Genomic DNA, 121,896 nt, shown 5'->3' with positions numbered 1-121,896 from the left:
CTGAAAGTTCCCGACACAAATCACCACGGTTGGTTCCCCCCACAACCAGCTCCTACCCATCCTTTGGGGCTCTCCAAAGGTCACCTCATTAAGAAACAGGTGCAGTTGGTTGAAAGAGGCTCATTATGAATAACAAAAGACTCCCATTTCATCTTTTTGGCTATGGAACTATTTCAACAACTCGGAACAAAAATAGATAAGAGCTATAGGAGTATCTTTTGTTATAATGTACAAGAACTTCAGGAGCTATGTGCCAGGAACAGGGACAAAGATCAAATATAAATTTCTATTATAAATCACAGTATCATGGTGGCAAACTGTTTATAACAGGGTTTCAATCAACTAACTGGATGCCATCCTCTTAAATGTGGGCAGACTTACAGCTCTTTGTATGCACTTAGAAAGGAATTTTAATACATGTGTTCAGGAAAAAGTATTTATTTGACACGTTTACAAAAATATTTAGGCACATAATTTTCATATTTATGTCACCTGATTTACATATCTCAATCCTTAGTACCTTTTAAAAACACTAAAATGGTCATTTCGTAAATAGGATCTGTACTGAAAAAATACTGTGATAGGCCAACAATTGTAGACAAAAATTAGTTGATCATCAGCATGAAAAAAAATAATCTCTAAAAACATTTTTGTGAGACAATAAATCTAACCAGCAGATTTCTTTTTGAAAATGCAAAAAAGAAAGCTTAAAAAAACCCGAATATCTTTTCTTACCATCGTGAAGTGGCGCCCTCCTATAGGACCTAGCAGACAAGCTCAGAACACAGTGATGGCACCAGAGAAGCCACAGAGCCAATGTGTTTCACTCGGAAAAGGGAAGAAGGAGTGTCTGGCCTGCGGAACCTGTAGAAGAGCTACACCTTAAGGAGACAAACTGGGAAAGTGTAACCAGCATCACCATTCTGAGGTGAAGATAGAAAATCACTTTTTCTCTTTTGAAATTCACCACCAAAATATAAGTATCTTTGTTCTTTTTTAAAAACAGGTGGAATGACCTGCATCACATAATGGCCACAATTATATCCAGTAGGCATTTTTTTTTTTTTTAAAGACAGTTATTTAAACATTCCAGAGGCAACGAAGTACAGGGTCACGTTTTTCAAGAAACATACCCACTGCCCAGGCCTCTAGCATTTTAAGGAGCAGAGATGAAGTATCTAGTTTGCCTACAGCCTCACCATGAAATTATGATGGTACGTGCTCTTCATACAAAATACTTGTATGGCTATACACTTGCCGGGTGCCTTATATGTACAAGGCATCGTGCTGAAGTGGTTTCACATCCATTATCTCATTTATTGTGAATATTATAGTTTTTCCCTCGAGGAAGGAAACATCAATTACAGCCTCGTTCCTAAGGAGGAGCCGATGTGGAAGCCCCCCTCATCCACAGGGGATGTGTTCCAAGATCCCTAGTGGACGCCTGAAGCCACAGACAGTACCGAACCCTATGCGTGCTTTTGTCCTATACACACATATGATAACGTTTAATTTATAAATTAGGCACAGTAAGGGATTAACAACCAACAATAAAATAGAAAAATTACAATATACTGTAATAAAAGTTACATGAATGTGGCGTCTTTCAAAGTATCTTATTGGACTGCACTCACCCCTGTGATGATATAAGGTGATAAGATGTCTATGTGATGAGATGAAGCAAGGAGAATGATGCAGGCAACGTGAGGTAGCGTGAAGCTACTACTGACCTTCTGAGGATATGTCAGAAGGAGGAGCATCTGCTTCCAGACCTTGGTTGACCACGGGTAACTGAAACCGAGGAGAAGGGGTGACTCCTGGATGACACAGTTATGGGGAAGAAAGAATATGTGAAACAGAGGGAGGGGGAACTCAGGCTAGCCACACAATTCTAATAGCCTGGCACTTCTCTCTGAGCTGGAAGAGTAGCAGGAGTTGTCAAAGTCCTTTTAGATTAAAAAAATGCTTCAGCTCTATGGGTGGGCGGGGCACCCCTAATCTATGGTAACTGCCAACAGCTCTTACTTACAAATCACTGACTCCTTTCATTTCCTTTCTCTTCTTATGGGTCTGGCTAAAGAATTACACATTCCTTGAGAGCAAGAACTGTCCTATTCATGGTGGTTTCCATAGAGCTTGGCATAAAAAAGATGCTCAATAAATCTCTGTTCACTGTTAAGACTACAATAACAAAAGCAGGTCCAAAATCCTAAGCACTATTCCAAACCAGTCAAATATGAAACTCTACTAGTCTTTCCGTGAAGAACCTGTTTCGGCGTTACTGACCCGAACTTTCCATGGATTCTTGATATGACACGACTATAGAAAACTTGCAGATGCCATGTTTTTTTAAATCAACATGCAAGTTAACTGACTTATAAAGCCAATAGCCATATGAAGCAATTAAAAATCACCTGACACATTGGCAAAATGCAGTCTGGTCAACCAGGGTTATCTGAATCTGGCACGAAATAAAAAGCAGAATGGCCAAAGAGGACTTTGTTGTCATTAACTCAAGAAGAGGAGCCACTAGACGGAATTTGGTTTTCAAAATTCTCATCACAGCTCATCTATCTCAAAGGGCAAATTAAGGATTTAACTATAAAGCTGCCTCTTTTTCTCCCAGGAGGTAGTTAGTAGGTCATGGAGTTTTGGCCTTGTAAAATATCAACCTTGGAGCAAAATCCAGACATTCTGGGTGATGTTAGAGCACCAGGTAAAGTTCTAGTTCACTAGAGCCAAGCCTGCACGTAACTGAGAAACTCCAAAAATGGTTGGCCAGTCTATTCAGTCTCTAACTTCCCCAAGCTGCTTTCTCTTATCTTGACATGTTGTTGGTGGAAGTCAAAAGGGGCATCTAGGAATCAGAACCTGGCAGGGCAGCAGCTTCACTTGCTCTGCTGCTTCTGACCAGTCAGCAAGTTTAGCCCGGGGAGGGGGCGGGGGGTCTAAGGTCATGTGCATTTAGTGAGGCTGTAATTACACGATTTTCTCAAACCTAGAGACTAGATCACAGATCTTCAAGGAACCTGACCCCCAAAAAGCAGTTCAACCCCTCCTGGGGTTCTAGCCTAATAGCTCTAGACACATCCAAAGGCCTTTCATAATGAGAAATTCTACAGCTAAAATTATTTCTAAAGTCAAAGTTCCCTCCATGTGGCTTGGTAGGAGGAAGAGAACCACTAAAATTAACTCTCACAATGCCTTTCCACCTTATCCAGGCAAAACCAGGCAGTGGCAGGCAACATTCACAGGCAGAGTTCATATCAACTGAGGCCAGCCTGGAAGCTAGATAGAAACTCTGGCACCACTGTCCCTAATTTGCAAAGCCTATTCCTCTCTGACTCCACATTCAACCAAGCACTTGCCTCCTTGAAAGAGCTCAAGCTAACTCAGCTGGCACCCCCATTTCCTCATTCTCAAAGGAAAAGGGCAGTTAATGGCAGAATGGGTCAACAGGAGAAACATGAATTTTTACTTCTTAGCAAGTCAACTACTCCGAGTCTTGTTTTCTTATTGGTAAAACAGACAAGAAAAAGCATCTGACAAGATAATGTCATGCGCCCCGCCCCCAGAATTTTGTTAGATCAGATGACCCTAAAAAAAGGGAGCCTTGGGAGCTTTTAGCTTGGAAGTTGGCCATGAGGCTAATTCTAGGGACCCAATAGCACTGGTAAAGTAAAGACAAATCCAAATACAGGAAACACACGAATATGAAAATGACAATATAATTTTTTAAAAATAAAAAAATCAAAACCTTCCAGGTCTGCTGTTAAGCCACCAAAATGCTAATTGTTTGGATCAACAGAGCCCTGTGGATTACAAACCCAGTGAAAGAGAAGCTAGTGTACCAGTGCCAAAGTACCCAGCCTCTTCTGCACTGACTGCACAACCAGCCTGTGCAAACACTCAGACCCAAAGTCGGGGGATGTCTCTGTGCCAACTCACAGTGCTGTGCGTGAGGGAAGCCCCTTCCTGCCCAGAGAGGCAATTCAGGCAATGCCCATCCACAGCTGCTCTCCCAGGATGTAACACAAGTCTTGAGAGAAGCTGACATGCCCAAGGGACACAGGATGTGGGTGAGAGTATCCAGAGGAGACGGCTACACTCACGCCATTTAAGCTCTAATGCTGACACCCAGACAAAGACCAAGCCTTGACAATACAGAAACATCTAAACAGGCTTTCCCCTCAAACCAATACATGCAGGAATGTAAGGCCTAGCTGTGTTAATTCAAAGAGGAGTGAAAAGAATAGCAACTAAACCCAGAGGAGGGAAGCACAGGAAAGAGATGGTGGCCACCTTGCTGGCCTGCCATTCTCCCTCAGGGAAGAAGGGCTGAGCTGCATGGTTTACAAAATGCAGCTCTCCATACAACTCTTGATCTTGGGGTCATGAGTTCAAGCCCCACATTGGGTACAGAGTTAAAAAAAAAAAAAAATTAAAACAAAAAAAACTGTTAAATAAATAAAATGCAGCTCTTCACATGCATGTCATCTCATGTTGTAGCATCTGGTTTCACCACTGTGGGGTAGGTAAGGGCAGGTGCTTCCAAGCCCATTTATAGACTTGCAGTTTCTAAGAGCTGAAAAAAATTTCTGTGACTTGTTCAGAACTTCTTCTGAATGGATCATCAGGTTAAGTTTCTTTCTTAACCCTCGGTCACAACAGCAGGAGTGAGATCATTTCACTACCTCCAAAAACATCTCTGTACTCCCAGCACTTAGCATAATGCCAGGTACATATTACATACCCAGTACATTTGAGCTGAATGAATCCTATAGATGAATAAATGAGTAAGAGGCCTACTGTCTCCATCCCTTCATTATCGCCATCCTACACAACAAAGAGGGAATAGCATAATTTCAAGGGATGCACTGTGCCCATCCCAGGGGTTCTCAGGGAAGCCAACATGGAAACCAATACAACTTCAAAGCCCACATAGTTTTGTGGTGCCAAAGCCGTCATCTTTAGCAAATGCAGTCATAATATCCTTATGAAGAAAATGCAATTGTTAAGAAATGAAATTTAAAAAGGAGAAATTTTAGATACTTGGCTGCATTTCCAGCAGAAGGAAGGCTAACCTCCCTCTATATGCAGCAACAATTTGAATGAGGAGGCTCCAGCTGGAGCACTGTATATATGCAGCTCCTAAGGGACACCTGGATATCAAACTATGGGATACAATACTTTCAAAACACCGATGTTTCACTGTCGGCATAAAAGAAATAAATTAAAAAGCCCGGTACATTTTCCAGTTTGATATAAATTAATTCCAACGGCATATTTAAAATAGAGTCAATTATAAGTTTCTCTCATAAAATTTTAAAAGGCAGCAATCAATCCTCAGATTGTACAAGTGCAAAGGAATGGTTATTTTCTCCATAATCAGGACACCCCTCAGTGTCTGTGTAAGAACTGCCAGTGTTCTCAGCTGATCAAAAACTTGGGCCTACGTCGTCGAAGCAATCCTCTGGTCATACTGCTCCTTTCCCCTTAATGTCCAGCTTGTTACTGGTCTCTGACTGTTTGCTCAGCTGCTCTTCAGAGAAAGTGATGTAGGAATACACCAGGCTCCCAGCAATGCTGCAAAAACAGAAAACCACCATCAGGGAGGAAAGAAGGAAGGAATGGCGAATGTATGGGAGACCAGTGTTGAGGGCTGGCGTTCCCGTCATGAATCAACAGCATGTAAAATTAAAACACATGTAGTGTTTCCAGCTACCAAACTAAAGATACCTCATCATGGTATTGTGCATTATTGCTGATGCTCTGGGGAAATGAATGTTTGCACACACCTGCCAGCAGGTGTGCCAATTTTACACCACCCTTCTGGAATACCACTTGCTGAAGTAAAAAACCTCTGAATTCTGCTTATCCTTTGACCAAGCTATCTACTTCATGGAAGAATTGTGTACATCTTCCTAGACTTACCAAGGAAGAGTTTACCACAAAATTTGTAATAGCAGAAAAGCAGATAAAGCGTAAATGTCCCGAGAGGGAATTACATAAATTCATACAAGAGAATATGATGTATCTCGTAATATAAAACAAAAACAGCAATGACATCTTAAATGAAAAAATCTCACAAAACATGAAGTATTGTCTAATCCCATTATTAAACATGAATATGTACATTGATATGCATCAGAATAAAGTCTAGAGAGAACACAAGAATATTAATGGTGGTTACATCTAGATGGTGAGATCACAGGTGATTTCTTTTTTTATTTCTATTTTCTGTATTTTAAAAAATAATCATTCAAGACAAAGAAATGTAACTTTTAATAAGAATAAAAAACATCCCAATTAGTAAGTAAACATGCAGACCCTGGGGGATTCAGAGCTAGTTTCTCTCTGACCAGAATCAAGTTCACAGTGGAGAACCTATCACCTGAGCCCTCAGCCTCTGAGCCCTCAGCCTCTGAGCTGCTTCCCTCACTGACCACCGTGAGGGAAGGCGCACGTGAGGGACAGTGATTACACTTGTCTATTCTCTGTGGCGGCCTCAAACCCACATGGGATACACAGCCCCCTGCCCCATTAACTAACTGAAAGTAAGCTGGGGGAGCTCACAGAGACACTCGAGACTCTTCTGCTCTTCTGCTAAGCCTGACACCTGTGACTCTCCTGGGTCTCCACGTGGCATCTTGGCCCAGACTCTGCTTTCAGATGTTCCTCCTCCTGGATTTGGCCCCCCACCTTTTGCCTGTCCACTTGACTCATGAACTTGCACCTTATTTGAAATTAGTTCTCTTCTTGGGGCGCCTGCATGGCTCAGTCAGTTGAGCATCTGCCTTCGGCTTGGGTTGTGATCCCAGGGTCCTGGGATCGAGTCCCACATCGGGCTCCCTGCTCAGCAGGGAGCATGCTTCTCCCTCTCCTCCCCACTCCTGCTCTTTCTCTCTCACTATCTGTATCTCCCTCAAATAAATAAAATCTTAAAAAAAATAAAGAAGACTTTAGTTCTATTCTCCTCTTGGCTTTGGGATTCCAGCCCCATACCAGCTACAGCAGGGTAAGAGATGCCTTGCTCCTGCAAATAAGGAAGCAGAATCAGGCAGTCACAGCACTTAATCAACAAATTGTGACCGTTTGCTAAAGTCTACTACATGTCAAGCATTTATCATACATCTGCCACTGCAAGATTCCTGCAAAGTACAATATCCCTGGCAAGGTGCTCATTTTGAAGATAAAGAAACTGAGTTCCAGAGTCCTAAGATAACTTGCTCAGGGTCACAAAACATCCTAATAATGGATCAGAATAAAACCCATGTCAACCCTATCATCTCCACTGAAACAGCTTCCTTCCTTATGACCCCCTGCTCCACTTGATAGAAGAGATGCTGGTCCTTATTTTGTTCCCATCCGCCTACAAATGTCTAAGGCCTTACTCTTTGCCCTACCAGGTCCTCTGCACTGGCCTGACCCTACGCAGCAGTACAATAAACATCTGCGCCGGCCCAAAGACAGCAGCCTCGTGGACCCAGTCTCGGTGCCAGTTTCATAAGCTTCTTTTCCTTCATCTGGTCATTTTTTTCCATTTCTTTTTCTTTCTTTTCTTTCTTTTTAGAGAATGTGATCTCTCAGACTCTTCTAGAAACTCTTCTGGTTTTCTAGTGCATCAAGTCGATGACTTCCCGGGGAGCTGGGCTAGGACCCAAGGAGATGGCTTACTGGAGCCTCCCTGACAGAATCTCAACCTTCTTTGAGGTTCACACGTGTATCTACAGGACAAAGTTCCCTTCGCCTCTAACCCCGCCCCCTCCACACACCAAGTAGGATTGCTCCTTTCTTTCTTTCATGCTATCCTCTAGGGTCCTCCTCCCACAACAACCTTAAACAATGCTTTCTTTATTTTTCCTGTCAAGACAATCTCTGATGTTTATATTAAGTTGATTTCACTTGGAGAGAAATAATGGAGCAGTGTAGGACTGAAGAAAACAAAGAATACCCTGGAATTTCTTCTAGGCCTCATCCTTATCCTGGACCCTATACATCCCTAGCATAGTTAGCGTAATGAAAAAACATGGACTTTGTGGAGTTAGGTCTTGGTTCAAATCTTGAAAAATACTGCTAGCTCTGTGACCCTTGGCAAATTTATTAATTTCTCCGAGATTCTATTTCTGTATTAATAAAATGAGAATAATACTCTCTATAAATGAGATCACATGCATAAAGAAGCCAGGCCCTAATCCTGGCACATGGTAAACAATCAGGAAATATATATTCCCTCCCCTCCCTTCCCTGTCAGCCCTGCTACTCACAGACTAGAGGGGGATGCACTGTTAACAAAAGTAGGGTGGTATAATTTGGAGATGTAACCTCATGCCAAAGGAGGGCGCTCTGTTGCCATGAAGTTGTCTGAATAACCAGAACACAGAGACTGCTGTTCTAAACTCGGGAGATGAAAGAGCAGACTTTTCAAATTCGTACAAGTTCCAACATGAGGCAATAACAAAAGATTTTTCATCTCTTTATTCCTGACTTTATTATCAAATATTCACGTTTTCAGAAATGGCCATTTCCAAATCGCCTGAAGAGAACTGAGTATCCATCCACAAGGATCCTGTGTGCCGAGCAGTGGTGAATTGATGCTTTGGAAGGGAGTCTAAATTGCTTCCAAGCAGCTTTGGGCATGTGGGCAAGCTTCAAGGAGGGGAAGAGGAGGGTGGAGAAAAGAAAGGGAAAAGCCCAGATTGGAGCAGGGGTGCGCGGTGGTGGTGGGCGGCGGGGGGGTTGCTATATGAACCTTTACACATCACTCACTACCAAATGGTTCGGAATTAGGATCTTCTATGACTTCAAACAAAAAAACTTCTCCATCTATTGGTTCCGTATATATTCACATTAAAGATGGTGACTTCTGATATTCTGGGCTTGTTATTTATATATTTGACCATCCTAAATATTCATTTTTTAAAATCTCAAGCAATTTTCCACCTGCCTCATATTCAGATCACAGACCACCAACTGTTAATTCACTGACCCTGCGTGACAGACACAGCCAGGAGCTGAACAGTAGAGGAAGACCAGGATCCTGTGCGCCACAGACAGGGGTCTAGTTAGAATGCTGCAAGACTGGGCCGCTTCACCTGCTCTGACCATTTCTCATCTTCCCAAGCCAGGCAGACCCGATCTACTTCTCCTACACCTACAGCCACACACATATTTCCCAGCCTCACTTAGATATCCATGCTACAAACAGATGCTAGAAATGCCTTCCATACGGCAACTCCATGCTCAGGGAGCGAGAGTCCTCAGGTCCAGGTTGTCTCCATCTCCCCTCGTGCGGACACGTCTGCTCATGTGTCTGGCCGCGCAGCTCTGCCTCTAAGACCAGACCCTGCCTTCTGTATTCCACATGTAAAACATGTCCGTCTACACCAAAACGTGTGACCCAGGGCAGTGTGACTTTTATTGCTATTTCCTAACATACAGTAATTCCTGCCAAATAATGGCATCTGGACCTCTGGGTACATTCTTCCTACACCCCATCTTTACTCTCCACACAGCAACTGCTGGGAGCCTTCTTTCCTCCTTCTCACAAGCCAAATAAAGCAGAGCCGTGTTGCCTCTGTACATATCACCTTCCAGAGCTTTCCAGTCTGAACAGAGCAGCACAGAGGTGAACAGGGCTGACTGTTGACGCTGATATATTCACAAAGCTCTAGGATGGGGGACACGTTACTTAACCTCTCAGAGCCTCGGCTCTGTGAAATGAGCCCATCTGGGAAATGGCCATTAGAATACCACTCTTAGAGGACTGAAGGGAGAATTAAATTATATTATTTATTTATATAACAAGAGGCTATACAAAATTATATGTTAATTTTATAATTTAAATTTTATACTTAAATTATATAATAGGACAATAGATCAGTTCAAAAGGTTAATTAGCATACAGTAGACATCCAATATGGATAAAAGTCAAAATGCCACGGCACACCAGGAACTAATTCTGCCAAAAAGCAAAAAGAAGGAACAGGTTTTGCCAATTGCTGCTTTTTCTCATCTTCATGGCTGCACACCCATTCACCCAGAACTCAAGGAGTCCCAGGGACAGTAAGGCCTCTCATCTTTGGTCATCCCACAGAGGCCCTAACTATACTGAGTGAGCAAGCCTTGGCCTCACCTCTATTACCTGCAGTTGAGCAGAAACTCTCACCATGTCTTCCGAGTGGGGTATATTCCTCCTTCCTGTGTTAGGAGACACTCGAGGCACCTCACACTCGGGGGCCGGTCTGCTTTTCCAGCACTACTCTTGTGAAATCCCTTACTCCAGCCATTCCGGAGTACCTGCTGCCCATCCTCCCAGGCTCCTATCCAACATCTGCACATCTGGCTCCTTGCTTTTGCTCAGGCAGTACTCAATGGCTGGAATACCCCCTTCTATTTTCCACCTCCTCAAATCCTACCTATTGCTCAAGGCCTCACCTACGGAGCCCTTCCTCTATGCAGTCCCCCAAGCAGACACCACAGCCTTATGACAGGTACCAGGCTGAACAGTATTTTGTGACACTTGTGTGATGACAGCTATGGAAAGCTCTCAAGAGAATGTAAAGAAGTACCTCATCATTGTCGTTATTAAGGCCATATACACGCCGAATGTCATAATAAATGCTTTATGACCTCTACACGAATCATCAAAGCCATTACTGTTAACATAATCATTTCACTCTTTCCCTCCTCCTTGCCCCAATCTCAACACAGTGGTGGGCAAAGGAATCCTGTTAAAACTAAATCAGATCATGTCACTCCTTTATACAAAATCCTCCAATATCTCACCGTCTCTTAAAAGTAGTCCCCAATCTATCACCCCACCCCATTACCTGTATGGCCCCATCTCATCTCATCCACGCTACTCCCACCACACTGGCCTCACCCGTTCCCTGAACACCAGGCACACTCCTACTTCAGGCTCTTTTCACTTGCTCTTCCCTCCAGAAATTGATGTGGTTCATTCCCTCCATTTTTTAGGTATTTACAGAAAATGTAACCTTCTCAGTAAGTGTCCCCACCCCCTGTGATACTCTTTATTCCCCTTCCTTGCTTTATTTTTCTCCATTGATCATCACAGTTATCACTGATTACCAGCAAATACTTCACCCATTTATCTTCATTCATTTTTTTGTCCCCCCCACTAGAAGGAAAACTCCATGAAGGGCAAGGGTTTTGGTCAGTTTTGAGGGCAGCTCTATCCCCGTGCCGTAAACAATGTTTGACAGGTATCAACCATACATTTGTTTATGAATAAATGAATCTTCCCAGCTAAATTACAAATTCCCTGAACAGAAAAAGTAGTCTATTGCTTTGTATACACTAAGTCATCACTTTCTTTAACATACGCACAGAATGGGTTCAATAATTCTGATTCTTACTCTGCCTACCAGAGGAGATAGGAGCACAGAGACCAATCAGTGGTGAGGGAGGAGGTAAGCAAGGTGGCTTTGGGAACTGTTCAGAACAAAGGGGGTCATTTGATCTCTTATCCCATGTGCCCTCACATGGCTAAACCACGGGGCAGATTTTTCTAGTCGGATCAGGGTAAGAATCTCAGTTCTGCTTCTCACTAGGGCAGCTGAGTCTCCATTTCACTGTGCCGTGAACTGGAGGCGACTAACGAGATGGCGCTGTAAAGACGGTGTCAGGGACCAGGCACTCAACACTGACTCCCTATCCTTATCCTTATGATGATCCTGGACCCTATACATCCCTAGCATAGTTAGCGGGATGCTATCTGCCGCCTTCCCACATGTGTATTTACGTCCTTTCTACACCAGGTAAGTGTTGGTCCGTGCACATACTTTAAAAATAGAAGTACCGGGGCGCCTGGGTGGCTCAGACGTTAAGCGTCTGCCTTCGGCTCAGGTCATGATCCCAGAGTCCTGAGATCGAGCCCCACATCGGGCTCCCTGCTCGGTGGGAAGCCTGCTTCTCCCTCTCCCACTCCCCCTGCTTGTGTTCCCTCTCCCCCTGCTTGTGTTCCCTCTCTCACTGTGTCTCTCTCTGTCAAATAAATAAATAAAATCTTTAAAAAAAAAAAAATAGAAGTACCTTAGTCACAGATGTCTGGCCAGGATGTGAACCATTCCATCTGCCTAGGAGTTTTAGGAATTTGCCCAGGAGTAAATTTAGAAACAAATAAAAGGCTCCCAAATCCTGTTGTGATGTTGTTTGGAACTCATGGGCTGTGACAAGGATATTATTTGCTTTATTAACTGATAATGAATCAGGCAAATACTCTTAGATGAGAATTCTGGGGAGGCGCCAGATAGATGGATAGGTTTGTTGGTGGTGGTGTTGTTTTAGACTGCACTAGAGAAAAGTTACAGAAAAACAAGAATATAAGCCTAAAACTTGTTTTCTACCTATTCTTACTGTTTAGTTTTTTGGAGGGGGGATTCTCTTACATATTTATAAAGAGTTTTGTTTTGTTTTGTTTTTTGCTTTCTTGACATCTTTGATATGTTCCTCAACTTGGGGCTGAGTCCAAACTATACTTTTTCTTTTCTGCCTCTTAAAAAACCTTAGAATGTGGGTGGACTCCCATCACAACTAAAAGGACAACGTATTTTATGTGTCTTCCACACCTGGAGGAGGTTCCTTCCAATGTCATAAGTCTCCTGCAAAACACCTCCAGACCCAGAGTTTCCACAGGACTGCCACAGGGTGAATCAGAGAAGTTTAGTGGCAGACTTAGGATAGACAACTTGAGTTCAAAAACTGAGAGCAAAAAAAAAAAAAAAAAAAAAAAAAGCCTGAGGTTGCAAAAGGTGAATTATAAATAACTTGTGGAGGTACTGTAACAGAACACAGAGTTTTTACTATCTTCCATTTCAGTGCTCTTCTGTCAGAAATAATGATATAACCAACAGCTAGCCAACCTCCCTAGAGCCTGTTCAAAAGTCTAAGTCACTCTAGTGAGACAGATGCCAGTTATATAACTCTATAAATAGCCTAGTGGAGATTACATCAGCAGCGACTAACTGCTAACACAAAACATGTCCTCCTGCTTAGAGAACCACTAAGCAAAGGAAAAGCTTATGTCCTTCAGGAGAAGTCTGGAACCAGAACAGAATCTACTAGGATGGAATTTTGCGGGAGGAGAAGCAGTCTGAAAACCGGAAGCAACTCCTCTTCCTAAGGAAATAGGCAAAGGAATCCAAAATGAGGGAACAGTAGATTCAGGTGCTGAGCAGAGCTGGCTAGACCAAAGTCCTCAGGAACCAACTTTGGAACTACTCCGAGCTGCACCATGTCCCATCCCAGAGACTGTGTAGACCATCGTGTGGCCTCAGAAGCTACCGTAAAATGAGTTTCATGACCCTAAAGGAGGCTGACTTAAGAGTATGTAACCAATATGATGGCATATCATAAAGGGATATGAAAATAAAATTAATCCATTCATCTCTCCACTATTTACTAGACGGTGGTTAAGAACGAAGACTTGGAAGGCAAATCATGGATGGAATACTTACCAGCTGAGTGCTATGTTACCAGCTTTTTAGCCTCTCTCTGTCAAACGGAATATTCCCAGCATCTATCTCATAGGGCTGCTACAGAGATTAAGTATGGAGTACTCAGGACAATGCCCAGTACAAATTCTTAAGAGGCACCTGGGTGGCTCAGTCGTTAAGCGTCTCAGCTCAGGTCATGATCCCAGGGTCCTGGGATCGAGCCCCACATCGGTCTCCCTGCTCAGCAGGAAACCTACTTCTCCCTCTCCCACTGCCTGCTTCTCCTCCTGCTTGTGTTCCCTCTCTCTGACAAATAAATAAAATCTTAAAAAATACAGGTATTGGTTAATATTTTGTTACTATTACTAGCTGAATGCTTATTATGTGTCAGGTGCTGATAAAGACTGGCACAACTGTAAATAAGACAAGTGATTTCTGCCCTCAAATAGCCAAGAATCTAAAATGGTGATGATACATAAACAGTTTACTAGGCTACATTGTAATCAGTCAGTCATTTGCTGAATGAGGTGCATTAAGGAATGAGAACTTGGGACTCTGGAGTCCAACCCATCTGGGTTAAAATCCTTGTGACATGACTGACTTCTAATTGTGTGACATTGGCAGATCTAGAAGGGAATGCACCATGTCCCTCTAGAACATAATGCCTGGCATACAGGCACACGCTCAATGCATAACTTCAGAATTCACTCAACTTCCTTAACCTCTCTAGGCTCAGCTTCCTAATATAAAATAGTGCTAATAAAAAAAGAGTGTTACAAAGAATTAGGCAATTCAACAGAGAAAGGATAGCATTCTCAATAGAAGGTACTGGAACTGGATATCTATATTAAAAACACACACACACAATATAAAAAGAACTTTTCATCCCTATCTTACGCAATATATAAAAATTAATCCAAAAATGGGCTATATACCTAATTTTAAATAAAACTGTAAAACTTCTAGAAGAACACATCAGAGAAAATCTTTGTAACCTTGGGTTACACTAAAGCACAACTCATAGAAGGAAAACTGATTAAAAGTAGCCTTATAAATTGTGCTCTTCAAACGAGAGTAAGAAAATGAAAAGACAAGCTACAGACTGGGAAATAATACTTGTAAATCACATATCTGATAAAGGACTTGTATCCCCAATAAATAAAGAACTCTCAAAACTTAACAAAACAAAACAAAATTTAAGAAAACAAGGGGTGCTTGTTGGCTCAGTAGAGCATGTGATTCTTGATTTCGGAGTTAGGAGTTTGAGCCCTGGGTTGGGTGTAGAGATTATTTAAAAATAAAATCTTCAAAAAAACCAAAACAAAACAAAACTTAAAACACATAACCCAATTTTTAAATAATGGGCAACATATTTGAACAGCCATTTTACCAAAGAATATATACAGATGGCAAATAAGCATGTGAAAAGATGTTCAACATCATGAATCATTATGGAAATTAAAAAAACCACAATGAGGGGCGCCTGGGTGGCGCAGTCGGTTAACTTTTGACTCTTGGTTTCAGCTCAGAAAGTGAACTCAGGGTCGTGAGTTCAAGCCCCGCATAGGGATCCACGCTCAGCACACAGTCTGCCTAAGTTTTTCTCTCCCTCTGTCCACCGCCCCCACTCTTTCTCTCAAATAAATAAATCTTAAAAAAAAAATCCACAATGAGATACCACTATAGATCTATTAGAATGTCTAGAATTTAAAAAACAAGAACTGACAAAACCAAGGGCTGGGATGTGCAGCAACCATCACAGAGCATCATATGTGGCTGAGGGCTATGCGAAACGGTACAGACATTTTCGAAAAAAGTTTGGCAATTTCTTATGAAGTTAAACATACACTTAGCAGACAACCCAGAAATTCCACTCCCAGGTATTTACCCAAGTGAAATGAAAACTTATGTTCACAAACTTTTATGCAAGTGTTTCAACAGCTAATACAAAACAGCTAAAAACTAGAAACTACCCAAACGTCTTTCAATTGGTGAATGGATAAACAAACTGTGATATATCCATAACAGAATCTCAGAATGCAACATGAATCTCAAATGCAGTATGTTAAGTGAAGTAAGTCAGACCAAAAGCTACCATTCCATGACGTTCTGGACATTATATGGATAGAAAACAGGGGCTGAGCAGAGAGGGAGAGGTTCAATGCAAAGGGACATGGGAAGATTTTAGAGGCAATACAACTTTTATATCATGAACGTGGCGGTGGTAGTTACATGACTATATGCATTTGTCAAAACTCACAGAACTGTACATGAAAAGGGGCGAATCTGACTGTATTTAAATCATGTTTTTTTTTTTATGGAAGGGAAAAAAGAATCACAGATGAAGATGAGCCCCAGAGGTTCTAGGAATTCTAGCCTGGGCAGTTATGAGGATGATGATGTCATTATCTGGAAAGGCTACATTACTTAGGCCAAAGGCACAGGCCAAGTCCACCAACTGATCGAAGTACAGAAGCAGGCTCTTGTCACCACCCTTCGCTAATCATTTCCTACTCTTGCTTGTTCCTTTTTGGGTTTGGGTGAGCGCTCACTAAGTGGCTACTGGAAAAAGGCATTTAGAAGAGCTGAAGACAGCCAGGCTCTCAACAGAGCCCTACTGAAAAAAAAAAAATGCCTCCTATCACAGAATCAATGCGGATGAAGCCTGAGTAGCTACCAGTGCAAGCGTCCTGCTTCTTGCACTTGAATCACAACAGAGAGAGGGCTATTTAAACTTTTCTTAAAACAACAAAGAAATGAGGCAGGGTATAGGGAAGCTAGATGTTACTTCGGTCTAATCACAGTATCTTTTTTTTTTTTTTTTTTTAAGTAGGCTCTACACCCAAGGTGGAGCCTAACATGGGGCCCAAACTCATGACCCTGAGATCAAGACCTGAGCTGAGGTCAAGAGTCAGATGCTTAACTGACTGAACCACCCAGGCACCCCTAATCATAGATTCTTTTAAGAATATGGTTTAATTAGTGATTTCCTTCAAAGTGTAGTCAGCCAAAGATGCACTGACACCATTTCTAATCAAAGTGAAATATGATAGCCACTTTAAGTTTGGTTTTTACATTAAAAAAAAAAAAAAAAAAAGGAATGTCTACAACCTGTGAGTCTGCTTTACCAACTAGTAAAAGTCAAAAAATATAAGTAATAAAACCATAATTTTCATTTTAAAGAGAGAAAGTGAAAAAAATTAGATAATATATACTTTCTTCTACCAAAGCTGAAAAGCACACTGTAATGGAAATAGTATTCGAAAAGAAATTCACCTGGATTTTAATCCGAACTCTGCAACTAACTTGGCTGGTTAAGTACATCAATATTCTCCCCAGCCTTGTAATAAAAGAGAGTAAAGCAATAGGATATGTAAAATTTATTACAATAAAATGTGAAAGCAATTAGAAAATTATTAAAAATACTACCTAGGGACAGAGTACCAACAACAGTCATTATCGTAATTATCACTACCAAGTAACTTTGCTAGCAAAACGGGACTGTTTGACCAGAACTAAAATGCACTACCTGACACAAAAAGAAATTCTATTCGAAGAATTTTCAAGATGTTGGATTTGGTATATGTTAGACTGACATATCTCATAACATTCCAACATACTCAGACACTTTAAAAGTTTTTTAAAATAGCCTGCAATGTGAAAAGATACCTAAAAGCTTTCTTATAAGAACTTTGTTATCTTGTAAGAGATTTGTACTGCAGAGATCTGAAAATGCAAACAGAAGCTTTTACTTCATTTTGGCTATACGGTTATTTATTTGAAGGGAACAAAAAGAAAATCAGGGCACCTCTGAGTCAGGTCTATATGGTGCCATAATGATTCTTTAATCCAAATTTTTAGAAGTGAATGAACAGAGGTCACATTCAAAGTGAAAACTGTTCCACCAGGTTGCTCCTTATATCCTAGCCCTTTCTCACAAATATTAATGAAAGAAACAATATTTACTCAGCACAGATGTCAAGCAGTAAATTAGGTACTTTATATTAGATTATTTCATTCTAACAACTCTAAAGAGATATCGATATTTTCATCCCCAACACACAAGAAAACTGAAGCTCAGAAAAGATAAACAACTCACACTCAAAGTCACATAGCAAGCAAGCATCAGAACTGCAACTCCAAACAAGGTATGAGACTGAACTACTCATCTTCCTTCTAAAATATGCGATCCTCGGGTACACATTACACCCACCACCCCCAACTCCACCCCACAAATAACAAACGACTTTTCCTCTAAACTGTCCTTGCAAATAAATGTCAGGAAAGGGGCAACAATGAGTTATTAACCTATTACCAATATTAGTCTTGAATTCTCATACTGATCCATAAAGAAGGTAGAAGATGTATTATCATCACTCGTTTACCTTTGAAGCAATAAAAACTCAGAGAGGTTATATAATTTGCTTCAAGTTAAAGAGCTGACACACCCATATTCTAGGTAGAGGGCGATTTTATAGCTTCCAAAGTGTTTTTTCACCAATCCATACAGAATTCATCAAACACTTTTTTTTAAAGATTTTATTTGTCAGAGAGAGAGAGAGCACAAGCAGGGGGAGCAGCAGAGGGAGAGGGAGAAGCAGGCTCCTGCTGAGCAGGGAGCCCGATGCAGGGCTCGATCCCAGAACCCTGGAATCATGACCTGAGCCAAAGGCAGACGCTTAACTGACTGAGCCACCAAGGTGCCCCTCATCAAACAAATACTTATTAAGCAATAGCTGGATTCATTCTAGGAGCTTGGGAAATAACAACACAGGCAGAGATCCCTGCCCCCATGGAACTTACATTCCAGCAAGAGAGACAGAAAATAAGCAATAAATATAAATAAGCAAATTATATAGTATATTAAAAGAGATTAAGAGCTCTAGAAAAGAGAAATAGAAAAGCAGAGTAAGAGGGTTTTGGCAGTATCAGAAGGGGGAGAGCAGGTTGCAATTTTAAATAAGGTTGTCAGGGTAGACTTCCCTGGGAAGGTAACATTTCAGCAAAAATTTAGAGGCACAAAGGAGTTAGCCATGCAAATGGAGAAGACTAGGCGGTAACCTAGGCAAGAGATATTGGTGGCTTAGATGTTGACGGGAGCAATGCAGAAGGTGACAAGTGACTCTTTTCTGGATCTACTTTGAAGGTAGAGCCAACAGAATTTGCTAACGCACTGGATACTGGGTAGAAGATTGAAGAGTCAAGGATGATTCCAGGATTTGAACTGAGAGGCTAGAAGGATAGAGTCTGCAGCAACTGATATATATAGGTTGTGGGTGGAACACACTTGGGAGGAAATAAAAGTTCAGTTTTTGACATGTCAGCCAGAGAGGTCAAGTGAGCTGTTGATATATTAAGCTGGAATTCAAGATAGAGTTCTGGCCCAAAAACAAATTTGAGAATTTTTAAGCATACGTACAGTATTTAAAACCATGCAATTCATTCTGGAACTAAAAAGGATCTTTCATACAATTTACCCTCATCACTGATAAAGTCTGGACTAAAGCAATCCAGTGGTATGTCCAAGGTCAGACACGTATAAAGCAATTCTAACAGAGCTGCTCTTCTTTAGCCCTGAGTTTTCTTGAGAACACTGTACTGCCATCTAGCATAATGAGTAGAAGACCGTCCTTTGAAGGCCAATAAGTAAAAAGGGCTTAACTTCCAGAAAAGATTCCCTAAATACCGTGTATAAATACGGAACCATCTTATCTCCATTTCTTAAAAAGCATTATGTGAAGACATTAAATATATAATACACTGTAGGTACTCAATAATTGTTTAATAAATGAGCAAATTTTCAACTAAATAGCCCCTTACTGTGACACTATTTAAGTATCCAAATCCCACTTGTCAAAGTGGTTACATTTAAATATTTTTACTTACCTGATATTTAAGCCAATGAAGTTTGTCCATGTGAAAATATAATCTCCACCAAAGACCATTCCAATATAAGTTATTAATATATTCTACAAAGAAAAACGGCAAGATGCTGTAACATAGGTTTAACTGAGCTTTTTCAATATTCATATAAACTTATCCACAGAATGGCCCAAATACCTATCCTTAAAATACAAAATCAAATAAATGGACAATAACAAAAACCCACCAATCCTAAAATGAGTATAGTATGAAATAAGAAATAAAAAATGGCATTAACTTCTTCTCAAGTTATCCCTCCAAAAGCTAAATGCGCTCAACTTCCCATGCCCCATGACATGGGCTAACGCTGTAAATCTAGACAGAGAAACACTGTTGTCACTAGGGGTAGAAAACAGTCATGTGCATTTGGCAATCAGAAAAGAATGCTTTTCCTCCCACTGAGGTAACTGCTGACCTGTGAGGGTAAAGTGAAGAAGGAAAACCTCACGTGTAAGCATCTCTCCCTCTTCTTTAGAAAGGAAAAAGGGGATGACAGGGCGTTTACCAACATGAACATTGTTTTTAGAGGTATCTTCTCTGGTATCTTAAAAAAATACATGAAAAGTCATCTCAAAGTCCCATACTTAAAATTACCTCTCCTGACTCCCTTAAACTCCCAGGTTTGTAAACATCTGCTTATCTGGCTCCCTTTTAATTATCTGCAGGCCACAGAGGTGAAATAAACTTTCCCGAAGTTCAAGCTACTCTTCAGTTCTTCCCTAACCTCCTCTCTCTCACATTCAGAAGGCGCCGCCGCCTGCCTCTCCACTGTGACAGCTGTCGGGAATGGGAAATGTCACAAACATTTTTAGAACCTGGGATCGCCTAGATCGGGTCTACGAAGCAGAAGTAAAGTGCCACAGTGTTTTTGAAAAGCCGAACAGAAACTTCAAATTTATAATGGGAGTGCCCTTTGGGAGAGCATTTGAAATTATGTCAGCCTCTTCTAGGTCTAAGGATGGAGACAGAAAGTTACTTCAGACAGATTTTCTTAGTGTTTTGAGGGGAAAGAGCAAAATTAAATACCATGCAACAGTAAACAAGGTCAGTAGGTGACTTGGGAAAATGTGTAACAGGATCAGCTTAGAACACAGAGCTCCAGAGAGACGGCAGGTTAATCTGCATAAAGCGCCCAGGAGCTACAGAAAGGGAAGGGACTGAGAACCCAAGCCCTGCTGCTCAAAATCAATTAGGACAAGACAGCGACGCCCCCAAGCAGAATTCATCAGCAAGCGCAGAAGAGAAGATGCTAGTACCTCAAAACTCAGACTGCAATTCTCAAATGTTAGCGTACCTTGTTAAAAATGATGGTTTCCAGGCTCTACTTCAGAGATTCTGATTAAGTGTATAAGAGGTGGGCGTAGGCACTTTCATTTTTAATTAAGTATCCTCAGTAATTTTCCCACCATGCTTCAGAGAAACAAGAACCAGGGATAGCCCCTTGGGGAACAATGACTGAGCTAAAAGGGTTGTATCTGAGAGGCTAATGAAAGAAGCTCCACGGTGGACCATGAGACTCTGAACCAGCAAGGGCATCGGCGTACTCCCCTCTGTCTGAACACATAAGAAAGCCTTCGAGAGCAATACCACAACACAGTGAGAAGCAACAGCAGCTGTAAATCAATCTAGTTTTTTTCCTTCTCTCCAGAGTTTGGATGTAAAACTGATCCCTCTGGACAAAGTCCATAGGGCTCTGTGGGGAGGAGGAAATATCAAAAGTACTAGACCTTCTTTAATAAGACCATGATTATATTTGTACCCCATGCTGATAAATACAAAGAAAGTACCCTACAAAATCTTAAGCAAATAGGTTATTAAAATTAAACACTGGCTTTCAGGCAGTATCCATTTTGGCAAAAACATGGTAACAACTGGCCTGTCTCTCATGTTCTTGCTCTTCTTATTCTGAAGATACAAGCCATTCACTTTGCTCTTGAAAAGGGCATTTACTTTACAAAATCAAAACAGAGCTGAGAGCTAATTTGAGGGGCTAAAATCATCTTAGCAAGCCCAGGCCTGAACGTCGATTAACTGCCTCTAGCTTTCATGGGAATTCACACAACTAACTGGTTCTAGCTTAATTCAGAATTCTATTTACACCAAACACTCTAATTCCATGATCTGAAGTCACAGACCTGAAATTTTAACCCAAATCTAGTTTCTAAAGTGAGGGCAGGTGGACACCACTCCATGGGGGTGCAAAGGGAAACATAGCAGGGCAGTAAAACTTTATTCTGCAATCCCTTCCCTCACTATTGACAAATGGGGAATCAGAAAGGAAGTCCCAAGGGCAAGCACTCCATTTCCCAAATGATCAAGGACCTACCTCTCTCTCTTTTTTAGAAAGCAAGCCTACCCTAATTCATTTGGAAATCAGGCATGCCATGGCCTCTTGGATCTTAAAGCGCTGGAAGCTCAAAGTCAGATGAAAGGCCTCAGGCTACAAGCCACTAACTTCAGCTCAATATTTAAGTCAACTTTGGCTCCCCTGGCTGAAGACAAATGAGCCTCCCCTCAAATAAAATGGATCAGGAGGAAATGACATCACTGGAAATGTCAGACACAGCTTTTAAAAGTAGGCCATTTAAGGTTTGGCTCATGCACTGGAAAACTCCCTTGATTAACTTCTGGCAGGCCTCCTTTCCCTACAACAGCCAGAACTCAGGAAGGCAGAAAACAGAACAGTTTTCACCGGCGATTAGAGGGACAGGCCCATCACGCCCAAGTTAGTCACCTACCCTGTCTGAAACAAGCCTGATTCCTCTTCCCCTACTCTAAGGTAACCCATTCTCCTTTTCCCATATTCCCCAAAGCCTAGTTGCCTGAAAGCAGAGATTACGCCCTCCCTGAGTTCTTAAAGATCGCTTTAGAAACCAGTACCACAACCCATCAAACCAAGACAATCTGTGAGGAAAGAAGGATGATAGGGTTTTAGGCCACAGCAAGATTTAGAGTAACAGTTTTTAAATAAAGTAGGTACCCAAAAGATAACAGTATTTTTTCAACTCACTTTAATACAGCCAACTATTGTAGTTGTAAGAGCAGAATTGTACTGCGTGCAGAGTACTGTGGCGTACATCAAGATAAACCTGGAACAAAGAAGGAAGAGGTGTAAGGGCCAGTTGCTTACTTTATAGCAATCTTTAGCCAAAGGAAACAGTGTTGGCCATGCTAGCACACTGCAGTCACTGACTCTGAGCTCTCCCTATCTCACCCCTGCTTGTACTGCAGCTTCAGATTTTTTTAAAATTTCACTAAAGAGAAACACATGTCCAATTACTGACCAGGTGTTTTCCCCAGCCACCCTCACCAAAACCTTGAAACCACCATTCCAAATCATAGGTACTCTTCTGAGGTCATATTCCCACTAATTCACCTAACGCAGATAGAAAGCTGAGCTCACAGACCACGGCTCAGGTGTGCACCTCCCATGAGGTCAATGTGACCTCCGGACAGGAGGCAAGAGAGATTCTTCAAGATGGAAGAAACCCGAATTAGCACTACTGTAAGAAGGGATACAGGTTCACTTAACAAGTAAGTGGCAGCAGTTGGACTGGGCAGATTTACAACGAGGCTCCTGAGCCTGACTCAGTACCAAGGCACCGGGGTAATTTTATTTTGAAGCACTTCCTCACTGGGCACCTAGCCTGTGCCAGGTCTGGTCATAGACACCAACCAAACTGACCGGCTCCGGAAAATAATTCCTCAGGGAAACACAACAGCGAAGAGAAGAGGCACATTAACAGATACCTCTTGCCTTCCACATATACTCTTCTAAGAGGAAGACAATCTGGTAGAGAGAGTCAGCCCCACATTCAAAGGCCGCCACTGCGGACTGCGCAAACTTAGGCCGCTGACTTGAGTTCTGGGCCTGCTTCCTCATAGGTAAGAGGACAAAAATATGTGTCAAATGGTCAATGTAGTAATAAAAGAATGCATTCTGAAATATAATGGTGCTTATCACATTCCAGGTTATTGGGTAAATAGTTACTTGTCTCCATCCTCCCAAAGATGACTTTGGAATTAGTTTAGTAGCCCTAAGGGCATATTCCCAAGGGCTGTGAAACCACCTGAATCTGGAAGTTTAATTACCCTATACTGATATACTCAAGAGACTGAACAGGATACTTAGAAATGAAGCAAAAGGACCCCAGAACAAACTTCTCTAGGAAAACAGTCTGCTAATAAGGCAACAAAGGCTTACCCCATCACACAAGAGAGGGTGAACTGCAGAAGAAAGAGGGTGTCAGCCCAGCCTTCAAAATCCATTGCCTGTAATACACAAGAAAGTATCTGATTTTAGAGCAAGCCCTCAAAATCAGCTGTTCTATTCTTCCATCAAAATCCTGGGTACTCACTCTCACCACACATACACATATATACACTTCCCTGCATCGCTCACAGGACAGAGAGTGATGTTTAAGAATTTGATACATATGGAGCTGAACCCAAAAAACAGTTTCAGAAGGTTTTCTCTTTTCTAAAATGTAATGTGGGGAAGATTTTGTACTTCTCCCTATCGGTACAAAGAAACTGATATTTGCTGGAAGGCAGAAGCCGTATCTGGCTCATCTCAGCAGTTCTCCCAGATGGCTAGTATTAAAAGCTTTCTCAAACATTAAAACATACTTCTTCCCTGTAACATGTGAAAGCTCAAGTGCACCCTTAGTTACACAAATTCAGCTGAGGTCTATCCAGGGAGAATTACTATTTTGAAACAGTTGATAGTAAAAGCAAGGTTTTATTGCTGTTTTAAGACAAAAAGCGAAGGGGGCGCCTGGGTGGCTCGGTTGGTTAAGCGACTGCCTTCGGCTCAGGTCATGATCCTGGAGTCCCTGGATCGAGTCCCGCATTGGGCTCCCTGCTCGGCAGGGAGTCTGCTTCTCCCTCTGACCCTCTCGTGCTCTATCTCATTCTCTGTCTCAAATAAATAAATAAAATCTTTAAAAAAAAAAAAAAAGGACAAAAAGCGAAGGAAGAGAAAAGGTGCATCCATCACCTCATCTCTCATCTAAGAGGGAGGGTTTCTCGATCTCAGGTACATATTTTCTCTTGTAATATCAGTTTAAGCAAATATGAGAAACATTCCACCTTTTATCTTTCTGCCAACCTATCCAACTTCAGTTCTTGCCACTTCAATATAAACCTCACAGCTGCCAGGCCCCAGGAATATGAGGCTCTTTACCGTTTGTAAAATACAACATGCAGTTTCACACCCACATGCCTTTGCTTGGAATGCCCTTCTCCTCAACATTCTTCTGACTCCTGTTCACTGATCAGACTAAAACTCAAGCAGCCACTATGTGGGGCCTCCCCTAGTAAGAACTCCCCTCTCTGGGCCTCAGAAGTACTTCTCTCTGGGACTCTCATCTCTCTGAGTGGCAAGTCTTTCTACACCGTGTCTACCACCAGTGAGCTCCCTGCAGGGAAGACCCATATCCATCTAGCTAAGCAAATTCCTAACACAGCACTTGGCAAACAGTAGACGTTCAATTTGTTTATGGTTCTTTCTTTGTTGAGGCATAATATGTAAAAATTAAAATCAATCACTTTTAAGTGTATAATTCAGTAAGTCTTGACAGATGTAACCACCATTACTTTTTCCCTCCTAATCTATATGACTTTTAGTCTCTTGTTTTTACCTTACTGCATAATGACATCTTCTGGTATAATGTTGAATAGAACATTATAAGAGAGCAGCTATTCTCCCCGTATTCTCAATCTCAGTGAAAAGGTATTCAGTCTTTCACCATTAAGTATGTTAGCAATAGATTTTTTTTTTCTTTTTGGTAAAGATCCTTTATTAGATTGAGAAATTTTCCTTCTATTCCTGGTTTGCTGAAAATTTTAAACTCATGAATGGGTATCATATTTTATTAAATACATGTTCTCCATTTTTTGACATGGTTCTTCTATTTCTTAATTTCTTATTAATTCATACTAATATGGGAAATTACACTGATTTTCAAATGTTAAACTAACCGTAATTCCTGAGATAAACATAATTTGGTCATATAGTGCCCTTTTTATATATTGCAGGCTTTCTTTTTTTTTTTTAACTGTAATTTCCACCCCCTGCCCTTGAAATTTTTTGTCAACTATCGGTACAGGGTATGCTGGCCTCTTAAGGTCAATTGGGAAGTATTCTCTCCTTTTCTATATTCTGAAAGAATTTATGTAGATTGGCATTATTTCTTCCTTAAACAGCTTGTAGAATTATCCAGTAAAGTGTTCAAGGCCAGGAGTTTTCCTTTTGAGAAGATTTTTAACTAAAAGTCAATTTCTTTAATAGAGATAGCACTAAATAGTCGAATTGATTAGGGCTAATTATTTAAGTAGAACTATTTAATATTTATTAGAATGTGGCTATTCATGCTATTTTTTTTTTTAAGATTTTATTTATTTGACAGAGGGAGACACAGTGAGAGAGGGAACACAAGCAGGGGGAGTGGGAGGAGAAGCAGGCTTCCTGCTGAGCAGGGAGCCCAATGTGGGGCTCGATCCCAAAACCCTGGGATCAAGACCTGAGCTGAAGGCAGATGCTTACCAACTGAGCCACCCAGCCGCCCCTATCTATTTCTCTTGAGTGGGCTTTGGTAGTTTGCCTTTTTCAAGAATTTGTCCATTTCATGGACATAGTTTTTCAGTGTATGGCATAATGTTCATAATAATCTATTATCCTTTTAGTAAATGCAAGCTCTGTAAGGATACCACTCTTTCATTCCTAATACTGATAATTTGTGCATTCTCACTTTTTGTCCCTATCAATTGGCAATGGTTGAGCAATTTTATTGATATTTTATTGACCTCCAGGTTTTAGGTTCATTGCTTTTTCTCTATTGCTTTTCTGTTTTTATTTCATTGATTTCCGCTCTTACCTTCCTCATGTTTCCTTTGGGTTTAACTTGCTCTTACTTTTTCTAGTTTCTTAAGGGAAAGGCTTAGGTCACTGATTTTAGATCTTCTTTTCTAATGTATGCATTTAATTAAGCTATGGATTTCCCTCTAAGCACTCCTTTAGCAGCATCATTTTGCTATGTTGTGTTTTGATTTTCATTCAGGTCTAAATGATTTCTAATTTTCTTCACGATTTTTTCTTTGATCCAGGTGTTATTTAGAGGTATGTTTATTTCCAAAGATTTGAAGGTTTTTCCATGTATCTTTATGTTATTAATTTCTAGTTTAATTCAGTTCTGGCCAGGGAACATACTTCCTATGATTTCAATTATTTTAAACTTACGGCCCAGAATATAGTTTATCTTGGTAAATGTCCCATGTGCACTTGAAAAGAGTGTTTATTTTGTTGATGAGTGGCGTGTTCTATAAATGTCCATTAGGCCAAACTGGCTGATGGTGTTCAAGTGTTCTACAGCCTTGATGGCTTTCAGCTTAGCTGTTTTATCAATTACTGAAAGAGGAATGTTACAATAGCCAACTGTAACTGCCAATAATGTACTTAACCTTTCTGTTTTATCAGTTTCTGCTTCATATATTTTGAGGCTTTCTCATTAAGTACATACATATTCAGGATTGTTACGCCTACTTGATAGAACTCTTTCAGCATTATGAAATGTTCCTCCTTATGGTATAGTTTGTTTAATGTAACTTACGGTTTGTTGAGTTTCTTGTATGTGTGGATTTAGTTTTCATCAAATTTGGAAAGAAATCTGCCATTAATTCTTCAAAAATCTTTCCTACCCCCGCCCCCTTCTTCAGGATAATAGTTACACGTATGTTAGATCTCTTGATACCACCCCACATGTTACTAGTAATCTGTTCATTTGTTTTCCAGTCTCTTTTTCTCCATGTGCTTCATCTTGGATAGTTTCTATTGCTATTTCTTTAATCCACTGATCTTTTCTTCTGCAGTGTCTAATCTGCTGTTTAATACCATCTGCTTTATTCTTCAATTCAGATTATTATATTTTTCATCCCTAAAAGTTTAATTTGGGTCTTTTTTACATCCTTTTCTCTTCTCATCCTTTCTCTCTCCACAATCCTTTACTACCTATTGTCCAATGTCTGAAAACCATTTTTCATATATATTTGGTATTCTAGTAGGTTAAGGCAGGAAGGTAAATCCTATCCCTGCTATTCCATCATGGCTAAAAGCCAAAGACCAAATTCAATTACTGACTTGAATTATAAACCTATCTCAAACGATGCTTCCACTAGGAAGCTTTGCACAAAAACCCACATTCACATTAGGCTCTTTCCTGCCAAACTGTCCAAAACACTAAGTGCTACTTTTATCACTGACACTGCATGTATGTGACGAAGTACATGTATGTATGTGACTCTCTGTATCTGTATGTACGTGGTCAGTGATCTATCCAGACACGGTGAATGCCTTCAGGGTTTACCTCCCTGACCACAGTGCTTAACAAAGTGACAGCAAACAGAAAGTGTTCCATAACTCTTTGTTAGAGAATGAAGGATAAAGAATAAAGAATGTTATGCTCTTTCATACCTGTAAACATGGTATGATGAGAAACCATTAAAGCACAATAAAACACAGGCCTAGAACTCAGGAGACCAGCCTCTATCAGCAAGAATATAAATTCCTTGAGAGCAGGAGCAATGTCAAATGTCACTTCTGCCTAGCTCCAAGTGTTTGCAAGTGTTAGGCACAAATAGCTGAGGTGAATTAAATATCCATGCTCCCTGGTTTAGCATCATTTTCTACAGGCAGATGAGGTGAACTTTACTTTTTAATACACCCACATACCTACCTGTATACGCTACTAAATACATTTCAAGTTTCATATTAAATCTATATAATTTTATATAGATTTATATAATTTTAAATTTTCTTAAAATGGTAAAAGTCATTTTACTGGCATACAACTCACTAGTTTTTGCACTGAATTTATTTTTTCTTTCTTTAAAGAGAAAAGGCATAACGCAGCAAACCAGCAGGTGGGCACAAGAAGAGGTATCTTTGAGAGGGTTACCGGCACCCAGCAGGAAAAGCCATGAGACCTAAACAAGCAGCACACCGGGATTCAGAAGCGCAGTATCTTGCACCAGCTCACCACTGTTTCATTATACCAGCCTTAGCTTCTGTGAGGGAGGTTACACTGGGTGCCTGTTAGTGTTAGATCAGCTTCAAAAGGAGACACCTTACTTCACTCAAGCTGAAACACATAAAAGAAATCTCAGGCCTAAGAACCTTCCTCAACTCTAAATTATCCTCCTTTCCAAGATAAGCTACTCTTTTACCCTAAAGTCACTAAGAGAATAAAGCTGGTGTGATGGACCATAAGAATTCACTGAACCTTAGTTTCTGCATACATAAGAGGAATAATAAGGCCCCTCCTACAGAGTTGTTACCAGAATTAAAGACAAAATGGATATAATGCCTGACATGAAGAAGGTCCATCCAGTTCAGTAAGTGATGTCAGTTATTATGTGTAAACATCACTTCTAATTCTTTTTTCTATCAGTGACCTAGGAGTGGAAAGAAATCAGTTATTTGGCAAAGGCCTCAAACAAACCTCTCTTTACACCTGAGCTCCTTTCCTGCCTTAGCTCTAAATATCTCCTCTGCTGTCATGGTACATTTTGACATCTAAGTCCCCAGTCATGTGTCAGGCTCCACAGCTGGCCTGGGGGCACTATGCTGAAGACAGTTTAGTCAGGTTTGCTAATAAACGAAGGAATGAACTATGACTACCTTTATATTTGTGGAATGCTCTGTAGTTTGCAAAATGCTTCTGTATACATCATGTCATTTGATCCCCATGACAGCCCTGTGAGGTAGATAGGCCAGGCCTTCTTATCCCCAGAAGACAAGTGACTTACTTTAGATAACACAGTTAATACATGGTAGTCCTGAGTCTATATACTCCAAGCCTAAGGCTCTCTACACTGAGCATTAAATTTTATTTAGAAAAATGCCCCAAATATATGCTGCACAGTCAGTCCCCTTTGGGAACATAATAACTGTATCTGTAGAATACTAAAATAAATCCCATGAACATGATTCCAATTACAAATAATTCAAAAATAGAAAAACAGTTCTCATGGGATTATTTTCCTTTCCTAAATCCTAAGCCTGTTTCTGGAGAAAGCCAGTCTGGCAAAAGCAGCCTATTGCACTCCTCTGCTTTGTCATAGGAATGGACCTCTGGCTGCAAGAGAACAAGCAGCACCCATCTGCAAGCAGAGTTTGACCCAAACAGTACTATTCAGTCCAGTGGAATCTACTCTTCCTATCATAAAGATGGCATAAAAAAACAATCAAAGCTACTGCTTATTAAGAGCCTACTATGTCCTAGGCTCTGAAATGTTAGGTAACTTTCCTAAAATTATCCAGCTACTACGTGTCTGCTCAGCTCTATAACCTATCATCTTTCTATTATTTTTTTCTCCTAGATAGCTTCACATGGCTATTGTTGTTGGATCACGGAGTCAAAAAGTGGGCGTTTGAATTCTAAATCTGCCATTAACTTTCTGTGAGTCCATCATAAAGTCGCTTAACCTCTCTAAGCCTCTGCCTAAATTACAAATATAGACAACAGTCTGCTCCAACTGCCTCTTGTGAGAAATCAATGGAGAGAACGAAATGCAAGCACTTTACACAAAATTCACATACAGAAGAGATTATTATTCACTTAAACTTCCATCACTGTTATCTCTCAGTGACAGATTTGCATGCAAATTTTTCTTTTCCCTAAGAGGGAAAACAGAGGGCACAGTGAACATGTATTTTGTTAATGGGGGGGGGGGGGGGAACATTTAAAGCCAAACTTCTGCCTCTAGAGAAAGCTAATAAAAGAGCCACTGTGAAGAGAAGGACCTGCTTGGTCATTCTGTGTGACACAGAACTAGGTGGGCTCCCTGCCACAAGGCCTGCAATCCTCAATCTTGGCTGAGTGGTAGCTGTGATTACAGACTGCACATATAAAGATGTTTAGGCTTTCTGTTTTGAACAAAGTCTCTGATTCTACAGGTGCTAGTGGTGTAAGGTAATACCACAAGCCAATACACACCACAGACATGAAAAGAATGTGGCATAATCAATGGGCAAATAAATGGGTTATATGGATCTACCACTTCCTAAAACTAGGCATTTGGTTTGAATGAGACTTTCAGTTAATAAAAATATTTGAAAGAAAAAAAAGTTAAATTAAAAAAAAATGTGTTCTCTAGTTGCTTAGGTTAAGGAAATTAAGAAAGGGAGTATCTGAGTAAGATTAGGCACTAACAGCACATAATCAACAACATAATCAATAAAATCTAATCGAGGGATACAGATTTTATCTTATACCAGCTCTAATCAACTGACTCGGCTGTCTGAACCATTACCTTAGTGAACAGTCTGAGGCTATGTCTAGGCTTAGCAAGGCAGTGCTGGGACTACGCGGCAATGTCTACAATGAGCACAGGGTAACGTAAGCACCAATTCATCGCCCCTGATCTAGCAAGCATGGGATAATTTCAGGGTACACTTGAGTCTTAGATGTAACATTCTCACTCCCAAGAAAATGTGCTAAGCCGAGAGTCACCAACTTAATTGAGATTTGCAATAAAATCCAAAGCACGCATATTTTGTTTACGCACTTTAATACCTCACAAGTTTTGATACCTGTTTACTATGAAGTCTAAAAATTAACAAATCACTTAGCCTTTAAACTTCATGGTAAAGAAGAAAAAGTGGATGAATGACAGCATTCTATTTGGAAAATTCTTTTCCCAAAACACTACTGAGAAAAAAATTAAAACCTTATCCTAGAAAGTAAACTGCTAGGAAACTTCCTAAAGCAGAAGATAATGTCAGTGGGGCAAACGGCTTCCATGGTTCCCTGCCTACCATGGGACAATCAGACGAGTTCAAGGAGCCAGGGGTCCTGAGTTACCTGCCCTACCCTCTGCACTACCAGAACTACCGGCCACCACATCTGCTCTGCCTCCTCCCGCTGCCTCCACCATCTCGTCCCGCTAGGCTCTGCCAACCGTGTAAAATCTATATATCGTGGCAAAACCACACACTCCAGCTTATTAATAGGGCCATTTCCTTTTATTAGTGAAAAAGGCCTATTCTCAAAGGTAAGAATGGCTAAACACATTACCTTGTCAGTCAAACAACATATAGGGCAAAGAGAAAGCCATTCCTCACTGAAGAGTAACTGATGTAACCCAACTGTTTCACGTATGAGGACACCAACGCCCAGAAAGCAGAAGGGACCGGTCTACGTGCAAAGAGTAACTCAGGGTTTGAGAATCAGTCTGTATGGTCTCCAGAGTGACCCAGAAAAGATTAATTACTCTGGAAAGGCTAAACCCACAGCCTAAAATTCTTCATTATTTAGTCAGCAATGCTTAGTAAGAGACCCTCCACGTAGCCCATCCACGCAGCAACTTTTCCTGTAAAACTCGTCTGAGCCATGTAACTGAAGCAGTGATATAATGGAGACATTATACAATGTACCAGCGACTACAGCACTGGCCTTGTGAGATCTACAGCAAGGGGTCTGTTCCTCCAGCCCTACGTGAGAACACCTAGCAGGGTAGGCTGTCAGAAAGCCAGGTTCCAGTTCCTGTGACTGTGAATCACTGGCTTTGTGCCGCACACATTCCCTTTTGGAGGCAACAACTGACAAGTTTAAACACAGTCTGTAGTAAGTGACACTCTGGAGAGCCACTCGTCAACTGATGCTTGACCTACCTTTATGCTAACTAGATGTCTTTTATGAACACTGAGCTGGCTTTTAAAGACACCGTTTTTTAAGCAAGAGAATGTTTTAAAATTAGAAGACAGGTTTTAAAAAAACTAAATGTTGTCTATATTGGTTCGTTGGTTTCTGGTAAAGCCAGGACTTGGAGAACGTCTTTAAAAAATTGCACATACACACACTCACATACACAGGTTTGGCTTCTCAGAAAGCTTTGCCAAGGACTTGCATTATGTGCTCACTGGGATAAGTTGTTCAATTGGATCCTGCCTTTCAATGTCTATGGTAATTTAGTTTTTTTCCTTCCTTGGCCTTCAATTCTTGCTTAAAGACTGTGTCAGCCCCATCAACTGCTCTGTAGAATCCCTGCCTCCCTGGGAAGCTGACCTTTCAGAGCCCTCTTACTGGATTCCTGTCCTAACACAGGAAACTCTCCTCTCCTCTGCCTTCTAAAGTTAACAGTGAGATTTTGAGAAAAACAATTGGGACCTGATTTTGCTTCAATTTGCATCCTGGGTCAAGAGTGTGTAACTCTGAATAATGAGAATAAATTAATTTGTCCCGCCACCCCCAGTTATTTTAAACTGGGATTCATCATAGGATAGTCATTATTTATAGAAAAACTTTATCCTTCTCTTACTGTTCCTTTTATAAAATGTAATTTAAAATACATTTACATGGCTCTACAATCAAAAAAATATAAAAAGGTAAGTAGTGAGAAGTCTCCCTCCCATTCCTGTTCTATACTTACTCTGTTCTCACACAAACGCTAACACACTAATTGGTGGTTACTTTATTCGTTTCGTGTATATTCTTCCAGAGTTTCTTTACTAAATAAGCAAATAAAATGTATATGTATATATAGTCTTATATTTCCCTTTCTATTTTATTCAAAATGTAGCATACCATATGCAATTTTATACCGTGCTTTAACATTTTATCTTGCTGATCTTTTCATATAATACATACAGAGCTTCCAGGCAAAATGGCTCTGGGTCAAGAAAGCCAGGAGTCCAACAGATGAGAGCAAGTCCATACACACTGGTATTCAGGAGACAGGGAGCAGCCAGGCTCACACCAACCATCAAAACAGCAACAGCCTCGTCTTCACACTGGCATGCTTTCTGCTCCTAGAAATTCTGTCTCAGCCCAGGAAAGGGCCCTACCTAGAAAACTAACCAAATCAGGTGATACAACCTACTCAGTTCACACATGATGAAGCAGGGTTGGGGAGAAGAAGGGATTTGTCCAAAATCAGACAACGGTCAAGGACGAACTGGATGTTACTCGTTGCTTCATCCAACTGGATGTTGCTTCTGCACTCTGCCCCCAATTTTTCCATTGTACCTCTTATGTCATGAACTTTTAGGGACTCATCGTCTCTGCAGAGTAAACTTCAAATTCCTGTATCTAGCACTTGTCCCAACTTAGAAGGAAGCAGGGGATGATGTGTGTGTGTGGGGGGGGGCGGGAAGTGAGAGTAGGAAACCAGGGTTCTAGTGCTGAGCCCTCTCTGGGCCCCGACTTCCCCAACTGTGACAGAAGAGACTTGAACCAGATGCTCCGTAAGGTCTCTTCGAAGGTCTCCAATGTCTTTGACAGCCACCCTTTATGCATACGGAAGAGGCTGGTCCCCAGGGCTAGGCCTGTGCTCATGATATTAGTTCCACCTAGAATGTACCTTTTGTTTCTCCTCCTCCACATCCTTCAAGGCACCTTGATGTTCCTGGTATTCATCTACTCAGAAAATGCTCCTTGTGAAGAAGCTAAGCACTCCCACCTCAGCATTTAGAACCTGCTCTTCCCTCCAACTAGAGGACTCCTTCCAAAGAGCCACACAAACTGGTCTCAGTCTCAGTTCAATGCCTGCTCAAATGAAACTGATGAAGATGCTTTCTCTTAACCACCTTATCCCAAGCAGCACCTCCCAGTCATTCTCCACCTTGTTCTAGCTCTCCTCGTAGTTCTTATGATACAATTTATGTTTAGTTGATCTCACCCATTGGATTGCAAGCTCCTTTAAACAAGGACATGTCTTTTTTTTTTTTAAATTTAGAACAGCACCTGAGTAAAGCACTCAGTACCCTCAGTAAATATTTGTTGAACAAAAGAAATATAATTATTTGTAAAAGATTAAGTACCAACAAGACCAAGCTGCAGAAACTGCACTTCTAATACTACTCTGATGGCATTTCTCACATTCAGTAGCTTGTTCTGTAAGAAAGCTCTGCATGGAATTCCCAAACAGGGGTAAAAATATAAGTCAGCGAGGCTGCGATGGCTCTGAGAGTCGTAGTCAGGCAAACAGTAAGAGATCTCTCTGGAGTCCGACTGATTCTAGTTCTGCTCTGCCACTGTGGAACCTTAATCATGTCCTTACCCTCTACAAATCAAATAACAACCTACCTCACAGGTAATACAATGAGGATAAGGGAAAATGATTTATGTGGAAGCATCCTGTCAGGTACAAGGCATCATACCTTATAAGTAAAATCTTCCTAAAGGCCAAAAGTAGCCTCAAATTGTTAATATGGGAACCAGCTTTATTTAATGATAAACTGTCCCACAAAAAAAGTGTCCATTCTTAAAAAAATACACACACATGCACATCTACTTATACACATGTGTCTTAAAGGAAAAGCACAAGTTTAAAAGATACATACTGAAAATGAACCTGATTTACTAGAAAACTCTTACGCAAAATCCTGCCATATACCCCCTCTGTAATATGAAACCCTTTTTGCCAAGACTTCAGACAGACGGCCTACTGACTACTATGAAGCTGATCTTCCAGTATTACAGAATACCATGAGCCTCTTTGATGTGTCAGGTCATCTGTGGCTTCCACACATTGCTTCTGTGCTGGGTAATAAAAGCAAACCAATCAACTACTTAAGTTGTATCTCTAACAACTCCCAGCACGGGTTAGCATTACTTGTTGCATTTGGTGGATAAGAAAACCAAGCCCTGTCTCTTCTAAAAAGCCAATCTTGATATTCAACCCACACCAATTTCTTCCTAACCTAAACATTTATTGTACTGACTGATGAGCATGCACTTTGGTGCTAGATCTTACACCATCTCTGTAGCATGCCAACATCTCCCTCGTGTGGCAAGGACTATGTCATATTTCTCATATACTCCCAAGAGAACTTAACATAGCTTTCTTAGCACAATGAAGATGCTGAGAAATATTCATCTGAATTGAACTTAAAATGAAGCAGTATCTTGTCTCCTCAACACACAAGGAATTTAGGAACAGAGTCAAACAGAATTCTCACTTCCTAAGTTTCAAATGTAATTTATAACCTATCAAAACAACACTGATTATTCGTATCACTTATATTTTAATTTTGTTTGTAGGCAAAGCTCCATGAGGCATTTCATCCTCAACAAGGAGACGAATTGACCCACTTCCATTTTACATTCCACGATGCCCCCAAAACACTTCTCCAACAGAACCTGTAACAGTTCATTGCTCTGATATTGACAGGTCTACCCCCCAAGACAACTGTATGGTCCTCAAACACAAGAAAACTATCTAATTCATCTTTTTTTCTTATCACCTGAGCCTAACACAGTGAGACATACAGTAACACTTAACCATTTGAGAATGTCAGAAGGACAGCATGTGAAGGAGAGAATTTTAAGAAAAAAAAGTATTATAAGACTGCCAGCCAAGGTGTCCATCTACACCCCAGTAAATGTTTCATAAGAACAATATTAATTAATAATAAGAGTGAAGATAAACATTTATGTGAAACCAAAAATGCTGACAGGGTTTGATTTCAGAGCAATAAATTCAGCTTCCACTAGTTTATCATCCCAACTTGAAAGTATTTAGGTGAACTCTGTCATTCTTAAAGAAGTATTTCTTCCAAAATAAACCTTTCTTGACCTTTGCTTGGCACTTTTGTTGGAAACAACAAAAAGATTACTCAAATTCTACTCCTCTGCATAAAAAAGAAAAAAGAATAAGAGGAAAATCTAACCCTCATCCTAATATAGGTGACAAAGCAACTTTTTTAACTCTGAGTAAACCTTCTCAATTATATCGAAGCATTTCAAGTTGAATGTTACTGAACTTTCAAATATGCATGATAATGCTACAACCTGGCAGATAACTTCTAATTAAATGATCACCACTCTGGAATGAAGAAATATCTCCCTTGGTCAATTTTTTCAAGTAGCTACAAGCTACTAGTCAAAGTTTCAAATTAATGAGAACTGCATCTTTGCCAAGTCTGTAAAATATCTAACCACATTAATTCTTCCAACTTTCTCATGTACAGATTGGCCTCAAGATTTGGAACCATCCATGCTGCCATGAGGGGCCTGGTTACTTTACATTACATTCTTGCCCCAAAGCTGAAGAGTAAGAGGTGCTTCCGCCAGAGTCTCCTAGAGGGAGGAAGAACACTGTGGAAAGACCATGGCTTCTGGAGTTAGGCCCGAGTTTAAACCCTGACTATACCCACCACAGAAAGTATGGCACTGGACAAGGGACTAAGTCTCTCTGAACCCTTATTTCCACATTGGTAAAACAGAGATAATTCAAATTTTCTACAACTGTTCTGGGGACTATGTTATATTACACATATAAAAAGTGACTAGGACACAATAGGGACGCGATAAATGTCAGTTTCTCTTCCTACTTTTTTCACAATCACAAAATACTTACTCAACACTTTATTAGTCAGAGCAACAGCTTCATTTCCTATTTTAGAGTCACTTTTAGGTCTGCTGGCAGCCAGGTCACAGTTCATTAAAACATTTACACCTCTTCAAGATGATCTATGCCAGTTTTTTATCTTTTTATTTTTTTTTAAAGATTTTATTTACTTATTTGTCAGAGAGAGAGAGAGAGAGCACAACAAGGGAGATGCAGAAGGAGAGGGAGAAGCAGGCTCCCGACTGAGCAGGGAGCCCGATGCGGGGCTCCATCCCAGGACCCTGGGATCAAGACCTGAGACGAAGGCAGACGCTTAACCAACTGAGCCACTCAGGCGTCCCTCTATGCCAGTTTTTTAAAAGAAAGAGCTCTTGATGAATAAAACAAAGCACCTTTATAAGCTTTATAAGGTCTTCTCCTATCTTTGATTGAAGAACAATTTTTTAATAGTCTAACTACTTTCAAAACCTTTTCTTTATTTTGGCTCCCACTGATATGTGGGAATTGTCACTGTCATTAGAGTAAATAACCGACACATTTATGCTGAAGAAACTACTAGCCAGAGGATTCATTAGAAGAAATCTTGTTACAGAAACTTGGCAAAATTCTAGGGTTCCATTCAGTTTGCAAAATTTTGCGAATTCTAACAAAATGGTGTCAATTTTTCTCCTATGAATATGGGTTTGTTTTAAAGAAAAATTCTTGTGTGGATTTATTTGCTACTCTATTCTGCATTTATTTAGCTATCATTTTAGAAAATGAGTAAACTACTATATTAGCTGCCATTTATACAGTTAAGTTACCACATGGTGCTAAATATCTCCTGGGGAAAAACCCAGCTTGGAATTTAAGCCAGCATGACAAATGTACAATAAAACAGAGAACTTCTAGAAAGCCAAGCATTTTGTTTAGGTTTGAAGAACTCTACTAATTCAGAATTTTTTGTTTCTCTAGGATAGTCTGCCACTATTTTTATTTTGTAGTTTAGTAGAAATGTAAAAATTTCCTTCCTCTAGCCTTCTGACACATAAGAGAAGGACACTAGTTGGCATGCACTATTTTTATGTTAATAGCCAAAGCTATTTTGAGCCATTTTAGTACTATCCAATACTTATGCCAAGAAAAAAGGTTAGCATGACATTAGCAAGCTAAAAAAACAAGCTCTCAGTTTTTGGTCACTCAATAAGCACATTACTTTTTAACAACCCCACAGTCTATCTTGTGGATATAAGTAATAATACAGCTCAAAAAATAAGCCATTAAATCATAATTAGAAAGTCTTACCTTTTGCGCATCTCCTGTAAAATATGCCATGGCCAGGGTGGGGAGAATCATGAACAGTGCATTATAATAGAGGAGACCATATTTTCCCAGCTCCTAGAATAGTAAATAATTAGGTGTTTCATTTGGTTCTAGCAGACAGATATACACAACCCTATACAGAATACCACTCCCACTACACACACACACCACTCCCCCACAATATAGACAGCAAATCAGCCAAATCATAGGTTTTGCAAACATTAAGAAAAAACGTAAGCTTTCAAAAGGAAGGAAAAAAAAGCAAACATGTAAGACTTTAAATTTGAGATAAATTCACTGAGTGCTTAAAATCAGAGAAATAAAAATAACATCAACTGGCTACCTCAAGACAGCAAGCAGGAAAGACATTATTTTGAATATATACATGCCTGTCTATATAAACACAGTCCTGAAGCCCTTTCCTTTCCAGAACTGAATCAAAAGTCATCAACTCAGTCTTGAACTTTTCAGAACCATAACAAAGTGCCATTTAAGAGAGAGAGATGGGTAGGTACCAACACACACACTCATACCTAGACCAACACAAACAGACATAACTTGCCAGTGAAGTATTTCTGAAAATGTACATGTGAAGTACAATGAAGATTATCTACAATTCCCAAAAGTATGATTCGTTGTGCTCTTGGCTATTGGGAAACAACAAAAGAACCACATACATCTTCAAACGCAGGGAGCCTATGAGAAATCTGGGTTCACTTTTGATTCACACACTTGTAAGACATTCAGCCAGAAGCAGTCACTTGAAAAAGTAGGCAAGAGTTTGACGGGGGCAGGGTGGGGATAAAGGAGTAGTGAGGATGGGGGCATCATATCTGCCTAACTTCTCTGATGTAAGATAACTGACTGATGTGAAAAGTCAAACTACCCTCTCAAAAGCAGCTTTGAGAAACTGGGAACAAATATCCAACAACAGAAAACTAGTTGGTTGGATGAGGATACAATCATACAATGAAATATTATGCAACCACTAAAAATGTTAAATAATACTGACAAGGAAAGATGTTCAGGAAACTGCACTAAATGAAAAATATAGGTTAGAAAACATTGTAAGTTGCTCTTTCATTTATTTATTTATTTTTTTTAAAGATTTTATTTATTTATTCATGAGAGACAGAGAGAGAGAGAGAGAGGCAGAGGGAGAAGCAGGCTCCCAAGGAGCAGAGAGCCCAATGCGGGACTTGATCCCAGGACCCTGGGATCATGACCTGAGCCGTAGGCAGATGCTTAACCATCTGAGCCACCCAGGCGCCCCTGCTCTTTCATTTAAAACTGTATACAGTTAAGTGTGCACATACACATGCGCGTGCACACACTTATCCTCCAAAACTGTGCTGCTCACTTGATGGTAGAATTAAGAGAGATTTAGATTTTCTTCTTCTTGCTTTTCTACACTTTCTACTACTTCCATTATAAATATGTAGTATCTGTATGATTTCTTTAAAGTTAGAAATTTTTTAAACTCAACAGCTGCATTCAGGTCTGAAATGCAGCACCGTCTTTATGCCACATAACTTAAGCTCAAAGGGCCATGATTTAAGCAGTCCTGAAATCATAGGTAATAAAATTTCTGATTTATTAACAGCATCTCAGCGTGGACGTACTGCCTCTCAGATAAACCAAATAACTGATTGCCAAGGCCACCACAAGCATCAATGAAAAGATGTGCTTCATTTCTAAAGCAGCAAGGAAAAGGCCACAGAAGAACAAAACAACCTTTAACAACAGATGCCCCGTCAGCCAGAGACATGATTATGATCTAGGAAGTAGAGGATGCCTACACACACACACACACACACCCCCATCCAGATAACTGACAAATACCAAAAACTTAAATGCCAAACTATTCTTATTTTCTCATTTTAACTATTTTGATTATCTTTTTCCCTGACTTCTTAAACAGAGTAGTACATCAACTAAAACTGAATTTAAGGTGTCATCATAAATATGCATTACTGTATTGTGTTCTTATATGATACTGCCCTTAATGTCACTTAATTGCTCCATTTCTGAGTACTTCCAACTTTTATAGTTTTCCTATTTCTATCTTTTGTTGTTAGCTGACCTTTTATACTGCCTCTCTGCCTATAAATAGAATTCCATCTTCTAGTATGTTGCTCCTCATCCATGAAGTATGAAAAGCGGATCAATTTGAAGTTCTAATGCAAGTGAGTCATAAGTCATTTTTAAGTGAGGAACTGAAGGACTCTCCTGGGAATAAAATACTCAGAAACACGCTTTGCTTTTTTCTAGGTTCTAGGATGTACTCTAGACTGTGCTGCCCTATACAGTAGCCACTAGCCATTTGCAGTTATTTCAATCTAATTATAATTAAACTACTAATTCAGCTCCTCGGTTGTGCCAGTCACTTATCAAGGGCTCAACAGCCACATGTGACTGGTGGCTACCGTTAACGAACAGTAGAGATACATAAGCTTTCTATCAACAAAGAAAATTCTATTGGGTAGTACTGTTTTAGACAGCTGAGGCTGCTGGACAAATGGAATGTTATCCCTGGCACCTATTTCCCAAAGCAGCAAATGGGCTGAGGAAAAAAACAGAGTAAAACTAATCTCTAACTGCTCCTTTTTGTCTATTTCAAAGAGATAAAAAATTTTAATAGTAGTAGCTTCCATTAAAATACAATCATCATATAAAGTCATCAAAGCAAATAAATGGAGAACAAGACATAAAGGTATATTTAAGGAAAATTTGTTGGAAACAATCTACAGTGGCCCCATTTCTTCAAAGATCTTCAAAATAAACCTTCTCTGAAAATAATGAAAGCTACTGGGATGGCCATTCATTCCATGGTTCTTTCTGCAGAAGGCAAAGCCCCCTGTCAAGACAATACAAACTTGACACTAATACTACTATTGAGTAGTTGAGCATTTGTATTTATGATCTCAACTCAAAAAAATGACCTGAAGTAGTTCCAGAATTATTGCACATACAGAGCAGACAAAAACCAAGCAGGTAAGGTCATGTGACTTAGGAAACATGGGTAGGGAAATAAGATAAAGTCATGTCAGTTACAAGATTTAATTATGAGATAAAAAATATACCACTGTTCAGGAAAAACTGTGGTGGCATCTGTGAAATCTCATATGGGTCCTTACACAGGATACATCATGATAAAAAGGACAGCTCCTTCAATAACAATGCTAATATATACAGCTGAGTTCTACATAGCTGCTTTTTTTTTTTTTTTTAAAAAAGGTCTATTTATTTATTTAAGAGAGAGCGAATGCTTGCTTCTGTGAGCAGGGGGAGGGGCGGAGGGAGAGGGAGAGAACCCCAAGCAGACACCCCGAGTGCGGAGCCCACATGGAGCTCAATCTGAAGACCCTGAGATCATGACCCAAGTTGAAACCAAGAGTCTGATGTTCAACCGATTGAGCCACATAGCTGCTTACAATAAGGCAAACTTATGCCATAATGTAGTTAAAGCAATGTGGCTCAAATTCTCTGCTTTCTGATGGTCTGGCTTGATCTAAAAATAAAATTTAGTGTGTATATATTCAAAGTATAAAGTAGTCCGCCAAACAAAAAATATCTGTAAAGCCTTTGTTTGCATGCTGTAAGTTAAGAGAAAAGGGCTGGGTATGGAAAATTCATGTGTATGAGATCTAGGCCAAGGAACTCAGCATTGCTCCTAAAAGAGAGCAATCCTAATGCTCCCTAAAGTTTCTCATTATTTGTGGGACAGATACACAAAGTCCATTCTTGTTCTGCAGCCCCTTCCTACGCTCACTTCTCCTCAAATCTGCTCAAGGGTTTCCAAATATTTCTTTCTTATCCAGGTTCCTCACCAACTCTTCTAGAACACAGCCATGAACATTTATGACACTTTTCTGTAATGAACCCACCTCCTAATTACAACCCTCTCCCAAAGTCAATAGTCACCCAAACCCTTCCAGAAAAGCTAACAATAAAATCTAACTGCTAATTAATAATTGAAAAAGTTTCTTATGTGAGTAGCAAAGTACAGGCATTTTACTCTGAGATCCCTAGGTCTTTCCCAGCTCTCCTAAGTATTCTTCTTTCCTAACAAATTGACATTACTACTCCCAACATCAGTGAACATCTCTTAAAGATTTAGATTGCTACCTACTTTTGAATCTAATTTCTGTTTTACATATGCGCCATTTGCTGCTGTCAGGACATCATTTATCAAAATGAAAACATATCCTTCGAGATCAAATGCCAAGTCAGAGCTGTAAAACACAAGCAACACTTTAATAGCTTAAAGAACATGCATGTAATTTTAAATACGTCTGAAGTACAATAAATGGAAGAACATATTCTTATCTAGGTAAGTGAACATTAGGCATTTTATCAACTATTTGATACTTGATATAAACAATCAAGTATTTGGTTCCTGGTTATAATTTGCAATTTCACACTCAATAGGGAAGTCTTCAGATATGAGAAGGACTAATGCTTAAACACAATCATTAGCAATAATTAATCATGTCAGTTAATAGCACTGCTCTGAATTCAAAGTCAGACAACAAGTAACCAAATTCACCATTATAATACATCTGAAGCAGGAAGAAGGCATCAGAGCTCAATTTCAGAGAGAAGGAAACCAAAAAGATGAAGTTGTTAACATGTCATTTTCCAAGGATTCATTCACACAAAAGGCAGGTGGTACAGGTGGTTGGGTCACTGGGTGGAATTTCTGAAGTATAATTTGTAGTTAGTTCTGAGATCAAGCTACACAGTAGGAACTCAAATACCTAAATGATTGCTTAAAAAGCCTATGAGATATAACTAGCAGGATTAGGGAAACTGAAGTTTTCTAGTATTTAGTTGAGCACCAGGCACAAGATCAGAACTTAGTAAACTGAACAGAATAATGAAAATCTAAGAAAAGTATGCCTTCAATATACTTTAGCACCCTAGCTAAAATAGTGGCCCAACATCCTGGGATTGTGCACAGATACTATGTACTTATAGCTAAACTAGTACACGGAATGAGACTTCTGAGGAACTCTACATGCCCCTGCAATTTTAGGCAGAACTAGCCCAATGTATAACCCCTCTTCCAAGCGGCCTGACAACCTTCTAACTTCAGACTCCCTTCTTCCCAATCTCTTTCCCAAGTAACAGGTTCTGATTAGACAAGGCTGATTGGATAGCAATCCTCCTCAGAAACTTTTTGCAGGCCAGGGTTGGCCCTGAGGAACTTCTGTTGTTTGGTTCAATTCTGGATCCCACCAGCTTTATGGAAATGCTTCAAAGAGGTTAGAGGCTCATATAGAACTTTTCTCTAAGAAGGCTATACTACCTAAAGGAAAAAACAGTCAGCTATATAACCAAATTCTAGTAACCACTTTTTCTATCCTTTTTCTTCTTTTTTTTTTTTTTAAAGAGTGAAATTTCACTTGGAGATTTAGGGTGGAATTTGACTTAGAATATTTCCCCCTGCCTTTACTACAGGAGTGATGAAGGTAAATGAGCCAATCCAAGAAGCACACTGAACTCTCAAACAGAAAATCTATGTCAGGTAGAATCTGTGGCATTAGCAAACCCATATACATGTATGCCCTGGTCTAAGAAAAATGTAGAAGGCTTCTAGCCATCACTTTAATTTTCTGAGTCTTTGGGCATACGTTTTCTCCCTCCATTTTAAAACTGAAACTTAAAAGCAATGGGAAAAGCTTCAGTAATTTAATAGAATATCTAAGTCACGGCACTTTTGATGTATCTTAAGTGAGGCCAAATAAAGAAATTCTAGTATTTACTATTCCACCACAAGGCAAATAATTCATTATCATTTGCCTTTTCTTTTTTTTTTTTTAAGATTTTATTTATTTATTTGAGAGAGAGAGAATGAGAGAGAGCAAGCACATGAGAGGGGGGAGGGTCAGAGGGAGAAGCAGACTCCCTGCCGAGCAGGGAGCCCGATGCAGGACTCAATCCAGGGACTCCAGGATCATGACCTGAGCCGAAGGCAGTCGCTTAACCAACTGAGCCACCCAGGCGCCCTCATTTGCCTTTTCTGAGACACTATTTTCTTTAGCACTATGTAAAGTAAAAGAATACCACATGATTTATAAGAGCACACAGGCTCTGGAGTCAGGCATAAATTCAAATTCCAGTGCTGCCATTTATTAGCTGTGTAACCTTGACCAAGTTTCTGAACTTAGGTTTTAGTTTCCTCAACTAAAAATAGGAAAATTACACCCACATCTTTCAGAGGTGTTGTAAAGAATGCATAAATACATGTAAAATCCCAAACATATTGTGTGGCATATGGTATGTGCTCAATAAGGAGAAGAATCAGATTTTGCCAGCCTTGACCTTAATATGGCCAGAAAGATTTAACTTCCCAGAGAGTCTTTTGGATGCTTTTCAAAGACATGATTCTTACTTAGCCTATACAAAATTCTTTTTTATTGGTAATTATTATCAATAACTATTGATAATTTCTAATGTGGTCTTAGTATGTTCTTACCTGGCAGCTACAAAGGCTCCAATAATCATTGCAAATACGGTCATCTTAATACCCCAAGAAAAAGTCTTCCTACAAAATAAAATAATTAAAAAGTGCATACATGTGCCTTTGGTTATTCAGATTCATTCTGCAACGTAGGCAAAAAAAATACGTTTTCCTTAAAAAAGCTATAAACAGTCTTTTTTTTTTTTTTTTTTTAAGATTTTATTTATTTATTTGACAGAGACAGCGAGAGAGGGAACACCAGCAGGGGGAGTGGGAGAGGGAGAAGCAGGCTCCCCACCGAGCAGGGAGCCCAATGCAGGGCTCGATCCCAGGACCCTGGGACCATGACCCGAGCCAAAGGCAAATGCTTAATGAGTGAGCCACCCAGGCGCCCCTAACCAGTCATATTTTAAATGTTTCCAAGGAATTGGGTATTTCAAAGAATCCCTTTGATGAAGCAAAAATTACACAAAAAGAGTATATTCATTTTTTTCATATTCTTATATTTGCTATCATTATTGAGCTTGAATTTTTGCAAATCAGAATTTCTTTAAGTGGAAAAAGGTCACACCATTTGTAGTAAAAGTAGCCAAGACAGGAACACTATTTAAAACCTATACTGATGTTTCTGACCCAGCGTCATTCAGTGGCACAGTAGGTATAGGAATTCTTGAAAGTGTATCTCATGTTCAGACAGATTCCAACTCCAATTCATAATCTCCCCAACTATTGATCCCATAAACTATCAACTCCTATAGCAAAGGAAGAAAGTGCTTAAACTTCTCAAAAGATAAAGGAGTAACAAGACAAGTAATTTTACTATCTCATATATGCTGGGCCCCTCTTAAAGAGGACCGAAGTCTGTTAAAGACTAGATATATTAGAAATTTAGCTCACTTGAGTAAAACTCCTTCAGCAAACATTGTAAACAGGATGGAGAACCTTCTCAGAACTGTAAACATTGGCAAGCTGCAGAAAATTTAAAAAAGGGGAAAAATATAATTAGGTAAAATACAGTTTAGCAATTGACTTTTTTAACTAAGACTCTCCAAATAAGTACCTTAAAATAATACTAATCTCTTCCTTCCATTATGCTGATTAATTCCATTCCATATTGGTTAATCTGTGGTTAAATTAAACCTTTATTTCTCTCTAGAAGTAATTCTTATTTGAAAGCCTGAGTTGCTTTTATAAAACTACTAGAAGTGAGAAACATCAAGTTACCTATAAAAAATGGTAGAGATCACATATCTATTATCAAAGGCTAGTAACAGCCACTTCTTAATTTTACGCTACTTATTATACAAACACCCTGAATAGTAACCAGGTTAGTTTTTAAAAGAAAAAGACCTCTTTCTTCCTTCTTTAGTAGACTGAACTTATTTCCCACCCACGCTCCACAAAACATCTCCAACTCTCCAAACAGCATCTATGATAATCTCACCCCATGAAATACTCCTTGATTGTCCTTTTGTGGAAGTACTTTTGTCTTCCTCTAAATTACCAGAGCACTTTGCTAGCACTAGTCAAACACACAGCCTCTTGCAATATAGTTATTTCTGAATATATCCCATTTCACTCCAAAGTGCCTTATACTTGGCTAGCAACCAAAGATAGGGTGTGAATGAATGGATGGATAGATGGATGGCAATGGATGAAAAAGAGCAAATTCTATACAAGCAGCACTTTGCAGCAGGTCTACATTTCTTTCCAACTGGGTAATGAGATGGAAAAGGATGCCCCACCCATGATAAATTTGACTGCCATGAACCCTGCCTCAGAGATACCATCATGGTCACTCTTTCACATTTCTTGGGTCTGAAGAAAAAGGAAATGAGAAACACTTTGTCTCTGATTTTCAGAGATCTCCCCATTCTGTTTTACAATCATCTAATATGCCAGGGGGTTAGCTTCAGTGTAAGTAGTGAAACCATGGATTTCTGTTAAATGCCTTCTCCATGTGTATAATTTTAATATCACATACACCTAATACATACTACACTCCTCAAGTGGAGAAGCCAAGAATTAAGAGGTTAGAGGATAATAAAACAGTATTGTCGCAGAGCAGAGAACTACTGCTTCTTTCTAAAAGTGAATATGCTGCCTCTAAGGTCATGGGTATGATATTAATCATATTTGTTCAGAGTTCCATCTGATGTTACTTTAACTACCTCATGTTAAAAGAAAAACTACAAAAGTTCTCGTAACCACTCTCTGATTTTGCTTACAGAATTTGCCTAAAATATAGTATTTATAAATTGTGTTAAAGAATTGAAATCCCAGGACCTCTTCACTACTATAGGTCTGGAAAAATAATGAAAATCTTCTATAACAGCATTTTATAACATTTTAAGACTTCTATTATCAAAGTGGGGGGGGGAACCCAAAACAAACAAAAACTCTTTCTTTTCAAACTTAAAGTATTTAAACTAAAACCTCTGGTGTAATCTTATTTAGTAACAGAAGCTTTCTGGTTCTTTCATTTTTTTTTTCCAGAATCAATAACAATGTGTTAAATATTTGACATTCAAGTACAGTTTTAAGAATACATCATATTAACCTAACTAGTAAAATAAAGTTATCCATACTTCAGTTTCTTTGTGCTGAACAGTCCCGTGATTTGGTTCCCAAAATATAGTAGAGGTAGTGGAAACGTCTAGAAAATTTAAAAAGGGATAACAAAGCTCAATAATAAAGACAGCTAAAACAAGGTCCTTTCAAATAGAAACAGTTTTGTTTACATGATCAAATTCTTTCCACTTAAAACATAAGATTAGAACTCATACACAATTTTGGCCCCCATGAAGAACCCAAAAAACATTATTTCTGGATAACAGCACTACTATGGCAAAGAGAGGGAAGAATGGAGAAGAAAAAAGAAACAGAAATATGAATATGATCAAACCATATGAGACAGAAACATCATTTGCTTTAAAATATGATAATGTATTAGCCCATGGCTCTAATGTCAGCAGAAAAAGGAAAGGCATTTCATCTTCACGTGGAGTCAAGCAGAGGCAGACAGAATAGTGAGAAAATAAACCCAAAGAATAATGAATGTAGGACACACCAGCTAGATTAGATGGATGCAGAAAATGCAAAACAGCTGTACTCCCAACAAGTGTTCATTAATTAAAAAACACAAGAATTCTGGGGGCCTTTTCCCTTAATTTTAAGGAGTTGGTAGGACTTTTTAAAAACACATATTACTACATTTATTCTTTACCTTCATTATACCTACTCTGGGCGATATCAAGATTGCCATTTTTAAATATGCAGAGGACCGATAAAAATATATAGTGACTTGTTTTCAGAAAATAAGGTGTTTTTTGTTTGTTTGTTTGTTTTGGTTTTTTTACCTTTCGAGGTACATTTCTGTCAAAGTCAGGAAACTTGACTACTCTGAGCGCCTTTCCCACCCAGAGAACTGCCACTGTGGCCACCATCTGTAAACAGAGAACACAGATTCACTGTTCTACATATAAAGACACACACAGAAGTTCTAACGACATAAACCACGTAATGCCGAAGATTCCAACTAACCTGGCCAAGTCCAACACATAGTGAGGAGGGAAATCTACAAAAAAGGGAGAGAGAGAGAGAGAGAAAAAAAAAATACACGGTCAGAAAAACCCAAACGCAGCTCTGTGAATTCCATTTGCACATCTGCAACCTTAAAATATATTTTGAAACAAACACCAACGTCTGCGCCTTATGCAAATGAAAATGTGAGAAAAAATCCCTGCTGGCTGTCCGGCAACACCGCTGATTTTGTAGCCTCGGGCGGCCACTTGCCTCATCTTGTCCGAGTCCACAATTTCAGTCAGCTGCCCGCAACGCGTTGAAGACACAGGTCTCCTCGACGGTTTCCCATCTTTAAAACAAACATGCTTCTGCTTCTGCCTCAGGGTCCCAGTGACAGCAGCAGAATCGTCTTAAAAGAGCTTAAGGATGCGCACGTCCCCCGAGACCGTCGGCGAACTCGGGGACCCCGAAGCCCCGGACCCCGGCCCAGGCTGCAGGGCAGGGAGGGCATCCTCGCTCTGCTCCCAGCCTGGCATGCACAAGAGCCAAAAGTCACAAAGCAACTCCGCTCCATCGATCTGAAGGGCAAGGTTTCCAGGGCGCTGCTCGGCGGGCGCTTTCCCACCGCGGTCGAGACGTGCGCGGGGCGGTCCAGAGCTCCGCGCCCGGAGCCGGACCCGCACCCCGGGCCCGCGCGCCAAGCCGGCCCCGCCGCCCGGGCCGCTCATTCACCGCCCGCCCTCCCCAGCTCCCGCCCAACTTTGTTCAGCTTTAACTTTAGCAGCATGAGTCCAGGGAGCCGGCGCCCGGCCGCCGCCGCCGCGCGCGCTCCTCCCCACGGCCTCGGCCGCCGCCGCCGCCCCTGCCCTACCTGTAATTGGTGAGCACGCTCTTGTTGACCACCACGATCAGGAAGGAGCTCACGCCGTAAAAACCAGCGGCCAGCAGCTTCAGGAACACCGTCAGCGTTTCGGCCGACGCCATCCCCAGCTCCTCCTCATGTCTGTGTGTGGAGGATTTCGCGGGGGCTTCTCCTTTAACCCGGGCATGCTGACGTCTATGAACTTCCGCCATGGCTGCGGCGGCGGCGGCGGCGGCGGCGGGCGGGCCTGGCGGTGGGGCCGAGCGGCGCGGGGGGCCTGCTCCCAGGGGACTTGCGGGGCCCTGGCCGGTGGACAGTGCCGGCTCCGCCCTCGCCGCCTGGGCTCCTCGAACGGTCGCCGCCCGTCCCCGCCCAGGGGCAGGAACGCCGGGTTTCACACCCTTGGGGATTTTGCTCGGGCATTATGCAACGCAGGGTCAGAGGGTAGGGGCCGCGCCGGGATTGGCCTAGGCATGGGTTGGAGAGGGCGTGGAGAAGGGGCAGCGGCGACCCTGAGTTCGGGCGCAGAGGGAGAACAGGCCAAGGGGGAAACCACTCGGGGACACCGGAGCGCCAGGCGACAAAGCACAGCGACAGAACGCCGCCGCCGTCTCGCGCCTGCGCGCGAGTCTGCGCGGGGTCTCTCTGCGGCCGCGTTTCTAAAGCCGGGGAGGCTGGCGGCCCGGGGCCCAGAAGCCGTATTCTCCAGATAACAGCCGCAACAAAAGTACAGACCATCCTCCCCTCGGTAACAGGTGGCTGACTAAGTAGTTCTCTGTGGTGGGAGCGTCTAGACTCACTTTGAATGCTCTTTTGGTCTCTCTTTCAGAAGATCAAAGTCCTTCAAAAGTATCATATGGGGATAAAAGGAAACACTCAACAAACATTTCATTCTGCATTCCCTCAGGCTTCTTACATTTTCTGAACCCAGAAAACACCAAACAATACTTTCTTTGCAGATCAAGGGAAAACTTGCTTAAGAAAAATGTAGACACAACTAAAAAAAGTAGTAAGATAATCAAGCACCTTGGGGATTGGTGACAGAACAAGGGCTTGGGAGCCGAGTTCCGATTCTAGGATTCCTAGAAATGCCCCCTCACTAACCGCGTGCTCTTGGATCAATTAGTTGACCTCTCTGGGCCAGCATCTCTTTATCTCTATGGATGTAAAACTAGCGCAGAGCTAGTTTTCAGTAAGTGGCAGCCATTATTACATAACAGAAACAAATCATTATTATCAGCTTGAGCAAAGAAATGACATACCTAATTTTAAAGTCAAAAAAGAAAAAAGAATTGAATTTGAATTATTTATCTATTTTGTCTATCGTTTTTATTTCTTTTATCCCATATTTTGTAATTGTGGTAAAGTATACATAACATAAAATTTACCATTTCAACCTTTTTTATTATGGTAAAATATGCTTAGTATAAAATTTATCATTTTACCACTGAGTGTACAATTCGGCGGCACTGAGTACATTCATTGTTGTGCAACTCACCACTACCCATCTCCAGAACTTTTGCATCATCTCTAACTGAAATTGTGTAGCCACTAAACAGTCATTCCCAATCCTCCTCGCCCCAAAATCTAGTAACCCTATTCTTTCTGTCTCTATGAATTTTACTATTCTGGGTACCTCATGTAAGTGGAATCATACGGTGTTTGTCCTTTTGTGTCTGACATTTCACTTAGCATAATGCTTTCAAGGTTCATCCGCTTTTAGGATACGTCAGAATTTCCTTCCTTCTTAAGGCTAGATAATACTCCATTCTGTGTATATCTTTTGATCCATATCTTTTGAGTTTTTCTGCGAACACCTTTGTTCTTTGAATATTCCTTAGGAAACACTGGTACACGGAATGAAGTTCTTAACATGGCCCACAAGAACTTAGGGGATGTTCCTTCTGCCCACATCTCCAGAGGCACTCCTCACATTTCCTTCCATAACCTGCAACTAAATTAAACTATGCCCAGTCCCGTGAAGAACAATGTGGGTTCCTGCCTCTATGTCTTTACTCCCATTTTTCCCTCCTTCTGGGATGCTTTTTCTCTCCCTCCTCTCCCCTGTGTCCTGGAGAACTCTTACTTTTCTTTTGTTATTTAGGCAAAGCGTTACCTCCTCTTTGGGTACCTTCTTTCACACTTCCCCTCCATGCCCTCCACAGAATTGATATCTCTCCTTTGTGCCCCTCCCACCCCATCCTTGTACATCCCCATTATAGAAGTTCTGGGATTACATGTTTATATGTCAGTCTGTTCCAGTAGACAGTGAGCTCCCTAAAGACAAGGCAGGGACACCTAGCACAGTTTAAATGTTTTGCTGAATGAATAACTTTTTAACAATGAGGAAAAATGAGCAGATGTCTTCCTTAACTGCTAGCAGCAGAAGAAAAATAACTAGAAAGTTATATTTTGGGGGAAAATTACTATAAAAATAATATCCCTCATAACAAAAGCAAACAAGCAAAATAAACTTGTATCATATAAAAAGTATCTTCCCCTCTTCCTCTTCTACCAACTCTTTAAAGAAAGCAACTGCTAACAGTTTAGAGGTTGTATTTAGTGCCATGTTCCATACACATATGAATACATATGTATGTACGTATCCATATCCATACACATGTATACTTACACACATGGATTTTTATGCATTTTTTAACATACATGGAATAGAACCAGATAAGAACACTGAGCCTCAAGCCAGACACTGCCCTGACACTAATTTTGTGACCTTGGGCAAGTTACTTGACAATAATGTGCCTCAGTTCCCTTATCCATAGGATGAGGATTTCAATAACACCCACTTCACAGGGTTGTGGTGAGAATTGAATGAGTTAATAAAGGTAAAATACTTAGAACATAGTACATACCTCACAAGTGTTTATAATAATAATAATTACAATTATCGTTATTATTTTTATGCAAACTTTCTGTTTTCACTTAATATTCTTCTAAAGATCTTTCTGTGGCAGTAGAGAAATTCTACCTCATTCTTTTTAACAGCTGCCGAAAATTCCATTAGCTAGATGCATCATAATTCATGTAACCTTTCCCATGGACATTTAGGTTGTTGCCAGTTTTTTTGGTTTATAAACAATGAAGCTTTGATTATCCTTGTCCATTCAACTTTGTAGAGGTATAAGTTTCTAGAGGTGGAATTGTTTAATTAAAGGCTTTTTTTTCATTAATAGCATTAACAAATTTATCTCCAAAGAGATTGTACCAATTTTGTATTCTCACTAACACTGTATAAAAATGAAACCCTCTTTTATAAAGTCAGATGGCAGCAATGGAGACCACTGAAAGGGGCCACGTGGTTCAAGTACCTCCCAGTAGAGGGATGAAATGCCAGGTACACATTTCTGCAATAAATCAATTGCAATTACACAAAATTAAATGAAAATTAATCTCCTAAAAGTATTAATTCAAGAAGGTGCTGTTGTTTTTCTCAGCATGATTATGTTATTTATTAATAAATATTTGTTTAGAACTACCATACACAGGCCAAGAACTATATTGGATTTTCTCAACACCAGGAATGCTTTATGTCCTCAGTAAAGTGCTGTGAAGTCTAATGGAAGTCTAATCTAATGGAGTCAAGCATTTGTATCAGGTGCCCATAGAAATAGGTGCTCACGCTCTAGTTGCTTTTTTTTTTTAATAGGTATTTAGATTTTTTGGTACTTTTAGGTATTTCAGGTGCTCAGACCTGTTTCCTAACCTCAGTAATATTAATCACAGAACTATATCTGGGAGATTTACATATTATTTATAAAAATGAATAAAGGTAGAAACATCTAAAATTGTACAAGATTGGAAAAACGATTTAAATGTTCTCATTAGTATACAAGTCTACTCTATTTGGAAATGTCAACATTGCAGCTTGACACATTTTATATTTTGCCAGGTGGAATTACTGGCAGAAAAAATCTTTTTTGTAATTAAATCATGTCTTTTTATCAAAACCTTGCTTTAGCCATCATGTTTCTCCAGAAGGGAAAATTAATTCTGTATACTATTTATTAAATTAATTCATGTTATTTCTTTTCCCTGAACCTCTCCCTTTGCCTTAGCTCACTTGCTCTTCTTTTTTAAAGATTTTATTTATTGATTTATTTATTAGAGAGCGGGAGCGAGAGAGAAATAGCACGAGAGGGGAGAGGGTCAGAGGGAGAAGCAGGCTCCCCGCTGAGCCGGGAGCCCGATGCGGGGTTCCATGCAGAGCTCAATCCCAGGACTCCGGGATCATGATCTGAGCTGAAGGCAGTCGCTTAACCAACTGAGCGACCCAGCCACCCTCACTTGCTCTTCTTATAGTGGAATTTATGTAGGCTTTTTTGGTGTCTACCTCCATTTATCAATTTCTTATTTCACTGCCTGCCTAGATCATCCTAGTGACCTGCCATGTTGCACCACTGATTATTTTACAGCCACGGAGCAAAGGTCATGTGTGTTTCCTATTTGAATAATGCCCTGAAAATTCCGAGACCTAAAAAGCATGGAAGGAGCATGGAGCTTCTCTGCAATGCCTTATACTTCTCTAAGTTGGGTTGGAAGGAATGAACTTATTGATTACTGATGGTGAGCCTGGCCATGTGCTATTGTAATTTATTATTTTATTTCATCATTACCACTCTAGGAAGTAGGTATGGTAAAACAACTTACAAATAGGAAAACAAAGGCCAAGAGGGAGTCTTAGACATGCCCTGAGTCCTACAGTTCTAAGTGACTGTACACAGATTTGGCCCCAGTATACTGAGCATTTAGTCTGTGCTCCTAAACTACACAGTCCTGTCTCATTTGGGGTAGGTGAACAAACTTGCTTTTATAAGAAGTCTGGCAATACCATTTCCTCCTTCAATTACCAAGTTTAGTGTTTATCAACTGTATGAAGAAGAATAACTAGGATAAAGAAATGAAAAATTATTGAAGTCATAGTCAATCATGACCCATTCACAAATACCATACCAGTCATCAAATTAGGCATTGAAAATACAAAGACATTTCAAACTCAATGTGTTTACAACTGAAATCCATACAAATCCTTCATAAATCGGCTGCTTTGAGATCCTCCTATCTCAGTAAACTTGGCCTTACTATCCACTGATTGACCGTGGTTCTACCCTTTCTATAACCACCCCCCTCACTCTTCAACCCACCCCAAACTACTTTTATTATCTCCCCACATGAGTGTTAATTGGCTTTGGTAAAAATACTACATGTAGAACATTAACTACAACTGAAGTCACCTCCTGATTAAGTTTATGATCATCCTCAGGTATTTGTCAAGATCTGCCTTCTGCTTTGGACAAACAGGCCACTTAAGTGAGAATGTGATAGGTATCACCCCTCATGCATCTTTCCAAGTCTTGGTGATGGACACTAATCTCTGCAATTTCCCTGAAGATGTGCCATTCGTTTTGGTTACTCTCCTGGTAGGATAGAAAGGTTCCAGAAGCTTCCTTCTTTCTACTGTTATGGTTCTTATTCCATGGGTCAAAGAGCCAATGTAAGGATTTTGCCAGTTGCCAAGTATATCTATTATGTCTAAACGTGTATCTCTTCTAATTATGCATTCAAGAACTGGATAAATAACCATACAGTGGGTCTGCAGACCTACTGGGTCCTCTGTGTTTCAAATTTGGGCTAAGACTCCAATTAATATCTGACTCATCTAAGCCCCCAGTTTCACTGTTAGATTACAGTGATATAGATACCCAGGAATTAATATCAATTAGCCAATGTTTGATAATCCCCCAAAGGTCTAGCTATTTCTTTTTCCCCAGCACACAGTCACTCTAGTAAATGACTACAGGTCCCTTTGAGGAACACTTCGAGGAAAATATACAGTATTTCAATAGTGAAATTTCCCATAATTATACTTGGCTTACAGCCATGACAGAACTTCTCAAGAATGTACATGACTTACAAACAGTGTGATTTTCAATGTGTTGGTGATGAGAATGTCCTCTTGATCCTCAGGATTTAGTTGAGTAATGGATGTGTAAATTACACATGATAAAGGCACTCTAATATCCCTATCTCCCTGCACTTTCCTTCATCTACATTATGATATCTCAGTCTCATTAAGAGGTCGCTATAGAGCCCGAGTCTCTGTCAACTGATAAATGAAATTGTTAGATTATTTCCACCTGCCTGAGCTAACACATTGAATCCAGAACCTCCGGTAAGTGCACTCATATCAATACATTTGGCCTAATCCAGTGTTATATTCCATTTTCCTTAAAATCCATTCCTATACATTTTCTGTAGGTTTATAGTGATGTAAATTGGGAAAATCTTGCAATTTTGGGGTGTTTACAAGCTGTTTCCTCCTGGATCAGACTTTGTACTTGTTCCCCTGGAGCATGCTGACATCTGACCCTAGTTATGGGGATAGTGGATAGTTTTCAAGCCAGGAAAGGCTAATATCTTCAGACACAGAAGGACAAGCTGCTGCCACTGACAGAAGAGGTTCAAAGTGACTTGAGATTTCAAAATTCTCAACTTGGTCTAAGTCCAACCAGATGTATCCCCAATCTGAGTTTTGGGGTCCGCTCTCCTTCCCTATCATTTTCCTAACTTCTACATGAGAGCCCTGGCAAGACTATAGATTCAAGTGATGTAAAAACTGTGAACTGGACAATTAAATGTTCGTTCATTTTTTAGCAATGGAAGCCCCATGGCTATAAGAAATGAGAGATTCTTTTAGGGCTGCCATGGAATGTCTCTGCTTCTCTGATGAGACCTGAGCAGAGAGTGTAAGGACCCGAGGTTGGTACTTTCTTTCTGTAAGTGCTTCGGTGCACTCAGAAGAATCTATTTCCCAGCAGTTGTCATAGTCATTGCCACTGTTATAACAGTCAAATGCAGCAGGTACATGCTCCAAGGCACTTGTTTCAGTAGGCACTTTATCACAATCAACTACAGGTGATGACCTAATTAATCGTGATACTTCTGCATACATGGGTTACCAGCATTCATTCCCTATTAGCAAGGAGCTCAGCACTACAGTCAAGCCAAAGCACAAAACCAAGCTAATGCCCAGATCCCATCTTTTAGGGTCTGTTTCCTGGGACTATTCCTAGCAACAAATTCTGTACCAATCCAGTTAGGAGACAGAAAGCACATTGGTTAATTTGCTTAGAGAGAATTTAATATAAAGAAATACTAACTTGGTAAATGAAAGGTTTAAAAAAATTCTCTAAGAAATCATGGAGGTAGCAACTGCAGGAAAGGCAGAAGAAATAAAGGGGAGAGACTAGAATTATTAAACCTAGAAACTTAGAGGGTCCCCCCAATAGCTAAAACTCAGACACCTGAGGAAGAGATGCTACTCAACTGATACTGGAATCTTTGAGTTCAGAGGAGGCTCCCCATAAGCCTGGGATCCAGGCTTTGAAGAGGGAGAACCATCTTATAGGTGCTGTTGGCTCCAAAGAGCATGATTAGACTGACTTTGCAAATGCAGGGAAAACTGCAAACTGCATTCAGCTACTTCTGTGGGAAGGACCTACTGCTTCTGGGGTGAAGAATCATTGCTGGAGAAATGCTAAAAGGAAGCAGACAGTAAGGGGTATTTCTTTCTTTCTCCTCCAGCTTTGCAGTCTCCCTAGCACCACCGATGGCCGAGCCTCACACAGGGCCAGCTGGCAAAGCAGGAATGTGGTTTGCAAAATACAAGCATCAGCTTCACAAAGCAGAATAGAAACAGATAGTCCAAATTTAGTCCAAGGTTTGGAGCTGAGAGACAATAACTTAATAATTGGCACTCCAGTGTTTGTAAAAGGAACCACCATCCACCAAGTTGCTCACCTTAGAAACTTAGTAACTAGTCATTCTTAGGGCTTCTCTCTTTTCATTGGTCGTCCACAAAGCCCCTAAATGTCTCTGAAGTTTGAACCCACTGCCATCATCATCATCCCTCACCAAGATTTGATAACTAGCATCTGTGCTCCTTCAGTTCATTCTCTACTGAGGAACCCCACAGCAAGCCACAGTGGTTTTGTAAAACTGCAGATCTAATTGTTAGGATTAAACATACCCACTGCCTTATTTCACAACATTCTCCTTTTGGTTCTCCCTGCTCTATACTCATACTTGACTCTCTTTAATGTGTTCCTCAAACACATTTTCTCATTTCTGGATCTTTGCACCTGCTCATTACTTGACTTACAGATTAATCTTCCATCACCACAAACCCCACCTCCCTCTGCTGGCTAACTTCTTCAAGTCTCAAATAAAATAGATGATCTTCAATGAGGTCTTCCCTACGCATAGACTCATTAACACCCATTCCTGCATGCTCCTGAAGAGGCATAATAACTTCAGTTACTAATTGAAATATTCTTTTCCTACTTTCTGCCTATTGCCTTCCCCTTACCACTTATGTGCAGACCATAATGCACAGGTGGTTGCTATTGAAATATACTCAGAGTATAGACTGCAAATTCTTAAATTCTGTGGTTAAAATTCAATGGTGCATAAAAATTTTAGAAAAAATCTTTTTCGCCTTCTTACTCCCTGTAAGCCAGATAAACACCTTCCAAAACATCTCCCCTCAGAGACTTCCCCAATTGAACTGATGAAAACTATTCTTCCAATTATTTAGGCCCAAAACCTTACAGCCATCTTTGACTCCTCTCTTTTTTTACAGCCCACATCTAACTTTCAGCAAATCCCATCAACTCTATCTTTAAAATATATCTATATTCTGACATTTATTACTTCTACTGGCATCCTAGTCCAAGTCACCATATGGCCTTGCTAAAATATTATAAATTTTTCCGCAATGGTTTTTCTGCTTCTATCTTGAATTTACCTTTCCCTATTAATCCTTTTTCACTGAAACACCCAAAGTGACCTAAAGAAATAAATCAAATGTCACACCTCTTCTCAAAACTGTTCAATCACTTCTCATCTTACTCTAAATAAAATCCGAAACCTTACAATGGCCTACAAGGTCTTACATGACCTTGCCACTTGTTACCTTTGTGATTTCATCCTCTGCCCCTCTCTGTTCCACCTCACTCCACTCAGCCACGGTGACCTCCCTGCTGTTCTTAGAACACTCAAAGAACACTGTATGTCAGGACCTTTGCACTTATTATACTCTGCCTGGAATACCGTTCCTCCAGATAGCCTCATGGTTCATGCTATAGCTTAATTCAGGTCTTAACTCAAATGTCATCTTAATAAAGTAGTCTTCTCAACTGGAGAAAGAAATGGAAGGAAAGCTAAATAAATGAAGAGCTATACTGTGTTCATAGATTGGAAAATTCAGTATTGTTAAGATGTTAATTTCTCCAAATTCACCTACAGGCTTTTTTTTTTTTTTTTTTTTTTTTAGATTTATTTATTTGACAGAGAGAGAGTACAAGCCGGAGGAGAGGAAAGGAGAGGGAGAAGTAGGCTACCTGCTGAGCAGGGAGCCCAACGTGGGGCTTGATCCCAAGACCCTGGGATCATGACCTGAGCCGAAGGTAGATGCTTAACCAACTTTCACCTAATATAATAATATTCCATTGTAGATATATATATCTTTTAATCCATTCATCCACTGAAGAACATACAGTTTTTTGATATATTGATTTATATTGATTCCATATATTAGCTATTGTGAATAATGTTACAATGAACATAGACATGCAAATATCTCTTTGAAATTCTGTTTTAAATTCTTTGATAATAAATACCCGTATTGTTGCAACTAGAGAGCATCATATTAAGTGAAATAAGTCAGTCAGAGAAAGACAAATACCATATGATTTCACTCGCATATGGAATTTAAGAAACAAAACAAGTGGTCATAGGGAAAATCAGAGAGACACAAACCAAGAAACAGATTCTTAACTATAGAGAGCAAACTGATGGTTACCAGAGGGTGGATGGGTGAAATAGATGATGGGGATTAAGGAGAGCACTTGTGATGAGCAGCAGATGTTGTATGGAAGTGTTGAATCGCTATACTGTACACCTGAAACTAATATAACACTGTATGTTAACTAACTGGAATTTAAATAGAAACTTAAAAAAATAAAAAAAATCAAATCAATCAATCTAATTTTATATCTAAGGAAGTAGAAAAAAAATTTTAAATTTTTAAAATATTTAATAAATATCCAGAAGTAGAATTGCTGGATCATATGGTAGGTCTATTTTTAATTTTTTGAGGAAACTCCACACTATTTTCTCTAGTGGCTGCACCATTTTGCATTTGCTTCAACAGTGAATAGGGTTCTAATTTCTCCTCATCCTCACCAATACTTGTTATTTTCTTTTTGTTTTGTTTTATATAATGATCATCCCAACAGGTGAGGTGATTTCTTGTTGTAAGTCTGACCTGCATTTCCCTGATGTTGAGCATCTTTTCATATGTTTGTCAGCCATTTGTATGTCTTCTTTGGAGAAATGTCTACTAAAGTTCTTTGCCCATTTTTAAATCAGATTATTTGTTTTGCTATTATTGAGTGGTAGGAGTTCCTTATATATTTTGGATATTAACCTCATACCAGATACATACTTTGCAAATATTTTCTCCCATCCCATAGGTTGCCTTTTCACTCTGTTTCCTTTGCTGTGCAGAAGCTTTTTAGTATGATATAGTCCCACTTGTCTATTTTTGTTTTTGTTGCTTGTGCTTTTGGTGTCATATGCAATAAATCATTACCAAGACCAATGTTATGAAGTTTATTCTTATGTTTTCTTCTGAGAATCTGGACTTCTAGACTTTAATCCATGTTGAGTTGATTTTTTTCATATGGTGAAATATCAAAGTCTAATTTCACTCTTTTGCATATGGATATTCATTTCTCCTAGCACCATTTGTTGAAGAGACTCTTTTCTCCATTGTGTAGTCTTGGCACCCCTGTTGAAGATCATTTGACCATATACATGGTTTTATTTCTGGGCTCTCTATTTTGTTGCAGTGGTCTATATGTCTGTTTTTATGCCAGTATCATACTATTTTGGTTACTGTAGCTTTGAAATATGTTTTGAAGTCAGAAGTGTAAAGCCTCCAGTTTTGTTCTTCTTTCTCAAGATTACTTTGGCTATTCAGGCTTCTTCGTGGTTCCATGTGAATTTTTGGATTGTTTTTCCTATTTCTTAAAAAAAAAAAAGCCATGGAATTTTGATAAAGATGGCATTGAATCTGTAGATTGCTTTGGGTGTTATGGACATTTTAACAATATGAACTCTTCCAATCCATGCACATGGGATGTCTTCCCATTAAATTGTGTCTTCTTTAATCTCTTTCAGTGATGTTTGGTATTTTTCAGTGTACATGTCTTTCATCTCCATTGCAAATACCTTATCTTTCTTCATAGTTTTACCACTCCTTGACTATGTTATATTAGTTTTTGTCTTTCTCTTCCCAATAAAATATTAGCCCCATGAGCAGGCATGGATCCAAGTTTTATAAAACCTGAAGCTTTTGTGAGCCCTTTTTAAGAAAAAAAAAAGCAAAATTAAGAAGGTAAATGGGGCGGGGCGCCTGGGTGGCTCAGTCTTTAGGTGTCTGCCTTCGGCTCAGGTCATGATCTCAGGGTCCTGGGATCGAGCCCCGCATCGGACTCCCTGCTCCGCAGGAAGCCTGCTTCTCTCCCACTCCCCCTGCCTGTGTTCCCTCTCTCTCTGTGTCTCTCTCTGTCAAATAAATAAAATCTTAAAAAAAAAAGAATGTAAATGGGGCACAAAAATGAATATCTACTTAATATAATAAAAGAAATCTTTTTAAAGCTGACAAATAGAAAATTCCTGTTTTTATTAATTAATTGCCTGTCACATTTCTGTGCTTTTTTCCTATATTTTTGGCTGCATACTTATTTGACTGCTCCTGTATGTAACAGTAATTTTGTAATTATTGAGATAATAGAAAAATAATTCAGTCTTTCTTCTAACATGGTTTGACAGTAATTTTGTCTGATGATTGGAGAAAGGTTTCATAGATAGCTTCTGATCTTGTATGTTTCAGATCTTGTTTCTCATCTAGTCACAAACGTTTGGTGCTGGCCACTGTGGGTCACATTTTATTTCATGGTATGTCCTCTGGACCTGTAACTTTGCGTCATATGGTAGATAAAATACTACAGTAGGTAATAGAAGTATTCTAAGAAGCCATTCCTATGTTAAAACAGCTAAGTAACTCTATACAGAAGTGACTGCATACCATCTATATACATCCTACTAAAACCCAGGACATACATTCCTAACTTAGTTTCTCTGTACAAGGATTCTCAAAATATTTTCTGCCATTCAAATGTCATCTGATATGAAGGGAAATATGATGGTGGAAAATTGAGATGGAAAGAGACAACGTTCTTAACCAGTTATAGCTAAAATATCTTCTGCAAATTTTATAAAATTTATAAAATATATAAAGCAGAATAACATATTTCTAGGGCCCTTTGGGGCCTTAGAAAAAGTTCATACAAGTGAGGAGCATGAAGCTTAAGTTTCATCAACTTCATAGTCCCTGTCTGTATGAGTGGAGGACTTTGTTTTTGTTCACAGCTGTATTCTTGATACCTAGAAGAGTGCCTTACACAAAGGCATATTGTAAGCACTCAATAAGTATATGTTAAAAGAGAGGAAGGAAGGAAGGAGAGACGGAAGGGAAGGAAAAGAGGAGAAGAGGAGTAGTTCTTTGAATAATTTCATTACAGAAGCATAATGTGGTTTCCTCATACTTGGCAGAAAATAACTCATTAAAGTTATTTCCAAGGAAGGAAAATGCAATTGGGCCAAATGAGGTAATCTAGGATCCTAAACTCCACATATTAAGATGATATGTCAATATAAGGAGGTCATCTGGACTCAGAAGTAGGGAGAACTATGAGATGGCCCAGGAGAGAAAGGTTCTGGATAGACACTTGGGTAGAGTTAAAAGAGGAAACTGAAGTTCCATGGAGGGTTTACATGCATATGTCCATCCAAGCAGACAACTCTAAAAAATGTTGGGGTACTGCAGTCTTCTTCTAATGACTCTGGAAAAGCCAATGTTGTTGATAAGTCACATAGCTGTGTGTCTACATTGCCTCCTCAATTCTTCTTAGGGTTAATATTCAATAGCCACTGACCACTCCGTAGTTAGAATATAGGTATATTTCTATAAATGTTGGTAAACAGTAACTTCCCCGGTTTCTCTGAGACTTGACCATGGTCACCCCAGTCTCTCCTCTGGGATCCCCCAGACCTCCCCACAAACGAGCAACCAAAGGAATAAGTCTAGGAGTGACATCCTGCTTCAGCCATAAGTTTCATTGGCCCTGGCCTACACTGTGCTCACTGTTAAATCTTTTGCATATAATCCCTGGTTCTACTAAGCAATCAACATAGCTGCATGGGAGAAAGCGTGATCTGGGAGAAGGCATAGTCTCACCCTCTGGGTATCCTGTGGGTTAGTCTAAGAAAAGAGTACTACAACCTTATTGCTTAGATTGATTGTTTTCCCTGGAGTTGAGCTTTCCCAGGGTGGAGCATTGGACAGGTAGTCAGCTTCCCATCAAACCACATAAAGGGCGTAAGTCAAGTCTATTCTGGTCACTGTAAGATTTCCAGCCACTAGTACAGTGATGGCACATAGTAAGTATTCAGTAAACATTTTTTTTTATTAGAACATGAGCAGCAAAAAAGAAAGTAGAATCTAAAAGGTCTAGATCTGGAAAGATGATCCAAAATCTTGGGGAAAAAAATCATTGAAAGTTTTCCCTGGTATTCAAGAGGGGAATCTGAGGCTTGACAGGTTGAAGGTCTTACCCAAATAACCATGAATTATTAACAGAACTGGTTGTAGAAGCCTTGCCTCTTGTATCTCCATCCAATGCTCTTTTCACTACACTGAGCTGTCTCTCTTAACTCCAGGGAATCAGGTAATCCTACTTTGAATTTCTTGTAGCACAGAAAAATTCAGAGATAATCAGTACTGTCACCCACATGGGAATTGGAAGATTTAAGTAAACTCCAGGATTACATGAGGAAGAAATCTCGTATTACAGATGCAGCTGGTTTTGCTTTCCTCCTATTCTTGGAACTGGTGGGCAGGGTGAAGTCATGAGTTTGAGCAGAGTGGGAGAGTTTGGAACAGCCACCATGAATGTGTGAAAGGAAGTCAACAGGAGTTAAAAAGATTGCTGAGAGCTGAGAGAATGAGGTTGACATTAAATAGGATGACTGTGTGTGGACCTACTCGCTACGGTGGATGAATTTTCTCAGCAATGAAGAATTATCCTTCCCAAAATGTCAATAGTGCTGAGTTTGAGAAACCCTGCCCTAGAAACATTTTAAGTATATAATGGCCACATGTGGCTAGCAGTTACTATATTGAACAGCACAAATATAGAACATCTCCATCATTGCAGAACATTATACTGGACAGCTCTGGTCCAGAAGATTTTCAAGGTCCTTTTTACCTCTGAGGTCCTAAGCAAATCAGTGAAAGAAAAGAGGAAAAGAGCAAGATAGTAAGAATGCCGGGAGAAAGGGGAAAAAAAGGCAAAAGAATGAATGGATCTGTCTTTAGAGGCATCAATTACCAGTTACTGCCACTAAACATGTGTAATTCATATATGGAACAGAGACCCCTTTTTTTGATCCTGGTTCACAACAAAAAAGTGTACTGTTTGGAGCAAATTAACTGTTGGCTAAAATTAACTAAGTATGTTGACAAACTAAATGCCACTTGGGAATCTACACTGTGGCTACTCGTCTGACTAGTTCTTTGTCTCTTTCTTGTTGTCCTCCCACTGCTATAGCTATAAATGCAGTGCCCTACCTCTTTTCTGGGCAGAGAACATATGAAATGAAAGTTGTCTTTAGAGTGAAAGAGGCGGTAAATAGGATTTACATTTAATAATATCCCCTCAGCTTTAATAATGATTGGTTTTGATTCTCTCTTTGGGGACCGAAATAAAACACCTTCCTGCTCATACCACACCTGTGTCTAATCCTGGGCACCTGACTCCTGGAGGAAAATGAGATGTCTCCGATGTCTTTAAATAGCTCAATGGCTTCCAGGCTGAAGGAGAAATGTTTTTTAAAAGTATCCAATATTAGAAAAAAAGAAAGGTGATTATTGGATATTCTTTTAGTGGAATGCTGGGAATTGTCAGATGGATTCTTAATATATTAATTAATTCTTATAAGGGTATGCACCTTTGATTAGTTTTCTAATAGAAAAGTTATCTTGTAGAAAACTACTTGTGATGCAAATGACTCTTGTCTATAGCACAGAAAGATTTTATCTGTTGAGATAGAATTGATTTCCCTCTGGTAGAATAGATAAACATAAAGCTTTAAATTTATTGCCCTGTAAGATATTAACCAGTTTGCATTTATTAGCATATTCACTTTAACATTCATTTGGCTAACTTGACTATATAAATCTGTCTTCATATTTTCTTTAGTATTGGTTTTAACATCTCACTCTTTACTCATTAATGGATGGGTTGAATAAAATCCTTGACATAGGTTCATTTTATATTTCTGTGAGAGCCATGTATACTTAAAAGAAATCTAACTTAGTCAAGTAATGCTCCTGGATCAAAAGGGTTCAGTGGAAGCCGCAGATTTTTATCTTACCATAATGAAGAACTTACCAAGACTGTGTGCTCAGTATCTTCCAACTGATTCTCATGTTTACTCACAACCCAGCTCTGTGCCCTGGGAGGTTGATTTTTATGGATTATATCAATGGGCTCTCCTCACCCAGGACTGGGATTAGATGAAGCAAGAGAGGCACCTAAGGCAGGGCATTTAAGGAGGCACTCCCCCCCAGGGCTGATGCTGCAGTTCCATGGCTCTGACAGGAAGTGTCTCCTTGTATGTTGTGCACTAGACACCCCACTTGCCTCACTCTGGTCCATCACTGGTCTCCATCATTGTACTGGACAGCTCTGGTCCAGAAGCTTTTCAAGGTCTTTTCCACCTCTGAGGTCCTAAGCAAATCAGTGAAAGAAAAGAGGAAAAGAGCAAGACAGTAAGAATGCCTGGAGGAAAAAAATTAAAAAAGGCAAAAGAATGAATGGAACTGTCTTTAGAGGCATCAATTACCACTTATTGCCACTAAACATGTACAATTCATATATGGAACAGAGAGCCCATATTTTGATGGGCTGATGCTGCAGTTGCATGGCTCTGACAGGAAGTGTCTCCTTGTATGTTGTGCACTAGACACCCCGCTTGCCTCACTCTGGTCCCAGCCTTAACGCCAGACTTTTGATTGATTTTAGACAATGGGAGGTGCTAAAGGCACCAGAGGGCAAAAGGAAAGTGAGGTCCCAGGGTACTCATTTTTACCCTGGCTTCCTCCCTGGGATGTTACCATAGGCTTGCATCACATGTTCCTCTCCTTGTCTGCATTCCTCTAATCCCTCCTTCCCTTCAGCCTGTAGACCTAGGGTGGTTACTAGCTCTGAGGCCCTATGTTATCCCTTGTAGTTTCCTTACAGAGCTGAAGCCTTAGTAAGTAGGCCCTTATTAAGTTCTCAAATTATCCACTTTGGCTGTGGATAATTTTGACCATCTGAGTCCTGTCAGGTCCCTGGGTGATACACAATTAGCAAGTCCTGAAAATGGCATGGGCTGTTTTGAGAAGAATGGCTTCTCTGCCTGCTAGAGGTGTTCAAGCCAAAGCTGGAGGGTCAGTGGACACCAAAGCCATGAAGGAGTTCTCTGCTCTGGAGGAAGGCATGATTATGGGACTATGATTTTCTAAATATGGAGACTGCACAGTCTCACACACACAAAAAAACTGTAGTGTGTGTGTGTGTGTGTGTGTGTGTGTGTGGTGTTTGTAGGAGTGATGGGAATAGGGAAAGAAAAGAAGTAAAACAGGGGACTTTATTGCCTTGCTAACAAATATGTAGTCAAGGGAGATTTGTTGGTGGTACTAGGAAGGAACATCTTGGTTAGTAACAGAGAGTAGTGGAGTTAAAAGAGAGATTTTACTGGATCATCTGTGTCAAAATTAGCAGAATTTTAGGTCTCTTCTTTTGAAATGTGAGTACCTGGCTGTGGACTCCTTCTAAGAGTATGCACATCCTATAGTACTCAGGTATAGATTTTTTTTTTTTTTACAGGTATAGATTTAAATTGGGTATACTAAGTCTCTTACTCCATGTAGCAGGAAGAAAAGTTTCCAGATGTGCAGCTTACAGTATGGCCAAGATGGTGAAATGTCATCTCAGATTTAAAGCACAATGCATGTTCTCCAAAAAGGCATTCCTTGTGGGCAGCTAACCCATGTTAAATTTCTAGTCACCATGCTGGAACAAGTAGGAGCCTGGGTTCAGCCCACACTGGTGTCTTAGGAGCTAGGGTCGGCATGGAAATAGATGAGGACCAGGGTATTAGACTCTGAGTTCCAGGAAAGCGTGGCTCAGGGAGCAAGGGAAGATTGAAGACTTGCAAACAGTTTAAATTCCCCTGGCAGTTCTCTCCTTTCCACCCCATCTACATCCACACTCAAAGTTATGTGATGGAATCAATGTCTTTGACAACAGATCTTTTGGGAAAGTACATTGGAAAATGTATGTGGGAATTTGAGGGGGGCTAACAAATAATGTCCATCTTCCTCACTGGAGTTTGAAAGCAACAGAGAGATAAATGCAGCAGGTAGGTTGATGACAGTGATAACATAGTCATAACCTAGTTTGAGCTGTTTGGAGAACATGGCTTGGGTTTGAGTGCTAAGTGGACTGGTTTAGGACTATTTTCTGCTTCCCTGTCTTCAACTGTGAGATTGCCCACCCAGTGGAACATTTGAGTCTGCACAGCAGGCGCACTGCATTTATTGCTGCTTCCTCTGAATTGGGGCAAGAAGGGAAGAAAATAATCAATTCCTTAGTGCTTAGAGTCTTTTAATAGATTAGTCCTACCAGTCAAGAAACTTGGGCTAATCACTACCACCCTTAATGAGGCATCTCACTCCTCCTCAATGGGGAAAAGTGAGTAATGAATGGGGCAGAAGACCATGGATATTGCCATGAGGAAGTCCCACTCTCCACAGGGAAACATGAGGAGAAGGGAAATAAGTATTCTTCCCTAACTTGACCTATTGAACTTAGTCATTAAGGTTAGGGTCGATCAGGGATGTGGAGAGGAGATTTGTAGCTATCAGGGAAGCTCTATTCCTTACCTTTTGTGAGATTGCACCTTTTTGAATTCTCCCAGGAATGTTGGTCAATAATGTGAATTTTGCATCCAGAAGACTCTAAACTATACATTAATCCTTATATTAACTAAATTAGCTCCAGGACCATGATGTGTCAAGATAAAAATTTCATTTACTATTTTATTTCCATTCTCACACTATGGCCAGGCCGTTGCCCAGTATGATTCATCAGAGGTTCTGTTATGAGATTAATACTCCAATAATAAAATGCTAACAACATAGAAATACCCGATTTTAAATATAAACCCCCTCCTACTATAAAATTCCTCATGAAAATTCAAAAATTAAGGTCAAAATGACAGTGTGTTAGAAGGTGGAAGAGGGTCAGTACTGAACCCTCCAGACTAAGAAGTCACTTTAATACCAAAAAACAAAGCAAGCCACTCCATATTATTTATACAGAGTTTTATTCAGGGTAATTTACTGACAGGGACAATCAGGCTGGTGGACAGACGATCCAGGTGTTACTATACAGCTATAATCTGCTCCATAGTCTCTGCTCATTCTCTGCACCTTCATCCCCAGCTTTTATGGAGTGAAGGACATGGTGGTGAGGACACAGGGTAGTTATCTAAAGTGGTGCCATCTGGGGGCACCTGGTGCCTCAGTCGGTTAAGGGTCTGTCTTCAGCTCAGGTCATGATCTCACGGTTCTGCAGGGAGTCTGCTTCTCCCTCTCCCTCTACCCCTCCCCCCACCCATGCTCACGCTTTCTCTCTCAAATGAATAAATGAAAAAAAAAATCTTTAAAAAAATAAAATAAACTGGTGCCCTCTGTGCGCCAGAGGGGAGAACAAGATGGAGGGCCAAAGATGGAGTCAGCATTCCTACATTGTGTTAGTCTGTTCTAATTGTGGAAATAACCCCATTATTTTAGTGATTTACAACATCAAAATATTATTTCTTGATCATGTTACCTGAAGGTCATGGGTTGGCTGAGGCTCTTCCGGGCTTTGCTTAGCTGACCAGGGCTCCAAATGTCTTCTCGTACTAGCACCCAGGCTCAAAGCGTGACTACTACCCGAGACACGCTCTTCTGATGGTGGAAGATGGGAGCAAAGCTAAATCACTTGAGTCATGTGTGCTCATATTTTATTGGTTAAAGTAAGTATCATGACCGAGCCCAAGTCAGTGAAGCAGAGAAATACACTCCAGCTATGCAGAAGAATGTCAAAGGCAGGGAGGAAGTAATTGTGAACAAATTTGAAATACTGTAAACAGTAGTAGTTGAAATTTTTGCCCTTATGATGTGAAGTCTCCAACCTCCACTTTTTTTTTTTTAATATTTATTTGAGAGAAAGAGAGAGAGCAGGGGCAGACAGAGGGAGAGAATCTTCAAGCAGACTCCCGGCTGAGTGTGGAGCCCTTAGGCAGGGTTTGATTTCACAACCCATGAGATCATGACCTGAGCAGAAACCAAGAGTCAGATGCTCAACTGACTGAGCCACCCAACTACCTCTCCAACTTCCACTTCTAACCCATCTTTCTTATCTTCTCTTCTGCCATGTCTCTCTGACTTCTGCATTCTTCTGCTTTAAGGGGTCATATGATTACATTGGGTCCACCAGTAATTCAGAATATTCTCCATATTTTAAGGTCAGATGGTTAGTAACCTTAAATCCTTCTATAAAGTCCTTTCACAGCAGTATCTAAATTAGTGTTTGACTGAATAACAAGGGGCGTGAAGCTTGGGGAGACATTTTGGAATTCTGCCTGCCACACTGGCTTCAATAATAAAGTAAGAAAAATGACTTGTGAATTCATCTAGTCTTAGTTCCTGTCATGTAGGAAATTGGTCTATTCCAAATATCCATTCCTAGGGGTCAATTCTGATTATGTCCTTTTTGATAGGAGATCACCCATTTTTTATAGATTTTTCAAATTTGTTGGAATAAGTTTGCATGTAATGTTTCTTCTGATTCTTTTCCTTTCTTCTATATCTATGGTTGTTTCTTTTCTCATTCATAATCTTATATTCCTTTTTTGCTCCTTTCCCTTAAATCAGGCTTGAGAAGGGCTTATGCATTTTAGTGTATTTTAAAAACAAACACACAAAATAACTATTGCTTTTATTTATCCTTTTATACAATTTTTATTTCTACTTAAGTATTTTTAGTGTTTCTCTGTATTAATTTCCTATTCATAATTTCTTGTGGTTTATTTTATGCTTTTTCTATTTTCCTGAGATGAGAACCTTGGGATCCTTTTCACTAAATCTTTTTCAGGAAAAAAGAGAAGGAGAAGGAGGAGGAGGAGGAAAAGGAGGGGAGAAAAATGAAAACTTGACATTTTCTTTTGAACTAGCTTTTGCTGTTGTGCAAAATGTTTTGGAATGAAATGGTTTCCTTTTCATTTTCTACCTTTCAATTTGAGTTTTGATTTCTTCTTCATCCCTTCTTTATTTTCAAATAGTAAATAAATTTGGATTTTGCTTTATGTTTATTCTTAACTTTATTGGATTATTTTTTACAAGTCTCTACATTTATTTTAAAAAAAGAATATTGGGTGTTTCTGCGTAGCCCACAATAAATCAATTTTCTATGAACAAACCCCCAAATCTATTTTCCTCTGTTTCAAAGAAACAGAGGTCTATATCCATTACATCAACTTTATTAATTGCATTATATAATTACTCTGCATCCATACTTTTTTGTTTTGTTTTATCTGTTTAATTCTGAAAGAGATGAACTGAGGCCTTCCACTATAGTTTTATTTTTATTACATTCTCCTGGGATTTCCAGTAATGTTTACTTTATATAATATAAGCCACTTTCTTCTTTGGCATGTACATAGAGCACCAAAGATGCTGTTTTCATATATTGTGCTTTTATTATTACATAAGGTATAAGGTCTTATTTATTGTTTTTAACCCTAAATTTTAGTTTATCTGATATTAATAATGCCACTCCCACTGCTTTTTATTTCATTGGTCTGATATCTCTTTCCCCACTCCTTTATTTTCAAGATTTCTTTATTGCTTTAACTATATTTCTTATAAACAGTATATAGTTAAGTGTTATTTTTTAAACTCAGTCTGAAAGTCTTGTTTTTTAATGGGAAAATTCAACCTATATAAACATAATGATACTTGATTTCAATATTTTTATGATTTATTTTATATTTGTTTTTTCATTTTCCTCGTTTTTCATATTAATCCCATTTCCCCTTTTATTTGGGGGTCTTATGATATATTCTATTCAATTAATCATTAACTCTTCTATCAAGATTATGCTCGAAGGTAATAACAAATCCCACCAGTATCTTAAAGAAAATAATATAGTGAGTGTGCAAGTGTGTGTGTATAGTGTGCTGTGCTTGAATCTCCTTAAGTGTCTTATTGTTTTTTTTATCAAATCACTCCTTGTCTCCTCTAGCAGCTCTGTGTGTTTATTTTATAGCTGGTTACTGAAAGAGTTGGATTTGGCAGGGTTTTAGCAAACAGGAAACAACTTTATTTTTTCTAATTATTTTTCTCACTGCTAATCCTATAGAATTACTGTGTTTACTTCTTCCTCCCCACCCCTGAAGGAGATCTCTGGGGCAATTTTCATAATTTTGTCCTTTTCTCTCTTACAGTCCTGCCTGGCTGGCCACTGGCTGCTGCAGGACCCCTTTAGATGGGTTGCTATTTTCTTAGTTGGCTCAGGGAAGCGCAGGTGTTTGCAGTATTTAGTGACTACAGTACCATGAAGGTAAAATCTTGCCCACTATGATGGAGTGGTGCTATAGAAGCAAGCAGACCACAGTCGCTGGTGAGGCTTCCGGGGGAAAATTCACGGGTCTCTGACTTCCCAGTTTTCTCACAGGCTTAGTGGTTCCTTCCTGGCCTCTTGGGGCCAATGAAACCAGAAACACATAGACCAAAGATAATCTTCCCCTCAGGTAATCCACAGCTCCCAACAGCCAGCTGGTCTTGGGACACAGCACAACCTCCATCACTGCCTTGTGACTCGGAGTCCGGTCTCCAGGGCCATACTCAGATCTCAGCACCAGAAGAGAAACCATGTCTATGTTTGCACCCCACTGCCTGACGATCTCAGCAGCTGTTTGGCTTAGAAGATGACAGATGGAAGCTGAGAGTAGAGGAGAAAGGTGCTGAGCGTAGGTCACTACCTTCCCAGAACCCACTGCTCCCAGCTGTCCAGCTGTTTTAAAGGAGAATTCTCAGCCAAATGGAATTTTTAAGTTGACTTAGTGCCTTCCTAAAAGATAAAGCTCACAAGTTCCAGCAGAAACTTCCAAAAACAACGAATACAAAAATCCTTAGTTCTAATTTGCATCTAGTTTGGGCTAAAGTTCAAATACTGTAGTTAGGTCCAGCATTTAATTTAGAAAAGATTGGAGTAAGAGACTTTGGGAGGGCATCTTTTAAGATGTTATGTTAAGAGCAGGGGAAAGGGTGGAAATAGGAAGGGAATTTTTAATGAATGTTTACTACACTTAAGTATTCAGGACTCCACATTATTTTTTTAACACTGAAAATAATAATACTGTAATAAGGTATTGTTGGGGTTGAGGCTCAGACAGTTTACATTCTTTCCCCATATTTATTCATGTATGTCCATATCCAAGGTCCACATGTCATTATCTTACACTGAGTATCAGGGAAAAATTACCGTCATTGTTTATGATATTATTAGGTACGTTTTCTATTTCTTGTTATTTTTATTGTTGGTGATTAAAAAGAGTTTGCGTTTAATCTTCTGAGCCAGCAGGGTAGTTAGGGAAACTGTTTTGCTTTGCAGTGAGCCAGGGAAGAGGGAAAAGGGGGATGGGGTGGGAGTGGGGGTGAAGAGACTGGATCACAGCAAGTCAAGAGAAGGAGAGGATCCATTCCTATTTGCTAGAAAAGAGAAAGATGACTTCATAACTTTGAGCTGCTGCTGCATCTCCTTCAGTAACCAGAAGAAAGGTACAGAGCCAGGAAATGTTGTATGGTCCTCCTCCACCTCCTCCATACCTGAGCCCATCATCTTATCTTAAAGCCTTTTACTCTTGCTCTTCCCTCATTTAGAGTTTCCAGTTGCACCCCTCATCCCTAACTCTCCCCCCACCCCCATGTTCTCCCCTTTTCATTCTGTTTTAGAGCCAAAACCTGACTCTCCTTGGGATGAGGTGCCCAAGAGGAGCCTTGGCACATGGGAAAGAAAACCTCTAGTCTGAAGTGGAAACAGGAACCTGAACAAATTTATGTCCTCACCTTTGAAAGTTGCCAAAGGCCCCCAAAGCCTTCCCCTAACGGAAATGCTTCTAACTAAACCTACTTCTCCTCACATACTAACAGTTCAGATTTTTAAAAAATCTTTAAACAAATGGATTAGGGGCACCTGGGTGGCTCAGTCGTCAAGTGTCTGCCTTAAGGCTCAGGTCATGGTCCCAGGGTCCTGGGATTGAGCCCTGTCATCGGGCTCCCTGCTCAGTGGGAAGCCTGCTTCTCCCTCTTCCACTCCCCCTGCTTGTGTTCTCTCTTTTGCTGTGTCTCTCTCTGTCAAATAAATAAATAAAATCTTTTTAAAAAATAAATAAACAAATGGATTAAAAATGAACTTCTGAAATCCAACTTGTTTCTAATTTGAGTTCTGCCTTTATACTGCTTGGGTTAATGATAAACAGTAAAATAGCAATATAATAATATATGTAATGTTCAGTAATCTATAGGACTTGCTATCAAATTTTTTTAGCTTATTAAGGATAAGTTATTCTTTTAAATTACTTAACAGTTCTGAAAAAAGTCAAAGTTATACTTGGAAAAGGCATTCTATAGCAATGAAGTTCCAGTGTCTACTAACAAAAAGCTATTTTAAATTTTACAGTCTTTTTAATTGCATGAATTGCTAATGTAATACTATTTTCCAATGATTATCCAAAATGCTGATATACGATTAATTCCACATGCATCAAGTTAATGGTACATTTGTCTTATTTGATACTCAATTACTAAGCAAGGTTATTGATGTTATTTGGCTTCCAACAGCAAATTACCAGAAACAGTCTGTGTCATTCTTGGTCCCCAATCAGACTTAACTGTGGAAATGCTGATGATTGAGGAATCTAATTGAGATCATAAAAATTCATGAACTAGTTCCTCTTGTTGATAATTATTTCCTAATTTTGTCCTTTTATTTACTAAAAGTGTTGGCTTTTCTTGAACAGATGACTGTTGACTTGTAATTCCAATGTCAATGCTTTGCTTTCTTATACCATCCATTTGAACATTATTTTGGTAAGAATTTCTTCTATGATCTTGGAACTTCATTATTTGTTTTTTGTTACTTAAATATTGCTGTATAAATAATATTTTTTGAGGTGTCTAAATTTCATTTGACTAGTTTAACAAATCATCCATTGGTGTTACATTATTTAATTTATGGACTTTGAGTATATTTTTTAAAGGCTTTGAGCAATGTTTGACTGGTAAGGCACTGAATTTGCTCCTTGGTTTTACTGTAGAAAACATTCTTTCAAAGTTGCCATGTCTAGCACTCATTTCTTGAATAACACTTTTATCAAAGGAGCCAACAAATTTTTTTGTTAGGCTGGAAAAAGTCTGTGAGAAATTGTACAGTTTACTCCAGGATAAGTTTTCAAGTGTCTGCTTATTAGCTTTCTTTCTTAGTTTACCCTCTACAACTCTATGGCCCACTTCAAAAGATATTGCTTGTATATCTCTTTTCCATGTTGTAGGCATAATTCTTTTAGGTTTGGAAGGGATAATAAATTGATCACTAATTAAAGATTTGAAGATTTCACAATTTCTTTCTAAAACAAAATCTGCTCTTTTATATGGGTAAATGTTTTCCTTTTCTATAGGATGGAAAGGAAGCTTATTTTTTGTCAAAAGTAACATTTGTACATATCCAGTCTCATGGAAAATTATGGGATTTGTGTCATTTTGTTCCTGTGGATTAAAGAAAAGAGTACTTAGTCATCAGTCTAGTGAGAAAAGAAGGCTATATATATTTTTCAACATGAAAATAAAATGGCAAAATATTCTAAAAATGACTACAGAGACGGTTTTAATATGAACAATAATGGTATTCAAACACACAAAAAATGTACTTGTATGTGACACACTTCCTTCTCTTAATATTCTGCTGAGATATTAGGGGTAAAATCTGAACTTTTGGCCTACTAGAATCCTTTTTGAATAAAGTGAGATATGACAAAATAAATATATTTCTTAGATGTGTGCGATGTTGTCACTGGAAAATAGGATAGTTGGTGGCATTTCTTAGGTTCCCACGTTCAGAAATAAGAAGCATACCAAAAAAATGAATTGAGCCAAAGATCTTAAGAGACATAACTAATTATAAGCCAAAATTACAAAGTCTGGATATCCCAATAAATAATTCCAAGAATATAAAAGTATCTTTACAATATTATATTTATTCTTGTACTCCAACCCTTACTTAGCACATAAAAAGCACTCAATATGTATTTGCAGAATAAAATAACCAAAGTAATAGATTGACTTTAAAAATAGACTATTTTTGTCACAGTACTAGCAAAATTTGTATGTAGGAGCTACTCACTAAACTCTTTTCCATATTTCCATTATAGGGCAAAAAGATTAACTTTAAAGAAACTGGTCAACTATGCATATTACCAGTATTTACTTTGCAAACTTTAAGTCAATGATTGCTACCTTTCCTTTAGAAATATAATTAATGAAGTAAGAAACCAAGGATCATCTAATTGTACATCAGCATACTTAGTGACAAAGGTATATTATTGCCTATAATTACTAAAAGATGATGACAAATCTAGTTTTGCAATCCACTGGGATGTCAATGCTACCTATTTAGCCACAGTAGTGGAGATTTGTCATATTTTTGGTCTGTCCAACACCTCTGGGAATTTTCCACCTTACAAATCTACGTACTCTTAAACAGAGACAGAAACTAGCTTTATTAGCCTCCCTTGAGGTTAGGGCATGTGACCTAAGCTCTGCCAATCAGATACACCTGAGATAGTTTTCAGTTCAGAGAAGGCAAGCACTGGCAGAAGTTGGGCATTGTGAAAACCACTCTAGTGAGAATGGCAGCAGATACATCTGCTTTGAAGGGCAGCAGTGTCAAAGATCTTAAAAAGAGTATCTCCTGCCCAGAATCAAAGTCATTAACTCCATAACAAAAGCATGGGTCCCGGTGGAGCAGTCTGGGGTTGTAACTGGGTGACTCCCGACTGTATAGCTTTCTTTTTGTTTTTTTCTTGACTGTATAGCTTTCAAGCCAGATTGTCTCTCCAGCCTTCCGAGAGACTCTGTGAGCTACCGAATAGCCTTTAATGCATGTATTTTCTGCTTCAAATAGCTAAAATAGACAGAAAAGTGAAACATCATGCAGTCCCCTTTTGAAAATACCATTTTTGCTTTATATTTCTTTTATAATCAAGAAAATTTGATAAAGCCTTCTTCATAAAGAAAAACACAAAACTTTCAGTTGATGCAAAGGAATCCCCACTTTTGGGGTGGCAGTTCTAAAAAGAGCATTAAGAATCTAAGTGTTGTCACTTTGTAATGCGAAACTGAAAAGTAAAAAGGATTTATCAAAGATTCCAGTCACTAGAATATAAGATTCCCACAAGTAGCAATTATACACATATTTACTGAACAATAGTAGATATTATTACCACGTGAGACGTTATTGCCTTTGGTGGACTAATGTTGATTATCTTGGCATTTGGCTTTTTCAATTCATCCTCAAAGCACAAGGGAAGCAAGCTTTTCTTTCTTACGGAGCAATATTCACTTAATTGATCATTTTTTATGGTTTTGTTTTCTTCCGTGCTAAATTCATCCATCTGTGGGGGAGATTTTCTTCTGAAAATGAGCACAAGTTCAGCATAAATAATGATAGGGTTGATTTCAGTTTGTCAGTTCTGGTCTGTCTCCCCGATCCCTCAAAGTCACTGCCAGCTTTTCCCCCAAATCCTCAGCCATACACTTTCCACACGACAAGACCATTCCTTCCTGCCTTGTGTGTGGGGGAAATGGCAAAAGCAGGGGTGGAAGCAATACAATAATATGTATGCCTCTTTGACTTTTGAGTGTGGACGAGATATATTATGTAGCGTAAGGACAACCACCAAAGGTAGAGAGGTATTCGCCATATCTTTTGTTGAGATTCTGGGGGAAAAAGTGCTTTGTAAGGCAGCTTCCTGACAACATAGGGTGGCCCCAGCTTTGTTAACAATGGTATGGTATAGTTAAAGGCCGAAAGAGGATATAGTTTTCATTCCAGATTTCCTTTGGTTCACATAGGACATGGACACTGAGTCTAGGCTTACCAAGGTGGTTGCCATTTCAGGGGTGAGGTAGCCCATATCAAAGGCCTGGCATGAGTGAGGTATGGGTAGTCTAAGGACAGATGAAGGTCATGACGGAGGCTCAGAGGGTTCTACCACACTAATGAGAGCTGAGAGTGGACCCAATCCAAGGTCAGAGAGAATAGATCTTATATTCATGAACCACAGATGTCAGCAGCCACAGAACACCTAGAAATGAAACCAGCAGTAAAAGGGCATTGACCAAGATACTTACTCAAGTACCTTTTCCTCAATGTCAAAAAGTCCAGTGAGCATCTCATCACATACTCAGATACCGTCTTAGAAACAGGACTGAGATAAATTTAGAGAGGCTGTACATTATTGCTCCAAAGTGTAAAACACGCTGGGTTAACACGATTTTACTCAATCTGAGTATCTAATGGGAAAGATCAGAGCTTTATACAAAACCACAAAGCTACTTTTCTTACATCCATATTGTAGTGTATTTAAACTTGTCTCTACTAGAAAAACACAATTGTATTCTCTCTATTCATTTTTCCATGTCCTTCTTTCCATTTGCCTATGAACTTGAAGCAGATAGAACATGAGTTCAAGGTATGAAGGTGCTGCTGACGAGTAGAGCACTCTTAGACCAGTCGTTGGATTGTAGTACAGTCCTAAATGGTAATAATGTGCCCGAATAAATCCATTCTGGTCTACTAAAAAATAAAAGGCAGAACTCTTCCTATTAGAAACATCATTGAACACAATAAAATATGAAAACATTAAAATAAATTACCTTTCATTGATACAGTCTTCTAAGTGACCAGACAAATGTAATGATTCCTCAGGGTTTTTTACAGTTTGAGCTGAAATTATAAACAATTTTCATAAAAGTGACACATATATAATGGCATTTAGAAAATACCTTGTATAAAATATTTTACAATGTAAAATAACAATGAAAAGCACCTGGTATAGTGCTTGATCTGTAGTAACTACTCAGTTAGAATTTTTATTTTTTTAAAAGTAAGAACTTAAGTGAACAAGACAGAACTGGAAAAGATTGAGGTCAAGGATCTAATGTTTGGCTAAGACAAATCAAACATAGAACTGGTCTTGGACATTTTTGTGGAAGAAAGACATTCCCAAATTTTCAAATCTTTCCAACATGTAGTCATTATTAGCCAGCAGGAAGCTTCAGATGGTTAAACACTGTTGGTAAAGAGGGAGGTTAGTTAGCAGAGGTCAAACAGATCTTGCCATCTGGCATGAAGGAGGTGTCCAGGGTTGAACTCTTCCAAATATGCTTAGCGGACACTCCAGCATTTCCCTACTTTCTTAGAAGTGTTCCCAGACACATATGCTATTAGCAGTAAATTCAACTTTTCTTTTGTCCTGAAGTAGTTTGTATTCTAGTGCAGTGCTTCCCAACATTTTCCACATCATGGTGAACATTTTATTTTTTATTTTTACTTAAAGATTTTATTTATTTGATAGAGTGTGTACAGAGGTGGGGGGCAGAGGGAGAGGGATAAAGAGGGAGAAGCAGACTCCCCACTGAGCAGGGAGCCTGACTTGACTCCAGGCTCAATCCCAGGACCTTGAGATCATGACCTGAGCTGAAGGCAGATGCTTAACCGACTGAGCCACCCAGATGCCCCAATGGCAAACATTTTAATATTTCTTTTACAGTACACTGGGATAAACACTTAAGTACACTTTGTAGCCAGACTGACATAAGGCCAACCCAGCAGTCTTGAAGGCTGAAGGATCAATATTTCAGCATAACAGTTTACCACAAAAGCTCTATTCCAGCAAAAGGAAACAGTCAATAAACAAGTAAATAAACCGACTAATAAATACACAAAATAATTTCAACCACTTGTAAGTATTATGAAAACAAATAAACATGGCACCTCACCTATGGTGGCTATAGAGGCTTCTCTCAGGAGGGGATATTTGAATTGAAGTCTGAGAAAGAAAGGCAACCAGGTGAAGCTTTGGGCAAACAGACTACTAGGCAAAGGAAATAGCAAGTGTTAAGTTCTCACTGTGAAATCAGGGGGGAATGGTGAAGGAACTGAAAGGCCAATATTGCTGGAGTGTAGTGAATGAAGGGGAGAGTGGAGAAAGCTGGGAGAGACAGGTAGCAGGGGCCATATCATATAGAGGCACATAGGACATACAGAAAACTTAAGACATTATTCTGGTTATAACAGAGATCATTTAGAGGGTTTTAAGCAGAATAAGAAAGAAGTTTGATTTATGCTTTAGGAACATCACTCTAACTGCTCTGAGATGGACAGTCTGTGGAGGTATGGAGGAATGTGGAGGGCGCTAGCAGCAATGGAGAGACCAATTAGAAGGCTATTGCTGTGGTCTAGATGAGACATGGATTAGACAAGGATTGTAGCAGAGGGAGTGCTGGGTAATGGCTGGCTTCACGTTATATTTTGGAGGCTAATCCAACTATCCTGATTCATGGATGGATATGGGAAATATAGAAATCAAGAATGATTTCTAGGTTTTAGCCTCAGCGATTGGGTAGCCTCAGCGAAGCTATTTACAGAAATGAGATAGGCAAGTGGAAGAACCAGGTCCACTGCTTGAAACAAGGGGCTGGGTTGAGGTTCCCTGGTTTGTGAAAAATTACTCCTTCCCAGGGCCAGCTGGGTAATCAGGAACTAAGTTAAACCACTTCAGGACATGATGACTGGATCTGCCTTATCTGCAGTATTTCCCTAGCAGGGGAGGAAACATTCACAACTCTAAAATCTGGTTCATCCTGAGGGCCATGAGGTCTGAGTGGCAGCAACTTCAAAACTTCTGGAAAGGAAGGAGTAAGGTGAAGTGAGTAAATGGCAAGTGAAGAGAGAAACTTCTAAAATTTTAAAACATATGAAAAATATAAAGCTAAGAAAGACAGCCAACAAAGTTAACAAGCAGAAGATAAATTCAGTAATAAAATTAAATAGAAGAATCCAAAAACAACTTTAAAATTCTAAGGTATATATTAGCATCATGTCATAGTTTGACAGTGTCATTGTTGACATCTTAGACTTGACAAACATGGTATGTTTAGGAACTTCAAAAACATAAATGAAAAAAATTCATATAAAAAAACAGATATTGTGAGATGAAAACAGGCTGAAGTAAGAACAAAAAAGTCAATATAAAAAAACCTGGAAATCTTGAAAATAAATTCTATATCTCTAGATTACATAGCCAAAGCGAGAATTAGTGAGCTGGAAGAAAACGCCAAGGAATTCACTAGGAATGCACAGAGAGAAGAGCAGAATTTGATAAAGTATGTTATGTATTTGATTGTCATTGACTTTAAAACTAACCTTATTTTGTATTTTAAATGAAACATTAATATTTATTGCATTTATACAAACTCTTTTCTCAGATTGTTTTAGATTATTATTAAATTATTTTCTTCAGATTATTTTAGATATAAATTATTTTTTAAAATTTTATTTAGAGAAAGAGAACACACAAGAGTGCAAGAGGGGGGAGGCGCAGAGGGAGAGAGAGAGAACCTCAAGCAGAGTCTGTGCTGAGTTCAGAGCCCTACACAAGGCTGGATCCTATGACTCTGAGATCATGATCTGAGCCAAAACCAAGAGTCAGACACCTAACCGACTGAGCCACCCAGGAGCCCCTAAATTATTTTGTTTTTGGTGTTTTAGACTTTTGCAGTGTTAGTCTTTTGCTTTCTTTTTAACTTAACTTATGGAAGTATAATTTGCACACAATTAAATGCATGCATTTTACATGTATAGTTAGATAAATTCTGACATATATATACTCATATAAGCATCAACAAAATCAAGATATTGAGTACTTCTATTATTCCAAGATAGTTTTCCTATGCTCTTTTTCAGCAAGTTTATTCAATTTGTTCTGTTCTCTCTTTCAAACACACTGGTTATCTCAGGTTTGGATACCTGTTTTTTTCCCTCATTATATTATCTTGTCTAATCCAGTCATAGTTCTGTCCTTTCACATTGCATTCTATGTGATTTTCCTAAACCTGCCATTCAGACCTTTGATTTGGTTTACTCCAGTGTTTATTCTCCTCTTTGCTACTTTAATATAATTTTAGGTTGTGTATTATCTTAAAAATATTTTTAGCTCTGACAGCACCATTTCATTTTTGGCAATTATCTTTTATATCTTTGAATCTTGTTTCACAGAATCCTCATTTTCTTTAATCTCTTGAGCATATGAAACAATTATTGTCTAAATTTCTTCCTGTTTCACAGGGTACAATTTCCATCAGAATGTGACCATTAGCTATCTTTTAAAGTATCTCCTTTATTTGCTACAAGATATTTAAAAAGCCCCATGTTCTTGTTTTTCCATCTACTCACCTTTGAATCAGGACACTTAAATCCAGGCTTGAGACTAGTCCAAAAATAATAGAGGAAAATCTTTGGACACTCTCCCTGTTTATCTAGATACTGTTAAATTCTCCCCTTAGAAATTAATAGGCAAATCCAGATGTTACCTTATGTTATGAGTTCAGGCATTCAGCTGCCTGAACAAGCTGGTGAGGGAGCTGGAGCCCTGAAACATTATGGGGAAATTTGTTTCTGTGCACTATATGTTCTGTGAAACCTCTTCATGACTCTAATGAGGTGGTGATGGTGGTGGGTACTCTGTCCATCTATGTGTGAAGTGCCACATGGGTTAGAGTCCTCTCTCTTGGGATAAGCAAGTTTGAGGAGGCATTTAGTCAAAGAAAGGCCTCATAGCTCTTGGGCTGTTTGATGGAGTCATATATTTTTTCTTTACACAGTTGCCCTTGTGGCTCTTATTCATACTTGGAAAGATGATTCCTAGGAAATTATATCTTGTCTGTTCTGTTGTCAACCCTCCTTTCAAGACCTAGCTCTTCTAAGTTAGGAGGTTTTCCCCCTAACTGAGTACATCCGAAGCAATATTGGGAAGCCTAAGAAAGAAAGGGCTAGGTATGATCATTACATTTCTCTCAAAACACTGCTAATACAGATTTGGACTGCTGTTGACTTGCAAAGAGGAAAGGGATCCCAAAGGGGAGGTTTTACATCTTTCTGTGATACATCACTAATAACAATCCCCTTTTCTTTGAGTGTGTGGTGGGGTGGGAGGGTGAGGAGGTAGTGGTTAATAGAAGTATTTTCAGAATATCTTCTACTGGCTTTTTAAATACTCTTCCTTTCTTTTAGGAAATGGAATTGTGAATCAACTTCTGGAATCTTCTTTCAAACTATTTCATTTTGTAATAGGTAGCAGATTTTCTTTGAGTTTAGGATAAAATGTCTTAGTTTCAATTTAATGAATTTTTCTTCTTTTTGTTATTCACTTTGGCCAGGATAAATTTGTATTTTTGTTGCCAAACTTCCCAGAAGTCTTAATTTGGGACTTTGATAAAAGAACTATAATGCTTCTTCGGTAGAGAGACTCAAGAAATTTTATAAAGGGAAATTTGCTTTGCTGAATGAGTAGAACAGCCTGCTATTAGGAACCACTGCAGAGGAAAATAATGTGATTAAAAGAGTTCTTGTCCATTTTCCCCCTTTTATACTAATAGAACTCTGATTTTATTCATCTTTCTCCAAACAACTATGTCTTTCATGGGAGGCTGGGCTCCTTCCTAACTCAAGGAAGTGAATCTTTAAATGATCTCAGCCTGTGCTTTTCAAAATGTGAGCTATAACACATCAATTTAGACACAAACTTAATTTAGCATCTTTTTTTTTTTTAAGATTTTATTTATTTATTTGAGAGAGAGAGAATGAGAGAGCACATGAGAGGGGGGAGGGTCAGAGGGAGAAGCAGGCTCCCCGCCGAGGAGGGAGCCCGATGTGGGACTCGATCCTGGGACTCCAGGATCATGACCTGAGCCGAAGGCAGTCGCTTAACCAACTGAGCCACCCAGGCGCCCTAATTTAGCATCTTTTGACCAACATTTTAAAAAGTGAAATAGAATACAGTGTATTACATGTGTCCTTAGTAATAATTGTACAAAACACTAAAACACTACAATCAAGTTCAGCTAACAGAAAAAGACAATTAGGACACATGAAGCTGAATCTTCTGCTTTCTCTATATATCATATACTATATATGACTATATATAATATATAACATTTATATATTATATTATTAATTATTAATATATTACTCTATATTATTGTATATCTTATATGTATCATGTTAAAAGTTGGAAAAACTTATCTAAGCTGATAATGATTTATTGGTTGAGATAAGGGTGCATTAAGCTATTCTAGCCAAGGAGACAGCAGGGGAGGTCTGCTGGAGTGCTTGGGGGGCATTTTCCTATTGCATTGCTCAATACTTGCATTCCAACAATACAATATTATTTATAAATAATAATAGTGACAAGTGTCACTCTTGCCATGCCATAGACTATCATTAATTATGAAATTGGTTATTGGTCTTATATGTTGTTACTCATACAAGTTATCTTGAATAGTAGGCACCAAACTGTAAGGTAGGGCTAGGAGGACAGACTACTTTTTAAAGAAACTTGAGGAACAATGGAGGGTCTGGATATATCTCATCGAGCCCCTGAATTAACCAAGCCTGGAGCTGCCTTACTGATAGACTTCTTGTTATTTGAGATTATAGATATCTTTGGGGCACCTGGGTAGCTCAGTCGTTTAAGCATCTGCCTTTGGCTCCGGTCATGATCCCAGGGTCCTGAGATCAAGCCCCACATCAGGCTCCCTGCTCAGTGGGGAGTCTGCTTCTCCCTCTCCCACTCCCCCTGCTTGTTCTTTCTTTCCCTCTCTCTGTCAAATAAATAAATAAAATATTTAAAATTAATTAATTAATAATAAATAAATATCTTTGTTGTTTGAGCCATATATAGTCAGATTTTATTTTAAATACAGCTGTAAATGTCCCAAATATTCAAGATGAATAAGCATCTATCAGGTGGAGAAGTATGTCCTGAGCATAGAGACCAGAATGGATCAAGTTACACAACAGTTGGAACAGATTGTGACTAGAATCAGTAAGGATAAAGAGACAGAATAGAAGACTGAAAAAATCTTATATACCATACTAAGGAATCTAGATTTTACCATTTTTGTAATAGAGATTATTCAGATGTTATTAAGTAGAGAAATAATGTGGTGATATGATCAGATGCTGATATTCTTTGATTAAAGATTTTCTTAAAGCTTGTATCTTAAAGTTAGATACAGTTAATTTTCAGCTATTTCAGTATAAAAACGCAAAATATATACCTGCAAATAAAGTAGAGTCTTTTTCCTTCCTGTAAGCATTGGATTGAATCCTGGATGCAGGAGAAATGATGGTAGGACCCAGTGTTCTTCTACATGGTTGTGTATTCTGTGGATATAAATATAAATCATGCAAAGGGTTAGCATTCTTCACCTGAACATCAGGAAAAATGGAAAACTATCTTAGAAATTATTCCTTTCCAGGTATATTGATAAATAATTTAAATTTGATTATTCATATTTGGCATATCTAATTATGATAACTAACAGCTGTCTAGTTCTTTAAATACTTCTAAATATAATGTTTACTTAATCCTCAAAAAACCCCCTATGATATGGATGTTAATAACACTTTATAGAGAAGGAAACAAATCTACAGAAATTAAAAATTTGGACTATGTTCACACTTTTTGCTAACTTTTATTTTCTTTGTCTCCATTATATTCATATATAAAATTTATTTCTCCAAATGCAGGGAAAGTCTAAAGTTCAAATACTGAGCCAAAAAAAAAGCCCTCTTAGTTTACACAGAAACTTTACTCATACATAGATACAGCAGAATACCTCTGAGTAAAAGGGGAGAACTGGAAAAAGTGATCTAGCTTTTCCTAGATTGGCTCAGATTGGCTCTAATGTAGAAGGAGACTTTGGTGAATCTACTCTATCCCTACAAAGATTATTGATGTTTTTATTTTAACAATGAACTTGATCAGGTTCAAAATACACTCTGTCGCTGGAGCAACAGCTCAAATTTCAGTTCAGTTGTTGTATCCTTAGCTGGGCTCCTTGCAGTCTCCCTAAACATGCATGGTTCAGGGGTTAGTGAGAGACTTGGATAGGGGCTACCATCTTTGGCTCTCTTCTATTTGTCCCTCCTCAATTTCTAGAAGCTTGGGTTGCCCTGAACATTGCTCTCTGATTCTTTTGGCTAGAAAAATACATAAGTTTTCTGTTGGAGTTTTAGATGCCCCATGCAGTGCCAACTTCATCCACCCTTCAAGCTAAAAGCCATAAAAATAGCAACTTTGCTCAATGCAAGTCAGTTATTACAAGTTTCTATGCCTTTTCTTTGTCACCTTCTTTTGTTTACTCTCTAGGGTCTTCAGGTAATTTGTGTGTGTGTGTTCTGAATATCTTGTATAGAGTTTATAGTCATTGAGACAGTGTGGTATAATAGGAGCTTACTCAGCCATACTGCATCAGAATTCTCCAGAACTTTTACTATTTCCATTATCTTTTCCTATTGCATTGCTCAATACTTGCATTGCAACAATACAATATTATTTATAAATAATAATAGTGATAAGTGTCACTCTTGCCATGCCATAGACTATCATTAATTATGAAATTGGTTATTGGTTTTATATATAAGGTATAATTTTTTAAATTATGCTGATATTCTTTATCATATTAAACAAGTATTTTCTGTAGTTTTATCAATGATGGTTATTGGATTTATCAATTGTATTTTAAATCTTGCAGCTATTAAAATAATTTTCCGATGAAACTCCAGGCTTAGAGTTGGCAGATATTTAGGGTGAGAATGAAAACAAAAGTTGTAAAGAGGCAGGTTAACTGAAATTCTATGGAATTTCTGAATCAGTTGTCACTTCCCCCATTTCCCACTTACCCTAGCCCACATACAAAGTTACAGGAAATTTTATTTAATTAATCCCAGGATAAAATAAGTGCTCTTCTTCTGATAAACTTACTGCTAATGTGAGTTTGGTTTCCAGAGTGAAACTCTCTTCATGTTAGCATCCGAAAGACAGACTACCAGTCAAATAAACCTGCTCTCTGCCCTCTTACGCTAAAGTAAAGCTAGCTGGTTGAGAATTCTGATGTATACACAGAAGAGTTGGCTCTCAATTCTAGAGAGATACTTATTTATAAAATTAATGGCAGTTTCATAGAAAGATTAACCCATATCTTCATTCTTAAATATGAACAAATGAAGATTTATCAGATGTAATAAAAATCAATAACTTCAAAAATATCTATCATGATAAACAAAAGGAACACTGACACCAGAAAAGAAATAATTCAAGAAACAGAAAATAACTTAAGAAAATGAACTCTAATATCTTCAGAAAATGCTGAGAACAAATATAACAGGAGGCTATGAAAAGAAAAAAACAACTAAGAACAAGAAAGAAATTTAAAATGTCATTACCGAACCAAAATGAAGTAAAAAGACCAGAATAAAGGACAAATTTTCAGAGACAAAAAAAAATAGAGAATAGCAATATAGAGGATTAGTTGAAGAAATCTATATCTGACCATTAGAGAACAGAAAATAGTGGAAAGGACATTGGAAAAGAAATAAAAGACATTTTTTAAAACCTAAAGAAAGATATTTGACTTTACGGTGGAGTCTATTGAACACTGAACAGGATGAATTGAAGTAAAATTACCATATTCATACATATCCTCAAAACATCACAAAACAACATTAATAAAGAGGAGATCCTAGAAGTTTCCAGAGAAAAAGGTAAGATCACTTACAGAAGACTGAGAACTTTTCATTAGTACCATTGAATGGCATAGGACAATGGAGCAATGTCATCAAAGTTTAGGGAGAAAAATGATTTTAAAGATATAATGCTACTCAGCTCAACTATCATTCATATACATGGGAAAAATAAATACATGCCATTTCTAGGGAAGTTTCTTGAAGACATATTCTAGGAAAATAAAGATGAAATCCAAGAAGTAAGACATGGAGTATTAGAATCTGGCAACTAACCCAGGAATGGAATGACTCTGACAACTGCAGAGCAGGCTTAAAAGTAATGGGTCAAATTTAGAACAAAAAGTCACTGAGCTCCAATGAACAATTCCTCCAAGAAGACTGGAATGGATTCTACTCAATAGAGAACCAATAAGGAAGCTTGACCATATCCACATATAATGAGAAAGTTACATGCTTCTTTTTCAGAGGTTGCGTATCTTAGAGGTAAAAGAGCATGTATCAGACTGTTAGGTTTTTCCTAACTCTGTTATTTTTAATTTGATCTCAGCCAAATTACTGATCTTCTTTGTACCTCTTTTTTCTCATCTATAAAATAGGAATAAAAATAGTACTTACTTCATTGAGTTGTTGGGGATGTAAATTATAGACACACACATAAATACACACATACATATATATATGCATTTATATACTATAGAAGTACTATAAGTACTATATAGATGTTTGCTATTATTATTCTCCACAAGAAAAAAAGGAAGGCAACTAGAATATTCAGAAAAAAATTCAAAAGTGTACAGGAAAGTCAAGGTCTCAATATGAGGCAGACTAACATATAGCATTACTTTTTGAGTAACTGATGGAGAATAAGAAAAGGGAGCCTTTGTTTTTACATTTTAGCCATTGAGAAGAACTGTAATCCTAGCACATTATTTTGTTCTACTCTGATGGTTATTTACAATGTCATAGTAACATAGATATTATTTATAGTTTTGAGTTTTAGAATTAAGCTATAGACAAAACACGAAGGCTTAATCAGAGTTGCAAAGTTGAATATAATCATTGACCTCAATAATGTAAAAGTAAAGACATACTTGACTTGGGGAAGAAGATGTGGAGGAGAGTAGGAGAAAAGAATAGGACTGCTAAAATCGTCATCTTATTTAAAGGGGAATCAGGAGTTAGTGATTAAAGTTGATACAAAAGAAAAAATTTTTAGATATTTTATTTATAGATACAAAAGTTAATAGAAAAAGCAAAAAGGTAACTATCAAAGATTCAGAAGAAAAAACGGAGAGAAGTGAAATGTAGAGCAGTGTAAATAAGCTATTTCAAGTATGTCTTACTGATTATTCAGTAGATAATATTTAAAGTAGATAAATAAAAAATAGTTGTAGAAGCTCATTCTTTAAAATTATAAGGTGAATCATAAGAGAAATTAAAACCCCCCTAAAAGTTAAACGTGGTTACCTTTGAAAAGGGGAAATTAGAACAAAAAGTATGGGATGCAAGTGCTTTGTGTTCTTATTAGCTTTTCTGTATTATTTAATTTTTTAAATTCATATGAATATTTCAATTTATTTTTAAAAATTAAAATGTTGCATGTTTTCTAAAAGATGCTAATAAATTTAGTATTATGAGTAAACTTGTGATGTTACAATATATATTTCTTGGAAGATTTTTATTAAAAATGAACCTAAACAAAACATGTAGTTGAGGATAAAATAGTCCAGACAGTGGATGCTGTAAATCTTCTTAAAAATTATAAAAGGCAGCAATCTGCAACAAAAATTATAATGTCCTTAATTATGGTCCAAAGTATGTATTTCTTTATGTTTCACTCTCCATGTTAGCAATAATCAGGGTTAATAATAAATAAATTAATACCTAAGAAACTCTTAAATGACTTTCCCTTGCTGATTCTCTGGATAACTTCTCTTTGTAGATAAAACTTAATGAATAATATCCAAGGCATGCTCAATGCTCAAGGTTAGCCAACTACTTTCCAGGATGCCCATGAACTTCTGCTCAAATGGTTATCAAGAGTCAATACTATGGTCAAATCACTATGTTGTACAGCTAAAGCTAATGTAACATTGTGTATTACACTTCAATACATCAATTATACTTCAATAAAAAAAAAAGAGTCTGTATTGTTGGTCCCAAACCTGTTTATGGTAATTGTTAAATGTAATTATATAATTTAAATAACCATAGCATGCTCAAAAAAAATGGTCTTGGCTACACATGAAAAGATTACAAATGGATGCATATTTTCATATTTTAAATTAAAATTAAATATTTAAGTTATGCATGTAGAGTTTTTTATGATGTCCTGTTTTAACTGACTTTATGGTAACTGTTATGCCTTATCATATTTGATAAATAATTTCTGCTGTATGGACCGTCAAGCAAATAATATATTATTTTCTGTATTATCCCTGTACATAAAGTTTTAGTAATATCAAAGATGAAATCACTTTAAAATTTTACATTTTTGAATCCTAAAATACATTTGAATTTGGGACTTACAGAAGTATACATAAAATTGTCGGCGCTAATCTGAATTTCTACCAAGTAATTGTTAAATGGACAAATTAAACCTACCTCAGCTGTATCCTTAAGATAAAGAAAAGGTCTAAAAGATCTTGATTTCAGATTTTCTTTCAAGGGCTCTAAAGAAACAAATCCAAACATAAATGATATTTCCATACTATTAGACTACTTCTAATCTATCAATAAACCATTTTCTCTACTTCTAGTAAACTTTTTGGAAATGTAATTTGATAAACTTAGGTGCTTACGAATGCATTACATGTGTATTTTCAGAGCTAAATATATTCTAATTTGCTTTAAAAGTGAGTTTCTATTAACAGAATACAACTTGTGATTATTATTTCTGGCTACTTATCAGAAATTATGGGGGGGTCAGAACTATGACCTCAGAACACGCAACAAAGTGGTATCTTCAGGAAAAAAATGGATTTCTAAATAAAATGGAATCACAATAATTTCATTCATTATTCCTTTGAAGAGAGAAATATTCCCCTCAACCTGAATCCACCCCCAAACTCTAATTATTTATTAATCTGGATTACCCTCTAATGGATTTTCTTAAGGTAGGTATGGTGTCAGGTCAAGCATAGACTTTGGATTTAGATAGCCTGGGACCAAAATCTATGTTTTTTCTGTAAGTCCTGTAGCCTTAGTTTAAGTTATTTAACTTCTGTGAGCCTTAGTTTTCTCATCAGTTAAGGGGAAATAATGGCGCTTACCTCAGAGGAATGCTGTGAGGATTAAATGAGATAATAGATTTAAAAACTTAATAGTATCTGGCATTCATTCAATCAACAATTTTTTATTGATCACCTATTATATGCCAAGCACTGGTGTTGGACTCTGTAATTCTGATTCCTGCCCAATGATGCATACATTTTAATGGGTAATAGACAAAATAAACAAGTAAGACAAAGGAGTGAATAATTACAAATTAAGATACATGCTATGATAGAAATAAATAGATTTTGGTGAGGAAGAACAACAGAGGGAGGTATAATTTAGATAGGGTAGTTGCTGTGGACTGAATGTGTTCCTCCCAAAATTTATATGTTGAAGCTCTAATCCTCAGTGTGATGGTATTTGGAGGTGAGGCCTTTGGGAGGTAATGAGGTTAGATGAGGTAATGTGAGTGAAGTCCCTGTGATGGGATTAATGCCCTTCCAAGAAAAGACATGAAAGAGATAATCTCTCTCTCCACCATGTAAGGATACAGGCAAGAAAACAGCTGTCTGCAAACCAGGTAGAGCACTCTAGCCAGAACCTAACCATACTGGCACCCTGATCTCAATCTTCCAGCCTCCAGAATTGTGAAAAATAAATATTTGTGGTTTAAACCACCCAATCTATAGTAATTTGTTAGAGCAGCCCAAACTGACTAAGAGAGAAATTGGCACTGAGAAATGGGGTGCTGCTGTAACAAAAAAATAGGGAAGTGGCTTTGGAACTGGGTAATGAGTAGAAGCTGGAAGAGTTTTGAGGTACATAGTAGAAAAGCCCAGTATTTCCATGAAGGGATTTTAAAGGGGATTCTGATGAGAATTCTCTAAGATTTTTCCATCTTCTTAGAGAATACATAATCATGTACAGAAATGTTGATAGACATATGGATGGTAAAAGCTATTCTGATGAGGTCTCATAGGAATTAGAAAAATATTGTTAAACAATGGAGAAAAGGCTTTCCTCATTATAAAGGGACAAAGAACTTGGCTGAATTATGTTTGCATTCTAGTGTTTTGTGAAAGGTAGAACTTAGGAGTGGTGAAACTGGATATTTAGCTGAAATTTCTTAGCAAAGAATTTTGCATCAGGAGGAATCATACCTTGAGTCTCACCAATGTCTGATTAAGATAGTATTCAGATAAGACTCTGGATTTTAACAATAACCTACAAAGTCAGATGTCAGTAAAATAATTGAAGTGTTATAAGATCCTTTTATTGTCCAGAATGAGGGTAATACTAGATTTTAAAAGGCTGCATAGGGTAATCATTTACTATATGCTGGCTAACTGAACATAATTTAAAAATAATAATAATCGGGATGCCTGGGTGGTTCAGTCAGTTGGGCAACTGCCTTCGGTTCAGGTCATGATCCCAGGATCCTGGGATCGAGTCCTGCATTGGGCTCCACGCTCAGTGGGGAGCCTGCTTCTCCCTCTGCCTTCTGATCCCCCTGCTTGTACTCTCTCTCTCTCCAACAAATAAATAAAATCTTTTAAAAAAATAAAAATAAATAAATAAATAAAAATTAAAAAATAATAAAATTTTAAAAATTTAAAAAAGAATAGAAACAGAGTATATAACTCCCAAATTAATAAAGGGGAAAAGTGAAACTTAAGAAATTCAATCCTAGAGAAAACATGAGAAGATAGGGAAAAAAGTATAGAATTAAAAGGGCAAATAAAGAACAAAATAAGATGGTAAAATTAAATCTAAAGTAATTACATTAATTACATTAAGTAATTACATTACTGTAATTACATTAAGTATAAATGGACTAAGTGTTCCATTTCATTTCAAAGACAAAGATTACCACAGTAGATTTTTAAATTTAATATTATGATATTTACAAGAAATAAATCTAGATTACAATGTTATAAGAAGATAATAAAATGATGGAAAAAGATATACCATGTAATGGTAGCCAAAAGAAAGCTGGCAACTACAGTAATATTGGATAGTAAGACAAATCGCTTTACAATGAAAAAGGGTTCAATTCACTAGAAACATAATAATTTTAAATTTTATGTAATTGATAACATTGCCTAAACTATATGAAAAATGTATAAAGCAAAATTTGACGCTACAAGGAAAAATACAAGTCTGAAATTTCTCACTAACTGACAGAGGAGCAAACAGAAAAATCAATAAGGATATGAAAAAGTTGAAAAATATAGGGAACAAATTTGACCTAAAAGACATATACAGAACAGTGTAGTCAACTACTGTAGGATATACATTATTTTCAAGCACATACAGAGCATTTACAACAATTAACCATATATTGAGTGATAACACACATTAACTAATTACAGAGGACTGATACCATATGGAGTGTATCCTCAAACAACCATGTAATTGTGCTAAAAAGCTATAGTCAAAAGATAATTAGAAAAGCTGCAAATAGGGATGCCTAGATGGCTCAGTCAGTTAAGTGCCTGCCTTCAGCTCAGGTCATGATCCAAGGATCCTGGGATCGAGTCCCCCATCAGGCTCCCTGCTCAGCGGGAAGCCTGCTTCTCCCTCTGCCTGCTGCTCTCCCTGCTTGTGCTTGCTCTCTCTGACAAATAAATAAAATCTTTAAAAAAAGAAAAGAAAAGAAAAGAAAAGAAAAACCTCAAATATTTTGAGTGGAGACATATACTTCTAAATAACCAAAGGGTCAGAGAAAAAAAACATAGTGGAAAATAGAAAATATCCATGATATTCTTGGAGAACAAAGTTGGAAGACTTGCTCTACCAGATTCAATGGTTATTTTAAGCTACATAAATTAATGTGGTATGGTATTTATGATAAATAGACAAATAATGAAATAGAATAAGATCCCCAGAGCAAAGAGCCCAGAGCATTAGGGAAAGAATAGCCTTTTAAAGTACATGCTGAGATAACTATATCCACATGAAAAAATTAAATTTGACCCTTGCCTCACTCAAAATTTAATTACAGGTAGACTTCAGGCCTAAATGTAAAAAGAAGAACTGAGGTCTTTTATAAAATAAATAGAAGGTCTTCATGACCACAAAGTAGGGAAACATTTCTTAAATATGGAACAAAAAGAAGTAACCAAATGGAGAAAGATTTGGTATATTTGACTTTATTAAAGCCAAAGAATTTCTGTTCATCAAAAAGACACCATAGAGTGAAAAAAAGAAGGAAAAAAAAAAAGAGAGAGAAAAGGGAAGATACTCACGATACATAAAACCAACAAAAAACTAGTGACCAAAATATATAAAGAAATCAATGAGAAAAAGACAAAAACCTATTTTTAAAATGATCTAAGGGGCATGTGGGTGGCTCAGTCACTTAAGCATCTGACTCTGGGTCTGGTCATGATCTGAGGATCCTGGGATCGAGTTCCACATCAAGCCCCGCTTTGGGCTCTGCACTCAGTGGGGAGTCTGCTTCTCTCTCTCCCTCTGCCCCTCCCCCCCCATGTTCTCTCTCTCTCTCAAATAAATAAATAAAATCTTTAAAATAAAATAAAATGAGCTAAAGCTCAGATAATTTCCAAAAGTGTAAGTTTAATTGATCAATAGTCTTACGAAAAAGTTCTCAAACTTAATGGTAATCATGGAAATGCAAATTAAAACATAATCATATATTATTATGTACACTAAAATAAAAATCAGGCAATTCTGAATGTTACCAAGAAAGCAGAACAAAAAGAACTCTCACAAATCTGATGGGAGCACAAATTGGTACAAATACTTTGGAAAGTTTGCCAGTATTTATTAGAGTTGAAGATAAGTATATTTGGCAATATAAATCCTGGATATGTACTTTCAAGCAACTTATACGTATGCAGTAGGATGCATAAACAAGAATGTTCATTCAGCATTGTAATGGCTGACAAACCAAAAACCCAAAATTTCAACAGTAGAATAGATAAATTGTGATATACAGTTGATCCTTGAACAACATAGGTTTGAACTACATGAGTCCATTTACACATAGATTTTTTTGATACAGTACAGTACTGTAAATGTATTTTCTCTTCCTTATGATTTTCTTAATATTTTTTCTTTAGTTTGTTTTATTACAAGAATATAGCATATAATACATATGTAAAATATATGTTTATGTTATTGGAAAGGCTTCTGGTCAACAGTAGGCTATTAAGTTTTGGGGGAATCAAAAGTTATTTGTGGATTTTTGACTGTGCAGTGGAGTCAGTGCTCCTAACCCCCATGTTGTTCAAGGGTCAACTGTATACTATTTTAATGATGGAGAAGATAAATTAAGAGGAGAGACTGAAGAGTGATACAGCAGGAAAACAAGAGATATGGGTTCCAAAATCCCAAAGAGGAGAGTTTTAAGAAGGAGGGAGTGATCAACCAACTATATTCGTATTGAGAAGTGGAAGAAAATGAAACCAGAGAAATATTATTTGTACTTAGCAATGGAGATCATTGGTACTCTTGATCAGAGTAGCTTCAGTAGAATGGTGGAGGCAGAAACCAGACTGGAGTTGTCTGAAGTTTGAACAAAATTTGAGGAAGTAGAGAGAGTGTATGTAAACAAGTCCTTTGAGAATTTAGATGATGAAGTGTTTCAGAGAAATGAGGCAATATGGGGTAATGTGGAGTCAAGGAGCCTCAGTTAAAGGGGTCAATGAGAATGATTCAGTCGAATGGTTCTTTGATAATCCCAGATAAAGAAATGTAAAGGCAACACAAAACTCTAAAATTCTCTGAAGATCTGCAGTGCTAGTTCCTAGCTTACAGATTCCTTAAGTTTCAAAGAAAGTTCCTTTACAGTTTCTATAAAGTAAGTTTTTATTAAGCAAGATGTCCATACTTAATTGATTTCTTTTTTTAACAGTAACAAGAAAACTCTTAGGGTTGACCTGAAAGGAAACTCAGATATCTTCTTTCTAGAAAAATAAACATAAAAATATATTCTTAATTTGTGACTTGTATAAATTGTCCATTCTGATATTCTCTTAGGAAATTCTTCTTTCTGGCTCACTGAAATCTTTCACACTGCAGTTATAAGCCCTATACTTTCAAGCAATTTCTTTCAACAGAGACATCAAATCATAAAGAACTTTTAAGATACACATTAATAAATAATAAAGTATATAATAAAAGCACTCATTAATACATTAAAGGAGAAGTAAATATGTTACACAGAGCATTACCTATTAACTTGCTTTCTTGATTTTTTATATTTGTTGGTACAAAGTGTGGTCTTAAATTGAACTTTTCAAAATCACTCTCTCTAGGTTCAGGTTCATCTTTGAAGAAGACATATCTAGGAAAAATAAAATTAATCTAAATTAGAATATTCAGAGGGTGCCTGGGTGGCTCAGATGGTTAAGGTCTGCCTTCGGCTCAGGTCATGATCCCAGGGTCCTGGGATCGAGTCCCACATCGGGCTCCCTGCTCAGCGGGGAGCCTGCTTGTCCCTCATCCTCTTTCTCTCTCTCTCTCTGTCTCTTATGAATAAATAAATAAAATCTTTAAAAAGAAAAAGAATATTCAGAAAAATCTATGAAACTAATCTAAAAAATAAATTTGGAGAAATGTGGTTAAGTCCCAGTTATATAGATTAGATGTTGTATTAATAATATTACAATACAAAATGTAAAAGGATGGGACTAAGCCAGAGCTGAAAATATTAGTGATAATCACTTGAAGTAAAGACAGATAGGAAGCTGCTATTGTCATAGGATGGAGGGCACTCTAGGAAACTATAGTTCATAAGCTGATTAACCCTTTAAAAATATGCTGGAAATTCATTAAATGAGCTACTGGGAACATTGTCAGATCTGAGTTAAGTCATGGAACACAGAGTTATGGTCAGTTCAGATACCAAAATAGTAGACCAGATAGGATAATAGTGTTTATTTATTATAAAGGAAATTTTCTCCACTAAATCCTTTAACTGACTATTGATGGTATGTAATACAGTTAATGAAGTAATAAATAATAAATAATAATAAAGTATTACATAATTCATATTTCTGACCACTAAATGCTGGAATAACCCATGATTCAGTCATCCAACCTCAGACATTCACCTTCAGTTGATATCTAATCTCACATCTTTACATATTATCTATAGACTGATGTCTCCCAGGTTTATAATTATAATTTATAATTTATAATCTCTCAAACTCTTCCCTGAGCTCCAGATTTATATATCCAACTGCTACATGACTTCTGCAGTTAGGTATATTGTAGGCATCTCAAACTTAACACATTCAAAACCAAATCCTTTTGCTTCCTTCCCAATCTGTTCCTCTTTGAGGCTCCCCCAGCTCCATTCAACCAGAGGCTTAGGCCAAAAACTTGACAATATCTTTGATTTCTCATTCCCCATTCCCAACTGTTGCCCAATCTCACCAGATCTTTCTTTGAAACACATCCCAAATCCAGCTACTTCTTTCCTTGTGACTTCTACCCTAGTCCAAGACACCTTCATCTCCCATCTGAGTTACTTCCATGGGTTTCTCGCCTTCTGTTTCTCTCTGCTATTACTCATCCCCTACAGTCTATTGCCAGTGCAACCATGGTGGCACCCATAAAATATAAATGTGATTGGCATTTCCCTCCAATTGTTTCCTACTAGACTCAACTAAGGTTCAAAATTCTCACTCCAAGACAGAAACTGTCTCCCCATTGCTCATGTTTCTAAGTAGAGGAATTTCCATTGAATGCCCCTCCAGGGCTCTCTCTGTGCATCAAACCCCCACCTCCACGTGGAAGCAGTGAATTTTCCAGCTCTTTGGTTTAACGAGAAAGGAACTTGAGCTCCCACTTAAGGACTTTGGCATTTGCTCTTCCCTCTGTCTATAATATTCTTTCCCCGGCTAGTGCCAAGGGTTACTTCCTTAAGTTATAAGAGAGAATTTTGTTAAGACTCTACTCAAATTTCCATCTCTCCAGAAAGGTCTTTTCTGTCCCCTTCTCTATCTAAAATAGTAATCACTATCAATCTTAATTCCTTTAATTTACTATATTTTTCTTCATAGTATTTATCACTAGTGGATTTATATTATATATTCATTTGTTCATTTAGTTTAATATCTGTCTCCCCACCTTATCCTAAAACATAAATTGAGGGCAGAGTTTGTTTTGTTCACTGTTGAATACCCAGCACCTAGAACAGTGACTGGCACATAGTACATGTGTAATAAATGTGCTGAGTGCACAAATTGTTCTGGTAAATTTTTATTAAACTTTCTTATCATCTTATAATTTCCAATGAGATTTTAGTTTATTCTCTTCGGGTTTTTCAGTAAACAATCATTTAATCTTCATAACATAATTTATCTGTTCTTATCCAAACATTTATATTTTTGTCTTATGTTCTTATTTAATCACTGGCAAGCACTTCTAGAATAGTGCAGTATAGTGAGAATGGGCATCCTTCTGCTTCTAATTTAAATGGGAATGTGTCACGTGTTCCAACCTAAGGATGATGTTGGCTATATAGTCTTGTTAAGGAGATCATTTTTTTAGCCTTATCTTATTAAGTCATTTTTCAAATACATTTGCAGAATATATAGAGGTGTTTGGATATGAATTTCCTTATGGTGAACTAAAGAGCGTGGACTTTGGATTTGGATCTTACTTTGCATCTTGACTCTATGTGAACTTCTCCAGAATATTGATATCCTCTGAATCTCAGTCTTTCACAGGCCAAATGCAGGTAATAGCTACCTTATAGGGTTAGTATAAGAATTTTGTAAAATAAGGTTTAGAAAGTGCTCAGCAAATATTTGTGACATAGTAAGAGGTCAATGTCAAGTACTTTTTATTATTCCTGAAATTTACTCCACTTAGTTATAGTAGAGTAATATTTATTTAATATAGTGTTAGATTCTACTTTGTTAATACAGTAAGTTATTGAAAGGCACTTAGCCTGGTATTTTAGAGTGATGACCAGATGATTTTTTAGCCACGGCTGAGTAAAAAGGAAAAATAAACAGTCTGTATTCTACAAAGGCCCACCAATATTTGGAGTTAGACATTCCCTTCTTCTCCCAAGTAGCAGAAAACTGTAATGGGATAGGTGGGCATATCAGAATTATGTCATTGACCTCATAGAATCAGCTGTGACTTTTCCTTCTCTTTTCAGTGTCGAAGGGAGCAGGGATGCTTAGGGTTTCCTAAGGAATCACTTATAAAGCCTTGGCATTTGCTCTTCCCTCTGTCTGTAATATTCTGCCATCTCATTCCTCAGCTGCACACCCGATAGCACACTTGCTGATTTGCCCTATGTCTAGCTATATAAAAACAAATTTGGAGGGTAGAGTGGGGAGGAGAAATCAGAGTACACTGCCTCCCATTGTTTGGTATGGCAAGGATGCTTGAGTTTCTGAGGGGGAAAATGTACATTGTGGTTGTTACTGGGCTTAGGCCATTTTACTGGTTCCCCACTCAGATTGCTGACTGCCAACCTAGTGATCCTTAGCAAAAGAGGTTGTGATATATACAGGAGAGTGTAAGAGTTGAGGGTGAATTTGAAGAGGTGTGGCTGAAGGAGGCTCTCCTTCATTAGCGAACTGGTCTTTCTGAGGCACTGTTACCATGCATCGTTAAAGAGTTAGGCTCTTTTTTGTCTTCTCCTTCGTCTTGCAACTGTAAGGATTGCAATTTCTTGAGGGCAAGCACTATGTCAAATATAGAAATTCTGAGGCTCCTCTTCCCTTGGGACAAACACCACCTCTCATGCCAACACCAAATGCCTAACACTTACTACATAAGCACACAGGAAAAGCTTTTCTTCTTTTTCAATTGAGATATATTTGATCTACATTGTATTTGTTTTATGTGTACAACATAATTATTTGATATATGTATATATTGTGAAATAATCACCACAATAAGTCTCGTTAATATTCATTACCATATTACATAGTTACAAACTTTTCTTTCTTATGATGAGAACTTTTAAGATCTACTCCCTTAGCAACTTTCAAATATGCGATGCAATATTGTTGACTATAGTCACCATGCTGTACATTACATCCTCAGGACTTATTTATCTTATAAACTGGAAGTTTCTATCTTATGACCATCTTCACCCATTTCACTAGGAAGGCTCTTTTTGTTTTTGTTTTGTTTTGTTTTGTTTCCTTAAGATTTTTTTTATTTATTTGCGAGAGAGACAATGAGAGACAGAGAGCATGAGAGGGAGGAGGGTCAGACGGAGAAGCAGACTCCCTGCTGAGCAGGGAGCCCGATGTGGGACTCGATCCCGGGACTCCAGGATCATGACCTGAGCCGAAGACAGTCGCTTAACCAACTGAGCCACCCAGGTGCCCCCATAGGAAGGCTCTTTTTGACTAGAGTTGGCTGGAAGATGACAAATGAGAAAGAAGATGGTAGCAGTAGCTAGGTAAGTAAGAAGCACTGTCCTTTCCTTCTCCCTCCTCTCTTACTCCCATACAGGGGTGGGGGTGGGGGGTGTGGTGCTGGTAAATATTTAATAACCTTTTGTCCAAGTGTAGTTCCAACATGAATGTTGATTGACATTTTCATTTACCTTAATGAATAACATGAAAGTGAAACAATAAAGACATATGTTGGAACTTCACTCATTCATCAATGACATAAGCTACTTTTTTTTGCTGAGCCAGACAATAATTTTTGAATTCTAAAATATATCCTCAATTTTGTGTGCTATTCAGAGTATGATGGCTACTGGCAAGACAAACATTTAAGTTTAATCTTCATGAACATTTTTCTTCCCCACTTTCTTAAATCTAGACAAATAACAAATCAAGCCCCCTGTTTGTAGTGTTTGCCAATTTCTATGGTGTAAATACACCCATGGTTGATTTCAAGTGATTTCAGTGATGGGACATCACTGAATGAGGATTTGAAAAGAAATGTGTATTAACATGATATTATATAATAGTTCCACCATATGGATACAATAGATGTAAATGATTTCAATCACAGATGATAGTAAAAAATGGTAAAATAATTAGAAAGGGATGAGTTTTGAGTATTTGTTTTTATTATGTCATTGAATTTTTAGCTTACATAGTTTAATTTTTAATAATAACTTAACCATCTCATAAAATTCCTGAAAATTCAACAGTCAGTTCTAACAAATTGGTAGGAGCTGGCTCCAGCACAACACTTTTCCCATACCAGAAGCACAAAAGATTATAGGAAGGAAGAAGGGGATGTGTGCTAGGAAGACTACACCCACCTCCGATTCACTGGCCATACTCCTCTTCCACCTCAGCTCCCGCAGTGTCAATAGACTGGCTAGACAGGGGAAGGGGAAGCCTCAACTGGCATCTGGGATCAAAATACTAAATTGGACAGACTTTTAATAACCAAAAGTGATCAGAGTGAAATTGGAGAAATATAAGACTGTTTTATGTTATGTGTTCCTGAGTTGAGAATAGGCAAATGAAACAATTAAGCTAATATTTTATTTTAGGTTTTAAAAAATCTATATTTGTAAGTGAAATTCAACAATGGTTTTATGTTCTTGTGGTCAGACATGAGGATCAAAGACATCTTTTAAAAAAGGACTGAAACTATTCCATTTTTGTCTATGCTCAGAAACCATTTAAATACTTCTTTGAAACTCCGAAGAAACTGACCTCTGACACAACTTCAAGATGGTAGTTTTGTAAAAGATTGTTATTTGACTATTTCTCAAAATTTTCTAGTTATTTATTTATGTTTTCATTTTCTTGTTGAGACTATTTCCCCATTTATACTTTCCCAGATTATTCATTATTACACCTGTGTTTCAAAGCAAAGTACTCATTATAATTATTTTAATTTCTTCTATATTCATAGTTGTAGCTCCTTCCTCATTACTAATATTGTGCCTTTATTTTGCCTATTTTTTCTCTTCAATTTCTCAAATTATGGTCATTTTAACATTCTTTTGGGAGGTGTTAGACATGCCAATTTTGTAAAATACTTTTAAAGGTCCCGTATGCTTATGAGAGGGTCAAAACTTGGTGGAAGTACTAGGAAATGATGGGGTTTTTATTTTTATTCTTTTTGTCTTTCAATTAATGCACACTTAACATGATTTATAAGAAATAAATTGAACCAAATGCTAGATATTTGGTTTATAAGATTAATTATACACAAACTCTGTCCTCAAGTGATCATGATTTTCTTTTCTAGTTTACAATGTCTCTTGTCATATTGTTTTACTTCTTTTAAAAAACTTTATTATAGGGATTAATTTTGTGAATTTAGTTGAGGAATAACCTAAATTATAGATCCTGCTACCTAGAAACAGATAGGCTTATAGGGTAGAAAAATGGGTATATACAGAGTTCTTCTAAGCCTGCAGGGACCTGGATAAGGGTGTTCTTTTACTCACTGAATAATGAGTCCAAAGTATGTTTACCACTCAGTTTGCAAAAGAAGAGCGGGGAAGGGTGTCACAGTTTGTCATTCTACCTCCAAGCTTCTTTCCTCAAAATAGGTGGGAAGAACTGTGAAAGGTCTGAGATTTGACCCTACTTACAAGCTAACAAGTTAACCTATTACAGTTTCATCTATGCTTGTGAAGAAGTAGACTCCTGGGTCAGGGACAAAAGCCTAATTATTGCTCACAGTGATAGGACTAGCATTTTCTGCACCAGTTCTTTGAGCCCCAGTTCCACAGGGCAACAAGCAGAGGGCCAGATGATTCCTGCACACACAGTGGGTAACCTGAGCTTATGGAACCCAAATCTTTTATAATGGAAGGCAGCTATGCTCACCACTATACCACTGACGCGAAATCTTTTATAATGGACAGTAACATGTCTGCTCTTGCTCAGAGAAAATCACTATCTCTTTTTTTTTTTATTTAAAGATTTTTATGTATTTATTTGAGAGAGAGAATGAGAGAGAGAGAGAGCATGAAAGCGGGAGAGGGTCAGAGGGAGCAGCAGACTCCCCGCCGAGCAGGGAGCCTAATGTGGGGCTCGATCCCGGGACTCCAGGATCATGACCTGAGCCGAAGGCAGTTGCTTAACCAACTGAGCCACCCAGGCACCCCAAAAGCACTATCTCTTTCAAGGCTCTTTGTTATACAAAAATCCTTGAGATAGGAACAAAGGCATCCAGTGCCTCTGCTCACAAGATGTACAGAAATACAAGAGATCCATGGAGAATTTTTTCCAACAGCAGAGAAGGAATGGGAGGCTAAGAACCTAGGAATAAAAATTGATTTCCTAGCACTAGGTTCTCACACAATATGAAGAATGAAGCCTGGATTATAAATTTGGTGGGTTAATTCACTAGCATAAAATCATAAGTCGGTTTTCTGTAAATTGTATTGGTTTTGAGCTGCTTATATATATTTTTAATTCATCCCTTTCTCCCTCCCCCTTTTTTGGTCTTATATTTAGGAAAATTCCATGTGAAATTATATCCTGTTGTAGTTGAGTTAAGGGAATATAGGTAAGGGCCTTGATTTTGTACTGCATGGGCTAGAGTTAAAGGAACGTTGCTGCACATCCATGGAATGAATGTGAAATGGCAATGGCACATAAAAGGAAGAAACCCAAGAGAAGGGCACAGCTCAGATGGAAGCATGGGGGTTGCTCTAAAAGCTCCTCTTCCCAACTGGAAATCTCTTATGGATAACTTCCCTGATAATGCTTTGGAATGTTTTCTTGTTTTTACAGAACAGCCACTGTGAGTTGGAAGTCCAGAGCTTTCATTCTGATGCCGTGGGATAATTCCAAATACATTTTTGTGTCATAAAGACTTCCAATTTGGATCTTTATTTTAATTATATTACATTTTAATTTGGATAAAATAGTTCTCCAGGTAAATTCCTCAGAGAGAATACATAGGCAGATTACCTTCTACAGTTTTTCATACCCTAAAATTTGTCTCTCTTTTGTTCTCATAAATAAATGACAGTTGAAAAAAATAAAAATTTTTTTTTAAATGATAATTCATCCAAGTAGAGGATTCTTGGATTGCCATTCTATTCAAAAGTTGAAAATGGGGTGCCTGGGTGGCTCAGTTGGTTAAGCGACTGCCTTCGGCTCAGGTCATGATCCTGGAGTCCCTGGATGGAGTCCTGCATCGGGCTCCCTGCTTGGCAGGGAGCCTGCTTCTCCCTCTGACCCTCCCCCCTCTCATGTGCTCTCTGTCTCTCTCATTCTCTCTGTCTCAAATAAATAAATAAAATCTTTAAAAAAAAAAAGTTGAAAATGGTTTATTATTTTCTAGCCTCAGAGATGCAGATGAGACGTATGAAACTCATTTGCTTTCCTTTCCTTTGTAATTAACCAATTTTTTTCTACCTTTGGAATTAAATAAATAATCAAATAATTTTACTGTAAGTCTAGCACTTGGTAACCCTTTTGATCTGAAAATTCAAGTATGTCTTCAAAAAAGGGGCATTCTTTCCCTAATATTTCTTTATTTCCTTACCATGTTTCTTAGTTTCCTGATTTATGTATTAAGGATATATTTACAGGTCAAATATCCTGATTGTGCCTCTATTTGACCTTCTAGATTAGCAATCCAGTTTTCATCTGTATTCTATTTCTATCCTACTCAATTTTTTATTTAGAAATATATATATATATTTAAGATTTATTTATTTGAGAGAGAGAGAACAGAGGGAGGGGCAGAGGGAGAGGAAGAGAGAATCCTCATCAGACTGTGCTGAGTAGAGCCTGACACAGAGCTCGATCTCACGACCATGAGATCACCACCTGAGCCCAAACCAAGGGTTGGACGTTTAACTGACTGCGCCACCTAGGAGCCCCAGAAATATTTTTTAAATCTCTTTTTACTTTAGAAATATTTTTAAATCCCTTCACTTATTTTTAAATCCCTGATTATGTGTCCTTAAGATACATATTTTCGGGGCGCCTGGGTGGCTCAGTCATTACGTGCCTTCAGCTCAGGTCATGGTCCCAGGGTCCTAGGATCGAGCCCTGCATCGGGCTCCCTGCTCCGCGGGAGGCCTGCTTCTCCCTCTCCCACTCCCCCTGCTTGTGTTCCCTCTCTCGCTGTGTCTCTCTGTCACATAAATAAATAAAATCTTTAAAAAAAAAAAGATACATATTTTCTTAAGTTCTCTTCTGTTTCTTCCATAATCTGCCTTATTAGGAGTCACCTGTTCTGATTGTTTTTGTCTCCCTCCTTCATATGAGTGACCTGTGATTTCTCTTTGGCCTCTCATTTCAGTGAATGTAGGTTCCTCAGCACCTATAAAAGTCAGGCTATTTGAAACTCAGGTAATATCAGTCAGGGAGAAATAAGATTCTTTTGCCATGTATTAGCCACAAACAAGCTGTTATAAGAGGGTGACTGAGGGAGGGACAAATGAAGAGGCTTCTAGAAATGTTTCTCAAATTTCTAGCTGTATATTAGAATCATCTAGGGTGCTTTGATGCCCAGACTTTTCCCCAATAGTTAAATCATGATCTCTAGGCAGGGCTCAGCATATTTTCCAAAAGCTCTCAAGTGGGCAGTCACTGTTGAGAAGCCCTGCTCTAGAACATCAGGTTTCTCCGGGTATGAGCAGTAAGTAGGAGTCCTCTTCCAGCTACAGAGAAGAGGAATGTTCAGCGCAGTAGTGAAGCTCTCCCCACAGAGAGCTAGAGTTGAGGCTGTTACCTTCCCAGAATCCTCATGGGGCCTTGAAAGAGCCTGTGCCCACATAACTGAGAAATGGTGTGGGCAGTAGCAAGCGAGGCATGAATCTCTTTTTCCACTCACATAAAAGTTTCTCTCTTCTCTATCCTTACAGTTCCCACCCCACCCCAGCCTACTTACCTGTAAGTCCTACTTTACCTAAGATTCTAGAAATAATTGCCATATGTAAACATGACTTGTGTATCTCATTAGTATCTTATTTTTAATGATTGGAATACATGATTGTATATTTCAAAAATACAGCTTATATTTGTATTAGCTGGGTTTTGTTTTTGTTTTTTTTGAGTGCCTACTGTATGTTGGAGAATTTTAAACTCTTCACATATTTTAGTCCATTTAACTCACACAACAACCCTATGGACTACATACTATTAATATCCACAGGATAATGATGAGGAGACGAGGAGACTGAGGCACAAAGAGAGACTGAGGCACAAAGAGGTTATATAACTTGTCCAAAGTCACAACTAGTAGGAAGTAAAGCTAAGTACAAACCTGGCAACTGGCCTATAAACATCATTCTCTTCATCTCTATTCCAGGCTAATGTCACACAAAATATTAAACTAAAGGAACAAGGAATTTGGCCAGTTAAATTTCACTATAGGCTGCAAGTGAATGCTCTATTCATGTTTAATTATCTTTTTTACATGCAAGTTTATCCTATTGTCATAAAACTATTCCTAAAAGGAATATTCTTTTGACAGGTCTCAGTGTAGATTTATTTTTAGGAAAATAATTCTTCTAATGAGAAGCCCCTATTAATCTGTTAATCTAAAGAAAAAATATTCTTTTTTTGTTGTAACCTCAGTATTCTTGTAATTTTCGGTGACAACTTAAATACTTTTAATCTGTCTCTTCGCCTCTAACTTGTTTTCTATTTCTTACCACTTTATAAGTGGTAAAATTGCCATTTTCAGCTGATAATCCAGTACTAAATGCTTAGGTAATAGAGAAATCACTTTGTCTCTCCTTTAAAAATTCTTTATCCAGGTAATTTTTTAGTTTTATTTAATTTTAAAAATTTTTTTAATTTAAATTCAATAAATTCACATATAACACATTATTTGTTTCAGGGGTACAGGTCCAGCTAATTTTTTTTTTAAGATTTTGTTTATTTATTTGACAGAGAGAGAGAGAGAACAAGTAGGCAGAGAGGCAGGCAGAGGGAGAGGGAGAAGCAGGCTCCTCGCTGAGCAGGGAGCCTGATGTGGGGCTCGATCCCAGGACCCTGGGATCATGACCTGAGCCGAAGGCAGCAGCTTAACCGACTGAGCCACCCAGGTGCCCCTCCAGCTAATTTTTTAAAGGGATTTTTGCTAAAATGAGTATGATTCTTTTGTAAAACATCCAATTATGAAAAGTTGTAGAGAAGAGTAAGTTTGGTGTTTACTGAGAAATCTTAGAGAATTTTTATACAGATTAATCAAGAGATATTTTTAATATTTTATCAATTCCCATTTATCCAAGAAAAATACAGAAATCCTGAACTAATAATAACATGGAAAACATGTCTCTGGGAGTAAGTGAGAAAGAAGCCCTAAGAATTTGAATGGTTCTCAATCTCAGCTTTATGTAAGAATCATCTGGGGAATCTTGAGAATAGTAATGCCTGGGCTTCACTCCAAACTAATTAAAGTAGAATCCAATTATTTTAAAGCTCCCCAGGTAATACTAATGTGCAGATGGGTTGAAAACTACTACTCTGAAAGCAAAGCTCAGCTACAAATAAACCTGGACAGATTTCACCAATTAGGTGACCACAGCGCCAGATTGAGAGTTGCTATGATATTCATCAAACCATGGAAAAAAATGGAACGAACAGATGTTGGTGCTGGGCAGCAAGATTAGAGAAGCACATAAGCTTATGTGAGCTTATTTGAGCAGAGACTCAAAGGATGGTCCCTGGACCAGCAACACCAGCATTACCTGGAGACTTACTAGACATGCAAATGATCACGCCCCAGCCAGACCTACTGAATCAAAAACTCTGCAGGTGCAGCCCAGCAATCTGTGTTTTAAGGAGCCCTCCATGTTTGAGACCCACTGGGCTAGAGCAGTGCATCTCTATCATTAGTGTTCACAGGAATCACCTAGGGGATCTTGTTAATTGCAGCTTCTGTCTGGGAGAGGGTCAGACATTCTGCATTTCCAACAAGTTCTGGGGTGATAGGGTGCTGCTAGATGGAAGACCACCCTTTGAATAGCAAAGGGGCTAAAGGTCAAAAATGAAAGAAGCCTGCAGTGACCAGAAAGTCACTGGTCCAGGTGGGAGCAGTTATGACATAAAGTTTAGGCTAAGCTGAGAACTGTGTGAATTAGATCTGACATCTTGGCTCACTGTAGGAGCTAGGTTTGCAAGCATTGGTGGAGACTGGTATCCTAAATTATAATTACCATAACTTATAAGACCAGGAACTGCATCTCAAGATATGGAGGAACTGAATCTATCCAATATAACCAATGAAACCAGGCTATCATTGTTGATATGAGAAACTTTCAGCCTCATGCTCTGTTATTTAAGCAATCATTTTGTTATAGCTGAAGAAGATTCACTGCAAGAATGGGTTGCTTCCTGGAAGAAGAATGCCCCCTTCCTGAATACCCCACAGACATCTAAAACTTAATACATCCAAAATAAAACTCAGCTCTTCTCACTCTAATCCTCTAATCCACCCCAATCTGCTTTGCATCATATGTTCTCCTAAGTACAAAGTGTCATAATGCAGCTAGTTACCGAGCCTGGAAGATGCAAGTCATTCTATGTTCAGAACAGGGTGGTGGTGATACTGAGCACAGGTTCTGAAATCGGACTGCTAGAATTTAAATCCAGCTTGGACCACATATCTGTGTGACCTTGGGCAAGTTATTTAACCTCACTGAGATGGGCTTTTCATCTGTAAAACTGCACTGAACGCACTGAATGGTCACACAGAAAAAATGAGGTAAGAATCTCATTCTTAAGTCCCCCCTCCCACCACCACCAATGTACGACTGAAATTCTATTAATTCTACATTTTATTATTTCTTTTGTCTGGATTCTCCTCTACATTTCTGATGCCTAGAAAAATTATATAGCATAATGCACATACAGAATGCCAGTGAAAAACCAAGTATGACATATTCAGGCTACCCTTTGTAAGTACACAGAGAAACTGACTTACTTGATTTCTAGATGGACTTCTTTTGGAGTCTATTGGTCTAAAGTTTGAAATAAATCCTGACATTAATTTGAGGCAATGTAATAGAATTCAAGACAAGTCTTTCTTTAAAAATTCAGAATTGTAATTAGTACCTAATTACCATCTGTAATAGTAAGATATTTTAATAAATATTTTATAAACGATGAATATTCAGAATGCTGATCAAGTATGTTGTAACTCATAAGCACTATGAAACATACCTGTGTTTGACAAAGCTTACATTTAATACAGATTACGTAATCTAAGAAAAATCTACAGTAATGCTTTAAAACTCCAAACTGAAAGTCTGAGGTAGTTAGGATGGTTACCTTTTTGCTTTTTTAATTCTGTATGAATTATCTTCTGTGATCCTGGGTACTTTCTTAGATATGGATGGAACAATGGCCTCTTCAAATTCTAAGTGAAAGTCAAACGTCAGGGGTGTAACCGAAGTATTTTTCTTTCCTTGACTCTGAAGGCTGTTTTTCTGCAGGAAAGCCAAAGTACAACATTGTGAAAAAATGAGCACTTTTCATATAGGGAAAATCCTGTGTGGAAAGGAATGAAATTAGTCTCACTTTATGCACACACACAGAATTTATGTGCTAGTCAATAATGGAGAAATATTACAGATTGAAAACTAGGGGCCTTGTGTACCAACATTTTTTAGGCTGTTGCTGTGTGTCCTGAGCTGCTCTTTTCCCATTCATGAAATGAAGGAAATTTGGACTAGATGATCATGAAGGCTCCCTCGTAATTCTAAAATTTAGAATTGAAGAACGACCTATAAATTAAGCAAAGACAATCCTCATACATAGAGTTATTGGAAGGAGAGCAACACGGTCTCCAACCTGCTGCTCTCACTGTCCCCAGGAACATGGTGAATCACTCCAACATTGGTCTAGTTGCATGAGCCAGAAATAGAGTTAAGAAAGCAATCAAAAGACTTTGTTCAAATATTTATAGAGATGGCCAAAGAAAGAAAAGGATATAGCTTAACGAGTTAGTTAAGGAGCCAAAAATCTTTTCTAAAAAAATCTTTCAGCACTGCACAAAGGAATAAAGTGATGAAAAATGTGAAAGCAAGTCAAAGGATAAGAACTTCTGTTTCTGCCAATGAAGGATTAAGCACTACAGGAATTGCCCACCTGCTGTAAATAACTAGAAAACCGGACAAAACATAGGAAAACAACTGTAATCAGGCATTAGAAAGTAGGCGGGGGTGGGGTGGTGTGGGGGAACCATAATCCCCAGGAAAAGGGAAACAAATGAGGTAAATCCCACAATAGCTCAGCCTACTTATTGGAGGCAGTTTCCACACTGAGATGCAAGGGAGGGGGACTCACTTCAAACCCTGGGCCTTAACCTTGTTGACTTTAAGAGACAGAAATTGCACCAACAATTACATTCTTGGGCATTCACCCCAGAGAAATGAAAACTTATGTTCACACAAAAACCTGTACACAAATATTCAGAGCAGCTCTCTTTAATCTTTTTTTTAAAGCAGCTTTATTTTTAAAAGCAAAATACTGAAAACAACCCAAATATCCTTCAATGGGGAAGTGGTTGAAACTCTGTACATCCATATAATGGCATACCACTCAGCAATAAAATTTATATATTATTTATAATAATAAAGCTATTGATTCATGCAAAAACTTAGATGAGCCTCAAGGGCATTATGGCTTGTTCACAAGCAGGGGTAGTGGGAGAGGGAGAAGCAGGCTCCCTATTGAGCAGGGAGCCCTATGTGGGGCTCGATCCCAGGACCCAGGGATCATGACCTGAGCCAAAGGCAGATGCTTAACCAACGGGACCATTCAGGCGCCCCTCTTTAAGTATAATTTTTATATATATCTATATGTTGCTTATTTCCAAAAGTATATTTTAATTTTATACTTTAAAAAATAAGAAAGTTTTGGGCGCCTGGGTGGCTCAGATGGTTAAGTGTCTGCCTTCGGCTCAGGTCATGATCTCAGGGTCCTGGTATCAAGTCCCGCATCGGGCTCCCTGCTCCCTGCTTCTCCCTCTGCCTTTCTCTCTCGCTCTCTCATGAATAAAAAAAAAAAAAAAAAAAAAACAACTTAAAAAAAAATAAGAAAGTTTTAAATTTTGATTATATATACTTTCAAAAGAATTTCCAGAGAATTCTCTCTCAGTAACACATAAAGTAGGCATAGTAACACAAAATCAGAAAATACATTGAAATGCTTTGCACAAAGGAAACTCAGTAAAAGGTAAGAATTATTATGACTAATCACGTATAAAAGGGAATTCCAGGACAAATTAAATAGATTTAGCTCTGATTATATTTTCTAAAGTACATTTCATTTTAAACAAAAAATTAAAATGGAATGAACTTGGGGTACTTAAGTCCAATATGGTTGCTTTAGTAAGTTACTCCTGGTTTGCTATTTCAAAATTTGGGTAACGATAACAGAATGAATTTACTGTTTTTTCCAATATTTCCCTACTTTATTTTCTGAATAAAAGGAGACAATTATGGGCAAAAAAGAAAATCAAGTTATTATTCAAGCATCAGAATTTTCATTTTCAGGTTCACAAATATGTTCAGTCACTTTAGAGCTCCTCTCTGTGCTATTTTCCTTGATTTCTTGGACTCTATGCTCTTTATGCCTCATTTACCCACATTGTTATATTATTTTGCAAGTTTTTGTGTAACCAAATTAAATTGCTCATATGTGCTAAGAATCTGGTTTTTTTCCTTAAAGATTTTATTTATTTGTCAGAGAGAGAGAGAGAGAGAGCACAAGCAGGAGGAAGGGCAGGCAGAGGGAGAAGCAGGCTCCCCAATAAGCAAGGAGCCCCATGCGGGACTCCATCCCAGAACCCTGGGATTATGACCTGAGCTGAAGGCAGACGCCCAACCGACTGTTCCCCCTCTTGCTGTGTCTCTCTCTGTCAAATAAATAAATAAAATCTTAAAAAAAAAAACCCATATTCTTTTTTTTAAGATTTATTTATTTATTTGGGAGAGAGAGAGAGAGAGAGAGAGCGCACATAAGGGGGGAGGGGCAGGGGCAGAGGCAGAGGGAGAGGGGAAGCCGACTCCCACTGAGCAGGAAGCCAGATGCAGGGCTCCATCCATGACTGGGGGGTCATGACCTGAGCTGAAACCAAGAGTCTGACGCTCCATCAACTGAGCTACCCAGGCTCCCCAAAAACTATATTCTTTATTAATATTTTATATTGAATTTTATAAAAGTCTCACCTTTTTTACTTTAATTTTTATGACCTTTATTTTTAATTTGGGTAACTATACCAAATATTTTCTTCCTTTTAATAAACCAATTAAATAAATTTTTATATGTTTAAAATATTAGAACTACGGTAGTCACATTTACTATTTGACTGCCTATTTGATTTTTTTATCTTAATCACTTTAGATACATATAACCTAATGTAATATGGCAGCTATCCAATAGCCAAAATATGGAAAGAGCCCAAATGTCCATCAACTGATGAATGGATACTTTAAGAAACAAAACAGATGAACGTAGGGGAAGGGAAGGAAAAAAAAAATTAGAGGAAAACAGGGAGGCAAACCATAAGAGACTCTTAACTTTAGGGAACAAACTGAGGGGTGCTGGAGGGGAGGTGGTTGGGGGGATGGCGTAACTGGGTGATGGACATCAAAGAGGGCACTTGTAATGAGCATTGGGTGTTATATGCAACTGATGAATCACTGAACTGTACCCTGAAACTAATGATACACTATATGTTAACTAACCTGAATTTAAATAAAATCTTGAAAGAAAAAAATAATGGCAGCTATCCAGAAATTACCTTGTATATCTAATTAATTCTTTATAGTATACGCTTACATGGACTACTTTTTGAACTAATATTATTTGCTTTTTACAAATCAGTTTATATTTCCATATTAATGCATCATTAACTAAAAAGTAAAAATCATTCACATTTGAAATGATTAAATTTTAATGATTAAATTTAATTTTAGCTTTCATTTACAAACCTTCGCTCTTCTGGCCAAGAGTATCTTTGCCTGTTCATCCAGAATATCGAACTTCTCTAAGACTTTTTCTGCCATTTTCAGTCAGTAAACTCCTATTTAAAAAGGAGAAAAGAAAAGAAATCTCCAAAACAATTAAAATTTAAACATATAATTTGATTATTTAGGCATAAGAGACCCACATTTACATTACTGTTTGGGGTACAAAAGAGAACTGTATAGATCATGGAATCAATCATGGGATTATTAGAGGTATCCAAGTTTTTTTTAGATAGAAGGTCACATGATCAGAATTCCCAGATGTGTGTGGACCTTAGGAATGTTTAAATGTATGATGTGACTCATACTTGAAGAAAGGGCATATGGCTTGATTCATACCTATTTTCTTTTTGTTGTGATATAATTTTAATGAAAGTAAATGTGAAGAGTTCACATTTGTATAATTAATTGCATTCAAATTAAATTGATCAATGATCCTAGACTGTTAATACAGCACTTAGAAAGCGGCCAAGCTGGTTGAGTCCTATTGCCCTAATAACTCAAATTCTCTAGTCAATTAATATTGCTGAAAATTACATCTGAGGTCAGGCAGTCCATATTAGGCTTGGGAGCCTGAATGTTAGACATCAGGACATAAAGCACCTTTTCAATGCACTACAAGTAGCTAGGAGCAGAGTAGAGGCAAATATCAGAATATTAACCCCAAGGTCCCTCTAGATTTTTGCTCAGTGAATTGAATGTGCTCCAGTGGCATTTAAATATAAACATGGTATGGTTCACAGAAAGTATTGAATTCATCAATATTTCCAAGGAACATCAATGTCAACACAAAGGTTCTTTCTAGCTCAAAAATATCTATGCTATTTCTCTCATATTGTATATTATTCAATCAGGATCTCCCAAAACAATAATGCATGAAAAGACAAGGATTAAGGATTCTATGCCAGAAGCTCACATTATTTAATACTTGGTTTCTTTTAGCAGTCTTTTCTACTCTTGGACTCTTCTGGGCCATGTGGCTGCAGGCAGATTGTTTGCCTTGTTACAAACCATATAACCTGAAGTTGCAGACTGGAGAGGGGATATGTAGGCAAGGGTGTTAGCACAATTATGAATACCTCAGACTTTCTGGGTCTCCTATTGAAGAGTACAGGACAGATTTTAGAAGAGAATATAGATTATCTAGACACTGTGTGTTGTCTTTTCTAAGCCAGGAACCAGTCCTCTCATACATACTAAAAACAACTAAAGGAATTTTAGTTTCTGTTTTTTTCCTTAAGCATAATATGAGTCCAGGGGGGTGGAGAAGACTCCCATATTTCTCACCAAAATTTCTTTAATTGGGGACAAAGATTTCATTTTCTCAATAAGGGATAGAAAGGCAAATAACTGTAAAAACCAGAATATTGAAGTGAATGGGTTTCCCAGTTTGAGGAAGGGATAAATTACACAAGGGACAACTGAGGCACAAAGCTTACTTGTGAGAGGGAACAGAAAGCAGGTCTTTTTAAAGGATAAGATGTCCTGCACCTCTCATTTGTCACACATCTTCAACATCACATCAGACATTTTAGGATGCACCATATCATCACATTTTACACACACACACACACACACATACACAGAGCTGTAATTTGAAGGAATTGTTTTTTATTTAAAATTATTTTTCTATAGTAAATTACTTAGCCATGATATGATTTCTAGCAAATCACTGTGCATATCATAAGGTTTTCTTGAAGTGAGAAAACCTAAGCAACAAATTATTTTTAAATGTCAATGACAGTTTTATGAATACTAAATTTGACTGTTAATGAAACTGACAGAATGTTATTAATTTTAGTTTTGTAGTTTTATTTTGTAGTTCATATTTTGAAGCCTATACTTTTTTTCAGTTTGCAAATGTTTTCATAGGTCTTTGGCAGTGTGCCAGTGGTTTCTAATGGATAAATGGCCATGGGACAAAGTGGAGGTGAGGAAACACTACAGACTAACTTGCTTGATTTCATCATTATACCAAGGGTACCAAGGGCTTAGCTGTATCTCTTCAAACAAACACTGACAGCAAAGCAACATCGGGCAGGTCTACTACAATGGTGTATCCGAACTGCTGTGCATAAACTAAAAACTAATCCTTTAATGCAAAGTACTCTATTACATGTTCTTCAATATGACTTTCTGTGTTTCAGTCCTTTCTTGATTCAATTTTTTTCATTTTAATGTCTACTTTAAACCAGCATATTGATTTCATACTTCTACTTCATACTTCTATTTCTATGAGCACATATTCTACTTCTAAGCATATATTATTATCAGATGGTAAACATTTAATTGTTCATTTCTTCATTTGGCTACTTAACTGTATTACATGAGTGATATTGTGCTAGGCATTCCATCAAATCTACTGAGGAAGTTGGCACCTGGCACACATTATCTTCTGAGCAAGGCAGATGGGCTCCCCTCTATCACTAAGAAAACAGAGGCCATCAGTCTTCTAGGTGGCTTAGTCGGTTAAATTGGCTCAGGTCATGATCTCAAGGGTTGTGAGATCAAGCCTTATGTGGGCTCCATGCTCAGCAGTTTCTGCTTGAGATTCTCTCCCTCTGCTCCTCCCCCTCGCCCTGCTTGCAAGCACCCCCCTCTCTCTCTAAAATAATAAAATAAATAAAATCTTAAAAAAAAAAGAAAGAAAACAGAGACCATCAAGTAAGAACTTCTTCAACTTCTCTCTCTCATGCCAAAGTCTTATCCGCATCTATTCCCATCTCACTTGTATTTTAATTTTAATGGAAGTGTTGCCTCTCCCATCCATAGTTAATCCCTCCCAGGGTACTCTAGACTATTACTTCTGTCCTCCTAAAAGAATTACTTCCATTGGTTGCACCATCTCTCTGGTATGGGTCAATCTCTTTTCTTCACCAATTTCTTCTCCTTAGCATGCTCACACCTCTTCTAGTTTTAAAAAAGAAAAAAAATTCTCCCCTCACCCTACTAGCTGTTATTTTCTCTCATCTTCCCTGATTGACACATTTCTTAAAATGCTCATCTTTACTTAGGGTTTCTAATTTCTTACATTTCTTTTCCTTCTTAATTTACCATCATTTGGCTTCCTTCCTTACTCTGGTACTAAATCTACTCTCACAGAAAGTACTGAATTCAGCAGGGTCACCATCTTATAAATTAGTGAGCCCTTTTCTGCTCTTATTTACCCTATTTGAATGTCTACAACTTTTTTTTTAAAGATTTTATTTATTTTTGACAGAGAGAGAGTGTGTACAAGCAGGGGAAGCAGCAGGCAGAGGGAGAGGGAGAAGCAGGCTCCCCGCTTGGCAGGGAGCCCGATGTGGGGCTCAATCCCAGGACCCTGGGATCATGACCTGAGCCGAAGGCAGACGCTTAGCCGTCTGAGCCATCCAGGTGCCCCTGTCTACAACTCTTATTCATGTTGACTACTCCTTTCTATGGAAACTGCCCTCTCTTGGTTTCTATCACAACAGTCACATCTTCTTACTCTCTGAAGATTCTTTCTTCCTCCAATCACTCCCTAAATACTTGTGAGAGGGAAGTGTTCCTCATCCTTAGTGTTTCTAAGGGCTCAGGCCATCTTTTTCATTATTCCATACATTCTTTGGGATGACCTCCTAAACTCATAGCTTCATCTACCACCATCTGTTTTCAAACAAAATCTCTGAGTTCCAAACCCATATTCCTAACTCAACCCAGATTTTCCACAGGTAGCCCAAATTAGATCTAAAAGTAAACTTGTCCACATCCTCCTCCATCAGCCAAAAGCCTCTTTCAACCTTTATTATCACATTAGTTATCTCTTAGACATCCAGCCCATAAACTTAGGCATTGTAATAACAATCCTTGTTACTGCAGAATGAACTCGGAAATTTCCAAGGAATACAGATGTCCAGTTGCTACCCCAGGCCTGCTAAGTCAGGATTTACAGAGGTGAAGATAAGGAATCTATTTTTTAAAGCCATACTGATGCAGCTATTCCCCAAACCAGGATTTGGTCACCACTCTGCTGGAAAACTCCCTCTCATCTGCTCCCTAAATATACACAATCTTTATCTTGTCTTTGCTACATCTTACATATCCTCTCAGTTTTTCTCCTCTTATCCATTCACATTGCTATTGTTTCTGTTTAGGGTTCCATAACTTGTTGCCTGGATTATTGCCACAGTTTCAAAATATGTCTATACTTTTGATCCATTCTATCTTCCATTCTGTCCTTCACATTTGTCTGACTTATTTTCTCAGGAAAACACACACACACACACACACACACACACACCACATCCCTAATTAAGGCTTCAATCTCTCCCTACAGCTTTCAGGACAAAGGGTCAAGTTCCTTGATTTATCATGTAAGAATCATGATTTGGCCTCCAAGTCTTTAACCTCGTCTGCTTCTTCTTCATGTGTACATGATACCCTAGTCTTAAGGAACAACTTGCAGTTCCTCAAATGTGTTGTATTCTTCTTTACTTGTTGCTTGGCTTCTGCTGTTCCCTCTGCCTTCAAAGTTGTTCTTCCATTCCTTGTATTTCTAAGGTCTATTCATCCTTCAAGACCCAACACAAATAACACCTCTGCGGGGAAGCCTTCTCTGATACACTGTGATTTATTTATTTATTTATTTATTTTATTATGTTATGTTAGTCACCATACAATACATCATTAGTTTTTGATGTGGTGATCCACGATCCATTGTTTTTGTATAACACCCAGTGCTTCATGCAGTACGTTCCCTCCTTAATACCCATCACCTGGCTGACCCATTCCCCCACACCCCTCCCCTCTAAAACCCTGTTCGTTTCTCAGAGTCCATAGTCTCTCATGGTTCGTCTCTCCCTCCGATTTCCCCCCCTTCATTTTTCCCTTCCTTCTCCTAATGTCCTCCATGCTATTCCTTATGTTCCACAAATAAGTGAAACCATATGATAAATGACTTTCTCTGCTTGACTTATTTCACTTAGCATAATCTCCTCCAGTCCCAACCATGTTGATGTAAAAGTTGGGTATTCATCCTTTCTGATGGCTGAGTAATATTCCATTGTATATATGGACCACATCTTCTTCATCCATTCATCTGTTGAAGGGCATCTCAGCTCTTTTCCATAGTTTGGCTATTGTGGACATTGCTGCTATGAACATTGGGGTACATACGGCCCTTCTTTTCACTACATCTGTGTCTTTGGGGTAAATACCCAGGAGTGCAATTGCTGGGTCATAGGGTAGCTCTATTTTTAATTTTTTGAGGAACCTCCACACTGTTTTTCCAAAGTGGCTGTACCAACTTGCATTCCCACCAACAGTGTAAGAGGGCTCCCCTTTCTCCACAACCTCTCCAACATTTGTTGTTTCTTTCCCTGTCCATTTTGGCCATTCTAACTGGTGTAAGGTGGTATCTCAGTGTAGTTTTGATTTGAATTTCCCTGATGGTTAATGATGATGAACATTTTTTCATGTGTCTGTTAGCCATTTGTAAGTCTTCTTCAGAGAAGTGTCTTTTCATGTCTTCTGCCCATTTTTTTGACTTGATTATTTGTTTTTTGGGGTGTTGAGTTTGAGAAGTTCTTTATAGATCTTGGATATCAGCCCTTTATCTGTAGTGTCATTTGCGAATATCTTCTCCCATTCTGTGGGTTGCCTCTTTGTTTTGTTGACTGTTTCTTTTGCTGTGCAGAAGCTTTTTATCTTGATGAAGTCCCAAAAGTTCATTTTTGCTTTTGTTTCACTAGCTTTTGGAGATGTATTTTGAAAGAAGTTGCTGTGGTCGATGTCAAAGGGGTTACTGCCTATGTTCTCCTCTAGGATTTTGATGGATTCCTGTCTCACATTGAGGTCTTTCATCCATTTTGAGCTTATCTTTGTGTATGGTGTTAGAGAATGGTCGAGTTTCATTCTTCTGCATGTGGCTGTCCAATTTTCCCAGCACCATTGATTGAAGAGACTGTCTTTTTTCCATTGCATATTTTTTCCTGCTTTGTCAAAGATTATTTGACCATAGAGTTGAGGGTCCATATCTGGGCTCTCTATTCTGTTCCATGGGTCTATATGTCTGTTTTTGTGCCAGTACCATGCTGTCTTGGTGATCACTGCTTTGTAATATAACTTGAAATCGGGCAACGTGATGCCCCCAGCTTTGTTTTTCTTTTTCAACATTTCCTTGGCAATTCAGGGTCTTTTCTGATTCCATACAAAATTTAGGATTGTTTGTTCCAGCACTTTGAAAAATGTCATTGGAATTTTGATCGGGATGACACTGAAGGTATAGATTGCTCTGAGTAGCATAGACATTTTAACAATGTTTATTCTTCCGATCCATGAGCATGGAATGTTTTTCCATTTCTTTGTGTCTTCCTCAATTTCTTTCATGAGTGTTCTGTGATTCCTAGAGTATAGGTCCTTTACCTCTTTGGTTAGGTTTATTCCGAGGTATCTTACAAAACTAGAAGCTGGTTCTTTGAAAGAATTATTAAGATCAATAAACCACTGGCCAGACTTATCCAAAAGAAAAGAGAAAGGGCCCAAATTAATAAAATTATGAATGAAAGGGGAGAGATCACGACTAACAACAAGGAAATAGAAACAATTATTAGGAATTATTATCAACAACTATATGCCAACAACTGAGCAATCTGGATGAAATGGATGCTTTCCTGGAAACCTATAAGCTGCCAAGACTGAAACAGGAAGAAATTGACAACCTGAATAGGCCAATAACCAGTAACAAGATTGAAGCAGTGATCAAAAACCTCCCAAAAAACAAGAGTCCAGGGCCTGATGGATTCCCTGGGGGATTCTACCAAACATTCAAAGAAGAAATAATACCTTTTCTACTGAAGCTGTTTCAAAAAAATAAAAACAGAAAGAAAGCTTCCAGACTCATTCTATGAGGCCACTATTACCTTAATCCCCAAACCAGGCAAAGACCCCATCAAAAAGAAGAATTTCATACCCATATCCGTGATGAATATGGATTCCAAAATCCTCAACAAAATCCTAGCTAATAGGATCCAACAATACATTAAAAGGATCATCCACCACCACCAAGTGGGATTTATCCCTGGGATGCAACATTCGCAACATTTGCAAATCAATCAATGTGATAGAACACATTAATAAGAGGAGAGAGAAGAGTCATATGGTCCTCTCCATTGATGCAGAAAAAGCATTTGACAAAATACAGCATCCTTTCCTGACTAAAACTCTTCAGACTATAGGGACAGAGGGAACATTCCTCAAGTTCATAAAATCCATCTATGAAAAACCCACAGCGAATATCATCCTCAATGGGGAAAAGCTGAGAGCCTTCCCCTTAAGATCAGGAACACGTCAAGGATGCCCACTCTCGCCACTATTGTTCCACATAGTACTAGAAGTCCTAGCAACAGAAATTAGAAAACAAAAAGAAATAAAAGGTTTTCAAATTGGCAAAGAAGAAGTCAAACTCTCTTTTCACAGATGACATGATACTTTATGTGGAAAACCCGAAAGACTCCACCCGCAAATTACTAGAACTCATACAGCAATTCAGTAATGTGGCAGGATACAAAATCAATGCACAGAAATCAGTTGCTTTCTTATACATTAACAATGCAACTGTAGAAAGAGAAATTAGAGAAACGATTCCATTTACAATAGCACCAAAAACCATACACTGTGATTTAAATGTCCAGTGTCCATGCTTACATGATAGTATATGTATATTGCCAACCCAGTTCTTATCATTCTCTGTTAAACCATTTGATATTCTTGTTTTATTCTTCCTCTAGACCATGTGTTTCTTGAAAGCAGGAACCATGTCTAATTCAACTTTGCATCCCTATTACCTAACAATATGAATGAATTAACCATCAGCCATAAAGGAAATGGATGACTATAAATGTTATAACAGCTTTTAACAGGCATTACATTTATGAGTTTGCACAAGTAATTGTCAAAGTCCTGTTGACGTTCTTCTAGATCAAACTATAGCATTTAAAAGCATTACTTTCTCTCCCACCTTCAAACTTAGAAAGGCAGCATAATGTGTTGGTTAAGAACATGGACTCTGGAGTCAGACTGCCTGGAGTCCTTGGCTCTGCTACTTATCAGCTGTATGACTGTGGGCTAATTGTTTAACTTCTCTGTGTTGCCCCTTTGTTGTTCCATCTGTAAAATGGAAATAAGACAAGCACCTACTTTGTGGGGTTGTTACAAGGTTCAGTTGAATAAATATAAGTGACATATAATATTTGGTAAATAAAATAAGTAAAAACAAGTAACGATGCACTTACCTGTTAGGGATAACATATGTGGGATACCTATAAATGCTGCAAAATGCGTTTTCCACCTGCATTCCATTTCATTTTTTTTTTGCAATACATGCCATATGTCTAACTGTCTGCTTACTTCTTCCACAGTATATTTCTTTAATTATACCTACACAAACTCCTTGGAACTTGATAAACAATGACAATTTATTCAGCAATTTAGTATCTTCTATTTTAATCCAGCAATTCAGTATCTTCTGTATCATATCATCTGATTATATTGTTTCCTTTCCTTCTATAATTCTTTCATAGTTTTATTTCTCAATTTTCTATTAAAATCTTATTCTGAGTACAGTTAACAGAAACTAAAACTATGTCCTATAAAGCACAAGTATAGGCCTTGAATATACAAAACAACTATTTAGGGAAACAACCCTGATAAGCATTACCATGTCTCCATACTGGATACACATCAAAAACACATAATTAGGTCATCCCCCTTTCAACCAATACATTAACTGGAGTGGGAGAGATGATCTCAATTCTGAAATATGTATAGATACATCTGAAGTGTCCTTATATGTACTTACACTTGTAGGGAAATGCTCTACTCTGGATTGTAGGGTTCTTATGTGGTCACAGAAGCCTAACTCACAGAATCTTGGGGTTAGAATGGGTCAATAGTCTCTCACATAATTCCATGAACAGTGAAACAACATTGATCCCAATTGGACAAGACTTTTCTGATCCTTGTCTTTATCTCATTGTCATTGTCTTCCCCAGACCTACAGGTTTTACTTTTCCTTCCAATTGTTTACTGTACTCTACTGCCCCTAATTTGCCTGCCCCAATCTTCCTCCTCATCCCTCAGATACTTATTCTTCCTAATTCCATCAGAGCTGTCTTTTTGATGATACTGAATTGTTGACCAACTCCAGCTCCAGGATACAAACCTTAACTAGCTCCCCATTACCTACAGAATAACATGCAAACTCTTCAGATGACATATGAGTTGTTTGAAGAAGAGGCAGTCCAGGATCTGGCTCAGTCCACCTTTTGAGTTAATCTCCCCCCATATCCAGTCTTCTACTGCCATACTCTATGATTCTTATTCCCTGGATGCATCCTGCCTTTTTCCCAGGCATGTTCTTCACTCATGCTTTTCCTTTCCCTGGCAATGTTCTCTCCTCATGTCTTCCAGTCTAAAGCCTACTCTTTATCAAATCCTAGTATGAAGGCTACCTCTTCTGCGATATTTTCCTTGACATCCTCACATTCCTTGTCTTGGTGACAGTCTCTTCCTCATGTGTGCTCCTAGCGTGCTTTGTCCTATACCATAGAATTTGGTACGTTGTGCTATAGAAATTCACTCTTTGACAAATTGCCTCCTCACTGTGTCGAAAGCTCATGATTACCCACCTCTGAATCTCAGCACCAGGTAAAGGATTTTATACCTAACTGGGATCTGAAAATTACAGTTTAATTTGTAGATGTCTCTGATTATATCATTTAGGGAGAGTAATCCCAGTTTCTGTAATAGATGATGTTAATTCAGAATGATTTACTGGGGGATGAAACACAAAGTTGAGTGAATGATTATAAAATATGGTTCTTGCCAAATCTAAATTCAGTAAAATTATTTTCAAAGGAAACTTGGATTTATGTTCTCAATTACTGGCTCAGTAATGACAGTTTTTTTAAAAAGAACACAATGAAACAGAGAACTTGCCAACTAGGACAGAACGAAATTCTCAGTCGCTCTTACAGTAAATCACTCACAGACCTTGCTGTAAAGACTTGGCTGCATAATGAATAATTTCAAGGTTGCAGGACCAACAGTATAAGTACATCAGAGGCTGAGTCATACTAAAAATAACAATATCAGACTAAAAAGTTTCTTTCAAGAGCAATACTTCATTTTTAAAAGTTAGCAACTTTGGGTTTTGAAAAAAATTCAAAAAACACACAAACAAAAAACCCCAAGGCTTCCAACATAATAGGCTCTGCTAAACAGGCTTCTTTAGCAAGTTCTAAATGTCTCCTATTAAAGGAAGAATTCAGGAAAACCCAAAGGGTCTCAGATTCACAAATTAAAGAGTAGGACTGTGCAATTATCTAGAAAATGGAAGTTTAAATTAAAATTTTCTCCCATTATCTGGTTTTATCAGCTCAAACATTTACTCCTTGAAGGCAAGACCTCTGTCTTACATGCTTTTATCTTACACATCCACTAAACACTGTATTGAGCACATTGAACTCACTGTTCAATGATTACGTTTTACTAAATAATGAGATACCAGGCTGAATTTCTCCACCTCACATTTCAAGTACAGACACAAGGAAATCCTTTTTTTTTTAAGTCTAAAACATTGATAAATGGCCCATAATTATGGGCTGAATTGTGCCTCACCAAAATTCCTATGTGGAAGCCCAAATACCTAGTACCTCAGAATGTGGCTAGAGACAGGGCCTTTATTTTACAAAGTAACTAAGTGAAAATGGGGTCATTAGACT

The 121,896-nt window shown here is 38.3% G+C and overlaps 2 protein-coding genes across 5 annotated transcripts; both read right to left on the bottom strand.

Annotated features, from left to right (window-relative positions):
* Nucleotides 1–422: 422 nt before the first annotated feature.
* On the bottom strand, nucleotides 423–49,495 carry SLC35D1 (solute carrier family 35 member D1). Of its 4 annotated transcripts, XM_045897450.3 has the most exons (12): nucleotides 48,896–49,486; nucleotides 48,043–48,076; nucleotides 47,859–47,945; nucleotides 47,088–47,155; nucleotides 45,397–45,468; nucleotides 44,515–44,583; nucleotides 42,166–42,268; nucleotides 38,016–38,108; nucleotides 23,587–23,654; nucleotides 22,393–22,471; nucleotides 19,347–19,429; nucleotides 423–5,586 (listed from the first exon to the last, which is right to left on the bottom strand). In XM_045897450.3, the coding sequence occupies exons 1-12, from the start codon at nucleotides 49,096–49,098 to the stop codon at nucleotides 5,478–5,480; spliced, it is 1,068 nt and encodes a 355-aa protein (XP_045753406.1). In that variant the 5' UTR covers nucleotides 49,099–49,486; the 3' UTR covers nucleotides 423–5,477. The 4 variants fall into 4 exon arrangements, 2 of the variants coding, with proteins under 2 accessions (XP_045753406.1, XP_064445067.1); XR_006794502.3 differs by lacking the exon at nucleotides 19,347–19,429 and having other exon boundaries at nucleotides 5,501–5,586; nucleotides 20,677–22,471; nucleotides 48,896–49,495; XR_006794503.3 differs by lacking the exon at nucleotides 423–5,586 and having other exon boundaries at nucleotides 20,677–22,471; nucleotides 48,896–49,495.
* A 23,887-nt stretch (nucleotides 49,496–73,382) lies between these two features.
* Nucleotides 73,383–111,203, bottom strand: CUNH1orf141 (chromosome unknown C1orf141 homolog). Its single transcript, XM_045899076.2, has 8 exons — nucleotides 111,119–111,203; nucleotides 107,451–107,608; nucleotides 94,473–94,585; nucleotides 88,663–88,730; nucleotides 83,589–83,739; nucleotides 77,124–77,193; nucleotides 75,689–75,878; nucleotides 73,383–73,955 (listed from the first exon to the last, which is right to left on the bottom strand). Exons 1-8 carry the CDS (start codon nucleotides 111,191–111,193, stop codon nucleotides 73,383–73,385), a joined length of 1,398 nt encoding a protein of 465 aa, XP_045755032.1. The 5' UTR covers nucleotides 111,194–111,203.
* Nucleotides 111,204–121,896: the final 10,693 nt, after the last annotated feature.

Source organism: Mirounga angustirostris, unplaced genomic scaffold (assembly GCF_029215605.1).
Source record: "Mirounga angustirostris isolate CCGP_5_RB_7025 unplaced genomic scaffold, mMirAng1.0.hap1 SCAF_4, whole genome shotgun sequence".
Classification (NCBI taxonomy): Eukaryota; Metazoa; Chordata; class Mammalia; order Carnivora; family Phocidae; genus Mirounga; species Mirounga angustirostris.
This window is presented reverse-complemented; position numbering and strand designations above follow the sequence as displayed.

What these genes read in the sequence shown, in the direction of transcription:
- SLC35D1 (XM_045897450.3), bottom strand. Translation starts at nt 49,098, where the DNA reads ATGGCGGAAGTTCATAGACGTCAGCATGCCCGGGTTAAAGGAGAAGCC. An exon ending in ACAGAAATGTACCTCGAAAG is followed by an intron (nt 47,156 to 47,858) that starts GTAAAAAAACCA and finishes TAAATTTTCTAG; the next exon opens with ACGTTTCCACTACCTCTACT. An exon ending in TTCATTGGCTTAAATATCAG is followed by an intron (nt 5,587 to 19,346) that starts GTAAGTAAAAAT and finishes CTGTTTTTGCAG; the next exon opens with CATTGCTGGGAGCCTGGTGT.
- CUNH1orf141 (XM_045899076.2), bottom strand. Translation starts at nt 111,193, where the DNA reads ATGGCAGAAAAAGTCTTAGAGAAGTTCGATATTCTGGATGAACAGGCA. An exon ending in ATCTTAAGGATACAGCTGAG is followed by an intron (nt 83,740 to 88,662) that starts GTAGGTTTAATT and finishes CCTGATGTTCAG; the next exon opens with GTGAAGAATGCTAACCCTTT. An exon ending in GAAGACTGTATCAATGAAAG is followed by an intron (nt 75,879 to 77,123) that starts GTAATTTATTTT and finishes GCTCATTTTCAG; the next exon opens with AAGAAAATCTCCCCCACAGA.